At 35.8% G+C, this 118,024-nt stretch overlaps 6 protein-coding genes, 2 long non-coding RNA genes and 1 other non-coding gene across 12 annotated transcripts; 3 read left to right on the top strand and 6 right to left on the bottom strand.

Annotated features, from left to right (window-relative positions):
- Window positions 1-30,336: 30,336 nt before the first annotated feature.
- On the bottom strand, window positions 30,337-41,386 carry LOC137734094 (regulator of nonsense transcripts UPF2-like). Its single transcript, XM_068473370.1, has 18 exons — window positions 41,260-41,386; window positions 40,436-40,526; window positions 40,189-40,276; window positions 39,119-39,321; window positions 37,896-38,240; window positions 37,618-37,722; window positions 37,388-37,515; window positions 36,384-36,560; window positions 36,143-36,224; window positions 35,562-35,840; window positions 35,224-35,421; window positions 35,011-35,112; window positions 34,123-34,374; window positions 33,812-34,030; window positions 32,934-33,104; window positions 32,309-32,494; window positions 31,606-32,058; window positions 30,337-31,381 (listed from the first exon to the last, which is right to left on the bottom strand). The coding sequence occupies exons 2-18, from the start codon at window positions 40,496-40,498 to the stop codon at window positions 30,875-30,877; spliced, it is 3,558 nt and encodes a 1,185-aa protein (XP_068329471.1). The 5' UTR covers window positions 40,499-40,526; window positions 41,260-41,386; the 3' UTR covers window positions 30,337-30,874.
- Window positions 41,387-54,526: 13,140 nt separating this feature from the next.
- On the bottom strand, window positions 54,527-54,629 carry LOC137735827 (small nucleolar RNA Z103). Its single transcript, XR_011068729.1, has one exon. It is a non-coding gene; the product is annotated as a small nucleolar RNA Z103 (small nucleolar RNA).
- An 8,342-nt stretch (window positions 54,630-62,971) lies between these two features.
- Window positions 62,972-64,644, bottom strand: LOC137733253 (uncharacterized). The gene is made up of 3 exons (XR_011068437.1): window positions 64,573-64,644; window positions 63,959-64,030; window positions 62,972-63,135 (listed from the first exon to the last, which is right to left on the bottom strand). It is a non-coding gene; the product is annotated as an uncharacterized lncRNA (long non-coding RNA).
- Window positions 64,641-66,108, bottom strand: LOC137733252 (uncharacterized). The gene is made up of 3 exons (XR_011068436.1): window positions 65,705-66,108; window positions 64,840-64,922; window positions 64,641-64,682 (listed from the first exon to the last, which is right to left on the bottom strand). It is a non-coding gene; the product is annotated as an uncharacterized lncRNA (long non-coding RNA).
- Window positions 66,109-88,728: 22,620 nt separating this feature from the next.
- LOC137734140 (zinc finger CCCH domain-containing protein 11-like) lies at window positions 88,729-93,417 on the bottom strand. The gene is made up of 8 exons (XM_068473434.1): window positions 93,032-93,417; window positions 92,766-92,850; window positions 92,500-92,643; window positions 92,325-92,413; window positions 91,282-91,470; window positions 90,975-91,105; window positions 90,797-90,896; window positions 88,729-89,097 (listed from the first exon to the last, which is right to left on the bottom strand). Exons 1-8 carry the CDS (start codon window positions 93,191-93,193, stop codon window positions 88,906-88,908), a joined length of 1,092 nt encoding a protein of 363 aa, XP_068329535.1. The 5' UTR covers window positions 93,194-93,417; the 3' UTR covers window positions 88,729-88,905.
- A 457-nt stretch (window positions 93,418-93,874) lies between these two features.
- Window positions 93,875-98,236, top strand: LOC137735075 (mitochondrial hydrolase YKR070W-like). 3 transcript variants are annotated; one of them, XM_068474446.1, is made up of 13 exons: window positions 93,875-94,040; window positions 94,141-94,244; window positions 94,478-94,513; window positions 94,654-94,727; window positions 94,863-94,903; window positions 95,606-95,677; window positions 95,790-95,991; window positions 96,229-96,324; window positions 96,713-96,780; window positions 97,176-97,380; window positions 97,469-97,552; window positions 97,666-97,726; window positions 97,982-98,236. In XM_068474446.1, the coding sequence occupies exons 1-13, from the start codon at window positions 93,886-93,888 to the stop codon at window positions 98,017-98,019; spliced, it is 1,236 nt and encodes a 411-aa protein (XP_068330547.1). In that variant the 5' UTR covers window positions 93,875-93,885; the 3' UTR covers window positions 98,020-98,236. The 3 variants fall into 3 exon arrangements, with proteins under 3 accessions (XP_068330547.1, XP_068330548.1, XP_068330549.1); XM_068474447.1 differs by lacking the exon at window positions 97,982-98,236 and having other exon boundaries at window positions 97,666-97,877; XM_068474448.1 differs by lacking the exon at window positions 93,875-94,040 and having other exon boundaries at window positions 94,230-94,244; window positions 94,835-94,903.
- A 683-nt stretch (window positions 98,237-98,919) lies between these two features.
- LOC137733119 (serine/threonine-protein kinase ATG1t-like) lies at window positions 98,920-100,925 on the top strand. 2 transcript variants are annotated; one of them, XM_068472278.1, is made up of 8 exons: window positions 98,920-99,237; window positions 99,469-99,586; window positions 99,690-99,748; window positions 99,905-99,969; window positions 100,091-100,184; window positions 100,262-100,342; window positions 100,421-100,532; window positions 100,650-100,925. In XM_068472278.1, exons 1-8 carry the CDS (start codon window positions 98,971-98,973, stop codon window positions 100,703-100,705), a joined length of 852 nt encoding a protein of 283 aa, XP_068328379.1. In that variant the 5' UTR covers window positions 98,920-98,970; the 3' UTR covers window positions 100,706-100,925. The 2 variants fall into 2 exon arrangements, with proteins under 2 accessions (XP_068328379.1, XP_068328378.1); XM_068472277.1 differs by having other exon boundaries at window positions 98,920-99,586.
- A 125-nt stretch (window positions 100,926-101,050) lies between these two features.
- LOC137734047 (leucine aminopeptidase-like) lies at window positions 101,051-103,990 on the bottom strand. The gene is made up of 4 exons (XM_068473304.1): window positions 102,952-103,990; window positions 102,291-102,524; window positions 101,879-102,205; window positions 101,051-101,527 (listed from the first exon to the last, which is right to left on the bottom strand). The coding sequence occupies exons 1-4, from the start codon at window positions 103,933-103,935 to the stop codon at window positions 101,231-101,233; spliced, it is 1,842 nt and encodes a 613-aa protein (XP_068329405.1). The 5' UTR covers window positions 103,936-103,990; the 3' UTR covers window positions 101,051-101,230.
- Window positions 103,991-109,183: 5,193 nt separating this feature from the next.
- On the top strand, window positions 109,184-111,944 carry LOC137734977 (protein TONNEAU 1a-like). The gene is made up of 8 exons (XM_068474323.1): window positions 109,184-109,419; window positions 109,760-109,892; window positions 109,976-110,064; window positions 110,179-110,301; window positions 110,736-110,869; window positions 110,974-110,999; window positions 111,084-111,240; window positions 111,694-111,944. The coding sequence occupies exons 1-8, from the start codon at window positions 109,333-109,335 to the stop codon at window positions 111,743-111,745; spliced, it is 801 nt and encodes a 266-aa protein (XP_068330424.1). The 5' UTR covers window positions 109,184-109,332; the 3' UTR covers window positions 111,746-111,944.
- Window positions 111,945-118,024: the final 6,080 nt, after the last annotated feature.

Here is a 118,024-nt window from a genome sequence, read left to right on the forward strand (position 1 = left end):
TGGACGTTAAAAAATACAAGATCAAGTAATTTCAAGATTAGTACCTACATGCATGGATTACGTTCATACCTAGTACATTGTAGTAATTTTCAATTTGGATCAGTTATATATATAGTAATAGACTTCAAATTGTAATAGTTTATATTTTTTTTTTTAGGTCCTGGATTAAGAAACTTGTCACCACACATGGTAATAGTTGTCAATATATAAGTTCTTCAAGATGAATCTTTCACCTATTTTCCTAACACCCATTTACAGAGTTTAAATCTTCGTCCATTTTTTGTGTGACTCCTCTATAACCTTTATCATTAATTGACACGTGTTCATAACTTAACCATCTTTAATTATGTTGTCATAAATTTAGCTGATGTCAATCAATGATAGAAGTTACAAAGAAACTACACACAAATGAGTGCAGTAAATTTGAATTCCCATTTACATGTAGCAGCTATTTGAGATTAGGTCATAATGTCTATATCTTGAAAATTGACATCCTCTATTGAAACAACTTTCACCAAAAATAACTAAATCAAAAGATAATTTTGGTAATTAGAGCACTTTTACTCAATAATAACCTCATTATAGAAGTCCTCATAATTGGCTCTAGTAGTGCAACAGGTTTCTTGTGAAATGGGTTAATGACCCACAGTGGAAAGGATAAGGATTGTCTGCCCTTTCACTTCCGGTGCCCTCTCATGCCCTCCTGTTTGTTTGTGTGGTCACGGTTAAGCCACGTCAACATTTTATATTACTATTCATTCTTGTCTTATTATCTCTATAAAAAAAACAATATAAAATGTTAACGTGGCTTAACCGTGATCACATAAAACAGAAGGGCACGGGAGGGTACCGGAAGTGGGAGGGCAAACAATCCTTGTCCCAATGGAAATTATAACATAAATAATCATGAACAATCATCATTCTATAATTTCCTTGAACACCAAAAGTTGAGAGAAACTCCACTTTTTTTTTATTGATAAGATTCAAAATGTAAATGAATATTACATTAATGCTATATAGTCTTAGACCATCTCCAATGGTTGGGCTAAAAGCCAAATATTTTAGCCCGGAAAATTTAGTTTTTAGCTCAGAAACAGCTTTTCTGCTCCAATCGTTCTAGCCTAAAATTTTAGCCCAGGATTATAAAAGAATGAACTTAGGCTATTTTTTTTGTTAAATTAATTTTTTTTTTAAATAAATATGTAGACTATTGTAAATTAATTTTATGAACATTTTAATCTAAAAAAATTTAAATTCCGATAAATATTGGGTGGAGTCCACTCCGATTTCTGGGCTAAATTTTGTAGGGAATTTGGCCTTAGTTTAGCATTTAGCATTTAGCCCAAATTTTTCCCTTGGGTTGGAGTGGGTTTGGGGGGGAATTTTCGAGGATAATTTGGCTTTTAGCCCACCATTGGAGTTGGTCTTAAGGAACCCTAGTTGAAAAGAAAAACAAAATAATAATAACAAAAACCTCTGAATAATGCATTTCACCCACCACTCATTACATCTTATACATATATATTGTATGATTTAACCTGACATCCAAATCATTAAGTTAATGAAATTTATTGGTCATCAACTGTCATCATAATATAAAAACATATGAAACAGGCACTTGCATTTGCATACAGTAATCTGATCTAAATAAATGAAATAATAAAAGGAGCCAACTGCTCCCACCTTTCTTTGGAGTGATATCAACCACATACGTACACTGAAAAGTTTTCAAGGTAGGAATGCAGGAGAGGAAAACCTTAATCCCGACAGGGGCCGGCTCCTCCTATCGATCAGTTGCCAGTTGTCAGTTGTCATTCGTTAGTGTCCTTATCTAAAATAATAAAGCCAATCACCAATCAACTCCAGCTAAATCCGGGCCGTAGGTTTCTTGATATGGAAAGAAAAGGATCCGGTTTTTCTATCCTCCCCGTTCTCATACACTTTCATCCTCTTCTATTTTGTACGGTCACGGTTAAACTATGTCAACATTTTATATTGATTCTTTTATAGAGATAATAAGAAAAAAAGCAATAGTAATATAAAATATTGACGTAGCTTAACCGTGACTGCACAAATAGGAGGGGATGAGAGTGTATGGGAACTGGGAGGGCAGAGAAACCAGGTCCGAAAGAAAATGGTTGACAGATGAAAACATCAGGGAATCAATCATTGATACCCACCACACCACGCGTGGGAACATTTCTTCTTATAGTAACCTAGCAAGAGCTTCATTCCTTCTGATAACAATAAGAACAAACTATGGAGAAGAACTAAGAAGAATTAAAGAGCTTTCGAAGAGAGAGAATGTAGAGAGAGAAACTGTTATTTCATTATGTCCAACCATTACATCATACATCCTTATAAATACAATGACACATAACTAACTTCTAGAGTCTCCAATACACTTATGACACATGGCAGTGTAAAACAATACTAAGCTTTTATCCTAATTCCCCTTCAATATTATGTTGGGCATTCCCGAGCATAAGATTGGTACAATGAGAACTAAATAATGGAAAACATATACCCTTTGTAAGAATATCAGCAAACTGTTTTGAGGAATTAACAAACTGCAATAGAATTGTGCCTTGTAGCTCTCGTTCCTGCACAAAATGGCAGTCTATCTTTATGTGTTTAGCTTTAGAATGTAGAATGGGATTAGTTGCTAAAGCCATTGCTGATATATTGTCACAATGGAGCAATGGAGTTGTTGAAGAAGATAAAGATAGATCCATGAGTAACTGCTAAATCCACACAACCTCAGCCATGGTAGTTGCCATTGCCCTATATTCTGCCTCAGTCGAAGAACGACTAACAGTATGTTGTTTCTTAGAACTCCAAGAAATTGGATTATCACTTAAAAACACAACAAAACTAGTGGTCGACCGTTTGTCATTGGGATCCCCAGCCCAATCAGCATATGTGTAACCTCTTATATCCAACTTACGAAGTCTAAAACACAAACCGAGAGTCAAAGAGCCTTTGAGATACCTCAGTATGCATTTTACAGCAACAAAGTGACTGTCAAGAGGAGAATGCATAAACTGGCATACTTGATTGACTGAATAAGCTATATCATGGCAAGTGAAAGTCAAATACTGTAAGGCCCCTACTATACTTCTATAAAGACCTGGATTATGGAATGAGGGACTACCATGATTTAAGAGATTTTGACTGATGCATTAAACATTTGTGCCTTATGCAGCAAGTCCTTGATATATTTAGACTGATGCACTAACAATCCCTGAGGTTGATACTCAATTTGCAGCCCAAGAAAATAGTGTAAGACCCCTAAGTCCTTCATATCAAACTCCCTGGTTAATTGATTAATCATAGACTGAACATGTGAAGAATCATCGCCACTGAGTATAATGTCATCAACATATAACAGCAACACAACAAGGGAATGACCATCACTTTTAACATATAAAGAAGGATTTTCATATGAGGATTTGAAGCCCAAACTGAGAAGAAATCTCGAAAATCTTTCATTCCAAGCTCGAGAAGCTTATTTAAGGCCATACAAAGACCTTTCTAATTTGCATACAAAATCTGGATGATCCTTGTCAATAAACCCTTGTGGTTGAGACATATACACCTCTTCATCAAGAAAACCATATAGAAATGCATTTTTAACATCTAACTGCTTAAGATTCCAGCCCTTTGTTGCAGCCAATGACAACATTAGCCTAACGGTAGTAGGCTTAACCACGGGGCTAAAAGTTACATAGTAATTGAGACCAGCTACTTAAGAGAACCCCTTGGCCACTAAACGAGCCTTATACCTGGCCACAGATCCATCAGGATTTCTTTTTACTTTATATATCCATTTACAACCCGCCAAGTTTTTATGAGATGGAAGAGGGACAAGAGTCCATGTTTTCTGTTTAAGAAGTACCTCCATCTCTTCTATCATGGCTTGCCTCCACTGAGATGATTTAGCAGCAACACTAAAAGAATGAGGTTCCTTGACATCTTCTTGAACAAAAGCAGAAAGAGCATTCTTTTTGAAAATCCCTGACTTTGACCTTTATTGCATTGGATGAGTATTAAGACTGACCACAGATACTTGTTGCAAATCTGGAACTTAAGAACCTGTTACATCAGGATGAGACTCAGGTGGCATCAATGAAGATGTAGAACCTGAAGTAGAAGTGTCTCAAGTAGGACCAAGATCACCAATTTGCTGAAAATCGGAATGAGTAACCGGTGTTTGAGAAGATGATATGTGTGGAAATGGGATTGGAATGATTGGAGGATGATGAAAGGTAGTAGGGTGAGCTATTGAAACTGGAACTGATGCAGAAGATATAGTAGGATTGAAGGAGAAAGAAGACAGACCATATGCACTAGGAAAAACAGTTTCATCAAACAAAACATGCCTAGAGACAATTAGTTTGTTATCTTTTATAGCATAACAGATATACCCCTTATTTTGAGCAGCATACCCTAAGAAAATACACTAAGTAGTCTTGGGATCAAGTTTATGGTGTCTATAAGGTTGTAAGGAAGGGGAACAAGCACATCCAAAAACCCTCAAGTAATCAAGTGTAGGTGGAGATTTATACAACACTTTGAATGGAGATTGCATCTTTAACACAATAGTAGGGAGTCTATTAATAAGATAGGTAGTTGTGGCACATGCATGAAACCAAAACTTAGATGAAAGAAAGACTTTTTGAAGTAATGTAACAGCAGTTTCAACAAGATGCCTATTCTTTCTTTCAGCTAAACCATTTTGCTCAGGGGTGTATGGACAAGATTTTTGATGAACAATGCCTTTAGTTGTAAGAAAGTTTTGAAATCGAGTACTAACATATTCACCTCCACCATCACTTTGCAAAACTTTGACAGTTGCAGAAAAATAATTTTGAACATAAGCATGAAACTGGACAAATATCTCAAATACAGCAGTTTATTATTCATGGGAAAAATTCCATGTGTATTGTGTACATTCATCAATAAACGACACATAATAACCATACCCTTTTATAGACTTAGTAGGAAATGGAACCCATACATCTATATGAATGACTTCAAAAGGAACAAGAAATTTTGAAGCCATTATAGGAAAAGGTAACTTGGTGAACTTGCTTTGTAAACAAGCAGTACAAGTTAAAGATGTTGAATTACAAGGAGAATTAATAGCTGACTTACTAAAAGCTACTTGTATGACAGAATTGGTGGAATAACCCAATCTACAATGCCAAAGGGAATAATTTATTCTCTGTCCAAGAAAAGCTGCAATATTTGTCTTTGGTGGTTTGAGAATTGGAAGTGGATAAACAGCTTGGTTACTCAATCCTTGATAGAGAACCTTGTTGGTGACCTTATATTGTATACACATAGAAAACTCATCAACGATACACCTACAATTGTTGTCTTTGCATAATTGATACATAGACAGTAAGTGTTGTGACAGTTGTGGAACATGTAACACAGATTTTAACTCAAGTGTATGAGAAGGAATAGATAAACTAGCTTGACCAATGTGTGAAACTTGTAAACATTCACCATTAGCACCAGTCATAATCTCTGAGGAAGCATATGGAGTAACAACTTGTAGATTTGACAAATCGGATGTCATATGATTAGTTGCTCTAGAATCTAGCAACCAATACTCTTATTGGGGGGCTGTTGGTGAGAAATTAGTTCGTGCAGTAAGATTAACAGGTGAATTATTGTGAGGAGACATCACTCCATTAGGATACTGTGATGAAGACATCATAATGGGATTCTGCACTTGAGATGAAAATGGAGTTGGAGATTGAATATGTGGCTATAACTGTGAAGAAGTCATAGGATATGAATGTTGCTGAAACATCATAGAAGATGAGGAGAAAGTTTGAGACATAGGCACAGTCATAAATCCAGGATTATTCCTGTTAAAACAAGTGACAGGTGTGTGTCCCTTTCTGTGGCATATTTGGCAACCATTCTGAGAACAGTTCAAAGCTACATGACCCTTCTTATCACATACAAACAAGCAGTGGTTGAAAAGATTGTCGCGAAACCATTTGAGATCCAAAGTTTTGAAACTGAGACTGTGACTGAAAAGAGGGTTGTGCAAAGTTTTGATATCCAGAATGTTGTTGAAAACCAGCATTAAACATTTTCCCTTTACCCTTGTTTGTATAGTTATTCCCCCTGAAATTGTTATAAGTTCCAGAACCAGTCTAAGAAACAAAAGCAACAAAACCATTGGTAGGTGGAAATGGCAATTGTTGAAATTGAGCCATGGGTGAAAATGAAGAAGTATGTGAACTAAGATCAAAATTTCCAGTATATAGACTAGGATTAAAAGATCCACCAGTTTCATAAGTTGAATTGGAAGTATTAGCAAACATAGCTGCCATTAAAGGTGGTTATTTAAGACCTTCTTCCAAAGTAGACTCTTCTGTCTTCAACTGAGACCTAAGTTCTTTCAATGAGACCAAACTTTCTCTGCCCCGAATCACAGACTTAATGGTATTGTATTCTGTAAGTAATCATCTTAAAGCCACAATGACAATATCTTCATCAGAAATCACAACACCAACAGTAGCTAACTGATCCCTACATTCTTTAATCATCTGCAAGTAAGCATCAATGGATCCTGACCCTTTCTTAATATTCTACAGATCAATCTTCATTTGAACAATACTAGTGCGAGTCATATGAGCAAATCTTTCTTTCAAATTATTCCACATCACTGGAGCTTTAACATCCAATGACACAAGACAATGCAGCAGTAGATAGTGTTGCAGTTATCAAGGTCATAAGAGCTTTATCATGAATTTTCCAAACTATATAGGCATCAGTCAGTGGAGAATTATTAACAATCGACTCATCATCAGACTCCAACTTAGTATATTTTTTAGAACACGGAATGGATCCATCAATAATCCCATAATTCCATTCCCTTTTACTAACAAAGAAATCTGGAAATTCCAAGTAACATAATTCGAATCATGCAACTTCGCAGTCACTGTGTTTCCAACACTAGGTATAAGTGAAGAAATTAGAGATTGTGTGAGCGCTAATTGTGCAGCGGTAACCACAATGCACCAACAAAAATCAACAATTCAACAATGGAAGTAATTTGTAGGATCAAGAAAAATCTGCCATCGACAAAATGTAATCGTCTAACACAATTTCTGTTTCTTCAAGAAATCAACAGAAAAATATCTCAAGAATCGCACCGCAAGAATTACCAAGAATTAACAATTTGATAGACAAAGAACTGTCAAGTATCAATACTGATAAATCGAAAGAAAACACCTCAAGAGTATCACCGGACTGCACAAACCAAGGCACGGCAGCAGCTGCAAAGATCGACGAATAGATCAACAGTCTTCGACTATAGAACGAACAACCGATAAGAAGAAATTCCACCGACTTAGGGTTTGAGTAATCAACACTTCTCTGGAATCGCGAGCAACTAGCAAATAACACCCGATTCCAGTCGCCAGAACAACAACGACAACAAGTGGAAGCACAAGAATCGTCAATCAAAAGTGTTAATCATGGTAGGCGAAGATACCATGATAACAATAAGAACAAACTATGGAGAAGAACTAAGAAGAATTAGAGAGCTTTCAAAGAGAGAAACTGTTATTTCATTATGTCCAACCAGTACATCATACATCCTTATAAATACAATGACACATAACTAACTTCTAGAATCTCCAATACACTTGTGACACATGACAGTGTAAAACAATACTAAGATTTTATCCTAACAACTTCTAGCTTAAATCTTATAAATTATACTTGCTTTTCTTGTCTATCTTGACTAATAAAATATACTACTTTACCACTTACCGCTTCTGGTAAATATCTTACATATACCATCGATCGAATCATGTTTGCCTCCATCAATTCATTAGATTTTTTTTTTTTTTTTGTCGGCTTCTGGCTTTTGTTTTCTCCTTTTCTTTTTTAAGGTTTTCCTTATGTTTTCCCATATGATGGTTCACCGTGATTATGATGTAAAACAACATTCAAGTTTTCCACGAGGGTGATCGTTTACTCTTTTAAACATATGGCACAAGGAGACTTCATATATACGTTTTTTCACTCAGCTTAGTATGTGTGATAATGGAAATGAAGTGAGCGTTAGATTATCATAAAAAGTTTTTTTTTTTTTTTTTTTCGCTCTAGTATTCTTAAGAGATACCTTAGTAGAAGCGCGCACAACTCCTTGAGAAGATATGTATAACTATTAGGGTTTATCTAAGAACATTTAATTAGACAAAAATAAAAAATAAGGCAAAATGGGGCCATTCTAATTGATTGAGTGTTATACCTCGGGCCATCGGTGAAATCATTGAAACAGATTTTGCAAATCATTTTATTTTCTCAACTTTTAAAGCAATATGTCATACGAAAAATCAAATTAGTTGGAGAGAATTGTATCAATGGTTCCTCAACTTTAACTAAATTGAAGAAATAATCCCTGAACTAAAAATTCATGACCATTGATCCCTTAACTCGTCAAAACGTGCATCTATGGTCATTTTCATCAACTTCGTCAAAATTCCATCAAAATGAGTAATGTCCATTGCTCCAATTGCATTAAAGTTGAGGAACTATTTCTCCAATTGGTTAAAGTTGATGGATTATTGATACAATTTTTCTCATTTGGCTCACATGTGGCACGTGACTCATCTTGATGGAGTTGAAGAAAATGATCATAGCTACATGTTTTGATGAGTTAAGGAACCAATGGTCGTTGATTTTAAGTTGAGGGACTATTACTCCAATTAGGTTAAAGTTGAGAGACAATTTCTACAATTTCCTCAATTATTTATGTATTTGACAATGACTTAATATGTTTTTTATTCATGTCGACGAGGCACGTCAATTACAAGTTGGTGGCCCTTACTAATCAGCTATATTCACAGCTTTTGTGTTTTAAATTTCTAATTATGTGCGTTATCAAAATCGTCAATCTCAAAATTAGTAGATGTTTGCGTGATCAAGAGCACATGAATCTTAACCAAATGTACACATACGTCATTGCCTATATCATCGAGGATTATTAAAATATTAAGCACAAATATATTTATATAAATTAATAAAATTAAATTGTTGATGCTTGTGCTTTAGTGTAACTAAAAGCCAATTCATAATTTTTTAAGAAAAAAAAGGGGTCAGATAATATTGCTTTCTTCTTTGGAGAACCAAAGAAGAAATATTCTTGGTTGCCCCAAAAAAGAAAAAAAAGAAAAAGAAATATTCTTGAGTTTTCTCACGAGAAAGTACTAGGTCAATGTAATAATTAACGAGTAATTTCTAATAAGGGCTCCCAACCTAAACCCCAAGGTTTCCTTATCAATAACACTAAACATTTATGTTTTTCGAAGAGACAACAAGTGGATGACATTACTTTTAATAATTAATTAACGTCAAATGAAGAAGCAACAAGTTGGGATTAAATAATGCTACATAAAGTAAAGTTTTTTGTTTTAATTAACTTGACTTCTTAATGGTTGAGAAACAATTCCTCCTCAATTTACTTTGTAGTTTCTTCAAGGAACTTTGAATTTATGAGTGGAATCATTAATAATATAAATCACTCTAATAGGATGATTTTTGAAAAAAATCAACAAAAAATAAGATCATTAGTCATCAATCTATACAAAAGCAAATAGTGGAATTCAAAAACCATTGTGAACTGTCTATCTATTTAAATCGTAGATAATTATTGCTAAATTGTAGCATTATTGTGAAAATAATTGAATCTAGCCTCTTTTTTTTTTTTTTTTTTACAATTATCTCTAATGGAGGAGAGTGTAATCAAAAGGCTAGATTATAGGAAATTTGTTACAATATAATGTGCATATAGCACCAAAATTATTGACACACCCCGACCCGAAATATCCATTAGGACCCCAAATCGAGGCGTGCTGGCCGATACCAGGAAGGTGACGAAGTCATAAAGTGTAATAATGTATAAAATGGGAATACATTAAAATCTTAAAGTGCCTAAGTACACGAGTGTGCGGTGAGCGGGTCTGGATCCATTTCACGCGTGATACAGATCATAGGTATAGTACAGTAAGGTAAGATAATGACCATACCATCAAAAGAAACCACCCGTACTAGGAAGTGCCACAAATCCTCGTCGATACGGAAACTCTGCTGCTAGTACCTAGATGGGTGCATAAATAGAAAATGTGAGTGAGTGATCGAAATAAGGATTTTCAAAATCATTTACCATTATCAAAGGTAGTAACCCATCGCCGTAAGACCTGTATAGTTTCCAACAAATCATATTACGTAAAAGTATGAAATCAAAAGTATCCTAATAGTAAACCCGAAAATATACCACTATCCAGCATCTCAGTAGCAATACGTGCTTAATAAACCATACTAGCATGCAAATCAGAATCACCTATGGTGACCTGTACAACTGTACACATATCACATCAATCAATACTAACACATAAGTTGAAGTCACCTATTGTGACCTGTACGACTTATTTGTATCTTATCAATCAATGCTAGTCAATAACTCAATAACATGCTAGCCAATAACTCATCAACATGCTAGCTAATAGCTCAATAATATGCTAGCCAATAGCTCATCTACCAAATCCTGCACACGAGTCGGAACCACCTAAAGTGGTCTGTACGATAGGCTGGGTGTAAATAAATACGCTCAAGTGCTACGATCACGTGAAGGCTGTGCGAAGTATCGCAAGTCACTTACGAGTCGGAACCACCTAAAGTGGTCTGTACGACAAACTGGCACCTACCTTAGATCCAAGGTGAGCGTGTGGTGCCGAAGGTGAACGATCACATGAAGGCTAGGCCCTGGCCACGGACGGAAGCACTAACATCGAGGTGCAGGTTTATGAGCTCTAACATATCTCAATACAATCGTACTCACTACCATCATTACCATCAAAGTGTACATACCTGAATCTTACCTGAGCATCCGCAGCGTCATTTGGCACTTCAAAGCATTCACAATAATTAGATTCAGGTAATATATGTATGAATATGCCATGATACAATGTAAATCCAAACATTTCGTAGTGCTTCCAAATATATGTATAATATTACCAGATATATAAACATATACACAAATGGCATGAAATGCATAACTATAACACCCCACTCCCGAACTATTTACTTTTGAGAATAATCATCAATGATAAGTCCAAATAGACACTAATTAAATTAACTATCACTACTTACCTTTCCTTATCTCAATTTCTTGATTCTTCACATCTTAATTTATGACCAACATTAGTTATACCAAAACCTAAGGTTAAATCTCGCATTTTTCACCAATCTCCCTCACACTGCTCAATTCCACAAGCAAGCCTATTGTCTTAATTATTTAGTCTCATTTATTGTATGGCTGCATCTAACGTCTCGTTAGATTGCCTAAGTACCCTAAACAGGGATCAAGTCATTCGTAGTTCACACTAGTCCTCCAAAGCATTAACAGAAATTATATGAAATTCAATTTTGTAAACGTTTGTGGAATTATCAGTCATATATATATATATATATATATATATATATATACAATAAAAGGAAAAGACCCACTCACTGGTATATGGAAGGGTCGTAGCCCCCTAGCCTCGAGTAACTGCGCTCGTTCTCAGGATAGATCTCACATATATACGAAATAACTGACACTGTTAACTGCCATTATGAATATTCCGTTAAGATTAACGGAATATTCCCCTTTCTTCTCCGGTTAGTCGCGGGACTCCGTCGCCATCGCCGAAAACTATTTAAGGCCCCAAAAATGATGGAATATTGCCGGAAAAATCGCGATATTTTGGTCACCTCTGCAACTCACTATTCTCGAGTTTCCTGACGTCCAATTTCTTCCAAAGTGCTTCTCCGAGCTTCGTGAGAGTGTCTTAAAGCTCACTATAACCTCAGAATCCTCTGAAACCTTCGTATTTATGTATGCATGAACAGTACCTCGAACTGGGATCTCGGGTTCTCGGGTTTTTAAGGGTTTCAAGTTCTAAAAATGGTATGGATGTACTCAGGAGCTTGCAAGGAACATGAAATCCACCTTCAAGGTCTCGATCCGTGCTGAAAATGGCTGAATCAAAGGTTGTCCGTACGACTTGTACGGAATTTACAGAAAAATCTGAGAGGGAGAAGAGAGAGGGGGGTCCATGGGTTGGTTTAGGTGTGTGTGTGTGTGTGTGTGTCCTGATGGCAGCCAACCCAAAACAAAAGAAAACAAATCACCCAAAACACCAACTAACGTCCAAGGGCAAAATCGTCATTCCACGCCATCGAAGGTAAATTTCAAGACGGGCTATCACAATTATGATAAAAAAGAAATTAATCAAATCACTAAAAGGTATGAATGTTTGATCTAGAAAATTCAAAACTGATGTGTCTATATCAAAAGATCCCTTTTTATTATTGATTAACTAAACACCTTAGTTTTAACCAATTTTATAATGATGAATTTTATAAAATAATTTATAATATAAACTATTCTGAATATGACACACGAAAATATATAAATCAAACACTTAAGAGAAATTCCTTCTCAATCTCAAAGAGCCAATTTTTGTTTATTTTTAGAAAAGAGTATTATATTCACAAAATCTCTTTTTTCATTAGGATTATCTAAATCAAAGAGTCCCCAATTGGCGTAAAGAGTGGATAAGAAATAATTGTTTCCGGTGTATTTAACATTTGTCGGCAAGTTTACGAGGTTTTCAAGGTTGTGACTGACGTGGCTGCTTCCTATCCTTTCGTACTAAGTTTTCAGTCTTATAACCTTGCTCAGATATATGCCTCTATTTACATTTTTACCGTTTCTTTTTTCACACATATTAAACGTGGACTCAAAGCTCCATGGGACCAATTAAACAAATGACATTAGGCGGCTGTTACTTTCATTTCCCACGGTGAGAGCTTCTCATGTTCAACGGGAAGAGAAACAGGTGGCACATCGACTAGCACGTGCAGGAATTGGTAATGATATTGAGATGGGGTGAATCAGACCTGTTATTCGTGTCGTGTTTTTCATGTTTGTATCATTTTCGTGTTATACCAGATAGCTTAATGGGTCGTGTTGTGTAATACCCATTGAAGTAAACAGATAATATGACCCAACCTGAAATCAACCCGTTAATATTATCAGGTAATATGACCCGACATGTTACCTGTTAAGAAAAATATATTTTAAATCAATAAAAATGAAAATGAAAAACATAATTTGACCCAAAAAAATGTAAAACATAATACTAAATTTCAGAGTTGACCCCTTCGTGAAAGTTGTAAAACTTTTCATTACGAGTGATTACATTTTTCACACTTCTACAATAATTTTTATTAATTTTATTAATTTTGCATTCAAATAAAAAACATTGTTCATGAGATTTGGAGGGTTTTAAAAACCTAAACAATCATGTAACCATCGTCTAAGCTTTGAGAATGCAATTATGAACGCTTATTATGCTTTCACATCTTTCAGACTTATACATTAATGATTATGAATTTTATTTATTTTGAACTCCCTTAAAAATACTATTTATGAGAGTTTGTATGGTTTTAAAAATTCAAACAATCATATACCCATCCTCAAATCGTAGAGGATCTAACTACAAGTGTTTTGCCTATAATATACTATAAAAATAAATAACTTAAAATTTAAAATTTATATAGAATAATGATTAATAAACAATATATACATATTCATTATATCTATTGTATTTTATAGTAAGTTTTTTTTAGTAGTTTAAAAAATTAAAATCATCAAAATAACTCTTTTCTTATCGTATCGAAACAGGTTACCCTCGTGTCACTCTCGTGTAAACCTGTTAATGACCCGTTATTAACGGGTTATTATTGTGTGACCCGATAATGATTCGATTATTTATCGTATTAACTCGAACCCATTCTTTTCGTGTCGTTTATTTATCGTGTTAACGAATCGTGTAAGAAATTGATAGGTCTAGTGTGAATTGAAGATTCGTCGGATTTAATTATAGATTAATCTAAAGAGTTATTGATTTGATTGTATTGTTAGGAGGTTAGATCTTTTTGTTTGAATGTAAGGGACACTCTTTTCCCTTCGTTGGAGTTGATATCTCTGATAAGATTTTTATCAAAATTTAATATACACCCTATCTTCTATCTTTGTGCACATGTTCCCCTTTTAATGAATATCGTTTTTTCTTTTAAAAAAAAAAAAGATGGACCCAAGCTTAAGCCATTTTTTTGGGAGGTCCAATAATTGGAAGCATGACATAATGCGAGTACTGTTTGAACTTTGGGTTCTGGTCGGCCATTTTCCATATTATTTTATTACATTTGTGAGCAATAGCATCTTGCTTTATAAGTAGGGCAATTATTCTTCCCAACAAACTTCATTATTAATTGGTGATTTTGTAACCCAATTAACCAGTATGAAAATGACGTATTGTCCTATTTTAACTTTTTTGAAGGTGCTTTTGAAACGATTGAATAACATTAGGTGAAAATTATGGAGCCTGAAATAATACAAAAAATTTTAAAGATAACATGTGAACTTTCGTTCAAGAAAGATAATATTGTCCTTATTAAATGGGTAGGTTCCTCAGATACATTGAAATGCAGCTCAGCACCACTAAAGGTTCAAATAGTTAAATACGACTGCCACAAGAAAAAGTCAAAGGATTGATTACCTAAATCCTATCTTTAATACATTCCAATTGAAGATTGACTTCATTCAAGTAAGTAATCTCTATTTAAATCAATTAAGACTATTTACACCATTATCTCAATATATTATTTCCTATTTAATATCTTCAGAATATTCTCTCCATAAACCTTGGTCAATAGGATGCTGTCATGTATAGGGTAAAACCCTAACACCATGGCCGGCCCCTCCTCCTATAAATACCTCAATCTCTTTTTCAAAAAAACTAACTTAGGCATCTATTGGCTTAACCACCTCCCCGCACACCCCCCCCCCACCCCAAAAAATACCTCATGGGCGAGTGAGGCTTAAGCCTTTTATCAAAAGTGTTGATTGTTTTGCAAGTGCATTCTCGTCAAAGCTAGAGACGACGGAAATTTGCATCTACAAAAATGTGTTTTAAACCTCTTTAGTAAAAATCCAAATGGATCATAGAAAAACTATTTAAGTACTTCTTGCAAATGGATCCTAGAAAATCGTTTTTGGTCAAAATATTTTTTAAATCAATCTTTAGTAAAAATCCAAATGAAACATGAAAAAGTACTCTAAGTACTTCTGCAAAAAGCACATACTTTAGTGTTTTTTTTTTCTTTTGGAAAAACACTTATGTATCTTTATATTTGTTTAGAAAGATCATTATATATATGAAAATTGGGTTTTTGGTTCATGATCATTGATATACAAGCTAATGTTTTTAGCTATTTGCGTTTTTAATTTATGTATCTTGTATGTTGCTTTTTCTGAATTTGTTGTTCTGTGCCGCAAACTGGGATCGCTCGCCAGCTGGGTTAGATTGGAGCAACCCTTTTTTAGTCTCGTACATTCTCTTGCTTATGAGCTCTTAGCTTTCGCCAGAAGCGATGGAAGTGAAAAATATCTAAAGTACTTTACACTTTGAATACATTCTATTAAAACGCTAACTAAGCTAATAACTAGTAAAACTATATAAGTTCCCTAAAAAAAAATCCATAAGCAAATTAACAAATTGTTTCCTGTGTCTTACAAAATCATACATAAAGATCAATACTTTACGTATTTCCATATCTTATCCAAATATTTTAGATTTGATTGATATTTTCTAAGAATTGTCGAAGATGTGCAACTTGAAAAATAAATGGTTTGAAACGTTGAATTAGGATGTTGTGTAGGCTCCACACTAGCTAATCCCCACTTTTAAAAAAAAAATAAAAATCTCTTCTCTTGAAAGCCTCATATATATATATATATATATATATATATAATCCTTCTAGTACCTTGGTTAAGTGGCTTCATAGGCTGATGTGCCAGATTTTGCACCAAAACGTGAGTGGGAACCCCATGTTCCATTTGTTGCACGCATTACTTGGCTGTCAAATTTATAATAACGTATAGCTTTGGTAGATTATTGTTTTTGGAAATAAGATAGGGCACAAGACTTATATAAAATCCTTCTAGTACCTTGGTTAAGTGGCTTCATAGGCTAATGTGTCACATTTTGCACCAAAAGGTAAGTGGGAACCACATGTTCCATTTGTTGCACGCATTACTTGGCTGTCAAATTTATAATAACGTATAGCTTTGGTAGATTATTGTTTTTGGAAATAAGATAGGGCACAAGACTTTGAGAACCAATCCACATAGTGAAATAAAATTTGATTCTAGCCTCTTCATTCTTGAATGCATCTCCAACTTGCAAGGCTATTGCCCTTGTTGTACACGATCTTAAAGTGACACTCAATTGTTTAGTTTGATATGATGGATGTTGAAGGAAGAAATCTAACACGTAACTTTCGAATATAAGAGTGTACATAGTTAATTATTTGAGTTACAAAACTATAAAATATATTAAGTTATATGTGATTTTTTTTTTTTTAACACAACAATATGCTTACACTAAAAAGGTGAGAAAAAAAATTGATGTCGAACTCACTATTTACGAAATTCGAACCTATAACATCTAACTAACAAATAACTCTCTTGTTTTACATCCATTTAAAGTTTTCTACGAATGCATAAATTATAGAAAAGCAGTACAACCAACCTCTTGAAAACGCCTCAAAAAATTTAACTGTAGTTTTTAAATTAGGTTCAACAATCTATTTCATTAGGAGTCAAATTTCCACATATTAAGCAAAGAAGTGCAAGGTTTTTTCACATGCTTCCTCACAGTGTTGTTCCAAGGCCAACTGGATAAGAAATTACAATTAAAGGGTTCGGTGAATTGCAAAGTAAACAGTTAAGACCCAATAAAAGAAGCAAAGAATAATTATTAATAATCATAAAAGTATTGGAGTGGACCATTACCATGCTGATGATGTCACATCCCGACTCGGGACAGATCACTTTCCAGGCCTGCTCCACCATCGTAGCACGATATTATCCATTTTGGGCTTACCATTCCCTCACAGTTTTGTTTTTAGGAACTCATGAGCAACTTCGTGTGTCACCCATCAAGGAATTGCTCTAGCCCCCTTCTTGCTTAACTTCGGAGTTCCTACGGAACCCGAGCCAGTGAGCTCCCAAAAGGCCTCGTGCTAGGTAGAGATGGGAATATACATATAAGGATCACTCTTCTGGGTGATGTGGGATGTCATAGATGAAGAGTGCAATATATGCAACTAACGTAAATGGGGCTATTAGTCTACTAGTATTATGATTTAATGGTATTTTTCTTTTTTAGTAAATATGAAATTTTAGATTTAAGTTACTTAGATGATGAATTAAATACTTATTATTACGACTGACCTATTGTTACTTTTGCACAAATCTCTCACCACTTCTTAGAATAGCATATCGTTGTGAGAAATGATAAAAAAAATTAAAATAAAAAACTAATATGCATCCAATTTAACTGTGAATTGGAGTGGAAGAATAATGACAAAGAATGCAACATGGGCAATCAATAGTAATTTGTTAAGCCATAATTGGTTATGCAGGTGAAAAGTGACCAAATTGACCTGATAGAAAGTGATCAGCTAAAAACATGAAAAATGACACAACGCTTGAACTTAGAACATTGTGTCATTAAGCAGTCAAACAAAACAAAATTTTATATTTAGCAGCGAAAAATATCTATGATGTGCAAAATATAAAAAGAAGTCAAAAAAAAAAAAAAAAAACCCAGTCCAAAATTAGTTAAATTATTAGATTACGTTGTAAGAAAGGTAGTTCCTAAATGAGGGAAAGTCGTAGGTTTGGCATTCAACAATTTTGGATGGTCAGGCTGTCGGCTGGCAAATGTGAATTCTCACACAAAGATTAATATCTTGATCTAAAAGACAATAATTAACGTAAATTATATATATCTAATGGGACCATGAAATCCGTGGCATTCTATGGTTGGTCGAATACCCCAAAGATGGACGGAGGTATCAGAGTTTGATGCCAAAAATAATGAAATACCACAGGTGTATCCTTTATTTGAAGGACCACCTTCTTGTATTATTTATTTGTTTTTTAGTTTTATTTTTATTTTTGTTCACTCGATTGCCTCTCATATTATTTTCTCAAATTATGGTGTATATGATGGTCCCATGTAAATAGAGAGGTTCAATAAATCCAACGGTTGGGTTTGGTAATATCCTAACTAGCTAGCTAAGGTGGCTCCACCCCCTCCTCACAATTATCAACCAAGAAGCGGTTGGCATTTGTTTTGTATCCCAAAACAATGTTGGTTTATATCTCTAGTCATGTTTTATTTACAGCATAATGCATAGACAAATGTGCATTTAGTACCTGGTCAAATGGAGTATATTTCGTGAGTTCATTAACATTATATTTTTACGGACGCACAAGTATCATGCAATAGATGTTCTTGTCAATTTCAGTAAGGTTTGATACTAGAGTAAGGTCATGGTTTGATTCTTTCAGGTTCAAACGAGAAAAATATCAAGAAGGTTCACTCATTATGATGCAAACATAACTTGTTCAGACTTTAAGGGAGGAAAAAAAGTTGAAAGGATAAGTCGGTCAAAAAAATTTGGCAAAGAAAAAAAATAGTCGATCAAGAAAACGAAATAGTAGTTTTTTTTTTTTTTTTTTCTTTTCTAAAAGCCCCCTTTTTATATTAAATTCTCAAAATACATAAATTTTAGACATTTAAGTCAATCATCTCTGGGATTGGCATAACTCCTCACTTTGATCCCTAATATTTGAATCAATAGAAGTGATCATTGAGTTTGTTCACAGTCCATCATTTTGGTTATCCCGTAAAAAAAAACTTTGTTAAATAAGAACCAAAATAACTAAAATACCCTCAGTTTAATAAACAATGAGCCAAAATGACGTGACAAAGAATTAAGAATATTTTGGTTATTTTATCCTTATGTTTGTTTTAGTTCTTTTACCATAACAACAAACTATCAAACTCATATTCTTCAAAATATATTTTTTCATACAAAATCTATTATCGTACATATTTAAACACTTGTACTTAACGATTTAAAACCTAAATTTGAAGATATTTGAATTTAATAGTGGTTACTTAGATAAAGTGATGTACGAAGAAAACACTCAAAGGAATAAACAAAAAAGCAGAAAACACTCAAAGTAATGTACGTGAAATTTGAAAATTATAGTAATACTTTTTGTTATATTCTTGATGGTGGAACCCCATTTTAACATTGTTTTGGGCATCCCTACTATATTTTTCACTTATTTTTTTAGTTTTCGACTTAAATAGTCTACTAAATATACATTTCTTGCTCAATAAATCGTAAACTTGAATGAAATAGAAAAGGATACGATCGGTACTTACGTACCGATTGTATAAAGTTACTGTCGCTATCTTGTTAGCAACTGTCTTTAGTTTGAATCGCTAGATCCATACCGAACCACTCTTTTCCATTTTTTTCTTTTTAGTTTTTTAGTTTTTGTTTTTTGCTTATGTTTGTTTTAGTTCTTTTACCATAACAACAAACTATCAAACTCATATTCTTCAAAATATATTTTTTCATGCAAAATCTATTATCGTACATATTTAAACACTTGTACTTAACGATTTAAAACCTAAATTTGAAGATATTTGAATTTAATAGTGGTTACTTAGATAAAGTGATGTACGGAGAAAACACTCAAAGGAATAAACAAAAAAGCAGAAAACACTCAAAAGTAATGTACGTGAAATGTGAAAATTATTGTAATACTTTTTGTTATATTCTTGATGGTGGAACCCCATTTTAACATTGTTTTGGGCATACCTACTATATTTTTCACTTATTTTTTTAGTTTTCGACTTAAATAGTCTACTAAATATACATTTCTTGCTCAATAAATCGTAAACTTAAATGAAATAGAAAAGGATACGATTGGTACTTACGTACCGATTGTATAAAGCTACTGTCGCTCTCTTGTTAGCAACAGTCCTAAGTTTGAATCGCTAGATCCATACCGAACCCCTCTTTTCCATTTTTTCCTTTTAGTTTTTAAGTTTTTGTTTTTTGCTTATGTTTGTTTGAGTTCTTTTACCATAACAACAAACTATCAAACTCATATTCTTCAAAATATATTTTTTCATGCAAAATCTATTATCGTACATATTTAAACACTTGTACTTAACGATTTAAAACCTAAATTTGAAGATATTTGAATTTAATAGTGGTTACTTAGATAAAGTGATGTACGAAGAAAACACTCAAAGGAATAAACAAAAAAGCAGAAAATACTCAAAGTAATGTACGTGAAATTTGAAAATTATAGTAATACTTTTTGTTATATTCTTGATGGTGGAACCCCATTTTAACATTGTTTTGGGCATCCCTACTATATTTTTCACTTATTTTTAATTTTCACTGAATGACTAAAATGATTAATGATGGACAAAGTCATAGATCAATACTATCGATTTTAAATTTCAAATATCAGAATGAAAAGTTATACTAATCTTAATAATCATTTTGCCTAAAAGCCTAAATTTTATTGTTGTCATAAAACTCGTTCTAACAGCTAAAAAGTCTAACAAAAAGTAAAGTTCAATCCTCAGTAAAGCCTACAAAACCTTTACGCAGCCTACTATTCTAAATCATTTCTCAAGTTGTATATGACTTTAGATCTTTAATTATTATTGTTGTTAAATATTAACCAAATGAAACTTAGTTTCACACTTTTTTTTTTATATAGTTTAACACATTTTTTTAACATTTTACACATTTTTTTTTTATATTTTTCAACATGAGATTAAATAAATTCAACAGGAATGAGGAACAAGACTAAAGAAAGGTGTGTAGAAGAAAAAAAAAAATTGAAATCTTTACCTTGTTAGCAGCGAGATGGATGTGTGGCGGTGAGGGTGTGTCGGAGGAGGAAGAGAGAGTGCGATGGGGCGAGAGGGTGAAAGGCCGATAGGGAGGGTGGCAGAGATTTAGTGAGAGAGAGGGAGGGTGTATCGAAGGGAGAGAATTTACAGAGACGAAGAGGTGAGGGGAAAAGCATTTGTGATTTCAGTTTAATCTTGAGGTTCTTGCGCGATAAATAGAAGATATTCGTTGTGCAAAAAATTCAAATTTTCACAAAATTATTTTTGTGCCTGCCAGAAAGGAAAATTTTTCAACTCCTTGCACATGGAGCTGAAAATTTAATTTACTCAATTCAAATTTTGTATGAATTTATATTTATTGAAATAAAGACAATTTATTTATAACATAAGATAAATAAATTACAAAAAAAAAATTCATTTAATATGTTTTACATAGCAAGTCACAAATAAATTGCATTATTCATCATTCAAACATTAATAACTTTCTCTATCATCACTTTCGGTCTCCCAATCCACTTCCTCAATAGGTATGTCACCATCGTTGTTCGGACCCACTGCACCATCGTATTGCGGAAGATTACCGAGGTCAATTGTAATTGACTAAATCGGTATTTTGATTGAAGCCACTCCTCGTATCTGAAACGATTCTTAGATAAGATTTGTATCTCGAAGTGTTTCCGCATCATTTTCCATTGAAGATTCTAAACATTGGTCAACGACGTTGTCGATGTCATCGTCAGTAGGGTCTTATTCTGGTATAGCATACATGTTCCTCTGATCCATCTTCTAAACAACTTTCCAATGTCTCCCAGCTTTAGGGCCATCTAGATACACAATCTATTTTGCCATGTTTGCCAAAATGTAAGGGTCATCATCGTACCAAGTTCTGTTAGTGTTCACATATAGTAAGCCATGGTCGATTTTAACACTTCCCTGCATATTTGGGTTTGTATTAAACCATTGACACTTAAACATGATCACTTGACATCGGTCTTTGTAAAGCAATTGCACGACAGTTCTTAGTTTGCCATAGAAATCAATGTCCGTACTTTTGCATTCTTGGGCACATATTTCCAAGAGCGCCAATCCGCAGTAGGACAATTATTTCCCATGGCTACACCTATCGCATGCGCGAACACCACATGTTGCCTCAAATCATACGGGTTGGTGGGCACCTCTAATCCCGGTTGTTATCATCCATCCCAGCAGAAGCACAAGAATTATGAATAATAAGGAGAGCATAAGCGCATACTTATATGAAGGTTAGGGCCTTTGCGCAATGAACCGTTTGTCACGTAAACCTTGCGCGACGAATGTCTTTGTCACGCAAACATCTGCAATAAATACAGTATTGATTCCTCAAATTCACATGCACTGAATGGTTTGACTAAAAACTGATAGTAACTTGCGCGATGAACTCTTTGTCACGCAAAGGTACCCTGCTTCATCACTCATTTTTTCCGCGCCAAAAAAAATTATCCCGCGTTTTTCTTACTGACTTTACCTGACTCCAATGGTTTTTCATCGCACGAAGTGTTCATGCGCGACTAATTTCTACATCGCGCGAAGTGTTCATGCATGACTAATTTCTACGTCGCGCAATTTTTTTTTTCCCTTTCCTACCTTTTTTGTGTGACGATGGTCTTTTTTTGTCGTGCAAATACCTATTTTGTGATGAAATATATTTCGTCGCGCATGTTGTTTTTCCTACTAGTGTGGGCTAATGACCCACGACGGAAACATAACATAAATAATCATAAACAATCACTCTTCTATAATTTTCTAGAACACCAGAATATGAGAGAAACTTTGGTTTTTCATTGATAAGATTCATAATATAAATGAATATTACAACAACTAAATAGTCTTAAGAAACCCTAGAGATTAAATGAAAAACAGAATAATAAACAACAAAAACATCTCAATGATTATTTCACCCACCATTACATCTTTTTCAATTCTGTCATATTGGTCAACTGTCATTCGTAATATATATAACCATATTTTTTTTCTTGGCCAAACGTAATATATAATCATATGAAACGCACAATTTTGAGCGAAACCAACCACACACGTACACTGAAGTTTTCAAGATATGAATGCAGAAGATAAAACCCTTAATGATGACAGGGACTCCTCCTATCAGTTGTCAGTTGTCAGTTGTCATTCGTCAGTCTGTTTAACTAAAATAATAAAGCCAACTAACAATCAACTCCAACCAATTCTGGGCCGTAGGTTTCTTGATATAGAAAGGAAATGGTTGACAGACGAAAGCACGAGGGAATCAATCAATATATCATTCGTACCCACCACGTACGCCACGCGTAGGTACATTTCCTCTTATAGTAACCCTAGCAAGAGCTTCCTTCTACCTTAAATCCTTTAATTTAGACATGCTTTTCTTGCCTATCTTGACCTAATAAAATAGATATACTAGATTTACCGCTTACCGCTTCTGGTAAATATCTTACATAGTATCTAGATATCATCAGATCGAATAACGTTTGCCTCCACCAATCCCGTACAAATTCTTATATATTTTGTTGGCTTTTGGCTTTTATTTTCCCCTTTTCTTTTATTTAGGGTTTTTCTTTTTCTTTTCTTTTTTTTTTCCACCACACCACCGTGGTGATGATGTGAAACAACCTTCAAGTTTTCCACGAGGGTGATCGTTTACCCTTGTAAGCATATTGCACAAGGAGGACTTCATACGTACGGGTTTTTTTTTTTTTTTTTTTTTTTTTTTTTTCACTTTGCCCACATGATTGATTATGCGATGAGAGAAATGAATGTGAGTGGTAGATCGTTATAGAAAGTCAATTTTTTGCTCTAGTATTCTTAAGAGATACCTTCATTGAATAGAAGTGCACAAAACTCCTTGAGAGGGTATGTATATGTATTAGGGTTATTTAAGAACATTTAATTAGAAATAAATGCATAAATAAGGCAAATTAAATATGGCCATTCGAACTGATTGAGTGTTCTACCCCGGGCTCTGTTGAAATAGATTTTGCAAATTATTTTACTTTATTAACTTCTAAACCAATATATCGCACCAAAAATCAAATTATTTTATGTTTTTATACTTACAGAGAAGTGGTACACAAAGCTCGGGCTAAACTTCATGTCGATGAGTGGTGGTCCTTACTAATCAGCTATATATTTCACAACTTTTGTGTTTAAAATTTCCATGTTCATTATCAAAATTGTCAATCTCAAAATTAGTAGAAGTTTGCATGATCAAGAGCACGTGAATCTTCATTAATCTACAAATAAGTCATTGCCTATATCATAGAGGATTATTAAAGTATTAAGCACAAATATATTTTTGTAAATTCAAAAAATTAAATCATTGATCCTTGTGCTTTAGTATAACTAAAAGCCAATTTGTAATTCTTTTAAGGAAAAAGGGGGTCAGATATTGCTAACTTCTTTGGAGAACGAAAGATAAATATTCTTGGTCCCCCCCCCTCCCCACAAAAAAAAAAAAAAAGAAGAAGAAGAAATATTCTTGAGTTTTCTCACGATCAAGAGAGTACAAGGTCAACGTAATAATAATCGACTAATTTTAATTAGGGCTCCCAACCTTAAACCTTCCTAATCAAAATCAATAAACTTCAGCCACTTATTAGTACTACTGTCTACTAGTATTCCTTCATAAGTAAGTGAGAGAGGCTTAAGTTCGATTCTTACCAAAAATGAATTTGAACCACATTATTATAACCTAGCCCAGTATAATTAATATTGTTTGTTAAAAAAAAAAATCAATAAACCCCAAAGCTTCCCCAATGAAAAACAATAAACCCCAAAGTTTCTAATCAATAAAACTAAACATTTATGTTTATCGAAGAAGCAACAAAAATGATTTTGCAGGCTTGTTTGTGAAGCCTGCTCAGGGGCGTTGTTTTTCAACTCTGCTATCATGGCAGAGGCAGGGGCAGTTCGAGCAGCGATGACGGCGTGTCTGGAGGAAGGTCTGGAGAGGGTGATGTTTGAATCAGATGCTCAGCGGTTAATCCAAATGATAAACAAGGAATGCGTGGTGGATGCGTCTTTGGAGGTTATTCTTCATGATATTTGGTTCTTTGCAACCAAATTTAACGCGATTGAGTTTTGTTATGTCTCGCGGGATGGGAATCTCGCTGCTCATGCAGTGGCGTATGTTGCTAACCACGGTAATTCTTTTTTGTGAGGCTTTCTAAGACCTGAATTTTTGTTTAACATCTTAACTGAGGATGTAAACGTTTCTGTTCAATTATGATTTCAATAAATTATGTCTTTGAACAAAAAAAGAAAATAAGAAAAAAAGACAACAAAAGTGGATGACATTATTTTTCGTAATTAGTTAACTTCAAATGAAGAAGCAACAATTGTGGGATTAAATAATGCTACATAAAATAAAGTTTTTTGTTTTAAATTAAATTGGCTCCTTAATGAAAAACAATAAACCCGAAAGTTTCCTAATCAATAAAACTAAACATTTATGTTTATCGAAGGGGCAACAAAAGTGGATGACATTGTTTTTCAATAATTAATTAACTTCAAATGAAGAAGCAACAAGTACTGTGGGATTAAATAATGCTACATAAAATAAAGTTTTTTGTTTTAAATTAAATTGACTCCTTACTGGTTGGCAAAGAGTTCCCGGTCAATTTACTGTGCAGTTGATCCATGAAAGTTCAAATTTATGATCAAATCCGTTAATATTATAAATCACTCTGATAACAATTATTTCTGCAAAAGATCAATAAAATATAAAGTCATTTACTCATCAAACTATACAAAAACAAATGGAAGGATTCATAAATGCATTATGAACAGTTTATCTATTTCTTACCCTTGATTAACTAAACGATATTATTTTAATTAATTTTTTTGTAGAAATGATCTTTATAAAGCAATTTTATGGTATAAACTGTTTCAATCATACACATGAAGTTCTATGAAACAAACACAAAGTAAATTGAGGACGAAGAGAAATACTAAGGAGACTCTCTCAAAGTGGGACTCTCCATGATTCTCTGCCACCTCACAGTATGGTGTTAACTCTTGCGGAATATTATAAAACATTGTACCAAAAATATGAGGTGACAAAGCTAAGGGGACACTTTCAAAGTAGAACTTACTATGGAGGCTCTACCATGTTTTAACGTTAATTTATACGCTAACATTATAAAATATCGTACAAAAAAATACAGAAAGTCCACAAGTAGTATGGCTTTTGAGGTCTCTCCCCGATCATGAAGAGTATTATATTCATTAAATCTCTTTATTTTTTTTTCCTTATCTATATACTATTATTAAGAAAACCCTCCTTATCAACTTTTTTTCCCCTTTTTTCCTATTATGCCCTCACTTTTGATACACACTATTGACAAAAGGAGGGCAAAATAGTAATTTTGTACATTTTGACAAAATGACAATCATATCCCTATTTTTCCTATTTTACCTTTTTTTTAGATAATGACAATCATATTTTTCCAATTTTACCCTTTTGATACGCAATATTTACATAAGGAGGACAAAACAATAATTATGTAATATTAAAAAAAAAATATGCACTTATTCAGAGAAATTGTTCATACACATACAAAATGCGTGCTCTCTGCTAGTTATTATTTAAATCTAAGAGTCTCAATTGGGTGAAAGAGTGGATAAGAAATAATTGTTTCTAGTCATGTATTTGTCGGCAAGTTTACGGGAAAATGATTCTCGCCGGATCATTTTTCTGGGATCCTAAGGATCCTGTGTTCGTGATCGTTCATTGTGATCAGTTTTCTTTAAGTACTATTTATATTTAATTTTGAAATAATTTCTAACTGCACGATCACGATTACGGGATTTCTAAGGTTCCCAGGAAAATGATCATTTTCCAAGTTTACGAGGTTTTTTAAGGTTCTAACAGACGTGGCTACTTCCCCTCCTTTCGTACTAAAGTTTTCAATATTTACTACTTTGCTCAGAGTTATTGGTGTATGATAGGGATTCTCTTCCCTCCTCTTCTCATTTACCTTTCTACCATTTATTTTTTTCGCACATATTATTGAACGTGGACTCAAGTTTAAGGCATTTTCCAATAATTCGAAACATGAAATAATGCGAGTACTGTTTGGGTGTTTTGGTCGGCCATTTTCCATATTATTTTATTACATTTGTGAGAATAAATATCAAGGTAGCATCTTGCGTTAATAAGTAGGGCAATTATTTTTCCCAACTAACTTCACTATTAATAGGTGATTTTGTGACCCAATTATACTGTTTGAAAATGCACTTGTATTATTATTTTTGTGCTTGTTTAGAAGTGTTTTTAAGATGGCTAACATCGCTTTTGCTGAAAATATTTTTTAAACCAATCTTTAATAAAAATTCAAATAAATCCAGAAAAATCACTTTAAGTACTTCTTTCAAGAAACACATATTTTAATGCTTCTTTCAAAAAGCACTTATGTGTGTTCATATTTTTTAAGAATTGTAGCAATGGCCCTTGAGCCTAATTTGAACAATGGTACTCATCAAATGTGCAGCTATGATCCTTTCATGAACTTCGTTAAAATTTCTGTCAAAATGAGGGGCTATTGCTCTAATTAGATTAAAGTTGAGAGGCTATTGCTCCAATTGGATTAAAGTTCAGGGACCATTGCTTCAATTTGGTTAAAGCTAAGGGACTATTACAATTTTCTCATTTAGTTTTCCATATTTGTCCCTTGATTTAGCCTTACGTGTGTGGCATGTGACTCATTTTAGTGGAAGTTCTGACAAAGTTGACAAAGAAGACCATAGTTTCACTTTTTGATGGGTTAAGGGACCAACAGTTATAGATTTTAGTTGATGAATCATTACTCTAATTAGGTTTTAGTTCATGATCACTGATATACAAGCTTAAATGTTTTTAGCTATTTGCAATTTTCATTTATGTATCTTGCATGTTCACTCCTTTTATGAATTTGTCTGGTTCATTCTCTTGCTCATGAGTGCGACGAAAGTAAGAAAATGTCTAAAATGCTTTACACTTTGAATACATTCTCTAAAAACGCTAGCTATGCTAACCACTAAAATTGTATTAGTTCCCTCCCGAATAATCAATCACCATATTACCAAAGTATAATAAAAGTGTTTCGTTTTTGTTTCCTACTTAGCATCTAACAAAGAAAACCTCATAATTCTTTGCGTATGTTCTTGTCTTACCCAAATAATCTTTGATTAAAATATAAATATACTGCGAATTGAAAAAACTATATTTCAAACTAAATCTTTGACTTGAATCCTTTACTTGATTTTATATAATTAGAACATTGCAGAAGACAACAAAGTCAGAATTCTTCTTTCTATGACCAAGAACAAGAACAAGCAAGAACCTTTGCAATTATCGTGGATCGCATGATATATATCAGGCTCTTTATTCAAAGGAATTTCATTTTTTTTCAAAAAATGGGGATTAGGTGTGGGGCTCACTCTACATTAAACTTCAACGATCTAAACTCTCTATTTTGTAAGTCTCGATTCATAGATCATCCTTACAAAAATTCAATTCAATACAAAACAATTTGCCTATTTAATTATCAAGATAAAATTTCATTATTTCTTATATAACAAAGTATTCGTTAATTTTTTTGAACCCAATTAGATGTCTTAATATTTCTGATTTGTCTAATATTTTGCAAGGATGATCTATGAGGTACAACTTGAAAAATAAACTGTTCGAATCATTAAAGTTCAATGTAGTGTGAACCCCACAACTAATAACGTGCTCCCTTAGCTTTGGTAGATTATTGTTTTTGGAAATAAGATTAGGGCACAAGATTTTGGGAACCAAAAATTCCACACAATGAAATAGAATTTGATTCTAGCCTCTTCTTTCTTGAAAAGGAAAAATTTACATCTCCAACTTGCAGTGCCCTTATCTCCACGATCTTTAAGTGACATTCAATTCTTTTGTTTGATACAATCGATGTAAGGAAGAAGAAATCTGACTCTTAACATTCGAATACAAGAATGTATATAATTAATTACTTGAGTTACAGATTCTAAAATATATTAAGTTACATGTCATTTTTTTAAAGTTACATGTCATTTTTTTAACACAATAATATTATTTATACTGAAGATGTGAGAGAATAAATTAATATCGAACTCCTTATTCATAAGATTCAAATCTATAATTTTTTACTTACAAGTGACTCTCGTGTTTTACATATTTTGGAAGTTTTCTTCGAATGCATAAATTGTAAGAAAAGTAGTACAACCAACCTCTTGAAAACCCCTCCAAAAAGGCTGATCATAGTTTTTAAATTTAGGTTCAACAATCTATATTAGGAGTCAAATTCTACTTATTAATAAAAAGAAGTACAAGGTCTGTTTACCCATAATTGGGGCTGAGTTTTCCATTAATTTTTAACGTGCTTCCTTACAGGGTTCTTCCAAGGCCAACTTGATTGAAATTACAATTAAAGGGTTGGGGGAATTGTAAAGTAAGTAAAGAGTTAAGACCCAACAAATGAAGCAAAGAATAATTATTAATAATCATAAAAGTATTGGAGTGGACCATTAGCATAATAATGAAGATGCAACTAAAGCTAACGGGACTACTACTACGGCGTAATGGTATTCTCTTTACCGATGAAAGTGAGATGCAAGGTTCGACTTACTTAGATGATGAATTTGATACTTATTATTATGATTGACCTATTGTTGGTCTCTGCACAAATCTCCCACCACTTCTTAGATATGATAATATGCAACCTGTTTTAACTGTGAATTGGAGTGGACCTTAGAACAAAGACAAAGAGTGAAACATATGCAATCATTGGTAAATTTGTTAAACCAATATTTGATTATGGAGGTGGAAAGTAACCAAATTGACCTGGTAGAAAATGATCAGCTAACATGATGAAAATGACAGATGGCTCAAACGCATATCCACACGACTCTTCAAGCAACATGTGGGCCACTTTGCTCATGTTTTAGGGTTGGGCACAGGGCTAAATATTAGGAGTGGACTCGGTTCGGTCTTATTTCAAAATCAGACCGAATTGCAAACAGACTTGGTTCGGTTTCAGAACCAAATACGCTGAACAAGTTGGGACAGTTTCGGTTGGGCTGTTCAGTGTTGGGATGTACGACGGTGAGTCGTCAAGCGTAGTTTGATACTTGGATGGAAGATGGTGAGGGTTTGATCTTTGGAAAATCTGAAGAACAACGAAAACTTGTAAGGGTCGGGGATTTAGACTAAATTTTACATACCATTTCAATAATTTGATATCGAACTCGTCACTTCAGCTGGAGAGAAAGACAAACTACAGTGATGGTGATAGTAAGAGTATACCTCCCACATTAATGACCATTAATGTATCAATGTCGCATGCTACTAAAAGTTTAGAGTAGTTTAGAGTAAAACATCTAAATATAAAAAATAAAAGTGAAAATGATAAGCCTACTAAAAATGGTCTTGGTAAAATTCCATTTGATCATTTCTGTCTAGGCAGTGCTTAAATCGGTATGGGCACATACGAGGACACAAGAAAGCCCAAGCAGAGTTTGCATCAGATCTTTAATTTACTTCCTATTAACATATATACACGCAGGGAGACCCATAATTCAGGTTCTAAACTACACGTAAAATCGATCTATTAACGACCGAACAACGTGTGCTTGCGGATCAACGCCTCAGTATCACACGACCACCTTTCTTGTGCACTGCTGTCTCGGTTCCTGGTTAGCTATCTCGATTCCCTTCTATTGGTTATTTCTTCACGCCTGCAACTATCTTCTAACAAGACCACAAAACATATGACCTTGTGCGGTGAGGAGGAATGGTCCGAGTCGAGTGTCCCAAAAAGGCACGGCTTCTCCATCAGATAGGAACGTCTGTTGCGATTAATGTTCCATTTATATAAGCACGAGTTTGCAGAGAACGAACCACATCTGCAAAATGAGGGAAATCCCAGAGCAGGGACTTTCTGGCGTTCGATGCAAAATCACACTTTTTACTTTTTCCTGCTGTAGAAAGCTCCCCCACCGGAATAACTACTGTGATATCTATGACGTGCTCCACCACCTCTACCGCTAGCTCCTTCCCAAGTGCTGCCACGGCCAGCAAGTCTATTACCGCCACTCTGCATATAGTTCAGAGTCTGGTTCCCCAATCCATTAAGCTCCTCCTCTTCTCTGTCATTGTATTCCAAAACCAACCTCTTGATGTCTTGTTTCTCTTCAAGCTCTTCTGCTTCTTTCTGTTTCGTACTCTGGATAAGTGAGCAATCCCGAGGGATGTACATCTGCTTTGTTTGTTGCTTGTTACCACGCTTGACAAGAACTTTCACCTGGACCTCCTTGCTTCCTCCAGACTCTTCATCCAATGCCTCATCTCCACTTTCCCCTCCAACCCCTCTTCCATGATGGTCCTTGGTGGACCCCTCAAACACATTCATCGGTATCATCATGTTTAATGTTGGTCGGCCTCTCAGCTCTAGCCTACGTTGCTCCATGCTTTCCTGCATTCAGAAATTTTTTAATGGTTAAAAACTGCAAGCAAATATAACACCATCATAACATCATGTACAAAATCATTTCCAGACCACGAAAATTAGGAAAGCAAGATTTTTAGTGACCGAGATTGCATTCAGAATGTGTTCACAACCATATGCGATACAATAATATATGAATCTATTGTGGTCATGCATCAGCAAGAGCATATAATACAATAATATAATCTTACCTGCATAACAGCCTTGAGATCCAGCTCAAACTTTTCTGCTTCTTGAGGGTCGACCTCAGCAACCCTCTGTCTGACATGGACTTCATCGTCCTCATCGGATGCCGGTCCACCACCATCATCATCATCCTCGTCACTGTCAGATCCACCATCATGATTCTCTTCACCCAATCCTTCTTCATTATGTCTATCTCGATCAATGGTGCCACTTCCCGAATCACTGTCACTATCTCCAAGGTTTCCATGAACTACACCATTTTCCCCGGTTCCATTTACAATACTCTTTCCATTCACTGACATTTCATCGGAGGTATTCCTCCTTGAAGGCTTTTCAGTGTCAGAGTGCTTCTCAATGGAGACAGTACGATCACGCTCCTCAAGTTCTAAAAGAGCTGCATTAACTTCTTCAATGGAAGAGTACCGAGCCATGTTGGGGCGTAGATCAGCAAATAAGTCCTGGACGTGCTTTACTACATAAGCTTTCCCATGTAGAATGATAAAGAGTAATATTTATCTCATATGAATTATAGGTAAGATAGATTCCTGGAATAGCATATTTCACATAAAGGTACAGAACAGTATGTAAGAGACGAAAATTAGGTAAAGGTCAGATTACTAAGAGAATCTTATATGATTCTAGCTTTTCATTAGCAAGAAAAACAGAAAAAGCTGTGAAGGGGTACAGAATATGAGCAGCATGACTGACCTGTAAGTCAAATTCCACATCAAGCGGTAGTACACCTTTACTTAGTATATATCTCTGAAAGTGCATCAAGAATCGATCAAGTTTCCTCTTGGAAGAGCCTCGGTCAAAGTAGTGCCCGCAGGTTTCAAGAAGAGTAATAACCATCCTCATGCGGAAACAATCTTCTGGTGGATCCAGTACATCTTGCTGGTGACACAGAAAAAGAAAGTATGACCAAAGTAAGATCATCGTGTTCATGTACTTAGATAACTTAAATAACTTCTGATTCATAATAATACTAATAAATGATAAAACCATCAATCTCTTTATGCTTTCTTATAAAAATAAGAGAGAATCAAATACGTATTTATAAAAAAAATATAAACCCTAGAATCATGAATAAACTCTGGTGACAATTAATTGTGGAATATACATTCTTAGAGATTTCAATTTTAGTCCCTAAAGTTTTCTTTTAAAATAAAAATATTAAGATTGGAGAAATGTCCAATAGTACTATAATATTCTAAAATATGCATTTAACCTAATTTAGTATATAGTTACCAAGATAAGTATGCCTAGCACTGACTATGCAATGTTCCTCAAGTACTATATCGTGGTGTATGGAAATGCACGGAAAATTACATACCTCTGGTGTGCCATGGCCAAAGGCAAGAACCAAGTACAGAGTTTCAAAAATAACAGAAGAATCTACATGCTCATAGTTGTATAGCTCTCCTAAAAATCGCATATGGGCAATCCGTCTTTGCTGCATCCCATACTCATTTAATTCTAGGCCAAGCCGTATCTCCTCTAGAACCTGAAAGTGAAGAAATAACTTTGAGAAATCTCTGGTGGGTCAGACAAAATCAGAAATGTCTGAACTTGCACACACATGCACACTTCATATCTCAGAGATGTCAATGTATATTTAATTTCTCCCTTTTTTTCTACTGGTTCCCAAAACAATATATATATTTTTTTTTTAGTTGAAAACCAATTATGAACTATAAGTCTGTAACATGGATGGTATGTGCGCAAACCATTTAGACTGCTAAAAAGTCGCATGTCCCCTCCCTCATCTTTCCTATCCTTTCCCTAGAATGATTATGGTACTAGCATCAAGACTACTGTTTGACTAAAGCATGAGGCAGGCAAATCAATAGAAAGTATACTGAGCCTCAAGGTTACTGAGTCAGTTGCAGCATATAATTTACTATTAGATTGAATTTGTCATGGCGAGCACCAATCAATAAATACAGAAAAAGAACAAACGCGTAAGTTAGAATGTCCTCGACTTTAAATGAATGAACAATTAATCAATGTTTTTCTTCATTCTAATTAATAGCAAGGGAAGATAGACTTCCCCTTTCCCTAAACCTACCCCACACCTTGTGCATCTGGGAAGTTAGACAAATCTAAAAGAGATACTACTACACAGCAAAGGGCCAGTCATATTATGAAGGGATCATATTTAACATGGAAACTAAAATGCTACAAAAAGATTTTTGGAATGAAAGAGAGCACCTCATCAACAACAGATACAGCAAATTCATCATGATAGCGGCTCAAACCAGCGGTGAGAGAAGCAATCAAGTGGATCTGACCATACTTCCCTTTGTGAACCTTCAGAAAGCATTTTAAAAGATACGGCTCACATTCACCCCATGGTAATTTACGCAGTTGCCTGAGCACATGCTCTATGGTAGACTTATCAAGATCTGAGAATAGCAACTTTCTTATATACTGCAAAAGAAATAAATGAATGAAAGGTTAATTCAAATGCTGGATATATCAAGATAAATTATGAAGAATTGAACCAATAAAACGATTTACACCTGATGCAATGGAGGACGGACTTTAGTGACCCGTGCAGATCTCTCAGGTGGTTTGCATAGGTAGTAAGCATTTTCAACAAGGGTGCTGTGCCGAGGGTCTAAATTTTTTACGTTCTTCAATCGCATTAATATTTCCAACATGTTAGCCATCCGCACAGTAGTTTCAGGAGACCGATACAGAAAACGCCCACAAGTCTCAAGAAGATTGCAAGCAACATCAATGTTATGATGACTGAAATCATCCAAACAAGCCTGGCAACAAAAGAACAACTGCTAAGTAAACAGTTCACAAACTAAATGCCACAATGATATAAACTTAAATCTCATTGATACCATAGTCTGTACTTCAACCCATCTTCTAAATTATGATTTACCACACAGAAGTTGCAGTTAAATAAAGAAGTAAATAAAATGAGAGTAAAAAAGGTTGACCGCAAAGACGTGCATTTCATATATTCTCCTGCAATCAAAAGGTACAAAAAAATTTGATACAAATTTACAAAATAGTAAATACACATTGAATCTGTAGGCAAAGCATCTAAAAATATTTTCGCAACCCCTCCAAAGACCTATTAAAAGAAAGGAAAAGGTAAGAAGAACCTTTCTCCAAGCATAAGTGCAGCTCAGAGTGAGAGACATATTACGGCCGATAATAAACACAATGTACTGAAGATATTATCAATTGGGCGATGCTAGATAAACCATATTTTGAAAACTACAAATAAACTCTCTAATAGAGGCAGGGCCCACTAATACAAGTAGATCCCAACTCTATTAGAGAGGTGGTTCACATGTGGTCTACAAAATGTGGTCTTCCTAGTATTTTCCTTATCAATAATGCACAACTTTAACATAACCTATGCATCAATTCTGTTATGTGCATATTACCTTCAAACAACTAAAGACAAGACCAGCTGGTGCAATCTTAAACTTGCAGAGTTCTCCAATAAATCTAATGTTCCTAATCTTCGTTTCAATGTTCATTTGGTCCTGCACAAAATTAAAATTTAATATGAAAATCATGAACTTCTCAAATGAAAGCGACACAAGTGAACTTTAGCCACTCCTATTCAACAAAATACATCACATGTAAAACCCGACCTTTTTATTAATTAAGAAGTTGAACTCTTCTTCCAACATCGCTAGGAGCATGGATGAGACGTCCTTCATACAAGTTGAGAGTGTAGCAACCAAACGCGAGTAGTAAGCTAGTAGCTCCAATGATGTTCTAGGGACATTAAATAATGCCCTCACAAGCTTTTTCCGATTTGCTTTTGAATTTAAATAACAAAACTCCACCTGAAAATATATAATAACATCTTCAACGTGAATCATAAGGTTAGATAGCCAAATGTGTGTGTGTGTGTGTAAGAGAGAGAGAGAGAGAGGAGTGGGAGTGGGAAAGAACAGTAGTAAAGCTCAGACAGAGGTATAATTACAGTCAACTGATCAATAAGATCACGGCTCACGCAACCAGGAAGCCTCTGCAGTAAAGCATCCAAATTTGTCCCTTCAATACTTTTGAGCTTCTCTTTGTCATTCTCTACTTTTCTGTCAGCTTTCTCTTTGTCTGGATCTTTGATCTTGTCTTTATCTTTTTCTTCTTTGTCCTTTCCTTTCTCTGTGCTTTTGGCCTCTTGTAAAGCACCAACATCTGCAGAAGCCTCTCCAGTATCTTCTGTAATTTGTTGAGTTTGATCTGATTCAAGTGCGGGTTCCTTAACAATGAAGATAAAAAATGTTCATCTGAGTATATAAATACAAGTATAACCTTTTGCCATAGAAAACATGAATCTTATTCTTCCAAAGAAGGCAAAGTACCCATCATATATACTGTCCACAGATTAAGCCACACAATGCTACGAAACTCAAGTGAAAACAGGAGATAAATGAGGAGAATGATCACAGTAAAATAGATCTAGCTCTGAAGGACCGAGATTAGTGAATATGGAACAAATTTGATTACAAATAGCAATAGTTGCTGATAAATGAGGATAAATGATGAGATTTTATTCCTTACAGTTGGTTGTTCCTGGGTCTTTGCAGATTGATCACTGCTTTTAGACTCTGCTTCTCCCAATAATACTGCCGGAACAAATGCTCTAGAAATAACATAAATATACATTTCAGGTCAACCTCTGTGGTATAAGAAACAGCACCTAACTAAGAGACTTATAATGATCGACACAAATGAAATACATAAAAGACATTCTTTTGCCCATTTGACAAGTAACTGAAAAAAATCATCGACTTAAACAAACCTAAGATCTGGTAAGCATTCATAGAAAGCCCTTGTATCTTCATCATCCCATATGGCTTCGAGTGCCGAAGAATCCTTTCCAGCAACAGGAGATGAAGCATCCTCCCCACTAGTAACCCTCGTTGTGTGGCCATCCTCTGGCATTACTGGGGGTTGCATATCAAGTGCTTCTGCTAAACTGTGGTAAAATAGTTTGTATCATAAGTTATCTGGAAACTAATAGAGAAGAATAATCAATCAAGAATTTTAGTAATTAGTGTCTAGTGTGACTTCAAATTAAAGAAAGCTGGAGCATCTGGAAGTACACTATAGATGTTGAAATCAGATGCTTTCATTTGCAGCTATGGGTATAGTCATGCTGCTGTTAAATTTCCTAGACATTCTCTCTAGTAATAGTTTGCTCCGACTCCTTTCTCTGTTTTTTTTTTCCTTTTGTTAGGCATAGGGGATTATCAAGTACAAATATTATGCACCTAGCTAATGCATACTTTAGAGTGGTTTAACAAAGTTAATTACTTTCCAGTAAGTGAAAGTGAAGTTACATCATCTCCCTCATACTTGCAATCTCCAGCTAGAATCTTCCGCCCATGCTAAGATTTCATGTCTTATAAGTTATACCACTATCTACAGTTCCGGAGGGACTATAAAATTCCCAAGTCAGAACCACAAGACTAGTATGTCAAACTAGTTAATTAATAATTCGGTTACATCTGGTTTATTTCATCCTATGTTATTGTATTATTTACGTTGGAGAACCATGCAGGTTTTTGCTAAATGGCAATCCTATGAAAATTGGGATAAAAACAATCATTACATGTTCAATAGAGTAGTTTGAACAATTAAGCTATGCAAGGTTTAAAAGAAGGATCCTGGATCCAATGTAACATAGACGACTAGAAAGTGGAAGAAGACTTAAACCACAACATTGCCAGACCCAACAGACCTGGTCATGGGCATGATAACAGATATCACAAATAATTGCAGTGAAATAGTAAAGCAACTTACGATGAGACATTGCGGTACAAATGTTCATAAGATTTCCGCAGCTTCTCGTATGATGAGACACTTTCATCACTGAGCTCTCCTTTAGCATTAAGGATTTTAGCATTTTCATGCTCCATTTGGCGAAGTGACTGAAAGTATCAAGAAAATTCATTATTTATAAGTTGTAACCAGTATTCCACTATGAGAGAGAGAGAGAGAGAGCTATCTTAGGTCAGGAAGGAAACTCTTACAGTATGCTCAGATTGCAGCAGTTCTGCAGCAGCAGCATAATATGTTTGAAATGCCTTCCTGAAAAATTTCTTTTGATCTGTCGTGATATTAAGGCCCTTAAAAAACTGTTGCAAAAATTCAGGATAAATATAAGTGACACGTAATTAGAGTCAGTCACGCCTTCTGCCTATATGCTTCTATAAAATAACTTCAATGGAATGCCAAATAAGGCAAATAGAACAATATTGAAATATGTGGAATGTACTAAATAACGAACAAAGCCAAAGAGAATTCATACCTCTTCATGAATTTCTGGCCCAGCAAGTGGAAGGCCAAGAAACATTCTTCCCTGACGAGCAAAACTAGCAAGAAGAGTCAAATTTGTCTGAGTAGTATCCCGATCCTTTAAGTGTTCTCCACTGGCAAGATCCTTAATGATATTCACAAAAATACCACCATCTTCTATAACTCCAACAAAGAAAAGTTCCAAAAGGAGTTTCAAAGTGCTTCGCTTCTTCATGGCCCTCAAGTTCTTGTCTGCTTCTAAGTCATCCCCAGACTTCCCCGGAAAGAAGACTTTCAAAAGACCTTGAAGCAGAGTTGGGGAGAAGTCTTTGTACCTTTGATGGAGCAGAGAGCAGATCTTTGAAAAATAGAGTCGTGTCAGAAGTATTGTATTCAAAAATGTATTTTATGCTCTACAAAATGAACAGGTAAAGCTTGCAGGTTTGCATGCCCGCTCAGACATACTGCCCATTTAAAAGTAACTTCATTTTTTCTCTATGAGAATTCAATTACTGCCAAACCTATCATCCTTACATGCTAGCTGAAAAGTGTTACCAACTTACTTCCCCAGTAGACCTGCGTGATACACTCTACTAGTTTTCTTTTTTGGGCGAAAAAAAACCAAATAGTTAACAGCAATATTCAGAATTTTTTTCCAAAATTAAAACAGACAAAACATTAAATACCAAAGGCATCTAACTGGATGCATGTGAACAACGGAATGAGAAGCAAGAACCTTGAAACCAATACAAATAATGGCATGGTGAGGCAACTTATCATCTATCCAAAGACCCAAAAACTAGACAAAACAACACCAGATAGCTCAGTGTCCATTTCAGCAGAAATAGTACCAAGCATTTCGCTATTATACACCTTGTCATTCAGCAAGTGCTGTCGTCTATTCTTAAATAAGATAAGAAAATAGAGATCAGCATTTTGGAACCTGTGAGTACAACACTACATGACTAGAAGTTTGTGTAATTCTAGAAATGTTAGGATCTGAAGATAATCATATTGTTTCTTAAATTCTTAAGCAAACTCACTGTGCAAAAGCATTAGCCAAATATTTTCTAATTCATTCACTGAAGGAAATCCAGACTAATATGTTGAAAGTAAAATCATGGATAGATGACCCAGAGAACTTGATTAACTAAAACTTCAAAAGAAATATAAAAAGAGTAAAAGGAAAATATATAAAAATGCTTCTGAAATATCAATTAAAATCATAAAAGCAACCTGGACTGCTGCTTGTATGTCTGACGATCTAAGCTTGGCATCACAAATAGCAGTAACAGCTTCACTGACAAATTTGCTCAGGTTGACAACTCTCAAGTCATCCATCAACCCTTCCCGCTGCTCTTCATTTATCTGCTTCAGTTTTTTAATAACCGCTGTGTTGCGTTTAATGCTAGAATCCAGTGTCCTAAGGAATCCTGTATCTGGAAGTCAAAATAATTTTTTTTATTCTCCAGTATCATGTAGCAATCATACATGCCAACTATGCTATCGATATTGTGTTTTTGGTTAGCCAGGTGATTATATTGAAAAAGCGTAAAACAAACATGTCAACAAGAAAATCTGTAAAAAGAAAGACACGAAGCCCTGAAGTATAAAATATCTTCGCAATGAACTTATCCAATTATAAAAATTTCTATAGTAAATTTTTTTATTAAGATGTAAAACAGGAGTCATAACAGAGCAATACATCACAATTAAATCCAAATATAACAGTCAAAAGCAAACCTACCCAAAACAGGCAAAAAAGAAAAAGAAAAACTTTAAAGGGCGAAATGATCCTCAATTCCCTTCAGTTTAATGTTCATTAGCCTTTTTAACAAAAAACACTGATAACCTCAAATGAAGCAAGAAGCTTCCCCAATATGCCAAAATGAAACATCGAAGCGTCAACAAAGTGTCAGGAATTATACGGTGGAGGAAAGTGTATCAGCATTATAATATTACACCAACACACTAGTTTTGAGAAATTACGAGTAAATTATAGATTAGTAGACATCTAATGTGGTATGACTTCAGACTGAACTAAGCAGCACTCATGTGGAGGACCTCAAGTATTTGAAAAAAGACTAGGATTAAATCCTTTAAGTATAATTAGTAGCAGCATAGAACAACCTTACAAAAAGTGCCAGCCATCATCCCTTTGTTTGCAATTTATGTCATTAGGAATGGCAACTTTGCAAGATTACATGAGTATTGTTCCCTCATACATTTTCACTCATTCTAAGAACTTAATAATTATTTCATCATTCACTTGCATACTAAATACAAGAATACCACTGTGGTCTTACCAGGCCGCTCAGGGTTCAGATTGCTTTGACGAAGAGCCATCTTTGCCTCAATAGATTTCTTGATTTCCTCAAGCCTAGCAGCAGCTTCCTGCAAAAAAGAATCAATAACTACCCTACCAAAATCACTTCTGAAAGACATTCCAATTCAAGAATGCACACATGTTCCAAGACTCAGGAATAAAAGAAAGAATATTAAAAGGCGCAATGAAAGTAACAATCTATAAAAGTGACAGATGCAGCAACTTACCTCATCATCTTGCTTCCCATGAGGTTCATTGCCAGCACGGCATTCCTCCTCATGGTGATCCATCTCTGTACTTGTCTCGACTCACAGAAACCTATATAACAAGAGTTACAAGGCATTTCAAGCTTAAATTAACACCCAATCCACACAAACAAAAGACGATGTAAAACTGAAAAACACAAACCTCGAAAAAACTAACATAATCGAACAAAGGCACATCAGAGAATTGATATATTAAACTTCCAAACATACTAACCCCATGCGTGCAAAACTTTCATATCAACAACGTAACTTCTTTTCTAATTATGCAACTTGCAATTACACAATTTAGACTGGTGAATGCACCCACAACCTCCCTTTCCCTTAAAACCCGAAAATGAATCGAAACTGATGGGGTGTTTACCCTGACGGTCCTCTTAGAAACTTAGTAACAAGATACCACTATTGACAAAAGAATAAACATTAAAAAAATTTTAAAAAAAAATCCAATTGCCAAGCAAAAGAAGAATAAACTACAAACACCCAAAAAAATCATCAAATAATGACTTACTATTTGATTTAGGGCAAAACATTATCATCTAATATAAGCTCCAATTAAATTCAAATAAACTTTTAGCTCTGATTCCAAAAATTCTAACCCAAATGAGCACGAACCCTATCAAAGTAACACGAATTTGATTCACAGGCGAAGATTACTGAAGTCTACGACGTCGTTTACGGCAACTGCATTCCCTACCGAGATCTCACTTGCGAAAAAACCGCAATATGCATACACGTATATCTCTCTGTGTGCGTGGGGAGGGAGAGAGAGAGAGGAATATGGTTACCTGATCGAGATTACGCCGCGACGTGATGAAGATTGCCGAGAAAGAAAGGAATACAGTGAGTTCAGAGATGAGAGAGAGAGAGAGCCGAGCCCAATGGTTAGAGAGCAATGGAGCCGTACGAAACGAGACGATGATCCAATTGGAAGTAACCGACTGGTAAAGGTGAGTTTCTAGGGTCGGACTCGGAGCACGGATTTTGCCCGTTTTAGACCCGCTTGAGAAAAATGGGTTGTGGACCTTGCGGTTAAGCAGGCAGCCCACTTAAATAACCCATCTCAGGTGCTTTTCTTTGGGCCATTGGTATCTCTTCCTTTTCAGTCCAATAACCTATCAAGGGTAAAAGCAAGAGTTAATGGCCCGTTTGTTATCCATTTGGTTTTTTATTTTTTGTTTTTTGTTTTAATTGAATAACAGAGCAATTATGATCATGAAGAAAAAATGCATAAGGAAAATGAATACATGATAATGAAAAAAGTTGAAGTTTCATCATAAAATGAATTGACAATACGAAAAGTTGCTCAATTTACTTATAAGCTCATGCGAGATTTATCCTCTCATCAATGTGGATTTCATTCTCAACATGTTCCCTCATATGCAGCGAATTTTCAAGCCTAGCACGTGGACACACACAAATGGAATGACGTGGAGAACATGTGGCCTTTGGGCTTCACACGTGGGAAAACCTGACTATAATACCATAAAGGAAGTTGAGGTTTCACTTTTTTTTTTTTAACAAACGATATTATTACACTAAGGGGGAGAGGGATAGGCTTAATCTCATAATGAGCTAGCAATAATATGGTTCAACTTCGCATTTACCGAGAATCTAACCTAAGATTACTTCACTTACAAGTGAAGAAGAATATCACTAAATTGTAGTACTAAATGGTCATACAAGGTTTCACTATTAAACTAATTGTAAATATAAGGAGTAAATCAACTTACTTATAAGACCAATGCAAAGTCCCTCCTCCCCCCCCCCCCCAAATCAATATGGGATTCCCTCTCAATACGCCCCCTCACGTATGGCGAATTTTCATGCCTAACACATAAACAACACAAATCCAATAACATGGAGCACATATGGTCGTTGGGCTTCACACGTGAAACAACTTTGCTGTGATACCCTGAAGTAAGTTGAGATTCCATTATAAAACCAATTACTAATATGGAGAGTAACTCAACTTATAAACTCATGTAAGGTCCCTCCTCCATTAGCGTGTGATCCATTCTTAACAAATTAAAATTAAAAACAAAAAATTATTTTAAGTTATTTTAACTTTTAAGATTTTGTTTTTTTTCGTTCTTCTTTATTTTGTTCCCTTTCCTTCGACCACTATTCTCTGTCCCGCCTCCCTTCTCCAATATACTTCTTCCACATCTCAAACAAAAGGTAAAGACTAAAAACCACATGATTCTGAACAGGCCTGAAATTATTGTTTAAATGTTAAATAAGTTTAATTTCATAATTATTAGTCTCATTAAAAATATCATAAAAAGATAAATCACGGGCATTAAAGTAATTTTGCAAAAAAAAATTTTTTTTTTTTTTTTTTGTCTCGTCCCTCACCCTCATGTCATTAAAATATCTCAGCCGCCTATATCTCTAACAACAAACCCCCTACCAACAAAAAAAAAGAAGCAAAAAAAACTGCTCTCACACACAAAGTGTGTGGGTTTAGGCTAGTATTCTTTTAACACATGATACCATCCTATTCGGGATGTGAGATTTACTATAGGGAAATTTTATTTAAATCCATCCAACATTTTTCTATTCCCAGTTTACACCAATATTATTTTTAACTAAATTATCATTATTATTTTTTAAACCCAAATTTACTACGTAAACTACCCTCACAAACCCAATTCAGTATGTATATTTATCTTTAAACCCATTTTCAAAAAAAAAAAAAAAATCAAAATCAAAGCATAGGTTTTCTTCTTTGACGTTCTCTCCTTCCATCAAGTTTGTCGTATTTCCTTTCAAATTCTTCATGATTTAATAGAAATTTAAATGAAAATCAAAAGAATTTGAGAAACTTTTTGTTCATTTGTACTAGGTGCCATCAATTTGTGTAAGAGACCAAACATCTCTTCTCTATTAGGTACTGAGAGTGCAATACCATTTGGAGGGGCGTGTACTCATTAGTTTAAGTTCTCTCATTCTCTTTTATATTTGGTGTGTTTACTTAGAGCAAGTCCAGCCCGGCACCAAGTGAAGAAAATGGCCCGGCACGCAGGGAATGAGCTCCAGCCCGCAAAAGTGACTGGCACCCAGCCCGTGCCAGTCAAGAGCCCAGCCCAAAATGGACAGACCCAGAGGCCGGTCCGTTTCTTGGCGCGTGCACAACACGCGGGAGTCCAGGCGAGTAGCCGACAGGCTTTGCAGGTGGTGGGCCCCGCGTGCAGGGCAACTTGCAGTCATCCGGCTGAGGGCTACGTGGCCCTCCTCAGAGCCGTTGGATTTCCAACGGCTAGTTTTTGTAGGCCGTTGGATTTCCAACGGTAAAAAAAATTTAAATTTAAATTTTAAATTGGACCGTCCGATCACAGATCAACGGTCCACGTTTTTTTCACCAAAAATTTAAAAAAATAAAAAAAAGGCCCAACGGTCAGAAATTTGACCGTTGGCCACGTGGCAGCGTGTTGGCTGTTGGATTTGATTATTTTTCAAATCCAACGGTCCAGATTAATTACAACATTAAAATTTATTAAAAATTAAATAAAAATTGTCAAATTTTTTTAAAAAAATACAGAAAAATTTTAAAAAATTAATTTTTTTTTTCTATAAATACCTAACCCTCATCTTCCACCTTACACCACATTTCAATATTTTCTACACTTTCTACATTTGAATATTTTGTACACTTTGAGAGAAAAAAATGACTTCGTGGAAGCTCAGTGAAGATGTTACGTTGTGTGAATGTTGGGTTCGCACTACTCATGACCCGATTACGGGTAATGAGATGGATAAGCGAGAAATGTGGAGTAAAATTACGAAATCGTTTTGCGATGTACATGGAAAAGATGTACATGGAAAAGATGCCAGATCTAGTCAAGGTCTTCAAGGTCGTTGGAAAAAACTCAACGCATCCTTTACTTGTTGGAAAAACGCCCTCTCTCATGCTTCTGGTAATCTGCGTAGTGGGACAAGTTTAGCGGATGAGGTAACAATATTTTTATTTATTTATATGCATTCCACCCACATCAATATTTTAATTTATTTAATTTCTTATGTAATTTTTATGTAATATGCATTCCACGCCCATCAATATTTTATGTAATTTCTATGTAATTTCTTATGTAATTTATATGCATTCCACGTCCATCAATATTTTAATTTATTTATTTGTGTTACACCCGTATTTTTTAATACTATCTTATCCCACATTTTTATAGACACTACAAGCACAAGCATTCTACAATGCAAAGAACCATAACAAATCATTCAACAAATGGGAATGTTGGCAAATTGTCAAAGATTGCCCTAGATACAAAATTGTGGCAACCGGTCCAGAAGTTGTCATGCACGGTATGAGTCTACACAGTTCGCCAGAAGCAGACACAGCCGAACAAGAAGCCAACACATTTGAAGACACGGAAGGGACGCCTGAACAAGTGCCAGAGACCCAACCGACTCGTCAGTCCCTTAGGCCTCAAGGTAAAAAGGCATCAAAGAAAAAAGGTAGTTCTTCCAAAAATGACTACACTAAATATATGGAGGAACTTACTCGTCAAGGTGAACTGAACATGGCATGGGAAAAGGCTAGAGATGAGGAAAAAGCTGCTGTTATGGCAGCAATTATTGCAGCTACTGAGGCTCGTGATGCGGCGGCTGAGAGACAAAGAGAAATAGTTAATCCAGAGAACGAGATGATTAGAGAAGCACTTCATCGAGAGAATGAGATGCTTAGAGAAGAAAGGATGGCTCAAACAGATCGTGACACTATGAACAAATCTCTAGTAGGACTGTCTCCGAAACAACGCTCGACATCCTTCCTACACCCTTCTTAACACTTTGCGAAGTGTTTCTCTTTTTCACTCTGCAGGTGTGGCACTGTTTTGACAAATGTTGACCACCTTGGGTAAATACCATCTGCAAAGTAGTATGGTCCCTCGTATTTATTACCATTAACCCAATATGTGCATCTCGGCCCACGCCCTTGTAGCAGTTCGTCAAACACTGGAGATTGGGTAAGGACATTTAGGTCATTCTGAGCTCCTGGAACACCAAAAAAAGCATGTCAAATCCATGTATCAAAAGAAGCCACCGCTTCCAGAATGATGCTTTTGGCTCATTTTCTGTCGCCATAAGCTCATTGCCATGCACTTGGACAATTTTTCCATGTCCAGTGCATGCAGTCGATGCTTCTAATCATGCCAGGGAAGCCTCGCATCTCACCCTTCCTCAGAAGCCTTCGCATGTCCCTTGTCGTGGGTTGCCGAAGGTACTCATTGGTGTAGAGGGCTTCAATTGCAGAGCAAAACCGCATCAGGGACTCCAGAATTGTTGTTTTTCCCATCCTTGCGATCTCATCCACTTGATCTGCATATGCTCCATATGCAAGCATTCGCAAGGCAGCCGTAATTTTTTGCTCAGGAAGAAGACCTAGAACATGAAAAGCATCCTCTTTTTGCACAAAATATGGATCATGGTTGCAAACATCACTCATGATTTTAGCGAACAAACTTCGTTGCATTCTAAAACGACGTCTAAAAACATGATCAGGGAAAACGCTGTTGGGAATAAAATAATCTTCCAAAAGATCTTTACCTCATCTTTCCCTTCTTCTATCGATGTTTGCCGCACGTCCGGGTTTGGCTATCTGACCCATAGCTTCCATGATACGGCGGCAATGTGAGGCCCTCCGCCTTCTATGGTGATCATCCTCATCCTCCTCCATTGCGAAGGCCTCATCTCCACCTCCACCTTGGTCAAGATTGACCAATTCTTCCTGTTGTGCCAACAACCTTTTCTGCTGCTCTTGCAATTGTTTATACGCTCTTCTTGAAGAAGACATTGTAAGAACTCAAGATTTGAAAACGATAAAGAAGAATTCTGAGCTAAAAAAAATGATTGAGTTTAGTGTGAGGATGGATGTAGGGATGTAGGGTTTATATGGACAAAAAAAAAAAGATGAGGTTCTGGACAATGCCACGTGGCACTACGTGATTGGTTGAAAATCTTAGCGGAAATCTATTAAAAAAATAGTACGTTCGGATAATGACATGTGGCGTGACGAGATTGGTTAAAAATCTTATCGAAATCTTGCCTAAATTATTGTAAAGAGGAAGTGACACGTGGGTTGTCGGGATTAGTTGAAAATCTTAGCGGAAATCTATTCAAAAAATAGTACGTTCAGATAATGACACGTGGCGTGACGAGATTGGTTAAAAATCCTATCCGAAATTAAAACTATATTTTTTAATTATTTTATAAAATAATTATTTAATATTTTAAATGGACTGGGTACCAGCGCATTTTGTAGGGGTGGAGATCATTTGTGCCAGCGCATTTTTAGACTAGATGCCAGCACATTTTTTTTGGGGTGGAGATGCTTTGGCCTATTACTGTTCATTGAGTCTATTACTGTTCAATTAAGTGGATAAATGGGCTGGGTGCTGGCGCAAAGTGGATAGGGGTGGAGTTGCTCTTATAATAAGATGGATGCAGTGCTACGTGGCCTTAAATGATTTTGAAGGAGTAAAAAGAGTCCTGGAGGAAATGGAAACACAAGATGCAGAAGAATGCAGTTTGTCTAACCTGGCTGCCAAGCTTTTTGACAAGGCAGAGCAAGCCCTCAAAAAGTTGGAAGATATGATAGAACCCCCTAAAGCAACGCAAGCCGTACGATTTTTTTATTAGCCTCCATGCCTGCCCTTCGAATCTAGGTGAGGTCAAAGGGGCTGGTGTGGAAAATTCTCAAGAAATCTTTCCCCGTAACAAACAATATAAGCTATCTTGTAATGCTTAAGGCCCTTCGTAAGCTAAATCATATTTGAGGGATTGAAAGAATTGTTTGAGGAATGGGAGTCCATTTGCTTAAGACATATAGCTGCAGAAAAATCATATCCTGAGATGCGCCAACGATGGGACATCGGATTTTTCTTTGAGTTCATAAAATAAAAATTCATAAATCAGTTCATACCTTGGTTGGAGGATCGAAAACTTTAAGATCACTATCCATTTGTCAAAAAGAGCTTATTCATTAGGAGAGCATCTTAGGATTTTAGTAAGAAAGAATAGAACGCAAGAAAAATATTGTGTGATAGTAGGAGTTTGATTATTGGGTGTGGGTTTATTGATACATTTTAGTTTTGTTGTTAATTTTATCTTGTACTTAATGGTAGTTATGCAACAGGATAAAAAAGACACTTCACATTTAAAATTTAAGTTGGATGTAGAAAGAAGTTATATAAATTCAAATAAAATTTCTCTTTACTATATACACGGTTAAACCAATTAATTAGGACAGTTTGTTTACTCCTTTACAAAAATAGAGGGCCACCAACCAAATTTGGGATCTAGATACTATATAGCCTCAATACAAAGTTGGTTTCATCACTAAAACTAGTGAACATAAAAATAAATAAATCCAACGAATTTCTAACTGGGATAGATTCTTCTAATTAATCAACTCCAGGCGTTGACTAGAGGGCAGGCCACCGTTTTAGGAACTGCGTCCTCCAGCAGAAAATTAACAAATTACCAATCTACTTCCATTTCTACCATCCATTTAAACCAGTTGACCATACCCTATTTTAAGTCACATTAACATCCTTTTGAAAATTAACAACAATTTCTTCAACCAGCTTCCAATGGAGGCCTTGATGATCAAGAACATGTCTACCAAGTTCCTGGCATTGCTGCTAGCGGTTCTCGTCGTATGTTCACCAACGTTGACGCATGCATGATATAAACATTTGCATGTCACCAAACACAACAAGGTTTTCGTTGTCAAATCGCCGCCCAAATACGAAGTGAGAATTACTGCTGATTTTAAAGTTGGGGAGCCACTCTACAGGGTCAAGGAAAATGGTGATGAGGTACCTGCAATCCAAGTTGCAGGCATGTTGAGGATTATGTTAGAGATTTCAATAATAAATATATAAATTATTATTATTATTATTATTATTATTATTATATATATATGATTTGGCTGCGTTGTGCAGCATGTGTGTGTGCGCGCAGAAAGGGCAGCAACCTTACAAAAGGTTGTGTTTTATTCAACCTTTTAGGGTTGTATATTTTTGAATGGTTGCAAGTTTTGATTAAAAGACATAATGCTTACTCAAATTGTATGAGTAGAATTAAAAGATATAATTAGTCAATATTTATTTTCTGAAAATTCTAAATAGAAGATATGTCTTTTGGATCAACACTTTTAAGAAAAGTTTTATATCTTCAACTAAAATGAAAGGACTCAATGAACAGGTGCATTAATGCCTATAAATACTTATTGTGGCATAACGTTTTACACACAATTTTCAAAAATTTGTTTCTACATTTCTTGCTCTATTTTCTCTCCATCACATTCATACAATTTCTTTTTAGTTATTTCTAAGGGAATACAATTCGGTTTGGTTAATCGAATATTTCACCTTTGTTGTATCCTAGAAGTGATTTGCCAAGAACCCTTTAGCAAACTCATTCAAGTAGGGGAAAATAACACTTTAAGGAAACGATTCAAGTCATACCTCAAAGCCATTATTCGGATTATTCTCTATATTTCTACATTTACTCTAACATATTAGAGAACGATCAAACCCTAAATTATTCTAGTCTGAGAGCTGTAATAAATTTATGATGAGTTTAAGAATATACTACAGTTATCATAATAAAGTTAGCGGAATTGTTTTATTGTTTCAATATGTAATTTCGTGCAGTACCATAAAACATCAAATCGTGGAATATAATTATGAGGTAAGATTTAATCACAGGTTTAAACGATCAAATAAACTTAAGCCTCCAATGCAAATTATGAAGAAAAAAATTCACTTATCTGCACTATCTAGTAGTGGAAATATTTTTTTAGTATGTCAGAAAAATATAACACCACATACTATTACACAATTAAAGAGACACTTGAAAAAAATAGGACTTTGCTTCAATTGTATTATAATATGTCGCATACTCCCTCCCCCAGTATTTCAAACGCAAAGAAAATTCTCTCCTAGATTCCTAGTAATGGTCAACTTTGCCCAACTTTTGTTGCATTGTTTCCTTAGTTAAATGTTGACCTTAAAAGTTTCAATGCAGGTCAAAACTCTTTTTTTTTGGTCGAAAAATGCAAGTTAAAACTTTTAGATATTTAGTTTTGGGAAAATAGAAAAGTGAGTAGTACATGGGTTTATACGTGAGAGAGATCTGTTTTTTTAAAAGGATTTTTAGCAAAATGGTATCTGAAATTGACATAACTCTTTATTTTGATTTCTGACAATGAAAATCGATAAAAATGGTCTATGAGTTTGGCATAACTTCTCATATTTCATTCTATGAAAAATCTGTCAATATCATCGTTAAATTGAGGGGTTGGTTTGACAAAAATACCTTAAAAAGGTGGTCACGTGGTCGCTCACATGACACTTTAACAAGAATATTGTGATAGATTTTTTTATGGAATAACCAAAATAATTAACGATAGACAAATTCAATTACTACTTCTATCAATTTTTATTGTTAGGAACCAACGTGAAAAGTGATGGCATTTTAATTTGCGTTGTTATTAATTTTCTTTATCACTATCAAGTGACGTAATCAGCATGAAGTTGGACCATCCAGGCTTTCAGAAGAAAGGATGACTTTTAAGCCTATGACTCATCTCCTTTGGCTCTTAAGCATGAACAAGTAGACCTTATCTTCTAGAATCTAGAGAGACTTGTACTAGCACCCCTTTTTATAATCTTTAGTTGCTTTGAAAAATATTAACTCTTCCAGAAAAGGGTTATCAACATCGGATGACCGGATGACCCTCTATTAGACCATCTCCAATGGTTGGAAGTCAAATTTTTTAGCCCGAAAAATTTAGCTTTTAGCTCAAAAACAGTTTTTTTACTCCAACCATTCTATCCTAAAATTTTAGCCCGGGATTATTAAAGAATGAATTTAGGCTATTTTTTTTGTTAAATTAAATTTTTTTAAAAAAATAAATATGTAGACTATCGTAAATTAATTTTATGAACATTTTAATCTAAAAAAATTTAAATTCCTATAAATATTGGGTAGAGTCCATCCCAATTTCTGGGCTAAATTTCGGGGGGAATTTGGCATTGGTTTAGCATTTAGCATTTAGCTCAAAATTTCCCCTTGGGTTGGAGTGCATTTGGGGGGTAATTTAGCTTTTAGCCCACCATTGGAGTTGGTCTTACAGTAGTAGAAAGGACTGTGTTCTTGTACCATGGCGTGATTCGAACCCCGTCGGCTCCTCAATCTAAACATTTAATATAACAAATTTATCGTTTGACAAAAAAAAAAAAAAAAAAAAAAAAGGGTTATCAACATACATGGTGTCCCTTCGTAATTATGGGAATGTTATATAAATGAAGTTGGATAAGTTTCATTTTACTATAAGATAAATTACAATTTGACACATGTGTATAAATTTTTTATTTATTTAAATTATATCAAAATGATTTTCACACATCAATTACGTGTTATGTGCACTACTGGTTATTTTTGTTTAGTTGATTTGTTCAATCTAAAAACCATAAATAAACATGTATGTAACGGAAGAAAAAAATTATGCTGAAATCAATTTCATATGATTAAAAGTTACAATTTTGCACATGTATTAAACTCAAATTGGAAGAAAACGAGAAATAACTCTTTACTTATTAAGAAGGGTAATGCTAAAGAGATCAAATTTTTAACTAAATTTTGTAAATCAAATGATATGGTTGTTGATGATTAGATTATTAATTAAGTATTGATTAACGTGCTTATTTCTTATTGACGACACCTCATTTGGTTTAAAATTTTGATTTGCTTAACATTATCCTATTAAGAATGCAATGTTGCTTCACCAAATGAAGAGATTTTTTAGTGTGCCGATGACACAGTCTCGTACATCAAATTTAATAATACAATTAGTTGAAAAATTGCAAAAATAAATTTTTAACTAATTGTATTATGATATTTGGTGTTCAGGCCATACGTTCCTATCAATCTGAAAATTTTATCCACCTAATCAATTGAATTCTTGGTGACTTTGGCCTTCGTTTGCTTGTTAATTGTTTCATGTACCAAGTCCATATAGTCTTTCAAATCATCATCCCACACGTGTTCATATAATAACACATAGACTTTACCTTAAAAATAAAAACAAAACGCAGCTGTCCTGTGGGGGTCTCTCCTCGTGCACGCACACACTCACCAGCCCACGTCACAAATTTTCTACACATTATTATTTTCTGCATTTAAAAATCCGTTCACACTCTGTGAACCCTACTGACTAATCCAAGCCATCCCATGATTCCCACCAAAGAATTCCCAATGTGTATAAATAGATGCATCCGCACCGAGTTTCCTACTCCCTCAAATTCTTCCCTTCTCTGAAAATTTGAAATTTATCATCCTTCTCTGGTTTTTTTATCTGTATTTTTTTTTTATGGCTTCAGTTGCTTCAGTACAATTCAAATCTATGGAAGCTGATTACGGTCGAGAGAGGCCACTGATAAGGCTGCCTCCCCCAAGAGGTCAAATTAAAGCCAGGATTTTCAGAACGTTGGGATCAAAAGTAAAAGCTGCGGCAGCATCGGTGGCGAAAAAGCTGGGAATAAAGAAAGGAGGATGCTTTGGAAGCTGAGTCTGCACTTTCATAGGAAGAAAGATTTACCTGCACCAAAACATTTCAAATCAATAATACAATATTACGGAAGAATGTTACAATACTTAAAATTATATTATTAGTTTGAGATATATCGGCGGCGTATCGGGTGTAGGTATGTTCTTCTCTTCCATACGGGGCGTAGTCTCAGCCACATTCAAGTTTGAAATAATTTTGAATTGGTGCAATTTTGATTGGTTTTTCTTCCTATATATATATACATATAGAGATTTGAAATAAAAAAGACCGATAGGGTCATGCCAGTAGGATCCCATGGCATTTTAGCTGAAGTGGGTAGTTGGTTATTTAGGAAATTACTGTATTTATGTACAAGTTTTTAGGTCTTTTATGGAAATGTATTTCATGTATTTTTCTTTTTTTGGGATTTTTTAGAGGAGAAAATAGTTGATCTATTATGCAAATTTTAGCAGAAAAAAGTATGGGAGGCTTACTTGTCCCCTCAATCCGATTAATGAACTTTTACAGTTCGAGCATCTTAACTAAAATTGTTCATTATATTTTTCATCATCTGAGGATTATATCTGCAAAAGAAATCATTCGATATGAAAACAATATGTATAAAACAAATGGAGAATGAACATTATCCTTAAGTAAATACACGTTCTTTTGTTTTATAAAAGGTATTATCTGGGACCTTGTAAATTTATGATACATATGAAACTCAAAGAATATATGTATTCTTTATGATCAAGTGACGAGAGATTTAAAGAAAATTAGTTACACCCTAAGACCTTGCAGTAGAACGCCCTCCAACCTGGGCAGGCCCCGACTAGGCCCCAGATTGAGGAGAGAATTTTCAATGTAATCGGAACACGGGATGATACATCACGTGTTATTATACAAATGGTGGAATATGTGTGTTAAAAGTTAACAACTTAGAAATTAAAATCTCCCACCACTTATATAAAAACACTTGGTGTACCACCTATATTCCAGTCACAATGAAAAATTTCTCCGGATTGAGGTGGCCACAAAAAGTTGTTTTATTTATGTAGAAATAAATTAAGAGTAGTGTTATACATTCACATCTATTTTTATTTCGCACGTACTTCTCTTAGTTTTTTGTCATAAGATCAAATGAACTGAAAAATATCAATCATAAAAAATTAACAAGAGCGTGTCGGAGATAAAAATAAGTATATGAATAATACTATCCTAAATAACGACTAGTGTGTTGGTGAGGTTAAAATTGTAAGTGGCACATGCCACGGCTGGGTTGGATTCATTTGGAGCACTATTGTTCTTTTTTAAAAATGTTATTTTTACAATCTATTTGTATCATCTCTCTAATAGAGATGAGATTCACATGAGTTGAGAAGTTCTATTCCTATTAGAGAAATAATACAAATAAATGATTCTTTATTTTCATTTTTATTAAAAAGGAAATAATCCATATTGTAATAGGTGGTCAATTCCATCTTAAGATTTGGTAATAAAAACACATTCTGATGTGATCCATATGTGTTATATGGACTCTTAAATCGTGTATGTTTATCGTACATTGTGCAGCCAGAAATCATTTTAAATATTTAAAATTAAATATGAATATTACCTGATGAAAAATGATCGCACGAATACAATTTGAGAATTTTCAAGATCTTCACAAAGAATATCAGGAGAGAATCTTCATTCATATGGTCAGATGGTTGGTTGCCTTATGGTGGCTGGCCTTTTGGTTAAACCAGCAAGCAATTGTCTATTTTAATGATTTTTCTCTTTGGTTGAACCATTATTCATGTTTTCACACTACATGGAATTATTTCACGCTCACAAAATTAACGTATATTTGTCTCTTCATTAATATCTTCTTTAGAACATCACTAGTAATAGAGCCTGCGCGTTGCTGCGGGTTTTAAAAGTTTATAAAACATGTATAAAGTTGTATTTCAATAGTAAAAAACGATAGTAGGCAAGAGAAGCAAAGAGCTAGGTGCATAACAAAGCTTCAGTAATGCATAAATGATTTCATCAAATGTAAAGGAAAGGATTGCTAACTACTAAGACATGCAACTAACACAAAAGCAGTTACTCTTGAGCTTACAATTATGATTGTTTTTTGACCGAGATTATTCAGCTCAATCTGCTTTGTTCATCTATTTCTTACGCCTTCTGTGTTGATCTCTCAACCCTGAAAGGAATAACAATATCAATACAAACACAGTCAAACATAGCCACAGAAGCTAAACACCAATAATCTCTCATATCCTCCACCCAAAAACAAATAGAAAGAAAAAGGAAGAATATGTACGTGTTTTCTCCGCTTCTCTTTTCCTCCTAAAGATACTCACAACGGATATCATTGACAGTGATAATATATTATTGTTTCTTTTGTCAAATGTAATCTAAAATTGTCTGTTGGTAGTTAGTTCTAAAACATTTTTTTTGCAAAAAAAAAAACGAAAAAAGAATGTTGTAGAAAGATGGATCAGATATATTTGGTTTGGTGTTTCTATGTAATATAGAGATATAATTTGCTGAGTTTTTTCAGCTTTCATGATTTGGACAAATAATCATCACTTCCATCTTTTCTCTTCAAGGGAATTGATTGTTACCAATTTGTAGATAAAGATTTTCTTATTTTGTTTATTGTAAATACATGGCCAATCAGTTGATTATTTATTGAGGAGTTTATGGACATCTAAAAGTATAAACAGAGATGCTCCCACCAAAGATATAGTCTCTCTACATGTTTTAACCAAGCCAAAAAAAACATCTTACAGGTAGGGGAATTGTTAAATCTAACCAATAAGTAATGAAAGTGATTTATGTATAGATTTAACAATTTCTTTATTGCCAAAGTGTCCTTTGGCATGATTAAGGCATGTGGAGAGGTTATATCTCTAGTGGGGATCTCAAGATTGATACTCTTGGATGTCCAACTAAACTGATCAATGATGACACACCCCGACCAAGATCAGGACGTGCTGGCCGTCACACGAAGGTGACGTAGCCATGTGCACGTGCGGAAGCTAATAAAGTAGTAATATAAAAGTACAAATAATTAAAACTAGCATACAAAGTACTAAGACAAGTGCTAGCATAAGTGAGATACAAATTCAGAGCAAGACTATAGCAGTCCAAAAGGAAAGTTGCGACATAAGTACACTCGAAGGTGACCCTACGCTGGTGAGTATCTGTCAGAAAAGCCGGAAGAACCCTCTGGGAGACCACCGAAACTGCTAATCAACTAGAACCTGGAGGGGCGCAAAACAAAAGCGTGAGTGGGCAAAAACAAAACTCTTTGAAAATCATTTAGTAAAACACATTCTAACCCCTCGCCGTAAAACCTGTATACTTCCCAGAAAATAAACATATAAACGTATGTATAAATATGCCCAACATGCTCAAGGGTATGCCAATCATGCTCAAGATATGCCATGTCAAAACCTCATAATGAAATGTATGTGCTCAGGTATGAATCATATCAATAATATAACATCTGGCAGCCGGAGTCACCTAACGTGACATGTACGGCTGCATATAGAGCTCAAATCTCAAACTCAATAACTGAACCTGCCCACGAGTCGGAACCACCTAAAGTGGTCTGTACGACAGGCCTGGGTGTAATACATATATACGCTCTAGTGCTACGATCACGTGAAGGCTGTGCGAATAATCGCGGGTCACCTACGAGTCGGAACCACCTAATGTGGTCTGTACGACAAGACTGTGCACCTAACTTGGATCCAAGCTGAGCGTGTGGTGCGGGAGGTGAACATCACGTGAAGGACTGTGCCCTACTCTGGGCGGGAGCACTAACACCGGGGGTGCAGGTTATGAGTTCTCTAAGCATCTCAAACTACTACTGAAATATAAACATGAATATCACTTACCTGGCACTTACCTGTGCGTCCACAGCACCAAATATGCATATGTATATGTATGCCACTACTAATGCATGCAATGATGCATAAACGATAATAATATAGTGCATGGCATAACATAAATTACCTTTTTTAAACAATTTCTGGGAATATAAATGTATATAGGTATATACGGAAAACAAAAGCCCACTCACTGGTATGTGGAAGGGTCGTAGCCCCCCTGCCTCGAGTGCGAACGCTCGTCCTCGGGGTACGTGTCACCTATATGCGAAATAACTACAAAAACGTTAACTTTAAAGCACATAACCAACTTCTCGTAATAACTTCTCATACATTGCTCAAAATGGACAAATGAATATACCAACGTGCTCTACACAACCTCAGGATCACAACCATATTTTTAGAAAAAAATTTCCTCCGCCGCACGCGCCCCCACGCACCGTCCAAGGCACGGCCACACGCACCGGCCACGCGCAGGCACGTGTGGCGCACACTGACGGTTAGGAATATTCCGTCAGTTTTGACAGATTCCGTTAACGACGTCAGGAATATTCCGTCAGATTTGACGGAATATTCCGTCACCTTCTCCGACGACGTCGCCGGCGCCGGAAAACTGGAAAAACTTCAAACCTTGTTTTCTCACTCGTTTCTCAACCATTTTTCATGATTCTTGAACCAAATTAAAGCCCTAGACTAGTAGAATCACGTTATACAACTTTTAAAAGCTAAAACCCATGCGATCATACCTGTCTCAAAACTCAAAACTCGGCCAACTTCGAACCAAGCTTCTCCGACGTCCAAATTCGTCCAACGAGCTACTCCGATGCTCCTTAGGACCTCACTAAGACACCTATGAGCTTAAAATTTCCAAAAACGTGCTAGATTAAGTTTGCATGAACAGTACTCAAATCGGACCACCTCGAAACGACGCGAAAACGAAGGATTTCTCACCTGAAAATGGTATGGCTGTGCTCCCCTCGACCTCACGAGTTCAATGGTGTAGTTGGTTCCCTCGATCTGTGATGATTTGGGCGAGTTTGGTGTTTGTCCGTACGTTTACAGAGGGAAGAAGAAGAAATGGGAGCACGGGAGAGAGAGACAGGGAAAAGACAGAGGGTGAGGGAGATGACAGTGGGTGTGTGTGTGTGTGTGTGTGGCCCAGCACATGCCAACACCACACAAAATGACCAAGACAACAAAATGAAACGAACTAGGGGTAGAAAAGTCATTTCACTAGTACGTTTTAATAATCCCGGGACGGGATGTCACAAATGATCAGCCAAGTAATTGGTCATGTATTTAGACCAAACAAAAGGAAGATAGTTCTTACCTACATTTGTAATAGGCGATTCCCCTGAAGAGAAACGTTAGTAAACATTGAATTTAAATGTAAAATATTAGCAGAAGAAAATTAATAATCTGAATTGTTTTGGCATACTATTGAATTGTGTGATCGTAGTTTAGGATATACGGTAGGTAAGAACGAACTGAACATGTTAAATAAGTGCAAGCATTCATACCTTAATTCAATTTCAAGCTTAACTTTCTTCTTGAAAATTTTTAAGCTACAAAAGATTTATGAATAAGAAGCTTAACAACAACATCTAGGAGCAAGAAAAAAAATGGAAGATGGATTGGTACAAAATGTTACAAACAATAAGGAAATTCATGTTCATTTTAATATGAATACAGAAGTAATATTACTTGCCATTCCAGTCAGACTGAAACCCATGAAAAGGATGAACAAAAGGTAAACTATCAACTCTGTCAATACCGTCTTGTTTCCCAAGCATAATCCTAGAAATGTCTTCCTCTGTTTCAGGCCAATCGTTTCTTTGGGAAACATCCAAGAAATGAAAACAAAGGAAAAACGAAATAATACATTTATATACCTTTAGCACATAGGGTTTCAAGAATCTAAATAAAAAATCTCAAAAAGTGAAACGCACCGTTTCTTGAAAGAAAAACAAAACGCATTGAACATGCACAAAAACGATCTGAAAAAGAAACGGATCAAACATGAAAAACTCACCTAGAAATGCTGGATTAGATGGGACTCAGCCAAGTTCAAAGTGAATCCAAAGTGGGCAGAAAATTTTTGAAATAAAAACCAAAGCACATGAGATACTAACAAAAGCCATCCAAAAAAGATGGAAAATCAAAAGCTTGTATGGCAACAAACATGCAAAAGTTAGTTGGAAAATCTAGAAAAAAATTATATTCTAAATGTTGGGAAAAGGGAATGAGAATGTTACATTTGGCCAGATTCATAATGGCATTGTAAGGGGAGTTGGTATCATGAGACATCATTTGATAATTTAAATTTTTGAAGAAAATGGGCCCATGTAATCATCAATTTACAGTTTTAAAAGCAAAATAGTTTACAACATTGAAAGCTTGAAAATAAAAAGGAATTAATCTAAGTTCAATAAACAGAAATCAACATTCACATATAGGAAAAGGTTGAGTTTTTACCTATTGGTCCAGCCATGGTAACCAAGACTACAGCTCCTATTCAAAGGTCAATTGTTTTTCCAATAGAAAATTGTATGTTAAGACAAATTTATTCAATTAGAATGAAACTAATGAGATTAAAGTCAAAATTTAAAACTAAGGTGAAAAATGGATTTGACAGCCAAAAAATTGATGATAGGACAGGTTGCAAACCTTGGTAATGTAGAAGGGTTTTGAAAGCCGCAGACAGAAGCCATATAAAATGCAAACCAATGTCTGTTGAAACATAAAAGAGAATTAAATTAGATATTCAAATGATAAATATAAACAGAAGATCTAAAATTGTGTAAAATGTTGTGCATCCATTAATAAAATTAAGAATTTTGTTCTAAATTTTGTAGCACATCTTTGAAAACTATATTTAGAGTATAGTTGTTCAGATCATTTTCTGCATTTGTTATCAAAATTTTTAAACCTTCTCTTGATGTGACTCTAGATAATGCAACATATAATTGACCATGAGTGAAAACAGGTTCGGGAAGATATAGTCCAACTTGTTTTAAAGATTGTCCTTGACTTTTATTAACAGTCATTGCATAACATGGCCTAACTGGAAATTGACGTCTTTTAAAAATGAAAGGCCACTTGTTTTCAGTTGCTGTAAGAGTGATTCTTGGTATGAATACTTTGTGACCAACGTTATTTCCAGTAAGTATCTTAGCTTCAATAATTCTAGGAAATAACTGTGTGACAATTAATCTAGTTCCATTACATAAACCATAAGATTGATTTAAATTTCGCAACAACATAATTGGCATTCCTATTTTTAAAATTAAATTATGTGCAGGTAAACCATTAAAATCAAGCTTATTTAAAAATTCTGTAGGATACATTATTTCAAGATTCTCAACATTTCCATTTGAGGAACACAAAGAATCATAACTTAAAAATGTATGTTGTTCTCCAGGTAACAAATTGATTATATAATTGTTTATTTCTGTTACTGTTGTATTTCGAGGTGTAACAATAGCTCGTTCTCTTAAGTAAACAAAATTGTGAAACAAATTTTCAAAATTAGGATAAGTTGCTTCAAAAATTGAAGAAATTGGGTTTGTAGAAGGATGAACTATTAAATCTTCAGGTATTTGAATAAATGATGTATCACTGTCATTTGAATGATTTGCATCGTTTATTTTTCCATCACCTATTTGTAAAATCCAGTTTGCAAAATCACTGATTTTCTTTTTTTCTTCAATGTTTAAATCATTTCTTGACAATCTCATGTTTTCTTTTAAACGAAAAATTTTAAAATGAGACCACAAATAAGAACTATTTAGGGAAGCATTTATTATATCTTCTTTGGTTCCTCCAGGTAAAACAGGTAATATTTGTCGAAAATCACCACCTAGTAAAAGAGGTTTACCACCAAATGGAAGTTTCTTATCTGAATTTTGCACATGTGATAAAATGTCGGAAAGTGATTTATCTAATGCTTCAAAACAATATTTATGATTCATAGGTGCCTCATCCCATATGATTAAATCAGTTTTTTCAATTAATGTAGCAAGATGTGTTTTTTTTCTTTATTGGACAAATTGAAGAATCAGTAATAACTAATGGAATTTTAAATCTTGAATGAGCTGTTCTACCACCTGGTAATAACAATGATGCTATTCCTGATGAAGCTACAGCTAAAACAATTTTTCCCTCAGATCTAAGTTTGCTTATGATTGTATCCCACAAAAAAGTTTTTCCAGTTCCTCCATGACCATATACAAAAAAGAGACCGTGCTTTTTTCTATGCACAGTGTCTATGACAATATCATATACATATTTTTTATCTTTGTTAAGCTGTGATTTTAAAATTGTATGTTTTTTGGACAATTCTTCACAATCATAATTTAACTCTTCTCTTAAAAGTTTGTTTTTAATTTCTATCATTTTATTTTCATCAGGCATTGGTAAATTATATTTGTTCAAAGATGTGGAAGCATTGTTAAAAAGTAATTCTAATTCAAATAAGACAGAATTTTTTAGTTCTTCTTCTGGTATAGCCATATTAGGAATTCCAAAAGTTTTTTCCAGTTTGTATAAAATATCATCATACATGTTTTTCCAATGAGTATCAAAAAGAATTTGAGGATTTGCAACATCACAAAATAAAACAATTGTAACAAATAGTTGTCTCAATTGAGGAGATGATGCAACATTTACAGCAGTTGATAAAGCTTCCAACCATTCTTTATCATCGCCGAATAATCCTAAAGATTTACATGCATCATGGTATGAAGAATGCACAACACCATTAACAGTTTTAATATCATTAAAATCTAATGCGCCTTTTTTCAAGTTTAAAAGCATTCTTAAATAATATAATTCACCAGACGCAGGATGTACATATGCTATTCTACCAATTGATCCTTTACGCTTTCTTGGTTTCCAAATTTTATTCCGTGTGTCATACAAAAATTTTGTTGGAATTTGAGCATAAGTTAGTAAACGCGCTTCATTATAAATTTTATTGGCTTCAAACCAGCTTGTTAACATCGTATCTTCAAAAGCTTTTTGTCTAACAATTGATTGAAGTGATTGATCACCACTAAAAACAATATTCTGTTCCAATGGTAAATGAACGGGTAATCGTTCAACAGAGGGTTCTCTATGATGTATTGAGTATTGAAACAATCTCCAAATAGCTTCATAAGGTGATATATATCTACAATTCAAATATGCTAATATTTCATCATTTTGATCATGTTGAAAAATTAATCGTGCTCTATCTGGACCCTTGTTAACATATTTGAACAAATATTTTATAAGCATTGATTGACAACAGGATTCAACATTTATATGAGCATTGTATCTTAGCAATAATTCAGCATTATAAGGAACAACAAATCTATTATCAATTTTAACACCATTTTTAATCACAAATTTTGTATCATCATCACGGCGCTTATAAATCGGAAAACCATTAGATTCAAAAACTGTTTCATTTTTATATGATTTAGGAAATTTTTTGGAACATTTGTTTTCCCTCATGCATGGAGATTTTTTATTAATATGACCACATGGACCGTGAATCATAAATTGATTAACAATTTCATAAAGTTTAGGATTGAGAATTTTGTCTGGTAATTCAGCTGAAATAATGGAATCTATATCAGATGGTAAAAAACATTTGAAATTTGATTTTAACCATATTAACATATGAGAATGAGGCAAACCTATTTTTTGAAACTCAATCGTGCAAACATCTGCAAGCAAAGAAAAGAAAAGAAAAAAGAAATAGATAAAGTCAGTTTCATAAAAAAAAATAATGATGAATAAATAAATAGCAAACAAAAGAATAAGTTTTAAATATTTACTTACTTCAATTTCTCCAAAAGGCTTTCCAGATTTTATAAATTCAAGCATATCATCGAGTTTCATTTTAAATACTCTAGAAATTATATCAGGTCTATCCTCAGGTTTGAATCCTGGTTTTTTTTCAAATTCTCTTATGATTTCTGGCCATTTGACATTGCAAGTAAATGTTATAAACAAATCAGGGTGTCCATATTCTCTACAAATTGTCATTGCATCTTGATAATTATTGATCATGTATCTAGGACTTCCTGTATACGAAGCAGGTAATATGATTTTTTGACCCACATTATTTGCATCATTATCACCTCTTGTGATTGCATCGTAAATTCCTTTATAAACTTCAGTTCTTAAATTTTTTTGGTTTTGCCTAATATAATCCAATCTATCTTCTTCAAGTGTTGCATAAGAATCTACTATATATTGTTGAAAAAGCCTGCCTCCTTTTAACAATGTAGTTAACCATGGTTGTCGCTCTTGAATTTGATAAGCTATAAAAGCTCTCATAGGCACTCTTTGTCTTTTAGTTTTTGGACCTTTATAATTTTCATTCCATTTTAAATCCGGTCTATAACCATCTTCACCATATGGAAAAAGAATAGGATATTGCAATGCCATAAATTTTGGATTTAATTTTGTAACACGCTTTAATCCATCACTTTTAGACTCTATAATAATATCTCTATTAGAATCAGAGAGTCCTATATCACCAACTATTAAACCACCAATTTCATCATTTGTTGGTTGATCATATTGTTTGCTATCGGTGGGTTGTCTTGCTAACAATGTCATTTTTAAAGAAGTGAGGCCATCATTTTCAAATTTATCCCTTACAGTGCGAAAAAGTTTAACTAATTCATTTGATTCATCAAACATTTTAATCAAACCTTCGACAATTTGTGGATCCAAACTTCCATTGTTTCCATGAGAATCAACAGCTCTCAAACGATTTTGTACTTCATTATACGTATCATAAACATATAACTGAGCAAATTTTGGAGGTTGATTATCAGGAGGTAAAAGAGAGCCCATTAAATGACAAACTTGACCACTAATTTTAAAAATGTAAGGACTTGATCCATCATTGATTGAATGATCAATTTTGGCACCCATAGAAGTAAAGGAAAACATGGAATTGTAAGCTCTAATATTTTCTCGAAATGATGAACTTTTTTGACCTCCATTTGGATCAAGCAATAAATCTAATAAATATGAAGCTGGTTTTGCAATTGGAAGACTTATTTTTCCTTGTTGACAACAAAGAGTAAAAACGGGTTCATTTTTTGCACATGTTTGTTTAAGAGACTCTTTTAACCAAAAATAAGCACCACAATAACTACATTTATAATTTTTATCCCCCAAGTCTGCATACTCTTTCACAATACCTATACAAAAAGATATATTAAAAAAAATCAATATTAAAAACAACAAATCATTAAGTAGAAAATAATGTAAAATTTTGAGATAAGAAATTATTATATAAGACAAAAAATACATACCAGTCCTGTTTTTTTGGAAAAATGCTTGACCTTTATTTATAAGATTGGAATTCTCAATGTGTAAAGTTTTTTTAACTGTATTTTCAACATCCCTTGAGATATCAACAACATTTTTTCCTTTTTTATCATATGGGTCAGAAATTTGTCGATTGCATATCACATGTTGTGTTTCACCATGAATAATATTTTGACCTAAACATTGCATGCCACCAGATTGACTACTGCTAGATTGATGGTCTAAGAACAAATTTTTTTCTGATTGATTGCTGCTAGACTGATGGTCTAAGAACAAATTTGCAGAAACAAATTCATCAATTTGAGGTAAAAGAGCGGTCACACAATTTTCCATATATATATTTCTACACACTTTTTTTAGTTGATGATTATGTTTGAAAACCTCAGTATATTCATCATCCACAGTATTTTGTTCACGCTACGCTGGACAGGTGTAATTGTTAAATTTTTTGCAGCTCTTTTAGACATAGTGTGAAAAATTTGTTCTAAGAAATTTACAAACAAACAGTTGTAAATTAAGCTGTAAAAAAAAATTAAAAAAATTAATAAATACATGAGAAAAACACTAAAATATTGGAATTTTAATGGAATGAAGGATAAATAAAATAACAAACATAACAATGCTTGTAAAAAGAAAAATAAAATTATATATTTATGCTTTAAAAGAAACAGTTCCAGAATTTAATGCACTTACCTTAATCACCAAAAGCCTTGCACCACAAAACCAAATGCTTTAAAATTCTACGTTGCACAATTTTGTGAGAACCTGTAAAAAAAAAAATGAGTCAGCATTAGTACGTTGGAATCAAACTATTCAGATTTCGATACAAAACAAAACCATATGGACCCCATTTTTGTACAATAACTCGTCGATGCTATAAAATACGTCTAATACAGGGCAAATAAATACTGATAAAAAAATTGTCAAATGATAAATATAGGCTTCTCTAAGTAAGCCCATGCAACTACACACATAGAAATAAATCGATAATAAGAATATAAATATGTCTACCATGCCTTGAAAACAATGAATAAATTAAATCATCATCTTGACAATTATAAAGAAAACCAACTATATGATTAACAAAAATTAAGCCTAAAAAGAAACGCTGGACATAAAGATCTATTATAAATTGTCGCTTACATCATAAACAAATGTTAATTTATTCAAAATCAATCATGGAAAAAAATATATAAATGGAAAGGAGAGAATAGATAATAAGCGCGAACAAATTTTGTTCAGATTATTAATTCATAGTGCAAATCATAGGTCACAAATTGAAGCCAAATGATATCATTGAAGAATACCTTTTGTATTATGTCTTTATATTGATTGCCAACAAAATTGTCTTCTTCTTTTTTTTTTTTTTTTTTTTTTTTCTCTTCCCTTTCTGAACCCAAAGTAGAACCACCAAACCCTGTAATGAAACAAAATATTGTTCATAGAAAATTCCAAAAATTTAATTAGATTTAACCAATGCAGTCCTAAACCTATTTAATATGAAAAATATAAAAAGAATTTTGTACATTACAAAATCAAATCAAATCATATATTCTCAAACATTTTATTCATACCTTTTTTATTTTGTCTTTATACCAATCACCAACAACCTTTATATATTTTTACTCAATCTTTGAAGGTGAGTTTTTATAAAAACCTGCAATCATGACCAAAAAAATAAAAAATTAATATCACAAAGATAGAAAAAAATTACAGCCTTGAATATTTATAACATCAAGAGAAGGACCACACAAAGATAAGATTGATCAACAAAGATACATTTGTCCACCAAAGTCCAATAAAATAAGTCCAGAAAAGCTGTTCAGTTTTTACACTTATTGATCAAATGGACTTTAAAAACGAATTCAAATGAACTAAACGGAAAAAAATAACAAAAATTTATGTAGAAAAAAAAAAACAATTTAAGCATATTAAGACCATGCACTGACTAACTCTTTGACTAAATCATCAACACTTTGAATACAAATAAATAAATGTGCAAGTAGAGGCGTAAAGTAGAGCATCCCATAATTGTCCCAATGTTAATTTCATGAGCAGTTTACGAAGACATGTGAGGACAATAATTACTCTGTCAATGATGGAAAAAATTATAATGAAAAAGAAAAATTAAATCATGTTTTTGTTTTTTAACAAAATTCATCTACTTTTTCCATATGAGGACTTTCGTATCCACGCATTCCCATGCTGTCTTTCACCGAGAAAGAAACCAACAAAAGCATCATGCACCTTTTATAAATCTATTTCAAGCACATAACTGATGGTCACTCAATTAACTTAGTAATCTACTACTATCACTGCTTGAAGCATGATCCGAGTTAAAAAATTAAGGAAAAGAAAAAGATCTCGTTACTGATATCTTCGTACACAACAAAAGAGAACTCTTTCTTTCAACCAAACTAAAAATCAGAAAAACCTTACACTGATTTCTTATTTTCCCAGCAACCGCAAGCTGCAGAACCGCACAAAACACCGATTGAAAGCAACAGCATGAAAATCTACGACGACCCGAAGCAGAAATTTTTGAGGCAAAAAGGATTTGAGCTCTGAGAGCGATCGCGAGCCAAAGATGGAAATGAGAGGAAACAAAACCAGTGAGAGCGACGACGAAGCAAAGTTGGAACTGAGAGGAAACAAAATGGAAGAAAATAAAACACAAACAAAGCACCACGCGATGACCAACACGTGGGCTTGACAAAACTGTGCTGCACTGTAGCAAAAACAAACGCAACCAATAAAAAAAAGTGAAACAAAGTCCAAGCCAAGCATAATCAGCAGACAGCACCAAATGAGGGCAAATCTGTAAATTAACTGTTCTAAACAGGAAAAAAAGCCTCAAACACAGCAGCAGCGAAGGGTAATTACGTCAAAACACTGTTATAGAACAGTACCACCCGGTTTGGGTTTTAGTATATATAGATTTATAATTCTGTTTTTTAATTTGTTCAATTCAAAAAGTAAAAGCAAAAACTGTTGTGTAGAAGGGAATAAGAAATGTGCGGAAATCTTCTCTTTGGGCTAGTTTAGGGTTACTTTAAAATTTTTAAATGAGGTTTTTAAAAAATTTAGGGTCTTAATTTTGTTTGATAAATAAAAAACACATGTTTTTTTTTATTTTCAAAATGCATGACAGCAGAAAGCAGAAGCCCCTTTATACATGCTTCTCAAAAAACTCTTTCATTAAAGGCAGGTGAACACTAACAATTACTTTTTAGCACTATAGTTTATTAAACATTTATCTGCTTTTTTTAACAACTATTTATTCTCACAACACAATAAAAACAGTTTTGAAAAAAAAACACAGCAACCCTAAAGTATGTAGCTACTTTGTCATTGTCTTTGGTCTCATAAGAATCCATGAACTTCTTCAATCTTTTTCGACCCCCCTCAGTCTTCTTCAATCTTTTTCGAACCCCCTCAGTCTCTTATCCACACCTGCTACAAACTCAAAGAAGATGGATGACAAAATTATTAATTAGCCACCAGTGCATAAAGAAGAAGCCACTTCTTCCTCCCAGAAGAGGTAAAATTAAAGCCAAAATTTTGAGAATATAAAAGAGACTGTTATCAATCTGATAGGAATGGGAAGTCCAAGAGCTCATCAGCAGCTTCAGCAAATCAGCAGTCAGATAAAAAGAAAAATGCTTGAAAACTAGATTCATTCCGTTGGTGAATCTTTCAAATTTTTTACTGTGACAAATTTCCTGTTTTTGCACATTGTTATATTGCTTCATTTTTTACAGTCGATTTATTCTTGTTTGAAGTCAAATTATTCCCCTTTCATCTCTTTTCGGCTGGTAAGGTCTGGAACCAATTCTCCGCACCAACACAATCTGATTCCTCTTCACCAGAATCTGATTCTTCAGATTAGAGTGTATCTTTTGCCATGTACTTAATTAAGCCTTCATGTTTATCTCAAATAGTGTGTTTTAGTACTACAATCTAGTAGCGCTCATCTTTACTTATAAGTGAGAGATCTTTGTTTAGCATGTCATTTGTTGTATAAACAAAAAAAAGTAATCTGACACGTCCCGACCCCGATATTCCCCGAATACCCGGATAGGCACATGCTGGCCAACACCTGAGTGCCTATCCGGGTATTCGGGGAATATCGGGGTCGGGACGTGTCAAATATGCCAATTAGTCATTGAATTATTACTTGAGTAAAAATTAGATCCCTAAACTATTTTTTTTCGGAAAAATCATTCTTTAAACTAAATAAAATTAGCCAATTACACTCCTTATATCATATTTGAAGTTATTCTTTTCAATTTTCCATCAATTTAAGTAACGTGACTTACATGTGATACACTTTGGAGGGTAGATTAGTAATTTCAATGAGTTTAAGGTTTTATTTATTTCTTCAAACAAATAGTATATTGTTGTGACATATGTTCTTATTAACATTGTGATTGTGTAAATCCTAAGTAGAGATAGATTAGGAATCCTTTGGGATCTAGAAGATCTTTCCTAATAGACTTTGTATTACTTGAAGAGCAAGTTTCTCTCCTCCTTATTACTATAAATAAAGGCACAAGGACTGTGAAATTAACACACAATTCCTCAAGCCTATTCTCCACTCTCTTTCTATCTATGCTGCCCTCATTTAAATATAGGTCACAACATGTTATCAGCGCACTCTTCACGCTATGCTAAAGAGAATTTATTCGTCTTCACACTATGCTAAAAAGAATTTATTCGCCTTCAATTAGGGGAGTATTACGTTTCAATTATTTTTAATTGATTAAATTTTCATTTTATTGAATTCATATACTTTTATTGATTCAACTTTTTTTTTTCTTATGCTAAACGTGATGCAAGCTTGAAGATGAAAGCCGAAATTGAAGAAAGAATTTCTACAAACCCGTACACAATATTCATCATGCAATCCAGGTTCTTCTAAAACAACGGTGTTTATCTCGATATTTTTTCAACCTTGATTGCATGAACCTTCACCATAATGCATGATTCAACTTTACGATTTACGAATTTTAGATTCTACATAAATTGTTTATGCATTATACCCATAATGTTGCTATTATGTGAATTGAAAATGTGTGAATAAGGAAGAAACAAGGAAAGAAACAAGGATGTTGAAACCTTAGAACTCGTAATGGGCCTAGATGCCCTTGTCTACTTTAGACTGGGCTTGATCTACAAATCCCCAGCTTGAGCATGCAGCTCACGTTGGAGCCGTTGAGCCGAAGTTCGCGCTAAGACAAGCATAGAGTCTTGGACAACTTGTCCTTCATATTGTCTTCTTTGTCAACCTCATCACCTTTGTGCGATTTTCCGTCGAGATATATGATCTCCGACCACATAGACAACCTGCAGTAGTTTCCAGGTGAGACCCATGATTTTTCGACAACCTAAAGTCGTCGCAGTGGTGAAAGCCGACAATTAGATGTCATCTGATCTCCTTCCCGAACTTAAGGCTTCGAGATTTCTTCGAATTCTCCATGAAATTTAAAGTTTGTAATCCTCCAAAATGGTTTAGAACACCATCCCGACGTAACCCTGACATCATCTGCTCAGAAATCGCCGCCACCTGCAGCGCCATGCCATGTTTCGCCGACGGCAGCACACCCAGCCTTCGCTGGGATGTCCCCAACCCAACCTGAGGCCTTGGGCCTCCATGTTTGTGCTCAGCCGACTACAACCCTAGCCCACGTCTTAGGCCTGGGGCTTGGTTCTTAATTTTTTCTTGGGCCCTCAGTTCATGGGGCCAAGTCTTAACAGCAGACCCCAAGATAAAAAAAAAACGAAAAATAAGCAGTAAGCCTAGTTTGGCTTTCCTACCCTGTTGGGCTTTTTCCAGCCCACGTGTTTTCTCCGAATAGACCTGTAGTCCAACCCACATGTGAGAAAAACATTTTTCTTTCTGGGCCTATTTATTTTAGCCCATATGAAACCTTAAACCTTATTATCAGGATTTAGTTTTCACTTTTTAACCCATACTTGGGTCTGGGTTCTGTTATCCCAAATTTTCTCACTGGCTCGTAGCCAATCCAATTACAATAATAATTTTTGGACCCGAAGCTCCATATTTTTTTTAGGGCCGTTTCCCTAAAACTTTCACACGAAGGGTCCCGAAGCTACCCACTATGATATATTTGTTTTCTCTTGCTTTATATATTTTTGTTTTGTATATATTGCTTGCATTTGTTTGTAGGTTTTATGAACCTGAAGTTCATACTTCCGAACCTGAAGTTTCAGCAAAAGTGCCATAGAAACCTGAAATTTCTTAACGCACAACACTCATGTTGAGATTCGAAGTTCTCCATGCTTAAATCCGTTTAAACCAAACCATGTCTTAGAACCTGAATGTTCTAACTTTGATGTTCATGGAAATTTTATTTCTTATAAACACCAATCACATTCTTGTTTCCGTAATTCAGCGTATTGTCAAACCATAACAAGTTCAATTTCACTGATTTGAAAGTTTTGAATAAGAAACTACTTTATGTGGATACAAGACCTGACACCCTGCTTGACTACAACTAGTTGCAAAATCATTGTAGCCAGTTATGGTGTAGAATAGCTGAATAAGCCTCTGCCATAATCTTCATTCAAAGATTTATGCCTAAAGCATATCAAATGGAAGTACCTCACTGCTGAGGACTCTATGGCTCTTTGACTCACTATAGACCGTTTCGAATCATGCAATGATGAATTGTTGAAGCAAAACATGATTGAAATATGTACGTCCATGAATAGGTACAATTCTGAAGTTTATATCCGATCAAATTTTGACTGGAAGAAAATCTTTCTTGTCATTCTATATCTAAATTGCTCATGAAGTAGCGGTATAGAGAGAGGAAGTTCACCAAATTCTCGGATCTGATTACTACCACACTTGTAAGAGAATGGTAACCCAGCAATTCGGTTAGGAGCTACCAAACAATATAGACCCAGTTTCGACAGGAGTCTACCGAATGGTGGTGTCCTGGTTTGGCATAAGTGCATCGAAGGGCATGCTCTGCTTCGGCAGAGGTGTACCGAACGGTATTGCTCTGCTTCGGCAGAGGCTACCGAACAGACCCCTCCATTTTCGGTTAAAGTCTACCGAACCCAAGTTTAGGTATGTCTTTCTCTCATAATGCCATTTTGAGTTTGTTTACAACATATGGTAGAATCAGGCCTGCCAAAAGGTGGTAACATGCCCGAAGCATGATCCCTGACACCTAAAACTTCAAGAATAAGGGATAGTATTCCCAAACCTTAACCCTGCAGAATCTAACTCCGTTTTGACCAAATAGATCATTGGTTATGCATTTTTCATGCTTTTACCAATGTTGTTGAGGAGTACCATTCTAGTAGTCAATAAGTGAGACTAATTGTGCTCCACCTAACACATTTGGAAGAGCAAAATTTGACATGGAAGGCCTATTGGCCGAACCCCTTTGTATATTTGGTTTAATTTGTGAATAATTTCTTTTGTTCTTAGATTTAAGATTGGTGTTTAGACGTCACTATTATTCACGAATAAGCGTTAATTAACGAAAATTACCACATGTGACTATAATTAACTCATGCTTATGTATGTTTTGTGGGGAAGTTAACAGTATGGTTTTATGCTAATTTCATACCTAATCATCCACTGATAACCTTTCAGGCCTATCTAACCTAATTGTGGGGCATGGCACTGTCCTATGTTGTCTCAATGGTACTAATTTTACCATAAAGGGAAGCCTTATACTCACTTCGTTATGGAAGAACACCTTTTGAGCTTTAAGGATATTCGAGAGTATTATTACCATATTAAAACCAATGTAGAAAATGGAGTAAAATTCCTTGGCATATTACCATATTGCACTTCCTACGAATATAGCCAGAAGCATATTTTAGAGAAGATGGAATGCTTAACGAGTGGATTACACCCATTTAGGCCCACCATGTGGCCAGCCAGAAGCCCACGATTCCAAAGGAATTTTTGCTATGGATGTGCGTTTAGGATATCTAGGATGATCCGTGATGCGCCGTTTTGGACATTCTCTTACCAGAAGTAAAGACATTATACGTGGGCGCATACTATACCTTAGCACCCTCCATCTTTTCTACAAAGGATTCAAATAGGACATTTGTGGATCATTCAACCACCCTGCGGACCATTTAGATACTTTATATGTGATATCATGTCCCTAAAATTATGATTTTATTTTATTCTTGACGTATTTCGAAGATTTGATTGGGACTAGTCCTTTATTTCTCCAAATTTGAGAAAAACGAAGTGAGGGTTACTTTAGTCATTTCCAATTTTCTCAACCTTTTCGGTCAACTCTTGAATTGATTAGGTAGAGTTCGATTCCATGAGCGCGTAGGCGTAAACATATCTTATTTCCGAGTCCGAACGGAGAAGTTAGAGTCGTTTAAAGTTGGTGGCATTTTGGTAATATTACCAAATTGCTATAAATAAAATGGGAGGGAAACCTCCAGAAAGAAGGGAGAGTTTTCGGAAAAATGGGGGGGGGGGGGGGGGGGGGGGGGGAAGAGCTGCCTAACCCGTTTTTAGGGAGAAATTGACCCATAAACCCACCAAACTTGACCCGCTTGTATCTTTTTCTTCCGAGCTCTGTTTTGGATGATCTTGGTGTCCATGGAAAGCTCTTGACGAGCCCTACATCTCTGTGATGTTAGATTTTCCCCTTTCATTTCCATCTTGGCAGTTCGAGGTCTCAAAGTCCACGACTTTTCCGGCGGTTTTATCATTTTTCTGGCGATTCCGGCAATGATTTCCTTCGAGTGAGGTATGAAACTTCATCTACTCTTCATAATCTTCAAGTGGGTATGCTTAGTTTGTGCTTTCGTATTTGTTTTAGAGTTGGGTGTTTAGAACACCTAGAAATCCGGTTTTCTCCGGTGAAATTGGACGGTTTCCGGTTAGAATTTATCGTCGGTCTAGTTGTGAAAAATGTTTCCCTTGTTGAGCTCTAGCTACCACGTAAATTTGAGCTCCTCTAGTTAATGTTGAAATTCGGGGTTTGTAAGCCCTCCATCTTGACTTCCCCCGCGTGTGGCGGTGCGTGGGATCGTTCACGAGTGTTGTCTAGGTTTTAAATACCTTCTAGTGACCATGTGAACCTATGTCTAGCTTGGTTTCCAAAGATTCAATTGTTTGGTGTGGTGATCAATTTGGACCGCCACTTGTTTGTGTGATTGTCGACAATTTGACCATTGGATCAAAATGAAACTTTAGTATGTTATCCTCGAAGCATAATGTGGACTTTGGGAAGTTATGGATCATAAATCCGATTTGCGGATTGTTGTGGACCCCATCGTTGACCGAGAGTTGATTTATGGTCAACATGTCTCAGAATGTTCTAAATAATAAAATTAGTACCATGGGAGACTTAAGTGAAGTCTAGTGGGTCTACATTGGTTAGAGAGTGACTTGAACATATGTGATATGGTTATTACCTTGATTTCTTATATTGGTATCATCGGTGAATTTGACTTGGTCTTATAATGTGATTCTATGGAAATGTGATTATATATATTTGTATATATTTAGCCATAGACCTATGTTTATCAAACATGATTTGGCTTATGTACTGATGATGATTGTGGTATGTGAATTGACGTGCATATTCGAAAGGTGTTTGAATTACATAGATGGTATGTTATGATGAAATGTGAGTGACTTTAATATGTGTGAATATGAAATGGTTTTATAATCATTTTTCCTATAAATTGTTAATTTTCATATTTAGCCAATGATATAGTTATATGAAGTGGGATTTGACGTGCATATTGGAAACATGGTTTGTTTTGTATGATTGGCTTGATTTGATGAGGTGAGGGCTAGTGGTGGACCGTTAACCCATTGTCATGGGGTTTGTTGCTTTGAAACATGTGTCAATGCTCGTTTCATTATTTCATTTCTTGTTTCGTTGAGCCTTTATAACTTGAGTAACTTGATTCATGTGTTGTTTCATTGATTGGTGGTTATGCAATGTACTCTGCGATTCCGTTGAGTGATGGTCCGGAATCGTATCCTGGTTTGGATTCCGTTGAGTGATGGTCCGGAATCCTTCCTACTCCACTCCGCGATTCCGTTGAGTGATGGTCAGGAATCGTATCTTGGTTTGGGTTCCGTTGAGTGATGGTCCGAAATCCCTCTTACTCCGTGATCCCGTTGAGTGATGGTCCGGGATTGTATCCACCTTAGTTCATTGAGTTTAGTTTGAGATGGTTGCAAAGGTGTAGGCTTTGGATGAACTGTGTCGCCCTACTTCTACTTTCATTGTGTGTATGTGAATATGGATGTGAGATGCTATGGTTGTTTGGAATGAACTTTTGGATGTTTGGGTGACTCCCTCGGAGTTTTCAAAAGTTTGGTATTGATTTCTTATGAAAGATTTATATTCAAGGTTTATAAATTATGATTGACGGCTGGTTTTATTATTGTATCACATGCTTATTTTATTGTCCCTCACGCGAGCCTTTCAGCTTATCTGAGTGCCTGATTTTCCAGTGCACCAATTCCATAATATTGGCATTGACTGTATATATGACAGGTCTGGGTAGATTATGAGAAACCGCTTGATATTTTGGTTCCGCTAAGTGGTCCGGAACCCAATGTTGTTGGATTCCGTTGAGTGGTCCAGAATCCTTGCTCTTGTTCATTCCGTAAGGTGATCTTAGGATCCTAAATTCGAGTAGATGGGAATTACCCACAATAGATATTGTGAAAATAAATTAGAATCACCATGTTATTATTCATAACCCAAGTTGAGAATTATGTAGAGTTCATTAAGTAAATTCGTGAAATGATATGTTATCTCACTGATTGATTAACGTAATTAAATATTAATATTGTGCATTTGTGATTCCTTGATATGTTACAAGCTTTGTATTGAGATATAATGTTGGAAGTATAGTGATTGGTAAGATGAAGTGAAATGTGATTTGACTGGTGTATTGGAAATAGTTGTGACATGTGATTGAAATGCATATTGAATTGCTTGGGAGATGTGAGGTCTAGTAATTGGCCGATAACCCATTGTGATGTGAATTTGTTGCTCAATATTGTTTCGTTTCGTTGAGTTTTTGGGAATTGAGTAGCTTGAATCATGTCTTGTTCCTTCGAGCCGTTGTTATGTTTCTTGGACTTCCGTTCAATTCGGTTGGGTGGTCTGGAACTGAGTTCTGTTTGGATTCCGTTGAGTGATGGTCCGGAATCCCCTTTGATGCCTTGGTTCCGTTGGGTGGTCCAAAATTTCCCTTTTTCCAAAGATGTAGTCTTCAACTGAATTGTGTTGCTCTAGACTTGCGTTTCGACTTGTTGTATGTGTTATTGATGATGTGATGGTTGACATTATTGATTGATGTGATTATGGAATGACGTTGGATATGAGTGGGGTCATCATGAGTATTTTAGTTGATTAATACTTCTAGAGATTAATGTGTACTTTGTTAATTCTTAACTATGTTACACACTATGAAATGCGATTTTATGTGGATAACGTGATGAATTATGTGATGGTTGAAGTGGAAAAGTAAATCGTCATGTGGGATTGATATGTTGGATACCATGGTTATGGTTATGACTAGACTCGTGGATAAATGTGGCTAGAGAATGGTATTGTACATCGTTGGTTCTTTGAAGTGATATATGTTGTGAATTGCGGTATCATGTTGCGACATAATGATTTATATATAGTTGGAGGGGAAATCATGTTTTTTCAGATGGGTTTGTTATGTAACCCTGAGTTTTGTATTTTCATGCTTGTCAAGTTCTATTGATTGATTGAGAAATGTTATACCTTTCGACTTAATTGGACTGTGTTATATGTCAATTATTGTGCATGACGAACTACAAATGGCTTGATCCCTGTTTAGGGTACGTAGGCAGTCTAACGGGGAGGTTAGATGCAGCCATAAAACATACGAAAATAACTATGTGATTCGATTTTGGGTTATGCTTGCCCATATCCCGGAGGTGGGATATGATATATATGGATTTTTGGTGACATCACGTGTCAATTCGGGACGTATGTCGGGATTGGGGCGTGACATTATAGTATTGGTTGATACTTCTAAACGTTGGTCACACGTGTGGCTATTGTCCACAACCTACTTTCTCCACACTGGTGGCTCAGATTAACAAGTTCATGGATCACCACCCTGATTATCTGATCAAATCTATTTGATTGGATAAGTTGGAGAATTTACATTGAAAATTTTCGATGGATATTACATGTCGGTTGGGTTTTGAAGTTGGACATCAAGTACCCCATGTTCATACCCAGAACGACCCAGCAGAAGCATTCATTAAACGCATTCAAATGATTGCGCAATTGATTGGCCATACGTACCAAGTTCTCGATCTCTACTTGGGGCTATGCAATATTACAAGCAACCATGTTGGTCCACCTGAGGCCCGTCACGACCCAACCTTATAAAGCGTGTGTCAATTGGTTACCAGATATGAACCCGACATATCGCATATGTGCGTCTTTCATTGTGCGATCTATGTGCCATTTGCGCCACCCTTACGTACAAAAGAAAAAAAAACAGGGGTCCTCAGGGAAGGATATGAATCTGTTTCGTTATGATTCTCCTTCTAATATTCGTTACTTAAAACCTTTTGACAGACGATTTTTTTACCGCTCATTTTACGGATTTTCACTTTTATGAGACGGTTTTCCTGCCATTAGGGGGAGATAAGAACATCAACGTTCCTAAAACAACAACATGAATTATCGTGGATGTCCCCACTATGTCTCATCTCGATCCCAATCTAGATCGTCAAAGTATAACCAGACACTTCCTTTAATCTAGCAAAAGTGACGAGATCACATATATCAGCTGCAAATGTGCCTGCAAAGATACGTACCAAATGTACGACAAACATTCGTCCCGAAAGCAGGAACGTCACTATTGTGGCCGGCCTTCGTACGTTAATGGCTAGCTAATCAATATGTCCTATGCCAAAAGCATGACAGATCACTCGGTTCGAGGATTCACTTCCCTAAAAGTGGAGGATTGATGCCTCAATATTTTTCATCTCATGAGATTAAATCCGGATTACTCCCGAGCCTTAAAGTTCTTGGTCCAGTATACTAGTTTGGATGAGATATGGAATAAGAATGAGATTATCATAGATGATGTTTCATTTATATGGTAACTACCAACATAAATAAAAAGCAACGATAACGAACCGCGTTTCGTTGATTAGTGTCGACGTAGAACTGATTGGTCAACTAAAAGAATCAATTGATGACGAATGAGATGAATGAAATAGTGCGAATGACGCCTTGTGGCGCAAGGCTTCTCTTATACGTCATGTGATTGATTGCAGCATTACAAACATGGTTGTAGTATCTCTGGGATCATGATACAAAACCTACATGGAGTTTCCAAATGACTTACATGTACTGATTCAAATAGTTCTAGACCACAAGAACACCTTCTCAATTTTGACGAGGCCTTCACTTTATGGATGTAGAACTATCCAGGCAAATGTGGTATACCAGTCTAAGTGAATATTTGATCAGTTAGGGATACATACCCCTGCGTGTACAAAATCCGAAATTGTTAGAGTTGAGAAAATCGACTCGCACCTAAAATCGAACTTTAAGATGAATGATCTTGAAATAACTCGACATTACCTTGACCTGAAGTTTTGAGCTAGTTCTAATGGTATTTTGGTCCACCAATCGAACTAAACCCAGAAGGTGTTATGTCTAAGTATACCTTGATTGTCAGTACGCTAGATGCAAATGAGACCTTTATGAAGGGTATAAAGCATAAGGTTCCATATTGGAACATAAGGCAACCATATCTAAGTACCATTGACATTTGTTTTACTTAGCTCAAAAGCACTAGATTGGACATCTTATAGGTTGATAATCTTTTGGCATAAAGCAACACTGCGCCTACACGCCACCACCAAATTTGGTGCTAAAGACGTTTTTCCGTTACTACGGATTTGGGCTTATATATCCCTATGCATCTTAGAATAGATCGCACCCCTTTGATCTTCGGAATGATGCCTACCTTGTGGGATTCGCTGAATCAGACTAACTATCTGACTGCACAAGGTGCGTTCTCGAATGGTTATGTCTTTACCATTAAGGAACACCGTAATATCTTGGAGGTCAACCAAATAGACCTTTTGTTGCAAAACCTTTGAATTGTTCCAAGACTCAGTGTATCTCATCACGTGAGAGATATGGTTCAAAATCCCTACGTTTTTCATCTATAGTTAAGTCCCAATAACGATGCATGAAGACAGCGCCGTATGTATCAACCAAATTATGATACATCCCAACAAGTCAACACCAAGCATATTATGTCTACATCAGCATGAGCATCGGAAGATTGAAGTCAAGCAGTCTAATCCCAGACAACTTTGCTGACCTCTACACGATGTCACTGCCAAAGTCTACCTTCCAGAAACTTGTCCAAGGAATTGGTATGCGTACCTTTCTCACTTGCAATACTTATAGTTTCATTTGGAAGTTTTGTCAAACTCAGAGGGAGTATCCATAAATATACTCCATTGACCTTAATGTACTATTTTTCCTACGATTAAGAGCATTTTTCCCACAGAGTTTTTGCTACTTGACTAGGTTTTAATGAGGCACCCATCTTGGGTTGGTCATACCATTGTGTACATCCTACTTGCGTCTCGAAGACGTATAGTTTTGACTTAATGCACTTCTCACTTTTCTCCTTTGATTATGGGCTTTTGTCCCACCTTAGATTTTGCCATAGCGAGGTTTTGTGAGTTTTACCACCATTAAATTCTATGTTTTGAGACTTGCATTCGCTACTTGTGCCGACTAGACGAGACGACTTCATCAACTGCTTCTACATTTGCCTAAAGATCTAATGCGCCATCTACTTGAGTATTTGCACACTCAAGGGGGAGTGTTGTGACATATGTTTTTATTAACATTGTGATTGTGTAAATCCTAAGTAGAGATAGATTAGGAATCCTTTGGGATCTAGAAGATCTTTCCTAATAGACTTTGTATTACTTGGAGAGCAAGTTTCTCTCCTCCTTATTATTATAAATAAAGGCACAATGACTGGAGAATTAACACACAATTCCTCAAACCTTTTCTCCACTCTCTTTCTCTCTATGTCGCAACCCTCATTTAAATATAGGCCACAACATATATGAAGTTAAGTTAGAAGTTAGATTCGCAACCTATATGTAACATTGAGAGCTTATAGGCATGAAATGACGATATTAACCTTTAAATGTCATATGCAAGTCACGTGACTTAAGTTGACAAAAATTCAATGGAACAACTTTAAATATTATATTAGAGATGAAATCAACATTTTTTAATGAATTCAGGTCCTCATTTTACTCAATAAATAATTTATGAATCTAATTTTTCCTAAGATGATAATTCAACAACTAAATCCGCAGTTCACCTTTAAAAAAAAAAAATGAATGATTAATCGCCCACTTAGCTTTGTTTTTCTTTGGGGTTTTCCTAGCCAACATACAACATGTAGGCAATATTCTTAGCAATTCTCACTTCTAATTTGTTGTGTGTCTATCTATAGCATTACCTGTGATCAGACATGTAAACACAAAGTAATAAATAATCAGTTACAATGTTGATTCTATCCTATGCATCCACGTGCATTTTTTTAATTTTCTCGCTATACGTACATCCGTGCATTTTTGTGTACCGGACATGGTTTATGCACTAATAGAGAGAGAGAGAGAGAGAGAGAGAGAGAGAGAGAGAGAGAGAGAGGGAGGAGGATGTAATCTATGTATGAAGATCCGAAGATTCCAAACACACCCAAATAGTCTATACAGTGTTCACACTGCATGCATGAATGATATGATTGCAGTCCTTTTTGACAAAGTTGCCCTAATTGATAATAATTGCTTTCCCCATCAACATATATTATTATAATTCCCTACACATTCACTTCAGCTCACTTTACCACTTGATATCCTGCTCTTCCTTAATTTCTGCTGCTTCTTCACATAGAAAGCAAAAGCAATAAGCCGGTGAAGAAAGGCAAGGGATCAAAAGTCATAGCCAATAAGAGTATCCCACCATAATGAGCTCAGGTCAAAGCTAGAATCTTTGAAGAAATAGTGGAGATTGTGACCTACATAGCAGGAGGAGCACCAGGAGGAATGTGTGGTGGCAGTTTTCTAGAAAGACCAGGCTCGTCAGGTGTCTACTCATATTCTTCTGATGAGAAATACTAGCACTGTTTGGGAAAAGAGGGCAGGGTGAGGAAGGGTAGGTTATTTTCTCTCTTTTTAAGTTGCTACTTTTAAATGTCCGAGGGTTTGGGAAAAAAAAGGCAAGGGAGAGGAAGGTCAGGTTATTTCCTCTCTCTTTTAAATTACTACTTTTAAATGTCTGAGGGTTTGGGAAAAAAAAAGGCAAGGGAGAGGAAGGTCAGGTCATTTCCTCTCTCTTTTAAATTACTACTTTTAAATGTCTGAGGGTTTGGGAAAAAAAAGGCAAGGGAGAGGAAGGTCAGGTTATTTCCTCTCTCTTTTAAATGTCTCAGGGTTTGGCAAGTATCCAAGTTGTTTAGCCCTAGGGGTTGCCCAAACGGCAAGGGTGATTACGGTCATGGTTAGGGTAAGTTAAGCATTCGATTTACTTTACTGTAACAAAAAAGTAATGTCCATTTTGATTTTGCTATAAATTAACTGTTCATCATTCATAATAATATGGATATATTCAAATCTTTTAGATGACAGTTTATCTACAAATAATTAGAACTTCTATTTGGGTTGGACCAATTGAACCTTAGCATGCCATAAATCCACAATATGTGATTACATTTGTTCTAATTTGTTTGTATGTAAGAATTCCCAGAAAAAAAAGTGATATATCCCAGTTATATTCATGAATCTCCAAAAGATAGTTAGAGAGAGGTTTGCTAAGTAGGAAAAGCATCCTCTCCGGATCCCTTTCCACCTAATCCACCAAGTTCATGATTCGGCTACAAACAGGGGGTCCATTTAAAAGTTATAATAACTGTAACCGTTGGATCAAATTTCAATGGTCCAGATTCCGTACTTCGTGGATTAGGTAGAGGATCCCTTTCCTGCTAAGTATACAAAAACACTTCTGATGTGGTCCAAATTATATGCAAGTTGTGCTTTTGTCTATATTAGTATTTCTGATTGGTTGAACTTGTCTACTTGTGTGTGTCCAAAACTCATGTGTTCACACACATCTGCTGCTTTTCACTGTCATATACAAAACTCACTTTGGTCTCATCAAAAAAAACCCCGCCAACTTTCCTTCTTCTTCATATATAATTCAGCTACGATCTATAAATATTTATTTATTACAAAAAGCAGCCAAATTTCCACCCTAGAAAGGTAAAATTAAAGCTAAAACTTTGCTAGGAAAGAGAGTTTTTTTCAATCTAATAGGATGGCAAATCTAAAATAATTAGAGTTATGTATGATCTAGTTATGAATAAATAAATAAAATTGTTAAATCGATGATCAGTGTAAAATTTTGAAGATTTTATTATAGTAGAATCTGATTTTTGAGCCACTTAATGTTGTCCATTTCGAATGATCAAATAAGCCTGATCTCGAATATAAAAATCAACTCACATTTTTAAGTATTTGAGCTATTAGTTTTAGATGCATATGAATTATTTGTTTACATTACTTGTTTAAAAGTAATTTAATTTTATTTGAAAAATGAAAAGGGTTTCTTAGGGCAGCTCCAGAGTGGGAACCCCCCATGCAATACACTATACTATCCACCCAGTGAACAGTAACTGCCTTTAATGAACAGTAACCGCCTTTTGCATCTCCACCGTTGCACTTCAATAGTCATGGCAATAGGCAATAAAATATTAGTATTTTTTTATTATAAAATAATACAAAATAATTGTATTTGTAATTTCAGATAAAATTTTTAATCGTTCTCGTTGCGTCATATGTCATTATCCGAAAAGTTATAAAATAATTTTATTTGTAATTTGGGATAATATTTTTAATCTTTCTCATTCCAACACTCCAGATTGTACCACATGGCACAACGGTAACATTTCTAAATTTTAAAACTATTTTTTTATCTATAAAGGAGAATAATATCAACCGTTGATCTCAAATCCAACGGTTGATATTAAATAAGATTTTTTTTTTTTTTTTACCGTTGCAAATCAGATGGTCCACGTTATATATTGATCTCAGATCCAATTGTACCTTTCTGAAGTCATCTTCTTTTGTTCTTTATATTTTTTTTTCTTTTATTATTATATATTAGTCTTGATTATTCAATGTCTTGTTGGCTACACTTATATCCATGGGTACATTTTTAATCTACATGTTTCGTTCTAATATATCTATTGCTATAATATGTTTTGGTTGGTTCAAATTCGTTTTACATAAATATATGGGTACAAAGTTTTTGGAGAATATTATGTAAAATGGTTTTTAAGGTTGCTGCATTTTATGTACGTACCCACATATGCATGTCTATAAAACAATGTGGTATGATGTACATTCTTTTCCTTGAGTTTTTAAATGTACTCATGAGTTTTCTTGTAAATTCGGTATGTACCCATATGCTATTAATGTATGGGTACGTACATTGTTTTTTATCTAAGTTCGTGGGTACATTGCTTTTGTATATATGAATTCATGGGGTACATTATTTCCCTTAATTCTACTCAATAAAATTCACAAAATATGTGCAATGTGCATGAATTTTTATTGTAGAAATTGTTTTTTTATTAAGTCTCATAATTCGTGAGATTTGTACATATATGATCCCATAAAATTTTGAATTTTTAAAATTTTAAATCTCTTTTAGACTTGATCGATTGATTAAATCTCATAATACTAGGATTTTGAATTACATAAATTCTTGGATTTAAATCCCTTAAATGTTGGACTGCAATCAATATTTTAAATTACAGTTTTTTATTTAAGATTTCAAAAAGATGACATGGAAATATAGTAATACTAAAATGCTAATGTGACAGCCCGTCCCGAAAATATCAAAAACGTACGTGTGAAAAGACACTTTTACCCCTAGTTCGTTCTCTATACGTTATTGGTTGTTTTGTGTGGTGTTGGCATGTGTTGGGCCACACACTCACACTGTCACTCTCCCTAACCCTCTGTCCCTTTCCCTGGGATTTGTCCCGAGCCCCGTTTCCCTTCCCTTTCACCATATACGTACGGACACCACCCAAAACCCATCAAACACCCACAGATCGAGGCAACCAAGGTCACATTCAAGCTCGTGAGACTGGGAGGAGTGCAGCTGTACCATTTTCAGGTAAGAAAACCACCGTTTTCACGTCGATTTCACGAAGTCCGTTTTAGGGTACTATTCATGCAAACGTGATTTCTCACGTTTTAAGGAAAATGAAGCTTGTAGGTAGCTTGGTGGAGTCCCAAGGAGACTCGGAGTAGTTCGTTTGAAGGAATTGGACGACGGGAGCACTGTGTTCGAAGTTGGCCGGAACTGGAGTGTGGTGACAGGTGAGATTCCATAGTTTTTAACCCTTAAACGTTGTATGGTTGTGTTCCCCTAGTCCTAGGCTTCATTTTGGTGCAAAAATTATGAAATTTGGTTGAGAATTGGAAGAGATATCGAAGTTTGCAGTTTTCGCGATTTTCCGGCGCCGGCGACGGTACCGGAGGTTCGCCGGGGAAGAAGACGGAATATTCCGTCAAGTCTGACGGAATATTCCTGACGCCGTTGACGGAATCCGTTAGAACTAACGGAATATTCCCTACGGCGTCAGTTGACGCCGTCAGCGTGCCAGGCACGTGCCTGCGCGTGTGGCCGTGCCTTGGCCGGCACGTGGGGGCGCGTGCGGCGGTGAAAAATTATTCTAAAAATTTGGGTGTGATCCTGAGGTTGTGTAGAGCACGTTGGTATATTCATTTGTCCAATTTGAGTAATGTATGAGAAGTTATTACGAGAAGTTGGTTATGTGCTTTAAAATTAACGTTTTTGTAGTTGTTTCGCATATGGGTGATACGTATCCCGAGGACGAGCGTGGTCACTCGAGGCAGGGGGGCTACGACCCTTCCACATACCAGTGAGTGGGCTTTTGGTTTTCCGTATATACCTATATACTAGATTTTCCCAGAAATTGATTAAATGTTTATTAGTTATATGCCATGCATTACATTATCATTGTTTATGCGTCGTTAGTTGCATTATAAAGTGGTTATATATACATATGCATATTGGGTGCTGTGGACGCACAGGTAAGTGCCAGGTAAGTGTTATTCATGTTTACATTCAGTAGCGATTCGAGATACTTAGAGAGCTCATAACCTGCACCCCCGGTGTTAGTGCTCCCGCCCAGAGTAGGGCACAGTCCTTCACATGATGTTCACCTCCTGCACCACACGCTCAGCTTGGATCCAAGTTAGGTGCACAGTCCTGTCGTACAGACCACATTAGGTGGTTCCGACTCGTAGGTGACCCGCGATTATTCGCACAGCCTTCACGTGATCGTAGCACTAGAGCGTATATATGTATTACACCCAGGCCTGTCGTACAAACCACTTTAAGTGGTTCCGACTCGTGGGCAGGTTCAGTTATTGAGTTTGAGATTTGAGCTCTACATGCAGCCGTACAGGTCACATTAGGTGACTTCGGCTGCCAGATTATATGTTATTGTTATGATTTATACCTGAGCACTTGCATTTCATTCTGAGGTTTCGACATGGCATATTCTTGAGCATGTTTGGCATATCTATACATACGTATATATGTTTATTTTCTGGGAAGTATACAGGTTTTACGGCGAGGGTTAGAATGTATTTTACTAAATGGTTTTCGAAAAGCTTTGTTTTTGCCCACTCACGCTTTTGTTTTGCGCCCCTCCAGGTTCTAGTTGTCTAGCAGGTTTGGTGGTTTCCCAAAGGGCTTTCCCGGCATTTCTGACAGACATTCACCAGAGTAGGGTCACCTTCGGGTGTACGGTTGTCGCATCATTTTCTTTTGGACTGTTGTAGGCTAATGCTCTGAACTTAGCGTCTCACTTATGCTAGCACTTGTTTTTAGTACTTTGTATGCTAGTTTTTAATTATTCGTACTTTTTATATTACTATTTTTATTAGCTTCCGCACGTGCACATGGTTACGTCACCTACGTGTGACGGCCAGCACGCCCTGATCTCGGTCGGGGTGTGTCAGCTAAGGTGTATAAAGTTAAAGAACTTTGATAAAAAAATAATAAATACTAAGATTTCAATCTAACAATTGAGTTGACTAGGGTCCAGAATCAAAATGATCCATAAAGAAAAGAGGAAGCAGCACCGAAGCATCTAAAGAAATCGAAACAGGAGAGAAACAACGCGTGGCCTTCGAGGGCAGGGCCGTCCTTTTACTGTGGAAAAGATGACAAAAATTTGGCTTAACAAACGAATTGAGGGGCATTTTCGTCTGCACAATGCCTGTGAATAGTGCACTTGAGTTTGAGTTTTAGTATATGTATAATATATTGAGTTTGAGTTTTAGTGTGTGTATATATATAATATAATATATTATATTATGTGTTTTTAAACGCAAAATAAAAATGATATGTACTGATTCCTTCATTCGTCATAAATAAACATACTAAATATATATATATATATATATCATCATCATCATCATCATCGTCATGCATGTGACACTAAGCCAATCATGGACCCAAAATATCTCTATATCTTGGACAATAGGGGCCTCTCTACTTCTCACTTCACTTTACCATCTGGCCCTCTGTGACTCCTTCTCTTCTCTCTCAATTTCTTTCTTTTCCACCACAATTCAGCTGAGAAAAAAAAAAAAATGGAAAACAAAGGCGGCAGCAGCAACCCAGTGATGAGGAAAGGAAAAGGGAGAGACTTGACCAATTTACCACCAAAAAGAGGTCTCATCAAACCCCGTATCTTTGGGATTGGGGGCAGATCTAATAAAGAAAGTTCATCAGGAGGATCAGCAGCAAGCTGTGACACCAATTCTTCAGGGGAAAGCTCACCTTCTGCAAGCTACTCTTCTAATGGGTTCGATTAAAGCTACCAGCTTTTGGGAAAGGGGAAGAGAGAGAGAGAGAGAGAGAGAGAGAGGGAGATAGCAGATTGTAACTATATGATGAAAGAAATTAATTAAGGGTAGTTATTTGTTTCTGGTGTTTTTCTTTTTTTACTTTGAATTTTGAGGGTTTGAACTTTGAAGTGATTATGTTATCCAAGTTGTTCTGCTAGAAGTATGTAACTCTTCCTCTTTCTTGGCAGTAATTAAGTTCCATTTTGCTACCTCTCTTCAGTTTTCTGGATCTTCCCTTCTGCACTGCAGTTACAATCCTGAATTTTACTGAACATTTTGCAAGGATGAACGTCTGTTTCCTAACAGCTCCAGATCACAAAAGTTCCAACTCGTTGTTATCACTAATTAATTAATTATCTAAGAAACAATTTGATCTATGATCAACTAATTAACTTCTTTTATTGGAGATGGGAAGTGAGATTATGTTCTCACTAATTAAGAAACAAATTATCTGCATCATGCACACTCCTTAGTAGTGCTCAAATATGTGGTTAACCAAACTAGCTCGCTTTTTAGCGACAAATCTGTATTGGCCCTTCGTGACTGACCATCGGCTCCCCGAGGAAGACCTTTTAATCTGTTGTACATTGTTGATGTATCCCTCTGAATTATGAATGAAATTTCGTATTGATGAAAAATTAGAAAAATTGTATAGGAATTAAGGAATCTGCAGAAGTATATGAATTATTAAAGTATGACAATTTTTTAAGCAGTTCATCAACCAAATCATATCCATCCAATATTCTTATTAATTAATTTAGCTTTTTTTAACGGATTTTTTGGATGATTGGAATCGAACTTATCCAGACATTGGAAGTGATAGCAGACGGAATATTCATTGTTTACTTCATCAAATTGTATTCATTCTTTGACTTCAATAATTATCATCTTACATCGCACATAGGATATTCATTGTTTATTTCATCAAATTGTTTCATTCTTTGACTTCAATAATTATCATCTTACATCACACATAGGCTGTATCATCAATATGTCACTCAACAATATCTCACAACTTTATAAATTAATTTATTAATTGTGGGGTGTTTGTTTAAGTGTTTAATTAATTATGTTTAACTGAAAATTAGAATGCTTTCTTAAGTGATATAATAATCTAATTATTTTGGCTGAGAGTGAAGGGATTATGTGCTGTATGTAAGTTGCCTGGTACCAACTCAGCTATAGTCTCCTTCTTTTCCCATTTTGTAAAAGTTGCAATCTCTACAAATATGAGAGAGAGAGAGAGAGAGAGAGTGGTTCAAGGGTGTTCAAAGTTCAACTTTCAAAAAGATTATTTCTTTAGGATGGTGAGGACAAGAAAGACAAATCCTTATGAAATATTAGATTTGGTAAGAATGAAATCATGTGTTCACATTTCACAGCAAATGCATAATATATAAGGAAAACTAATGAAAATGACTTAAAAACTTTGAGTTTTAACGAAAATGACAAAATAAAAGGGTAAAGTGAATAGTATCAGGATTGACTTTTTAGTGTAAAAATGTAGTTTTTCATTAAAATGAACAGTACCGGAAGCTTTTTGTTAAAGTTCCCTAATATATATTTCTCCTAATTTGGGAAAGGGGATGAAAGAAAACTACCTAAAGCAAAGATGGCCAATGAAACATTATGGACCCGTATAACATTTGGACTCATTTGGTCAACACATTACCATTTAGTTAGTGAACCGCACCTACCTTTGGGAGTATGCTTTCTTAAGAGCATATTAAAACATGGATCTTGGGAATTAGTCTTTAATCTTATCTTATTTGGACTAAGAAATGACATCCGTACTTGGTTTTTTCTCTTCTTGCACTCTTGTCATTTTCTTCTGGCCAATAAATTGAATAAATCGAATACAAATCAAGAAACTAAGAAATTCTATGTCAAGAGAAAATTGAAGTGCGGAAATTCTCTCTTTTAAATTAGCTTCCTAACCCAATTTTCTTCCTTTCTAAGGTAAAAGTGGATGACAGCCTTGCTTGAAGCCCAAGCCACACATGTTGGTAAAAGGTCACCATCGTGATTGTGAATGCATGGTGTATGTGAAATGGTCTTAATTATCATAAAGTAAATAGTGCACCAAATGGCCTGCAGCCCTAGTTACACAAAAGATTATTATTGGCTTAAATTAGCTCATCAAATCAACCACAGTACCCCAATGATAAGAGCGCAGACTGCAACTTCCCAATAAATAAAAAATGTGGGAGGTTCCAGGTTCAACGTTCCGAGTTGGTGAATCTATTTGACTGTGGCTACAGGTAGGATGCAATTCTCTATAATCTCTCTGGGCCCGAAAATATTGATAACCGTGACTTACCACCGGTTGTCTATTTTTTATAAAAAGAATAAAAAAAATCAGCTCATCAAATCATGCATAAGCACTTTTTAACATCCTCATTCAAGACATCCAAAAGATTTGTCAAAGGACCAAATATCTATCATGTTCTTTATTTGACAGAAACATATATACAGGAGGTGGGGGTCAAGGTCAAAATTCCCACATGGAAATTCAATGGAGAATATGTTTTGACATATAAGGTAATTTTGAACAAGGAGATGTGAACGTTTGACTCTCCTTTGGCACTTATCTCTACGAACAGAAAGGGGTCACCACCATTCAATTCAAGGTTTCTTCATAATTACGAATGTCTTGCCCGTCGTATTGGTGGTTGAGATCGAACAAGATTGAAATTAAGTCCAAGCCAGTTCTATAGAGTTTTGTTATTCCTGCTAGAACTTGTAAGACACAATATGTTGGACTATTGTCTATTTTAATAAGTATAGTTTCAATATTTTTACAACTTCACCAAATAGCGGCAGATATCGACATAGGAGTCACCAAACGAAAGTAACATTAGAGAATGAGGAGGATTTTGATTCTAGAAACATCATCATTCCACCAGTTGTTTGTTACCTAGGGTAGGCCTTTAATAATCGGGACTACTAGATAGTCCGAATTTATAACTAATAGATTGGCAAGTAAGTAAAAATAATATTTTCTCAATTCAAACATAACCGTCCATTTTTCATACTACTGAGTAGTCTGCCTTAATGAAGAAAAATTGTGGTAGCTATAGTGAAACTCTAACACTTAGTTTGGCATTGATGTGCTGTGGGAAAAATCACCTCTGGAAGTGCTTTATGAGAAATCAGTTGTGAGAAAAAACAGTAAACTAAGTTTTAAATCCGTTGTGAATCTCTTAAGCCCGTCCCTCTACCGGAGTCCCACTTCAGAGGGGCTATATGAAGCTTATGTGTCGACCTTCAATCTTAACATGGCTCTCCCAAAGTGTTCAGCTCTCTATGTTACAGTTAATTGAATTTTCATTTCACTGAGGTTGAGAACTCAGCAGAGTTTAAAAATGCAATTAGAATATGCACGAGACACCGGAATGTTAATTGAACAGCAATCTAAATAAAAAATTGGATTTTTCCTTGCATAAAATACCAAGCCACATCCAGAACACCAAGAATTTAGCATAAAGATAGCATCTCAGGATAAATAACACATTATTTCCTCACATTTCTCGTTATAGTCTCTTTCCACCCCCGACAAGCAAATCGTCAACGTTACTCTCCCTGCCCCTCTTCAAGATGCCTCTATACCTGGCTCGCGTATCTGAATGGATGTTCTTGACAAACTTGCTTCGAGTTCATTTAACTCATCAAGGTCCAACTCATCATCATCATCATCATCTTCAATGTCATCATTGACGGGAACTTCAGAACCAGCAGCACTAGTCGAGGCGCTTGGCCCTCCTGCTGCTGAGTTGTCTTTGGCCTGAAATGAAGCACGGTCAAACTCAGATCACATAAAATAATGGAAATTGTCGAATTGTTCATGTAAACGGGATCACACAATATAAGGGAAATTGCTGAATTGTCCATGTAAACGGGAACCATCGGACTTTATTTGAAATAGGTAGTCTTAAGAGTTCAATAAATCACTGGATACATTTCACCAAAAAAATAGAAAGCACTGGATAAAAGAGGACACCCAGGATATTCATCAATCCTGGTTTCAGAATATTTGTTCCTTGGTAATGAGCTAGATGTAGTTCTACAGAGTTGTAAAAATAATTGTTCACCGAATAGAGAATAACCAAAGCGAAGCTTTCAGTTATTGTGTCACTGATGTATCTTAAAAGAAAAAGTATGAAAATTTCTATTTTGGAAAAGACCACCACCTCACGTATGGTCTTGAGAATTTCTCACCATAGTGTATTCACATCAATATCAAACTTCAATCTCATGCAATCTCATGATGTCATCACTTCTTTTAACATAAGTGAACAGTGTGTTATTATGATCATGTTTTAAAGAACATGTTTTTATCTAAATGTACCGTAGAGTTTCCCCTATAGACGCTACAAGTCAAACAGGGGCCACTCTTTCAAAACAGGATACACCTAGACTTTTGAAACAACTAATATGGATGAAGGGAAAAGAAAGAAAAAGACTGAAACTAATTACGTAAAGCAATAGCACTCCGTGGCATGAAATATCATGTCAACAAATAACACTTAAAATGGAGTGCAAGCACATGTAGACATGTTAAGGGTTAGAGCACAAGTTTACCCAGTCACAGACGCTCACTTTAAAGAGTTCATGGTTAGAATTACTGAGGATGCGTGGAACAAGCAACACATAGAACAAAGAAGGGATAAGACATACACCGTATACACCCTTAAAAGGATCCTGATGCATGTAATCAAAATTTTATAATCTCACCAGAAAAACCCTTGAGACCATGATCTACTTATAAACAGAACCAACAAAGAGAGACATAACTAAATAAAAAGCATAACGAGATAGAAAAAGGATTTGAAAAGCAAATCACGTCAAGAACAGAAATTTTATCGCATAGCTCCAATCACATCATTTTGGTCATTGGCAAATGTAAAAGAATGTTCCATGATCTCTTTTAACCCATTTTTTCACAGCACTATCATTATAATTGCGGCCATTCTGCGCCCTATGCAATGGCCAGAAACCCAGCATTAAAACTTCTATCCCATTACACTGCACAAACTTTGTATTCTAGAGACAAGATAACAAAAAAAGATTAATTCCTTTTATTTTTCCTTCAAAAAAGAAAGAAACTCAGGTGATGCACATAGCAGATAATAACTTCCAGGCAATCAAACCCAAAAACAAAAAAAAAATAACAAACCAACCCACAATGACCAGAAAAAGAGCCTCTATGGACACTTATTTCTTTTGATAAGCCAATGCTTTTCTTTGGTAGCATAAAAACGTGCTGACTTGAGATACAGAAACCTCTCTTAATACCAAAATGGAAGCAAACTCACAGATAAGAAAATAAATTCACACAAGTCAGCGATGAGATGTTGGAAGTTAAAATTTAGCCAACACGATACCAAAAGATGTACAGAGACGTACTAAGGCGGCCGACTTCAAAGTGACATACTATCAGTCCATAAATCGATTATATTCATAGTATAAAAAGAAAATATTACCTTCTCTTCAGCGGCCTCAGGATCTTGTCTTTGATATTTTTCATACGCTTCAGCATCATCCACAAACAAGGTAGCATCTGATAGAAACAACTCACGACCACTGAAATACAGGAAAGCTTGAGTCAATAGCATAATACAGAGAACATTCACAAAATGCAAAGCATAAAAGGAACAGAACCTCATGCGGTCATTCTTAGCCCTCTCTGCTCGTTGTGCGGCCAGGCCAGCCTCTTTCTCTTCCGTCTTTTTATTCCTCCATTGCATGAACAACTCAGTGGTCATTGGAGTAATGGTTGTTACTTTTGCACGCTGCAGTAATCATCAGATGAGCATTAGTAAGAATTAAAAATAAAACAGAGGAAACAAGGCTAAAAATACTTAGGGATGCAATACACAACAAATGTACAAAGGGTTTCTATGATTCTATCACCAAATAAATGGACACAATGAAAATGCAAAGTCAACAAAATCAATATGATCATCACCTGATTTTCAATTTCATCCTCAATGGCAACTTTTTCAGCCTCTTCATCAAGAAGCGCCTTCATCTGAGATTTCAAAACATAACCAGGAGGAAGAGCATGTCTGTAGTGGCACTCTTTTCCACCATTTGGACAAGACCAAAACCAACCATATTGCTTCTTTTCCACTGCATCTAAGAAGTGTTTGCAAACCTGTACATATTAAACGCCAGCTTAGATTCATAACATATATTGCATGCTAAAGTCAGAAATTTCACGTTACCCAATGATTAGGTCAAATAAGAAATAGTATTTACTGTTTACCTGTCACCATTTTTAATATTTAAGTATTTTCTCATCTCGAGGACAAAAAAAATTTCCCCTCTATTACAATAACTCCACCCAGTTTAACTCACTAGCATAGCCTACAAATAGGGAACCCAAGCAAAAATCCCAAATATTTTGCAAGCAACATTACAAATTCTATACAAGAATATGTCTTAGTTAATATTCAGCAAAGCAAAACCCACAACTGAAATAGAGTAAAAGTAAAAGTATCCATCTGCCAAATCTTTGTACATAAGACAGAAAATTGATCGCCTGAACCCACTATAAAGTTGAGCATTTTAACGTATACCATTGTCAATGACTTGTTCTTTCAAAGACATAAATCAGCTATCAGATTGTGACGTCAATAATTTAAACTGTAACATAACCCTTAGGATCAATGATTGCACAGCTGATCTACGCCACCTAAACTAGTTTTAAGTGAAGACTGATGTCCAATGCAACTAAGGCTCTGCCAGTCTGCCTCCCTCTTCTTTTTCTCTCTCTTTTTCCCTTCATGAAACATAATAACATATCATTGATGTAGTGGGTAATGTGCCCAGAAAGGCCTTCATATTCTAATCACCAAAACATTTGGAGGGTGGGTAGGGAGGAAGGAGGGGGATAGATAGATGGATATCTAGAGACAGATGGAGAGCAACACATTCAACTGCCAATATCTTACTAAAAGCTTCTATATCAGAAATCAAAAATAATTTACTGTATGAAAACAGACATACAATTTCGGTGGGCTTATTCTGGTTATACTCATTCTTCTTTGACTCCACAACCTTTTCCAACGTCGCTTGATCCCAATCCTCCATAGTGTCTGAAATATAATGAGTAAAGAATAAGCAAATCACATGTGATATATTAGCATCAGAATATTAAACAAGATAATTCCATCCTTCTCACCTTCATCATCACGTTTATCACTGTAAATATCAATCTTTTCACCCTTCCTCTGGACATTCAAGTCATGCGAAAACTTGCACTTGAATCCCTTGGTACATTGTCCAACCTTGAAAAACTCGCATAATATAGACTTGGGATCAACACCTATTCAAATTCCGAATTCGATTACAAGCATTCCAAATCCAATCCGCTATCGAACACAACATAATCGACCACCACCAAACAACAATTAAAAAAATGTGAGAGTTGGGGGACATACTACATACCAGCTGGCACTTTAGGCTGACTAACAGCAACCTTAAACAAATCATTAAGCTCCTTCTCTTTTGCTTTCTCTTCCTCCTTCTTTTTCTGCAAAACCCTTTACTTTGATAAAACCCAATTCCAAAAACTCACGCCCAAACACTAATTCCCGATAAAAATAGTTAATTTACTTTCTCAGCTGATTTCTGCTTATCCAAACAGAACCCAACAGGGAAAAAACAACAGAGATACGAAAAAGGATCCGAATAACGAAAAGCGGGAGTATGACCTTAGCCTTGGTGGGGTCTACTTTGGGCTGGACAGACTGCTGGAGATTCTGGACGTACTTCTGGACATTCTTGCTCTTGTTCTTGTTCTTGAGCCCGAAGGTCTTGTCCTCCACCACCTTCTGCTTCTTCGCCAAGTCGGCCTTCGATGCCTTTGGCGGCATGGCTCCTTCGAATCCAACAAACAGAAAAATCAATAGTAAAAAGGGGGGAAATTGAACAATCTGTGGTTTCCGAATTGAATGAAAGTTATGAACTCGGTACGGATTCGCTTAATTTTGAATGAGATGGCGCTTAGGGTTTTCGACAGCCCTCTCTGAGGCGCGAGAAGGACGAGCGAACGGCGGTAGAGTGACGAGGCTGAGGACTTGAGAGTGTTTTTGATTGGCTGGGATAAGATGCCGATTTTGCCCTAACTTTCTTGCTACTATTGACTAGTGGTGAATTTTGACTGTTAAGCAAAATCATTAAAATTCTATTTTTAAAACTAAAATTAAATAAAAATTTAATAACAAATTGTTGAGTAATTTCAGGCCTTATTTCAAATAATACGTTTTGTGTTTGATTTGTAGCGTTGATAAATCAAACAATAGCAAGCTAAGACTAAAATGTCTTTTTGAATTTTCCCGTCCTTAAAAAGCTGGACTGCAACCATCAACTAGTTTTCCCCTTTTTTTTTTAATTAAAAAAAAAAAAAACTGATTTTGAGAATTAAAAGGATATAATCGTCACTTTCAAATTACCCTTTTAGGTTTGCCACGTGGCGTTCTAACTTCTGTGAGGTTCACAATTGCGTACTACGCGCCGAAGCGAGACCGTTTACCGTTAAAGTGTTAGCCACGGACCACACAGAGCAATGCTTAAAGAGGGAGAGGGAGAGGGAGAGGGAGAGATGACGCCGATGAGATACCGCGCGGTCTATCGGATTTCTCAGTACAAAAACAGAGCGCCATTTTTCTTCCAATTCCGTCCCTACTCTCAGTCCAATTATCAACAATCCAGGCCGGAACGGTTGGTCCAATTCAATTATCCAAATCCTCTGTTTGGCTGCCGAGAAACTGTAGGGAGGGAATAGAAAAAAGTTGAAAACATGTGTTTAATTGCATTTCAGGTCTTCGTTTGGGATTGCGTTCGACATCGACGGGGTTATTCTCCGCGGCCGGGCTCCGGTGGGAGGGTCGCCTCGAGCTTTGAGGAAACTGTACGGACATTCAGGTGCACTAAAAACTTCATCTTTCTCTCTCTAAAGTAAGAAATTTCGTTTATTTTTCAGAAATCTGAAATAAAAAATAGAGAATTTTGGTTTTGTATTATTGTGATCGTTGGTTTGGTTGTAGCTACATTGGCTAGAGCAGACGTGGCAGCAAGTTTGAATCCCGCTTCTCGTAGTTTAGATTGTAAGGAAAGGATGGTCTCACCAGCTTAATAAAACTATTGCTTCTTTGTAGGTACTTTGAAGGTTCCCTTTGTGTTTTTGACCAACGGTAAGACACCTAAGCGGTTTGTTTTCGTGTAGCATTGCGAAGAATTAGTATATATGATAAATTTCTATGGAAAGTGTATCTGCCCCCATTGTAATTGCATTGGATTTTTGTTCGAATTTCATTTGGTTTGGTTGGAACAGGAGGTGGCGTCCCTGAATCAAGACGAGCAACTGAGTTAACTGAAATTTTGGGAGTTAACATCCTGCCTTCTCAGGTAATATTCTGAGATCTAATTCTTTGATTATTATGAGCATAAGGACGACGTTGTGTTGTCTCCCATTTTCTGCGACTGTAATTTGACTGATGGAACCTTTGGCATAGCTCTCTTTTCTGTGTTATGGTGGTGCAGGTTGTTCAGGGGCACACACCTTTTAAAAATTTGTTGACGAGGTATAAATCAGCTTCACATGAATCTTTTTCTACAGAGATTTTTTTAATTCAATGTCAATGTGTCATACTCTTCTTCATCTTTCTAGGTATAAATCTTAGTCTGATTAATGGTCTCCTTGTTTCTGTGCTATCTTTGAGTAACAGTGTTATATCGTAGGAAATATCATGCAACCAAGGCCACAGAAATTGTTCTTACTTTACATGTTGGATGAGCTAGAGGGATCGAAAGTGGGTAGACAACTTAGACGAATACAAAATTTGGGGGATATTTCGTGTCTGCCAAATTGAAATTCTTTGGTTTGGAAGTTCCTGAATGTTGTTTATGCTGGTACTGAATAATAGCCAAATTTGGAGATAAATCTCATCGGAGCTAATAGCTGACTCTTCTTCCATAGGTGAAATTGTCCCTCCATGTCAAATAGTCATATCTTTTCCTATCGCATACCTCTGTTTAGTACTTCTTGGATGTCCATTTTGCAAAAGTTGAAAAAGCACTATCTCGTTGAAAGGTTCTATACATCCACCCTTTAAGAGCATCTCTTGCATGGAGACTTATTCCTCATTTTGTTATAATAAGAAATTCAAGTTTTCCTGTGTACATACGTACTTGGGCCATGACTTTGTTTATGGTTCAGAGTATAACAATGTATTGACCTGTTTTCATCATCTTATGTTATGTCTATTTTTATCCTTTTTATTCAGATATGAAAATGAACTCATTGTTGCTCTGGGAAAAGGGGAACCGGCTCTTGTAATGTCTGAGTATGGTTTCAAGTAAGTTTTACCTTCCGTTCTTAGTTGTAGCATCTTCTGGTTTTGAACTCCGTACCTTCTGTTGCTAGATTTTGTAAAAGTAACAGATAGCTAAATTTATATTGGGTGGCAGAAAGGTTCTCTCATTAGATGAGTATGCATCACACTTCAAGAATATTGATCCTGTATCCCAATATAAGATGTGGAGAACTAAGCAGACATCGGATTGCAGTAGCCAACACAAGGAGTCTGTGCCGAGATATGATGTTTATTCTGACAGGGTTAGTGCAGCTTTTGTTGTCAGCGATCCTGTGGATTGGGGTAGGGATATTCAGGTACTTCATTTCGCTGCTTACAATGCAGTATTAAGGAATCATTGTGCGTTAGGATCTCAAATTATAGCTTCTTTTGGCATAGCAGTTTCATTTCTCACATAAATTGCCAAATTTTGCATGCTTATTATGAACTAGAAAGTAAAGTTTTGGGAGCTGCAATACCGTCATGTTATTCCAGAAGGCCTCGATCATTTTTGTTCCTGCAAAAGCTCTGAGCTGGTTCATGAATTGGTTTAGGTTCTCTGTGACATTCTAAGATCTGGAGGGCTTCCTGGACAAGAGAATGGGCATCAACCACCTCTATATTTTGCCGCAGATGATCTTGAGTATCAGGTTGGTCACTATGATTTTCCCTCTCTAAAGATGCTGGACCATGAATATGGAGATATAGAAACAACCTGAGATTTGTTTGGTTTACCATTGACACATTATCGTTAGAATAAACTGAAAGAGGAAACCCTTATTTAACTATTGTCCCATCATTTTTTCGTGAGTATGTGATCCGCTTGCTGAAATCCATTGAACCTTGACTATTCCCATGAACATTTTTAATGAATCCTCATGTCTAATAAAAGGGTTCTATTTGGTTGATTTGCTCCATTCCCTCGCCTTTGGAAGAGTAGAATTCATTCACTCTTATTTTCATCACGAACTTACTTTTTATTCAACTTGAAGTTTCACATGATGATTAGGATTGTACTGATAAGCTGCCTACATACAGGCTGCATTTCCTTCTGAGCGACTTGGAATGGGTGCTTTCAGAATTGCACTAGAAAGCATCTTCAACCGGTGAGACTGGCTGTTTTGTCACGCCTAATTGGTGTACCTTTTCAGTGATGCACATCTGATCGAATATTTAGTCAAAGGGCTCTTCGGTTGTAACTGCATGAGCTCATAAATGGCCAATACAATATCTTAGCATTGCTTCTTTGATCCCTTTTGAGAAGCCCGGTAATTGTCATAGCTCATCCATTAAGAGAGTTTTACAAGATCAAATTGATGATGATTGAAGAAAGTTTAGCAGAGATAATTGATTTGTTTTGGGAAACTAAGCACAACTGAAATATGATTTTAAAATCTTGAACTACTTATATGAAAAAAGCATGCTCATGCACATTTAAACTAGTGAGTTATTCTGGATATCTACTATGTCGTAATATGATTTTTGTTTGGCTTTGCTGCAGAATTCACCATGATGCTCTGGAATATGTATCTTTTGGGAAGCCAAATCCGTTTGTATTTGAGAACACTGAAACTCTGTTGGCACAGCTTCAACCATCTCATTGTGATAATGATATTACAACTGCTGGAGACTCTCCGTCACATGCTTTCAAAACCCTTTATATGATCGGCGACAACCCTTCAGTTGATGTCAAAGGTGCTCGGCAGGTTTGTTTGTCATGTTTCTTGTGGTGACAAGTTTTTACCGTTAAATGATTTGAATGTGCATTGACAAATCATCACGCCTGATTCTCAGGCTGGACATCCTTGGTTTTCTATTTTGACGAGGACCGGCGTTTTTAAGGGCAAAGATAATCATGCTGAGTTTCCAGCAGACCTGGTAAGTTGGATATATATGTGTGCGCGCACATGTGTACATATTACTAGAATACTTGGTTGCGGGTGAAACGAATTCTACGCTAAGAAGTTCCTTCGCTTTTGTTCCTTCTGTAGGTTGTAGATACTGTACAAGAGGCAGTGGACTACATTCTGAAGAGGGAAGGAACTTCTGTAGGTTGTTAACGCTCATAAGCGCACTTGCTTTTACTACAAGAATGTTGAATTGCTCGAATCTAATTAATACAACAAATAATTACGGGAGTTGTCACTGGCACCCTAAAAATGTCACCATGCATTCCTCTCGAGTGAAGGAAAAAATAAATAAAGGTGAAATAGCATGACATATTTTCAAGTGTTTACAACAAATTAATGTTAATAGCTGTGGCTAGGATCGGTGGTAACTTCATACTTCTTTTCCTTTTTGCTTCAGCTTGCGTTTTCCCCTACTCTCTCCTAATATGCCTTTGATCCCACCGTCCTTAGCCCCAAACTCCGTCCTCCACTTCATTCTACTCCCTGATTCTTGTTGGTGGATCTACAGCGGTAGCGGGGGTTGCAAGCTGCTAGGGTTTGTGTTTTGCTTTCTTGCTTTGTTTTCTTTCTATTTTGGGCTCCAAAACCTGTTTTGGGCCATGTTTTGTTTTGTTTTGAAGGTCCTTTTCTTTATATTGTACTTATCTTGTAATTTAACCTCTACAATGAGTTGAGCCCTTACATGATGGTGTGGGCTCGAACCTCTTCAATCATTAATCTAACATTTAATTTAATAAAATTTATTTTTTGACCAAAAAAAAAAAAAAATACCCTACATGTGTACATTTACTTTGTTGGTAATAAAATTTACCTTTTAACCGAAGAGTCATGCTCTCTTAAGGTCCTCATTTTAAGGACGTATAAGAATCAAATGCATATTAGCTAAGATCCAAAGGCTTAAAATATTTGACAACTTAATAAATCCAAACAATGAAATAAGTAGAAAATTAGTTTATGCATTTGGTTCTCATCCTTAAAATGAAGACCTTAGAAGAACAAGAGACTTTAATCAAAAAGGAAAGGGAAGTGTTATTGGCACTCAAAAAATCACATTCTACACTCCTCATAAGTGTATTTTTCTTTCTAAATATAGAAAGCATGAAGTGTAGAATGAGAATTTTGGAGTACCAATAACAATTCCCAAAAGTAAACTTAAAAAAGATAAGTTGGCAAAAATGACCCTGGAATTTACAAATTCTAACATACCACCCGGTCGGCCAATTTTTTACTTACGTAAACACCAAAATGTCATGTAGGTTATTTTCCACCCCTCCTAATACCATTTAAGCACCAGAAGGTCCGGAACCTTCGACCAACCCCCACCCAACAGAAAAACCGCAATAACATGTTGTCACTTGTTACTTGAGAGCTCAGCTCGAAGAATCCATGGAACCCGAAAGCAAGGGACTCAAGACAGCTGAAGAAGGAGAAGGAGAAGGAGAAGGAGACTACATTGTAATTTCAGAGGTGGGACGAGGCTCTTTCTCCACCGTGTCAAAAGCCGTGCACCGCCAAAGCGGCCAGGTGGTGGCTCTCAAGCAGGTCCACCTTTCCCGCCTCAACCGCCACCTCAAGAATTGCTTGGATTGCGAGATCAATTTCTTGTCCTCCGTTAACCACCCCAACATCATCCGCCTCCTCAGTTCTTTCCAGGTTTTCAAGTTTTTCTGCGTTGCGGTTAACTGCACTTTTTTAATGCGGACATGCTGTCAAATAAATATGTTGTCGATGTTGTTGATATTATTGATACTGCGAACTTACAGTTGCCAATATGCGATCGGTTTGGTTGTGGATACATTAATTTGTCTGCAGGTGCAGTCAACCGCAACGTACAAGTACTGTTTAATTTGGTTGCACGAAGTTGAGCTTCTGTCTTTATTGCAGGATGAAGGTTGTGTATTCATGGTGTTGGAATTCTGTGATGGGGGAAATTTGGCTGCGTATATTCGGCGTCACGGAAGAGTTGAAGAACGTATTGCCAAGAGATTTATGCAGCAGCTCGGTAGCTTCTTATTCGCATTGTTCCCTGTGAATTTGTAATGGGGATCCACAGCGCTTCGATTCTCCGGTCTGAAAATCTAATCAACTTCTTGTTATGCTTGCAGGGGCGGCGTTGGAAATACTACATTTGCACCACATCATTCATAGAGACTTGAAACCAGAGGTAAAAACAGGAGTCTACTGAAAGATGGTAACAAAATGCAGTTTCATATTCGTATTTTTTGAACTCGATTCTGTTGATTTTTTCGCTCGCATCCAAAATTGAAGCAATGAATTGGTTTGTTCAAAAATTGCCTACGTTGTGATTTTGTTGTACTAGAACATTCTACTCTCTGGCACTCAAGATGATGTGGTGCTAAGGGTAGCTGATTTCGGTCTCTCGAGGTAAACTCTAGCAGAGAGATCCTTATGCGGAAATTCATCCGCTAACCCGTTTAGTATGATTTAAAGCAACCAACTGTGGTAGTTTCATTCCTTAATACCTTTTCTTTTCTATATTGTACAGAAGTTTACATCCAGGTGATTATGCCGAGACAGTTTGTGGATCCCCATTGTACATGGCACCTGAAGTTCTTCAGTTTGAAAGATATGATGGGAAGGTACGGTCTTGTCTATAACTCGTGCCATTTTCCCCTTTCAATCACGATGAGTCAAAATTGACGGGTTCAGTTTATAGGTTGACATGTGGAGCGTTGGTGTAATTCTTTTCGAGCTTCTCAATGGTCGCCCTCCTTTCCCTGGTAGGACTAATGTTCAGGTACTAACTTCTGCTTTTCATTGCAAAAGGTCCCTTTAGTCACACTTGCCCAGATCGTTGATAAATTTTACTTTCCAGGTGCTTAAGACCATCAAGTCATCCACATACCTTCCTTTTGACCAAGTCATCCTTTCTAGATTGCATCCAGACTCCGTCGATATGTGTTCAAAACTGTTGTCTCGAAATCCAGGTTTAGCGTTTTACCTTCCTCAGTTTCATACGCCCTTTCTACATCGCATCCTGACGTATGTGTTCAAAACTGGCTATACATTAGCTATTCTCTGATGTATTTGATGCACTACTGCAGTTAAGCGCCTGTCCTTCAGCGAATTCCATTCGCACAGGTTTTTTCGAGGTTTTTGAGAAGAATTGAGATGCGAAAACATTTACAGGAACACAAATGTTGTAGCACTCTGCACATAAAGTGATTTCACCGTTGTGTATGATTCCCAAACCGATAAATTGCGTTAGAAGAGGTGTTGAACAGAAATGTCAAGATTCCAGGCTCCGTTGTGCAATTTCGCTGTTTAAGGCAATTGTTTTGGTTGTAACTATGAGCGTAGAAGTTGTAATCCTCCTACGAAAGTGGACTACACAAGTATTATCCTCGTTCCTGTTATGCATCAAGTAAAGTTGAGTTTGCAGGCATAGCGTTCCTGTGAGTTTTCAAATTTACGCATACATAAAATATCATCAGGCATCAGCAAATGCGATATAAAAGGAGCTACTTCTTATTTACGAGATCATTCATATCAGCGAAAGCATCAAGAAGGATGCGTGTGTTCAACGAAATCAGGTCTAGCCTACAGATCTCAGGGATTAGCATATAGCCAATAACGGTTAGCTTCCGAATTTCTGTTCATGTGTAATCTACATTCTCACACCATTTCAGCAGTGCTTGTTAAAAATTGTCTCGATAACACTCTGAGCTATAGGATGATAAGTCTCGCGAGCGGCTGCAAACACCTGTTTCGCCAAAATCTTCTCTTCCTCCTTTCCATTGCCTTCCACAAGAGCACTGTAGAGGGGGACAAGGTACTTCTTCCTCCCAACTTCCTTCAAAGTTCTTTCCACCTCGCCGAAGTAGTCTTTGCACTTGGAAGCAATGGCCAGCAGGAGAAATGTCACCTTCACGTCATAATCTCTCGATTCTGACAGACTGAAGCGCGAGTTCAACTCTACAATCTGCAAATACATAAATCATGATGAGACAACATAAAAGTTTGGAGAGATTCGACGGTAAAATGGGAACTGAAGCTGACTCAGAAATGTGTTCTAATAATTGACAATATTAACATTTTCGGTTCTGAGAAAACAAGAAGATGTTTACTTAAATTTAACTTTTCAATGCAGAAAGAAAACGAAAACGCGAAACTTTCTAAGCTCAGTATGATTACCTGGGAATTGCCACAGCATTGCAGAGCTTAAACAAACTAAGAAATTAACTACAAAAAGTGTGTTGAAGGCCGCTATAAAATCAAGTAATAGAAAACAAGGTAATACGAAAATCTTAGAAGAGAAGAAACACAACAGTACCTGTAAAGGTTCAATAGACTTGGGGAGGTTCTCCAAGTAGAGTTCCCACTCCTGCCCTCTCCAGTCAGCAACTTCATCCGCCCCTGGCATCCTACCAAACTTAAATTCATTTGCCATGGACACAATCTTTGCATATATGTTAGAAACCGGTTCATACGCATCAGGAGGGATACCGGTGCCCTCAGTCCACAACACTAAGTCAACCTCTTTCTCTATTCCAGGTAGGTTTGCTTTCAGAAAGTCGAGAAATGTATCGGTATCAATTGATTGGAACTTGAAGGTGGCAATGTATTTCTTCAGAAACTCATCAAATGCAGGCCTTCCAACCTTTATATTTTTAAAACCAAGTGCCAATCAGATCGTCTTTACAGGTCAATACCAAGAAACAAAAGAAGTTACAATTTCAACATACCTGACGTTCAATGCGCCACAGAAACTGGAAACCCTTTTCGTATGGAACTTCAGAATACACATCATCTGGGTCAACTCCTTCCTGGTTGGTTTTCAGCTTTGTGACCTCCAAGTTATCCTTGAACCTCTCCATTTCCTTATTCAAACCCCGCCAGCCAATTCCAATGTTCAATGCAGCTCTGTCCTCACCTTGCACAGCCTCAACAATTCTCCTCTCAGCATACGTCGTGAAACCCTGTACCAATAAGTAAAGATTAACACCCTGATCTCGTTTCCAAGAACAGTACGAGCATAACATAGATCAACATAATCAACTACAACCGGAAGCTCGTAATCAGTAAGACATTCATTCTTCACATTCTCCTAACCCTACACGGCATTACTCCGTCAAGGATTCGCACATTGCGGTTTTAACAAGACAAAACTAAAAACTGGCCTCAAATGCACTGTAGGCAGATAGTATTACGTCAAAAGAAGAAAACAAGCATTTCAAGATCACAACATTGATCAAATTTGAACTTAGCACCAATCAAATAGGCAAAAACAAACAGCATCTATCTATTGAAAATTTCGACATAAAAACCGAGAATCTGAACCAATTGATAATCAGGAATTGAAAAGTTAATGCCATCAAACGAATGTATGAATGTAAATTTTGGTACCTCATTCAACCAAAAATGTTCATTAGTCTTGTTGGTGATCAAGTTCCCAGTCCAGCTATGAGCCAGTTCGTGCGCCACCACCTGCGCGCCGCTGGAGTCGCCTTTGAGCACCGTTGGCGTCAAGAACGTCATTCTCGGATTCTCCATTCCACCGTACGGAAAGCTCGGCGGCAGCACCAAGAGATCGAACCTTTCCCACTCGTACGGCCCAAACAAGGCCTCCCCTTGCCTGATCATGTCCTCGGTGCTCGCAAACTCCGTCGCCGCCGATTCAAGCACCGCCGGCACCGCCTCAGAGTAAACCCTCGTTCTCGGGCCCACCTCCCGGTACCCTAGCTCACCGACGGCAAACGCGAACAGGTACGGCGGGATTGGCTGCTCCATCACGAACTCCTCGACGACCCTGTCGTCGGCACACCACAAGGCGTCGCCAGAGATCAGCGCCGACCCCTCACCGGGGATTGGGTCGCGGCGGTCCACGTGACGCGCGGACATGACGGCGGAGAGCTGGCGGGGTACATTGAGCTTGGCCGCGTAGCGCACACGCGCAGCGGGAGTGTCCTGGCAGGGGAAGACGGAGCGCGCGTGGATGGCCTGGCATTGGGTGTAGACAAACGGCAGCCGTTTGTTGAAGGTCTGGGGAGGGGAGAGCCACTGGAGGGCGGAGGAGGAGGGGGAGGTGGAGTAGAGGATCAAGACGGAGGAAGCGTTGGAGAGGGTGAAGGCGAGGTGGCAGCCTTTGATTGGGTCAGGAGGGGAGATGACGTAAGAGATAGGATCGGAGGGGTTTTGGGGGTCGATGACGGAGTGGATGGTGAGGCCACGGACGTCGAGGGAAACTGGGCCGGAGTACGGGGCGGGGAGGGTGAGGAGGGCGGAGGCGTGGATGGTGGAGGAGGGGAAGTCGAAGAAGAAGGAGAGGGAAATGTGGGTGGCGAGTGGGTGAGTCGAATCAGTGAACGAGTGAGGGTCGATGGGCGCCATTGAGAAATGTTTTGGGTTTGGGGCGTGGAAACGGACAAATGCTGAATTTAGTGAGGGTGGATGGGCGCAATAACTATTTTTCTCAATTTTCAATTTTCTCTTCTTTTTTTTTTTTTTTTTTTTCCTTTGACATGAACTTTTTGGATGGAGAATCAGGCGCGGGTAGATATATGCTAAACTTTTGTGGTTTTTACATTTTTTTAGGGAGATTTATTTAAGAAAACTAATAAAAATGATTTAAAAATTTTGAGAATGACAAAATAAAAAGGTAAAGTGAATAGAATTAGGATTGATTTTTAGTGTAAAAATATAGTTTTTCGTTAAAGTGAGCAGTACCTGGAGTTTTTCGTTAAAATTCTCATTTCTTTTAGGGATGTGGTATCCACACATCCCTTTTTACTTCTTCCACACTTTTTTAGTTTTAACCGTTGGATTGAATGAATCAACGAAGATCAACGGATAGAAATTAATAAGGGTGTGTGAGAAGTAAAAACGGGTATGTGGATAGCACACCCCTTATTTAATTGAGAGATTTTATTTTTTTTAATAAATTTAGGGATATTTAATTGAAAAACATTATTTGAACTCATCTAAGATCATCTTCAAAGGAAATATCAAATTTTGAACGTAAAATTTAAATTTTCATAGTTTTTGTGGCACTTTGACATCTTTTAAGTTTTGTTCTCCAACTGATATATCAAATTAAATTTATTATTTTATAAAATAAATTATTAAACTAATTAAAATTTAATAAAAGACATTTAAAGTTCAATCAGTAATCTAATCACCTTCCTTGATTGAAAATAAGAAAAAAAATATGATAATTGTATCGGTCAACTCAACATTAATTATAATAAATTATTAAACAAATTAAAAATTAATAAAATACATTTAATAATTAATAATAAAAAAAACATTTGAAGTTGCTATCAAATTTGACCGCAACCTTTTTTCCATGTCATTGCCACATAGGATTTGGCACTTCGGTTGGAGAATATTAGTGTGGTCTTTTTTTACTATTATAGTTGATGTGTACATTTTGGCATTTCATTTGGAGATGCTCTAACCTCTTTCTACACTCAAATTAAAATATGAAATGTCTTTATTACCCTATTACATAATTATCAAGTACAAAATAAAATTAACAAGCAAAATAAGATTTATCTATAAATCCATACCCAATAATGAAACCCTAACCATCACGTAATTTTTCTCCTTCGTTCTACTATGACAAAAATCCTAAGACGCTCTCATAGAGAAAAACAAGCTCTTTTATCGAATAAACGTTAATTTTGAAGTTTTGGATCCTCTAACTAAGACATGAATCGGTTTATGCAAGAGTTGAATTATTGGTTTATATGTCATATACTAACGTTATGATTGATGCGGGCTGTAAAGTTTCTCAAGTCTTTTCATGTTCATTTTGGACACTATTTACCAAGTCTTCTACTTAATTTATATAACATAATCATGACATTCTGCTTTCTTTTATTGAATAACAACAGCTACATACTTTGTTTCATTGTTTTGGCATTCTTCCCAACTATTTTCATTTGATTCTTCAATTCACCACCATTCTAACTCTCTTCATTAGACCACCACTTTCACTCTCTTCATTGCGCCACCTTCTTTTGGTTAACTTTCTTTACATGTTCTTCTAAAATTGAAAAAGCAGATAAAAAAATTATATATATATATTAGCGTTTAAATTTTCCAATTTTCGTTTGTCCCTTGATTTAAATTCTATCATTTCACCTTTGTCTTAGTTTTACTTTGCAATTTTATTCCCCAAAGAACATTACTTATTACAAGAAAAGGGAAAAAAGAAACCAAAGACTTCATGTCATTTCACCTATAACCTATATATGCTTATAGGTTATAACTTATAAAAGTCTTTATATCATCCAAAACATAAAAAAATAAAAATAAAAACTCAAATTCATATGCAACATACATCGTCACGCAAGGCAACCAGAGATTATCGAGCAACGATGTAGAGGATGATGAAGACTCCATCAAAAACAACTGTTGGAAGGAGAGAACGTCAAAGGAGATAATGCTTTGATTTTGATTTTTTACTTTATTTTTTAAATGGGTGTAAAGATAAGTTAACACATATATTGAATTGGGGTTGTAAGGGTAGTTTAGGTTGAAAGATTGGGTTTGAAGAGATATTGATTGTTTAATTGAAAATAATATGGGTGTAAAGAGTAAATTAGGTGTACAAAGAGATTATATGAGTTTAAATAAAAGTTTCCTATTTAATTAGAATCTTGAAATTCATAATGTATTTAATTAGGATTTTAAAATATTTTATTTTATTTTATTTTATTTTTTGAATATCCGGGTGTATTCAATTAGGATTTTAAATAACATATGTATTTAATTATGAATTTGTTTTAAAGAATTTCAAAAAGTAGAGGAATATGAGGGAATTTGAGAGATTTCATAGTGTATTTTAAGCAATCACAAATCTTACCTCTCCCCTAAGATTTTGAGAGAAATGAATAAAAAATTAACACGAAATCTCTACAATCGATTAAACTTTGTCAAAATCTATTAAAATATTTCAAAATCTCAATTGATTACACCCCTAATGAAAATCTGAAACTTTTGTTCTAACAATTGAAAACATGACACACTCCTTTTTATCTCTCAAACACTCCTTTCAATATTTGATCGTCGAGTCGAATAAATTAAGGGCGTGTTTACACACTTGTAATCGGAATGAAAATAAGGAATTCGATTCCGATTACAAATAACTCTTGTGTTTACTACAATTTAGAGGAATCAACAGTTTGTGGGACCCACACGAAAAATGGACTTCAATTCCTGAAATTGGAAGAATTAGACTCCTTCCATAGGTGAGGTATTTGGATTCCAGGATGGTGAGGGAATCGGGAATGCATTTCTTCTTTCCTATTATGCCCTCTTATCAAGAGGCTTCGCAGATGCTTCGACAGACGCTTCGACATCGTCGACACAGCCAGCTCATCCTCGTGTAATGTTGGTTTGACAATCGGGACCTTGAAGTTCGGGGCCAAATTGCTTGTGCCGTTGGCGATGTTGATGCTCGTCTGATCATTGGCTCCAATTGCTTTCCGAAATATTTTCTGCAGGGTGGGAACTAGGAGGATGCATAGGCTAGGTTCTTAAAATGTTAATTTTTTTTCTGCGGGGTGGGAACTGGGAAGATGAATTTGGCTAGGTTCTTAAAATAGTATTTTCTTCTGCGGGATGGGAACTGGGAAAATGATCTGGGAGAGTGGTGTTGGAGGATTGGGGTATGGCGATGCTGAGGAAGAGAAGTGAATGAGGGCATTTTAAAATAACTAATGAAAATGTGATTAAAAATAAATATAGATGAAATAAAAATAAAAATAAAGAACTAAAGGGGCATTTTAGTAATGAAAATGTGATTAAAAATAACTAATGAAAATGTGATTAAAAATATTTGATTTGAGACAAGGACATTTTAGTAATCATATTAGTTTATATTCCAATTTTGGTGAATTAGTAAATAGCTTTATGAAATTGTATTCCGATTCTGGACAGTTTTAGTAAACAATTTCAGTAGGAATCTAATTCTTATTCCACCTCATTTCAATTCCTCCTCGATCCAATTCCTCCTCAATTCAATTCCTCTCAATTTGATTACGGATTAGTAAACGTGCTATAAGAAAGATCAAAAGACATAAATGTATAGAAGGTAAAAATAAATATGTGAATAGCATCACTCTTCTATTATGTTTCGAACAAATATTGAATAAATAAAATATCCAATATACGATTAAAATTTTTTGTGCATACTAAAAACTCCTATCAAGTATCAAATTTGAGTCCTTTTTTAATTAATAGATAACATCTATGTAGCGTATAACTTCTCTCTCTTTTTTCTTTTTTTTTTTTAATAGTAACTTGAGTATATTCTTTGGAAATTCTCTTGATAGTTACAATATTCGTGGATTGTAGGAAGAATTGGAGTGCATAGACCTCATCCGCATGTGACAGGTTTTAAGAGCAACTCTACCCTCTAACATAATTATTGCTTAAGCTATTAAGCAAATGTAATTTTTGTTCAAGCTATTTAGGAGTGGAGATACACTCGACAATTACTGTTCACTAAGACAGTAATTGTCTTTGCTCAATAGCTTGGCAATAATTACCTAGTAGGGTGGAATTACTCTAAATAATCACTCAAAACGTTTATTGTTACATGTGTAATTGTGTAGTAAAATACAATGATTTAATTAAGTAAATTGCGAAAGACACAATGGTATGCGTGTCAACAATTTTCTTCCCACCATTGTATATTAATGATTAGGGAAAAGAATTACCCATCAGCCAAGAATGCACTTAGATCGTATATTACAAATTGCATCAACGCATAGAGTATGTGATGAAACAAACAAAGTATGCATACTCAGGATTAAGAATGATACTCATACCTTATATAATCACATTAGTAAGAGCTCGTTTTGATATGCTTTTAAAATGACTAAAAACACTTTTAGAGAAAATGTTTTTGGTTCCAAAAACACTTAAATTGTTTTATGCAATCAGACAAGAATGCACTTAGATCGTGTATTACAAATTGCATCAACATATAGAGTATGTGATGAAACAAATAAAGTATGCATACTCAGGATTAAGAATGATACTCATACCTATATAATCGCATTAGTAAGAGCTCATTCTGATGTGTTTTTAAAATAACTAAAAGCGCTTTTAGAGAAAAAGTTATTTGGTTCCAAAAGCACTTAAAGTGTTTTATGCAAAAAACACCAGTTATGTGCTTTTTCAGAATTTACTTATATTTTTACTAAAAATTGGTTTTAAAAATATTTTCACCAAAAACGCTTTTAGTTATTTTAAGAGTAAATCCAAACAAACATTAAGTCAACATGCCTAGTTGCAACCAATCACACAATAAGCAAAACATATACGATTACGCAAAAGTTTAATACTTGTACTTAGAAATTCTCTCTCGTAATTTTTTTTTTACAACAAATGAGCGGTTGAAATTTAACTAAATGCGTTATAATTTAACGGTGAAGTTTGCTCAAGTTATGCGGCTAATAATAGAGGCTAGAAAAGAATCCCAGGCTTAATTATTTAACGGCCCAAAACTTCACGATCCAACTTCACAGCACCAGCCCAGATAATAGTACCGGGAAACTGCAGGCCAGCAGTGGAGCCCGCCTTCACCCCCACCCATCATTCCGAGAGCAACTTTCCTCTCTCTCTCTCTCTCTCTCTCCTCCTCTTTCTCTCATGAAGCAAGGCATCGAAGAGAGCTGAGAATTCAAAAAATGCAGGGAAAGCTCTCTCTCTCTCTCTCTCTCCCCCCCAATCAAAACCCTCTCCCTCTGAAACCCTAAAAAACAGAAGAACAAGATGGACGACTACACGAGGGAGATGATGGACCTCAAGACTCTCGTCACTCGCACCCTCGAGAAGAAGGGCGTACTCGCCAAGATCCGGGTACAATTTCAAATTCCCTTTTTGCCCATTTCCCCCTTTATGTTAACGTTCGTCATCTAGATCTCCTTTCTCTGATTCCGCAGCTGATTTTACCCCAAAAACGAGGTTTTTTCCTCGGGTTCATTGCGTAAATTTCCCCCAGCTTTGTTGACTTCGGCTAGGGTTTTGCAATTTCAAAGCTTGTCTGCTTTTTATTTGCTTATCTGTAATTCGAAGCTTCGGATTTTGAGAAATGCGATGCATTTTTTGCATAATTAGGCAGTTATTTGTGAATAATCGAACTTGTTATTTTGGTTTTTGGGTTGTTTTTATGATTAATTCAACTGTTTTGTTTTGGTAGGCTGAGTTGAGAGCAAGTGTGTTTGAGGCAATTGAGGAGGAGGACAAGGTCATCGAGAAAGACGAAGGCTTGCCTCCAGCATTGCTTGGTAGCTGCAACGATCGAGCTAAACAGCTCCACGCTTCTCCTTCGGGTTTGTCTACTAACACAATGCTTATGCTTGTTTAAAACCTTTTGTTCATCAGCTAAATTTCACTTTGACATGCTTTGTTATAGGAAGGTTGCTTACAGCACTGATATGCGAGTACTTAGACTGGGCTCAACTAAACCACACGCTAAAAGTTTATCAGCCCGAGTGTAATTTGGTAATCATGTAAACTTTTAGTGCAGAAAGTGTCAGGTGTTTTCAGTAAGTTTTGAACTAATGTGTTGGCTATCTGATGCTAATGAATGTTGCATTTATGTTTGCTGAATCGCAGCAAAAGGATTCTTGGAAAGCTGAGTTGAAGGACTTTAGTAGCAAGAATGGATATGATCTTAACCGAAACGGAGATAGTGGTCCTTTGCTTTTGGATGTGCTTGAAGGATTTTTGAAATTTGAGGTTTGGTATTATTTTCAAGTTAAAACACAAAATTTTCATGTTCATTTCAGAATCTGCATTAGGACGGTTGTTTTTCATGGCAATATTTTATTGGCTTCAAGGTACATTTACCCGATTGTTATGTCTTATCACATAATTAAGGCTTATTTTTCTGGACATAGTACAGATTAATTAAGATTGCATGATTTGTTCTCTGGTATATGTGTGGGCACTTTTCCTCTTTTTCTTTAAACCTATTGGTCAGTTATAGGATGGGATTAATATACAGTTTAGAGGTTCAACTGACGTAGGGAAAAAGTTCTCTGGCTAGAAGAGATAGGGGATGATATGATTCTGGATTGATAATGAAGGAAAAATACAAATTTCTTTAGCTTATGTTTTGTTTGTAATTATTCCTTTGGTGGATTGCTTACCACTAGATTGTTTTACTACAGAATCTATCTCAATCAAGGGGTACTGGAAGGAGGCTAACGACTTCAGAAACAGAATCCCTGTCCAATTTAGATTCTCGCAATATGAGAAGACCTTCTTCATCATCTGTTGCTGGTGGGCTACCTCCACTAGGAAGGTGCTGATCTACCTTACCGCCCCAATATTACGTGTTTGATTTTCCCCTTTTATTTTGTCCTTCAGCTCGTAATTGATGTTAGTTTGTTGGTGTGCTTATGCTAGGCCTGGTGCATCTTCCCAGTCATCTGGTGAGTGACAAAGCTATTTCTTGTGTCTTCCCTTTACATGATTCCTTTTGTTTCTCTTTATCTGATACATTCTAGCATATTCAGATCGAAGAGGTGGGTCATCCATGTCTGGCTACAGGAAAGATGACTACAGCTATAGATACGACATTGATGAAAGTCCAGAGGATGTCATTCGAGCTTCAAGTGCGATGGAAAACCTCCAGTTGGATAGAAAAGCTCGCAATCTAACAACATCTTGGCGGTATGTTCTCAGCCCCTTTTTGTTATATCCACGTTAAACTAAGACTAGTTGACCATAACAAAAAACAAGGCTAGTATAAGCTTTCTTTCCAAAGAAAAAGAGTGATGAGAAATGGTAGAGAGATGGATTTTCAATGATGCTGAAAATCAAAGTAGGGCTATTTGCCATGTGTTCTGTTTCTTAGGTGGTTTAATCCAAATGTAAGAATCGATGGTTACATTTTCCATGAGATCATATTGTTTAGACCGGCCAGTAAATGCACAGCATTTACCAGTGAATGACGTGCTGATCCACCTTTGTCATGTATAAATGAAGGATGTGAAATTTTGAAACCTTGTGATTAAGGTTCGTTTTAAGTTGCCATCGAGTAGCATTTGTATTCAAAAGAGTTAGGAATCACATTTCTTGTGCATGCATTATTCTCTTAGCTTTGTTTGCTTGATCTGGCTACAGGCACGCAGGAGATGGAATTAGTGAGGATGACGGCAGGGCTGACCAGATGTAGCTGCACGATGACAACCTTTGTATAACTGCACGTGTATTTGATTTTGTACTTTTCACCCGCAAATGATAGGCGTGTTATGTAAGATTATACCCTATTCCGATTTGATTTAGTGCTTTGTTCGAGTGCTGATTGATTGTAATTCCATTTTCACCCTTTCTTGAAATATAAATTAGTAACTGCTTCATGCTTGCAGTTTTCATTATAATTAAGGGTATGAAATTTCATGTAATTCATAAGGTTGATCCATTGAGGGACTTGTTCTGAGATTAGCTGGAGCCAAACTCAATGAAGCATTAGAGCATCCCCAATGGAGATTGTATACTCCATGAGGCTACTACATTTCAAGCTTTAGTGTGAGAAATTTCATCCCCAATGAGCCGGAAAATGGAGTTAAATTTATCACTAGGGCTAGCAACTTCCTTTCTTGGACAGCATTGGGCTACATCTAGCCTAAAAAAAAAAATGGGTCCCACAAAAAGGTAGTAACCCATGTGAGCAAAGTTAAATCACTTTTTCTCCACTTGCAAACTTGTATTCTCCCTTTATTCTTTTTACTTTTTCTTGTAATTTGGCTTATTAATGATTGTTTTAAATTGATTTAACGTTCATAGGCATTTGTGGGTGAAATTTTCAAATAATTTTTTTCAAAATTATATGATACTAATTTAGACAAATACAAGATAATATTCTCATTGCCCATGAAGCTTTCCACTATGTAAAGATGAAGAAAAAAAAGTAAAGCTTGTGAGCTTGGTCTAAGTTTGACATGAATAAAGATTATGATCGGGTTGAACCACTATGACAAGGATGGGCTTTGATGATCGTTGGATACGGTTGGTCATGTTGTGTGTCACAACATTTTCTTTCTTCGTAGTGATCAATGGAAAGCCGAGGCCATATTTCTATACTACTAGAGGATTGAGGCAAGGGGACCTTTGTTCTCCTTATCTCTTCCTTCTAGTTGGCGAAGTTTTATCCCAAATTATTTTTGTGCCACTAATGATCATTTTTTTGGGGGGGGGGGGGGGGGGGGGGGGGGGGGGGGTGGGGGGTATAAAAATCTGTAGAGGAGGGCCCATTTTGTCACATCTTTTATTTGTTGACGACTCTCTTTTCTTCATAAGATTTACTGAGACGAATTGCAGTAGATTGATAACAATTTTTGCGGAATATTGCCTAGCATTTGGACATAGCATAAATTATCATTTATTTACTTAAGCCCAAATACTCCATTCCCATTAGCAAATCAAGTTTGCACAATTCTGAAAATCCCTGCCTCTACAGACCAAGGCAAGTATTTAGGTCTACCATCAATATGGGGAAAGTCTAAACGTGATGCTCTCGTCTACGTCAAAGATCAAATCTTGAACAAGATTCAAGGATAGAAAGCAAGTTCACTCACTATGGCAGGTAGGGAGGTCCTCCTGAAGTCAGTAGCTTTAGCGGTTCCTACGTATCCTATGACTTGCTTCAAGTTTCCCACTTCCACTTGCAATTCTATCAATGGGGATCCTGGGAGATTTTGATGGGGTGAGTATGAGAAAGGAAATCGTATTTATTGGAAAAGCTAGAAGTATCTTTGTGGCACCAAGGAGGGGAAATGGGGTTTAGGGACCTTTAATACTTTAGCATCTATCTTCTTGCAAAACAATGCTGGAGAATGATGGAAAATCCAGATGCATTTTGGGTTCGTGTTCTTAAGGCTAAGTACTTTCCAAGGTGTGATTTCCTAAAAGCTACAAGAGGAGCTTGCCCTTCTTGGGCTTGGTCTAGTTTACTTGAAGGCAGAAGAATTATTCTCGAAAGAGCTAAATGGCATGTAGGGAATGATGAATCGATCAAAATCTGGCAAGATAATTGGCTTCTTACCTTGGAATGTACCAACCCTCTACCTCTACAAGTAATTCTTGGGCCAATTCCTACTTTGGTGGCCTCTTTGATTGATGTGAACACTGCTACTTGGAGACTGGACTCAATTTCTAATATTTTGTCTTCATATGACATTGCTCTTATCAAATCTATCCCACTGTACAATACTCATGATCATGATTATCTTTTCTGGCCTTGGAACAATGATGGTGTTTATACGGTAAAGAGTTTCTATGACTACCAATGCATCCTCTTCTTACTTGATTCATAAAGAGGTCTGGAAGATTTTGTGGGGATAAAGGAAGTTCCTAAAGTTCTCAACTTTATTTGGCGTGCTTTAAACAATGCTCTTCCTAGCATATTTAATCTTTTTCGCAGGCATCTACATGTGAATCCAATTTGCCCTTTCTACAAGGATGAATTTGCCCTTTTGCAGTACAAAGATCTCTTTCTTGGCAAGCTCCTCAATGGCCTCTTATTAAAATTAATGTCGATGGTGCATGGAATCGAGCTACATGTGAAGCCCGTGCAGGGATTATTGCACGTGATCACAATGGTACTTTTTAAGGTGGTGCTTCTTTACACTCACATCGATTCACGTTCGATGCCGCTGAAGCAGAGGCAGTTCTTGAGGGTCTGAAATTTGTCAAAGCCAAATGTTTCAACCATATCATCATTGAGATTGATTATTCCAAGGTCATCGATTGCTTGCTAAAACCAAACCTTTGCAACCAATGGTGTCTATATTGAATTATCGATGAAATTCGTCGGGCAGCGGCTTCCTTTGCTTTTGTTTAGTGGAACTGGGTTCCAAGAACGGCCAACCAAGCAGCTCATGTGGCTGCATCTTTAACCGATTTGAGGGTGAGCAATCTCTCATAGGCAACTTTGCCCCCTCCCTTATTGGTTATGGTGCTATCTTGGGATGGGCTTCCATGTCCTTCGCCAACTTTTGATTGATGTTAGATAGTGGTATCACTATTAGCGTCTTCCTCTTTTGTTTCTGTTGACCCTAAAAATTACAAAGCCTACGTGGCACGCAGGCTGAGTAACTAATAAGCTAACTACGTCATTCGGTTGAATGTGGGGCATGCCAACTCGTCAGCCGAGCTTGGCTGAGGAGTAAAATTTGTTGATGTTGCGTTGAGTGCGTTGCTGACTTCCTTATCTTGCGACTGCGGCCAAGGAAGGAACAAATCTCGGCCTTTGGATTCTCGAGCCTAAAGACAAGGCTGCTAGTTCTGCGAAGTTCACAAATCGTCGACGCCAGATTTGGTCACAGTGATTATATTCGTGAGAGTATAAGCACGTCGAATCGACACCAGACTGTACGAACACAAGTATTCAAAGGTGATGTATGTCTTAATGGTGAATGTGGTTCGGCCGTCAGAATGCCGAACTCTGAAACTCACTTGTGAGTATCCAATCATAAAATCACTCGGCGTTCAATGCGCCGAATGTCGTAACTCGTAACATCTTACTTCGTCGAGAAGGCTAATAAGATGATCTCTGCCAATAAGGATTCGGAAACCCTTCTCGACCGAGACTTGGATAGGTAACTAGTCGGCCTCGACACAGTGCTGTTTATCCAAACTGAAGGTGCTCCTCGGTCGGCTGATTCTACGGCGACAATGCTGTTTATCTAAACTGAAGGTGTTCGCCGGTTGCCTTCACGATGCTGTTTATCCAAACTGAAGGTGTGTCGACAGGAAAAAGAAAATAAAAAATCTCAAGATGTTTAAGAGGTTTTGCGCAGAGCAATTGTGTGTTGAATTGAAGGTCCTTGAATTGTTGTATGATGTCTTGTATTCATAGCACCAAATCTTTCTTGAGACCGAGTTAAAATCATATCTGGATTGGGACTTCTTGTTCCGTTCTAACTCTGCTTCGACCAACCCTACCCCCATTAGGACTTTGAACTCACCCCTTTTTGAGGCTTTATTCATTGTTGGTCGAGAATCCTAATTGCATTAGGACTTCCTCAATCCCTTTGCTTATCTGAACTACTCATTTTTGTGATAGGACTTGATCATCCTTGCTAAATGGTCCGGGATCACCAGACGGCCCATAGTATTTTTGAAACAGCTTTGGGCCGAGCATAAACCTACACTTGGCCCAACAATATTATTTTGAGCCCAAACAGTTTCACCTGAGTAGTGTTCAGTAGTGTTTGTTTGATTGTCTAGGTTGTATTCCGCTGTTGCCTAGTTTGTATCGACTACACTCTCTCTTTTATTATGGGTTTTGCCTTTGGGCTATAATAGCCTTTATTGTACTTGCTACCCCTCTTCGGGTCTTTAATGAAGTTTTCATTTGACCATAAAAAATTTTACCAATTGGTGCTAGGTAAATTGTTGTGTTGTACTTGAAAATCAAATTATTTTAGAGGGCGAAGTGGGGGTTGTATGTTTCAACGGATGAGATTGAGATAATAAAATCTAATCTACTGAACGGTTTATAAGTGATGAAATCTAATTTTGTCACGATTTGAACTTTTTTAGGTTGAAAGGTTCATAAAAAGAAATTTAAGATAACATGTCAAAAATTAACTTAACAAAAGTTAACACAATTTTTTTTTTTTTTATGCATAATCAAATTATTATATAAATAAATATATATAGCCTCATATAAAGCTCGAAAGAAATAGCCCCTCATTGGGAGAGATTTTTTTATAAAGCCCAAAGATTCTTCAAAGTTTTAAAATGGGCTATATCCACCGTTTTTCTAGCTCCATATAAAGCCTCTCGCTGGGATACTCTTATATATCTCTTTAGTAATTAAAGTTGTTATCTTGAAAGTTTGGGTCCAAATAATTGAGTAATTTTATTTTTCGTACAACACTATATTTTATTATGGTTGTGTTTGTGTTTGGTATGCTAAAAGGAATTCATGATAAATTATTTTTCATGTCTTTTTTCTAGGGAATGCAAATGCAAAAGTTCTTTCTCATGTTTGGTAACATTGGAATAATAGGTAGGAAATTACTGCAGTTCTAAATTAATTAGAATTGTGATTGTTTAAATCTTAGTAGATTGTATTTAATATTATGTTCTAAATCTTTCTTGTTGGACTTTGTATTCCTTATAGGACAAAGAAGTTTGCTATATTTTCAATAAATAAAGGCACAAAGTTGTGAGGATTACACCACAAAAATTTCCCAATTCTCCTCTCTTTTCTCCTTGTGTCGCATCTACCCTATTCCCTCATTGTTTTTTATTGTTTGTCAAACGATAGATTTGTTAAATTAGATGTTTGATTAGGGAATCGACGAGATTCGAACCAACGTTGTGGTACAAGGGCAACAATAAAAATATCCTTTTTTTTTTTGGAAATAAAATTGGCATTTTCAATTGTTAATGAATAAATTTGTCATAAAAAAAAGATAGCAATCAACGCATTTTATGGTTTTCCATGGGGAAGGAAACTGAATACCAAGGTGTGGAAGGATTCTCCATCCCACTATTTTTCCATGACATAGGAAATCATTTCTCGCGTACAAGTGAATGAGTAAATATCACCCAAATGATATTAATTGGAAATAATTTTGTAATTTTTTATTATTACTTTGATGACATATCATAATTATTTAGGGAAGTGTTATTGACACTCCAAAAATCTCATTTTACACTCCTCACAAGTTTATTTTTCTTTCCTCTTATAAAAAGTTTGAAGTGTAGAATGAGATTTTTGGAGTGCTAATAACAATTCCCATTATTTAAACAAAAAAAGTCATCTCCAAATACTTAAAAAAAGGGTTGAGGGCAATGGCTAACTATGTTTTACGCACTCTGGGTTTGATCTGGTTTTTTGGATGGATCGTGAAATTTTAATTTTCTGACATCACAAACAAAAGAAACAAGAAAAGGGCCGTGATGATGATCTTATGTTCATTTTTGCTTTGCTGATGATCGTAAGCTATGTCCTCCATCACGACATCGAATGATATCAAATCTCAGGGACATGGTCTAATCATGAGTTTAGCATTGTATGATGATGTCGAATCTCAAGTTATGCTTACCTAGTTGCATGATACATCAAAAAGAGAAAACGAAAAGCAGAGTTTAAAGGGCAATGAAGAAGCTTGCTGGTGTAGCCTTGTCGATGCTTTTTCGCCTTTTCTTTGCTATAATTGAACGTAGAAAGTATGAGAAAGCATCTTTTGGAGATTTTGAAATTGTATTTAAAGAGAAGTATGCACAAGTATAACAAATTTTCTTTCATGGTATATACCAAAGTGTTCCATAAAATCATTGATTTAAATCTTGTACATAGGGATCAAATGAACTTTGTAGCAATTAGATCTTGCATAACATACGTACCACTATATAAGGCGTAACATTGTAGTCAATTCCTAAGTGTAATTGATTTAAAAAAAAATTAGTTGAAATCAAAACCCAAAGGACATTTAGA

Source organism: Pyrus communis, chromosome 5 (genome assembly GCF_963583255.1).
Source record: "Pyrus communis chromosome 5, drPyrComm1.1, whole genome shotgun sequence".
Taxonomy (NCBI): domain Eukaryota; kingdom Viridiplantae; phylum Streptophyta; class Magnoliopsida; order Rosales; family Rosaceae; genus Pyrus; species Pyrus communis.

Excerpts from the sequence above, each read along its gene's own strand:
- LOC137734977 (XM_068474323.1), top strand. The coding sequence starts at position 109,333 with ATGGACGACTACACGAGGGAGATGATGGACCTCAAGACTCTCGTCACT. Across the intron at positions 109,893-109,975 it reads GCTCCACGCTTCTCCTTCGG|GAAGGTTGCTTACAGCACTG; the intron begins GTTTGTCTACTA and ends GCTTTGTTATAG. Across the intron at positions 111,241-111,693 it reads AATCTAACAACATCTTGGCG|GCACGCAGGAGATGGAATTA; the intron begins GTATGTTCTCAG and ends ATCTGGCTACAG.
- LOC137734140 (XM_068473434.1), bottom strand. The coding sequence starts at position 93,193 with ATGCCGCCAAAGGCATCGAAGGCCGACTTGGCGAAGAAGCAGAAGGTG. Across the intron at positions 92,851-93,031 it reads TAGACCCCACCAAGGCTAAG|AAAAAGAAGGAGGAAGAGAA; the intron begins GTCATACTCCCG and ends AGGGTTTTGCAG. Across the intron at positions 91,471-92,324 it reads AGAATAAGCCCACCGAAATT|GTTTGCAAACACTTCTTAGA; the intron begins GTATGTCTGTTT and ends TAATATGTACAG.
- LOC137734094 (XM_068473370.1), bottom strand. The coding sequence starts at position 40,498 with ATGGATCACCATGAGGAGGAATGCCGTGCTGGCAATGAACCTCATGGG. Across the intron at positions 37,516-37,617 it reads TGCTGCAATCTGAGCATACT|TCACTTCGCCAAATGGAGCA; the intron begins GTAAGAGTTTCC and ends TGATACTTTCAG. Across the intron at positions 34,375-35,010 it reads TTGTCTTTAGTTGTTTGAAG|GCTTGTTTGGATGATTTCAG; the intron begins GTAATATGCACA and ends TTTTGTTGCCAG.
- LOC137735075 (XM_068474446.1), top strand. The coding sequence starts at position 93,886 with ATGCTTAAAGAGGGAGAGGGAGAGGGAGAGGGAGAGATGACGCCGATG. Across the intron at positions 95,992-96,228 it reads ATTGGGGTAGGGATATTCAG|GTTCTCTGTGACATTCTAAG; the intron begins GTACTTCATTTC and ends GAATTGGTTTAG. Across the intron at positions 97,381-97,468 it reads ATGTCAAAGGTGCTCGGCAG|GCTGGACATCCTTGGTTTTC; the intron begins GTTTGTTTGTCA and ends CCTGATTCTCAG.
- LOC137734047 (XM_068473304.1), bottom strand. The coding sequence starts at position 103,935 with ATGGCGCCCATCGACCCTCACTCGTTCACTGATTCGACTCACCCACTC. Across the intron at positions 102,525-102,951 it reads AACATTTTTGGTTGAATGAG|GGTTTCACGACGTATGCTGA; the intron begins GTACCAAAATTT and ends TTATTGGTACAG. Across the intron at positions 101,528-101,878 it reads AGTCTATTGAACCTTTACAG|ATTGTAGAGTTGAACTCGCG; the intron begins GTACTGTTGTGT and ends ATGTATTTGCAG.
- LOC137733119 (XM_068472277.1), top strand. The coding sequence starts at position 98,971 with ATGGAACCCGAAAGCAAGGGACTCAAGACAGCTGAAGAAGGAGAAGGA. Across the intron at positions 99,970-100,090 it reads GCTGATTTCGGTCTCTCGAG|AAGTTTACATCCAGGTGATT; the intron begins GTAAACTCTAGC and ends TATATTGTACAG. Across the intron at positions 100,343-100,420 it reads CTGGTAGGACTAATGTTCAG|GTGCTTAAGACCATCAAGTC; the intron begins GTACTAACTTCT and ends TTTACTTTCCAG.